The 122,364-nt window shown below is 36.4% G+C and overlaps 1 protein-coding gene and 2 long non-coding RNA genes across 9 annotated transcripts, besides 2 other annotated features; 1 reads left to right on the top strand and 2 right to left on the bottom strand.

Annotated features, from left to right (window-relative positions):
* Window positions 15,744–77,117, bottom strand: HOOK1 (hook microtubule tethering protein 1). Of its 7 annotated transcripts, none has more exons than NM_015888.6 (22): window positions 76,886–77,117; window positions 70,123–70,208; window positions 63,214–63,286; window positions 59,853–59,903; window positions 58,529–58,661; window positions 56,654–56,721; window positions 55,131–55,193; window positions 51,675–51,758; window positions 48,468–48,634; window positions 44,881–45,021; window positions 43,550–43,751; window positions 42,883–42,993; window positions 33,551–33,638; window positions 33,021–33,081; window positions 31,738–31,878; window positions 29,189–29,282; window positions 27,400–27,434; window positions 26,821–26,903; window positions 26,094–26,194; window positions 23,715–23,816; window positions 20,956–21,024; window positions 15,744–19,271 (listed from the first exon to the last, which is right to left on the bottom strand). In NM_015888.6, exons 1-22 carry the CDS (start codon window positions 76,946–76,948, stop codon window positions 19,101–19,103), a joined length of 2,187 nt encoding a protein of 728 aa, NP_056972.1. In that variant the 5' UTR covers window positions 76,949–77,117; the 3' UTR covers window positions 15,744–19,100. The 7 variants fall into 7 exon arrangements, with proteins under 7 accessions (NP_056972.1, XP_047278181.1, XP_024303288.1 ...); XM_047422225.1 differs by lacking the exon at window positions 76,886–77,117 and adding an exon at window positions 76,325–76,343; XM_024447520.2 differs by lacking the exon at window positions 76,886–77,117 and adding an exon at window positions 75,348–75,366.
* Window positions 76,250–76,813: an enhancer, noted in NCBI's record as "NANOG-H3K4me1 hESC enhancer chr1:60280925-60281488 (GRCh37/hg19 assembly coordinates)". NCBI's record gives its function as "activates a minimal SCP1, AML or CMV promoter by ChIP-STARR-seq in naive H9 embryonic stem cells {active_cell/tissue: H9 hESC(naive)}" and the evidence as "EXISTENCE:reporter gene assay evidence [ECO:0000049][PMID:30033119]".
* Window positions 77,050–77,649: a silencer, noted in NCBI's record as "silent region_943". NCBI's record gives its function as "represses an Ori minimal core promoter by ATAC-STARR-seq in GM12878 lymphoblastoid cells {active_cell/tissue: GM12878}" and the evidence as "EXISTENCE:reporter gene assay evidence [ECO:0000049][PMID:35858748]".
* On the top strand, window positions 77,200–121,246 carry LOC105378758 (uncharacterized). The gene is made up of 5 exons (XR_947426.3): window positions 77,200–77,304; window positions 81,636–81,839; window positions 84,438–84,568; window positions 102,884–102,989; window positions 121,170–121,246. It is a non-coding gene; the product is annotated as an uncharacterized LOC105378758 (long non-coding RNA).
* Window positions 103,234–119,271, bottom strand: LOC101926944 (uncharacterized). The gene is made up of 3 exons (NR_110627.1): window positions 119,029–119,271; window positions 117,942–118,015; window positions 103,234–103,447 (listed from the first exon to the last, which is right to left on the bottom strand). It is a non-coding gene; the product is annotated as an uncharacterized LOC101926944 (long non-coding RNA).
* Window positions 121,247–122,364: the final 1,118 nt, after the last annotated feature.

Raw genomic sequence — 122,364 nt, 5'->3', positions numbered from 1 at the left:
TGCCAGGCTCACTTTATATCAGCCCACTGTCACAACAATGAACCCACTGCCATAACAATGCCATCCATCCATTCACGAGGGCCATGCCCTCACAACCCAATCACCTTTCATTAGGCCCCATGTTCCAACACTGCAACATTGGGGACCAAGTTTCAAAATAAGTTTTGGAGAGGACAAACACCCAAACCATAGAAAGCAGTTAGACCTAAATAATTTAAATAGCTTAAAACAAAATGGGCCATGAAATCACGGGGCTCTTTCTTCCTGCTGTTTGGGATTCAGAGAAAAGCCAATTCAATTGACGCTGTGAGAAAGGGAAACAGAAAAGGATGGGAGGAATGTTTGACTGCTGCTAATCTAGCTGGGGAGCCAAGAAAAGAGTATGTCTGGAAGGCATGGTTGGGTTTTTAATGTGTGGGAGGAGGTTTTGTTTCTTCCCTAGTAAAAGAAAGAATAGAAGTGAGAGCCCCACCTATGCCCATTTTTTTTTTTTTTTTTGGTAACCCACCAGAAATTTGCATCTCTAGAAAACAGGCCATGTGGTATTCTGAGAATAAAACCAATCAAATCAGGCCCTGAACTTGAACTTCTCAAACATCCAGGACTTCCATTTTTCCCCAATCAGATCACCCAAGTAGGAGACTCAAATGGACACTGGCCAAAATACATCATGTGTCTCAGTTTCCTCATTTGTAAAATGAAGGACTTTGTTGAAGTCATCTCTGAGTTCCATTTCTACTCTGCTGTGCATTTTCTGTGATTCTAGATGGGCAGTACATACCTGTTACTTGGGGGAATAAGTGTAAAACCACTGGGAACTCATCCTGACCTGATAAATGCAATGGAACCCAGGGCCAAATAGGATGTGAGCACAATTAACCAGAAACCTTGGGGAATAGATGACTGTGAGTAACTGAATTTTCTGGCCATATAAAATATCTTTTTTCTCAAAGCCCATGGAGAGGCTCTAAAATATGAGCCCCCATTTTGTCCAAGCACTTCCTGTCCCACACAAAGATTTTGTTCTATATGCACATTTGTAATTCTCTTTTTCCCCCATCTATTTTGGAAGCTCCAGGGCCCCTGACCCCCTTCTCTTGTATCAGGGGGTCTGATGACATATGGTGTGCAAGCAACATAACATGATCTGTGGTATTGTGGAGGAAGCATGGATTTACCAAGAGGCACTCAGGCTGTGAATCTTCTCTCCACTACTCTCCTACAAAGAGATGCAGACACATGCATGCTGCAGTGTAAATTTAAAACCAGGTTGGAGGTTGAAGGGCTTAAAGCAGAGGAAGAGCAGGACACACAGGATTCCCTGAGTTGTTAGGGAAGTGTTCCTGGGTCAGGCATAGTGGGGCTGCATGCACCCAGGAGAGGTCCAGGAGGGAGACTGACCTCACAGTGCCTGATATGGTTTGGCTGTGTCCCCATCCAAATCTCATCTTGAATTTTAGCTCCCACAAATCCTATGTGTTGTGGGAGGGACCTGGTGGGAGGTAATTGAATCATGGGGGCAGGTCTTTCTCATGCTACTCTCATGATAGTGAATAAGTCTCAGGTGATCTGATGGGTTTATAAAGGGGAGTTTCCCTGCACAAGTTCTCTTCTCTTGCCTGCTGCCATATGAGATGTGCCTTTCACCTTCCACTACAATTGTGAGGCTTCCCCAGCCCCTTAGAACTGTGTGAGTCCATGAAACCTCTTCTTTTGTAAATTGCCCATTCTCAGGAATGTCTTTGTCAGCAGTATGAAAATGGATTAATACAGTAAATTGCTACCAGTAGAGTGGGGTGCTGCTGAAAAAATACCCAAAAATGTGGAAGTAAATTTCGAACTAGGTAACAGGCAGATGTGGAAACATTTTGGAGGGCTCAGAAGACAGGAAAATGTGGGACAGTTTGAAACCTTCTAGAGACTTGTTGAATGGCTTTGACCAAAGTGCTGATAATGATATGGACAATGAATTCCAGGCTGAGGTGGTCTCAGATGGAGATGAGGAACTTGTTTGGAACTGGAGAAAAGGTGACTCTTGTTATGTTTTAGCAACGAGACTGGCAGCATTTTGCCCCTGCCATAGAGATTCGTGGAACTTTGAACTTGAGAGAGATGATTTAGGATATCTGGCGGAAGAAATTTCTAAGCAGCAAAGCATTCAAGATGTAACTTGAGTGCTGTTACAGGCATTCAGTTTTATAAGGGAAGCAGAGCATAAAAGTTTGGAAAATTTCCAGTCTGACAATGTGACAGAAATGAAAATCCCATTTTCTGAGGAGAAATTCAATTGACTGCAGAAATTTGCATAAGTAACAAGGAGCTGACAATGGGGAAAATGTCTCTAGGGACTGTCAGAGGTCTTCACAGCAGTCCCTCCCATCACAGGCCTGGAGGCATAGGAAGAAAAGATGGTTTCCTGGGCTGGGCCCAGGGTACCTCTGCTATGTGCAGCCTAGGGACTTGGTGCCCTGAATTCCAGCTGCTCCAGCCATGACTGAAAGGGGTCAAGGTACAGCTCAGGCCATGGCTTCAGAGGGTGCAAGCCCCAAATCTTCACAGCTTCCACATGGAGTTGAGCCTGTGGGTGCACAGAAGTCAAGAACTGAGGTTTGGGAACCTCTGCCTAGATTTCACAGGATGTATGGAAATACCTGGATGCCCAGGCAGAAGTTTGCTGCAAAAGTGGAGTGCTCATGGAGAACCTCTGCCAGGGCAGTGTGGAAGAGCAATGTGGGGTTGAAGCCCCCACAGAGAATCTCCACTGGGGCACTGGCTAGTGGATCTGTGAGAAGAGGGCCACTGTCCTCCAGACCCCAGAATGGTAGATCCACTGACAGCTTGCACCGTGTGCCTGGAAAAGCTGCAGGCACTCAATGCCAACCTGTGAAAGCAGCCAAGAAGGAAGCTATTCCCTGCAAAGCCACAGGGGTGGAGCTGCCCAAGACCATGGGAACCCACCTCTTGCATTAGTATGACCTGGATGTAAGACATGGAGTCAAGGGAGATCATTTTGTAGCTTTAAGATTTGACTGCTCTGCTGGACTTTGGACTGGCGTGGGGCTTATAGCCACTTTGTTTTGGCCAATTTCTCCCATTTGGAACATCGGTATTTACTCCGTGCCTGTACCTGCATTGTACCTAGGAAGTAACTAACTTGCTTTTCATTTTACAGGCTCATAGGCAGAAGGGACTTGCCTTGTCTTAAATGAGACTTTGGACTGTGGACTTTTGAGTTAATGCTGAAATGAGTTAAGACTTTGAAGGACTGTTGGGAAGGCATGATTGGTTTTGAAATGTGAGGATGTGAGATTTTGGAGGGGCTGGGGCAGAATGATATGGTTTGGCTGTGTCCCCACCCAAATCTCATCTTGAATAGTAGCTCCCACAATTTCTACGTGTTGTGGGAGCGGCCGAGTGTGAGACAATTGAATTATGGGGGTGGGTCTTTCCTGTGCTATTCTTTTGATAGTGAGTTCTCACAAGATCTGATTATTTCATAAAGGGGAGTTTCCCTGCACAAGCTCTCTTCTCTTGTCTGCCGCCATGTGAGATGTGCCTTTCGCCTTCTGCCATGATTGTGAGACCTCCCCAGCCACTTGGAACTGTGAGTCCATTAAACTTCTTTCTTTTTGTAAATTGCACATTCCTAGGAATGTCTTTATCAGCAGCATGAAAATGGACTAATACAGTGCCCTACATATTTATAGACAGGAGGCAGGGCTGACTAGGTGACTAAGTAGCAAGGACAGCTTCCTGGGTGAAGAAGCGGCTTTGTTAGAATGGGGAAACTTTGGACACCCCTAGTGTCAAGCTGTACATCCCTTGAGCTCAATCAAGCCTGCTGAGCCAAGTTTTTTCTAAGCCATCAAAAGGAAAGAGATAGGGTATTAGGTATGAGTGTGCAGGGTTATCCTGATTTGTCACTCCACAGCCCCTTACTGTGACTTTGAGCAAGATATTTAAACCTTCAAGCCTCCAATTTCTTCCTCTAAAACAGTACCTCACTACGTGGTAATAAGGGTAAATATGAAAACATGAAATTTTGTCTGTGTAACAGAATGAAGAGGAATAAGGCTCATTAGAGTGCAAGACAAAAGTGGCTTTATTTCTACCCCACCCTGCCACCACAGTCTGTAAACTATGTCTGTTTTGCCTCTGAATCAAATTTCAGGCAAGTCTCATTACATTTCTGATATGACAAACGTCCATGTCCTCACACTCCTTCATGTGTCATTTTGGTCCTTACAATTTGCAGTCCAATAAATATACAATTTATATAACTATTGGGGGAAATTCAGCCAGATATTGGGCGAAATTCACCCCCGATATTTCACGTAGGTTCTTTTCTATTTTCCTTAAGTGTCTGCCAGTCTGAGAAATAAAGGGACAGAGTACAAAAGAGAGAAATTTTAAAGCTGGGTGTCCGGGGGAGACATCACATGTCGGCAGGTTCCGTGATGCCCCACAAGCCACAAAACCAGCAAGTTTTTATTAGTGATTTCAAAAGGGGAGGGAGTGTACGAATAGGGTGTGGGTCACAGAGATCACGTGCTTCACAAGGTAATAGAATATCACAAGGCAAATGGAGGCAGAGCGAGATCACAGGACCACAGGACTGGGGCGAAATTAAGATTGCTAAGGAAGTTTCGGGCACGCATTGTCATTGATAACATCTTATCAGGAGACAGGGTTTGAGAGCAGAGAACTGGTCTGACCAAAAATTTATTAGGCAGGAATTTCCTTGTCCTAATAAGCCTGGGAGTGCTACAGGAGACTGGGGCTTATTTCATCCCTACAGCCCAACCATAAAAGATGGCTGCCCCCTGAAGCGGCCATTTTAAAGGCCTACCCTCAGGGGTGTATTCTCTTTCTCAGGGATGTTCCTTGCTGAGAAAAAGAATTCAGTGATATTTCTCCCATTTGCTTTTGAAAGAAGAGAAATATGGCTCTGTTCCGCCCGGCTCACCGGTGATCAGAATTTAAGGTTATCTCTCTTGTTTCCTGAACATTGCTGTTATCCTGTTCTTTTTTCAAGGTGCCCAGATTTCATATTGTTCAAACACACATGCTTTACAAACAATTTGTGCAGTTAACGCAATCATCACAAGGTCCTGAGGTGACATACATCCTCCTCAGCTTATGAAGATGATGGGATTAAGAGATTAAAGTAAAGACAGGCATAGGAAATCACAAGGGTATTGATTGGGGAAGTAATAAAGTGTCCATGAAATCTTCACAATTTATGTTCTTCTGCCATGGCTTCAGCCGGTCCCTCCATTCGGGGTCCCTGACTTCCCGCAACACATAACTCCATATGTTCACTGATTTAGCTTCCTTCAACTCAGTTTTAGAACTGGAAGTTTTCCAGGCTGGGTGGGCAGGGGTTCCCCAGCCCTTCTCTCTGGTCCAGTGCTCCCTCCTTCATGGGCATTCCTACCTCACCCACCACCCACCCCATCCTACCAGGGCCCTTCATGTGCAGCGCCTTTGACGTGGACAGTGGTTTTTCCTTAGCTTAACGTTGCTCTCCCACTCTGGGGCATCTGCCAGTGCAGCTCCTCTTCAGGATACGTTATCCCTCCAGGACTCCTCTTGTTGCGATCCAAGACAACCCCACGCTGGCTGTGCCACAGGGCCCACATGGAGTCCCACACCCTTGTCTCCGTGTGAGAAGCACTGCAGTCTCCTCCAACAGAGCCCCCACTCCTTAGCTACCACTGGAGCCTCACCCAACCTCTTGCCTAGAGGAATTTTCAGGCGTCTGTGTGCCACTGATTCTTGCCTCCCCAGAGAAATATAGAGCACAGGTAACTCCCTTTTGGCTTGAAGCCTCTCAGCTGGTGAGGGGAAACCATGTACCTCTCCTGCTTTGTGGGAGACGGGTGGGAGGTCAAGAGGATCTGCCTGTCAATGAAAACCAGAGCTGAACTGCATTTAAAGCAGTAAAAACAAATTTTAGTCAGGAACTATTGCAATAGGGGAAAGGAGATTTCAGTATAGAACTGGGCTCAATTCCAAATACAGTATGGATGACAAGTGGGTATTTATAGCCAAGAAGCTGGGTTGGGGATGGAAAACCTAAGAGGAAATTTGTGGGGTAAGGACAGATTCTGGCTAAATCCACTGGACAGGATTCTTGCTGAAGGCAAACCCGAGTGATCAGGTACCAAGGGTGGGGGATGAATATTTGGATCAGATATCGAGGGGTCAGGGGTCGCCTCTAAACTGACATGCTGCAACTGGGCCATTAGGCCCAACATGGACCGATGCCAAGGTCAATGCCTAGAGGGTTTAGAGGAGCTGAGTCTTTGTCACTCCTCACCACAGAAGCCTCTCTGCCTCTTCCATTAGTCCTCAATGTAGGCAATGGGCTGTAAGGGTGACAAAAACAGTTATCTGAGGCCCCTGTGGCAAGTCTCACATAGGATTTCAAGTGCCCTACTTTACAGCTGTGGGTTTAATAGCACTTGGCATGTGCTATTTGCAGTAACTGGGACTCCATGTGAAACTGAGAGATGAAGAACCCCATTTGGATATCCTGTTACAAATATAATATCCAGCCCACAGTGAGACCCTAATGAGTGATATTTCTCTTTCTGTGTTGAATGAAGGAGTGGATACACGACTCACAGGACACCTCAGGATCTTGCTGTGGCTCAGGGTCAGTGCTGTGAACAGCAAGAAGAGGACAGGGCTATAAATGTGGCAAACACTGGATCCTGCTTTGCTGGGCTGTGACACTCACTATGAAGGATTCCTTGCCACGTTTTTATTTTTACTCTATCACACATATACATGGGTGTTTCTGCCATTAACTATCTGAAAGTACAGTTCCAAGTACATCTGCAGTGGAAGATGCTCCTTCCTTTTATTCTGATTAGCTTTGAATGTATGAGAGTATCCTATAATATAGCTAATAATGTTTTCTCACTTGGTAAAATTGCATTGCTTTCCTCAGTACCCCCATATGCTGGTGGTATCTCCCTAACTGTGGAAAAACCAAACCTTATGAATTTCTTCTTCTACTTGGAAAGAGAAAATGGAGCTGTGCTTTTGGTACCAAGCCTCGCATTAATAGTCTTTTTAAGTCAATTCAACAAACACTTACTGAGCACATACTACGAATCAGATAGTGGTTAACGAAGGGAGATACAGAACCATCCCTTCTCAGAGCTCATTCCAGTGCTGATGAAAGTGAGAAATGGGGGATTATAAACGTAAAAATCAACTGACATTAGTGGTCCCCACTGGGTTATGAAAACCAAAGGAAACATTTCTGAAATACACATGGCTTCACAACATCATTTTTCACCACTGCCATCACTGCATAACCATCTTTGGGGGAAGGATATATGTTGACGAAGTCCCCCAGGCTGACTCCTCTCCATCTCACTTATTCTTGAAAACCACCACCATATATTGTGCCTTGAATTCTCCCCAGGTTTTCTCCCTTCTCCTCTCTTTTTCTTCCATCACAGAATGTCTTAATTTGCCTTCATTTTTGAATAAAAATTTCACCATATATAGAACTATAAATTAACAGGGTTTTTTTCTTATAGAACTTTGAAGATGTCATTTCATTGTTTCCTGGCTTATGTTGCTTCTGATGAAAGGGCCACAATCACTCACATCCTTGTTCCACTATTTATTAGGAGTCTTTTGTCTTACAGCTGTTTTTAAGATTCTTTTCTTTATCATTACTTGTCAGCAATTTGGTAATAATGTATCTTGGTATCGTTTACTTGGTGTTTATCTTTATTAAGCTTCTTGTATTTATGAGTTTATTGTTTTTAGAAAATTTGGATAAATTGTGGCCATTATTTCCTTAAATACTTCTTTTTCTTAACCCACTCCCTGCTCCCATATTTCTGGGATTTCAGTCATACATATGCGGCCCCCTTGATGTTGAATTACTGGCCACTGAGGTTCTGTTAATATTTTTCAGCGTTTCTTCTCTCTATGCTTTAGTTTGGATAGTTTCTGTTCAAGTTTCTGTCTTTAAGAAGTTCAACTGAGTTCACTCTTAGTTTCCTCTGCAGTGTTGAGTTTGTCATTAAGCCCACCCATTAATTTTTTTTATTTCATATATTTTATTTTTCTAGAAGTATCAATGCATCTTTTTAAAAATAGTTTCTATTTCTCTGTTATTTTTCTTTAGATCTTTGAATATACTTATACTATTCATTTAAAAGTCCCTGTCTGTTGTTTTTGTCTGTGTCTCTTAACTGAGTTTTTCTCCTTGTTACAGGTCACATATTTCCACTTCTTTATGTCTAGTAATTATTATGTAAGTTTTTCATTGTTGAGTGTTTTCATTGTCTTCCTTTACAGAGTATTAAGTTTTATTTTAATAGGCAGTTAATTTACTTGTAGGACACCTTAATCCTTTTGAAGCTCATTTTAAAGCTTTGTTAGAGTAGATTTAAAGTAGCCTCCATTCCAGGGCTCCTAAAGAGTGATTTTTTCGCAGTCTCTACTGACTGCCTGAGATATTCAATGAGTTATATCCACTCTCAATGAATATAGCTAATTCCAGCCCTGTAAAAGCTATGGTAATCTTATAAATTTGTTTAAGTTCCTTGTAGATTCTGGATATTAGAGCTTTGTCAGATGGATAGATTGTAAAAATTTTCTCCCATTCTATAGGTTGCCTTTTCATTCTGATGATAGTTTCTTTTGCTGTGCAGAAGCTCTTTAGTTTAATTAGATCCTATTTGTCAATTTTGGCTTTTGTTGCAATTCCTTTTGGTGTTTTAGTCATGAAGTCTTTGCCCATGCCTATGTCCTGAATGGTATTGCCTAGGTTTTCTTCTAGGGTTTTTATGGTTTCAGGTTTTACATTTAAGTCTTTAACTCATCTTGAGTTAATTTTTGTACAACGTGTAAAATAAAAAAACAACCCCATCAAAAATGGGTGAAGAATATGAACAGACACTTCTCAAAAGAAGACATTTATGCGGCCAACAAACATATGAAAAAACGCTCATCATCTCTGATCATTAGAGGAATGCAAATCAAAACCACAATGAGATACTATCTCACACCAGTTAGAATGATGATCATTAAAAAGTCAGGAAACAACAGATGCTGGTGAGGATGTGGAGAAATAGGAACGCTTTTACACTGTTCATGGGAGTGTAAATTAGTACCATTGTGGAAGACAGTGTGGTGATTCCTCAAGGATCTAGAGCCAGAAATACCACTTGACCCAGCAATCCCATTCCTAGGTAAATACCCAAAGGATTATAAATCATTCTACTATAAAGACACATGCACATGTGTGTTTACTGCAGCACTATTTACAATAGCAAAGACTTGGAACCAACCCAAATGCCCATCAATGACAGACTGGATAAAGAAAATGTGGCACATGTACACCATGGAATACTATACAGCCATAAAATAGAATGAGTTCATGTCCTTTGCAGGGACACGGATGAAGCTGGAAACCATCATTTTCAGCAAACTAACACAGGAACAGAAAACCAAACACTGCATGTTCTCACTCATAAGTGGGAGTTGAACAATGAGAACACATGGACACAGAGAGAGGAACATCACACACTGAGGCCTGTCGGGGGTTGCAGGGCAAGGGGAGGGAGAGGATTAGGACAAATACCTAATGCATGCAGGGCTTAAAACCTAGATGACTGGTTGATAGGTGCAGCAAACCACCATGGCACATGTACACCTATGTAACAAACCTGCATGTTCTGCACATGTATCCCAGACCTTAAAGTAACATAATAAAAAATAATTTTTAAAAAGCTATGGCAATCATTAAGCTTATAGCTCTCTGGTAGGTGTTTTCTCTCTAGTAGATGTCCTTTGCCCAACCTCATGGAGTCTCGCTCTACACCCGCAGAGGTTGGTATTCAGCTGATCTCTTTCAAGATTTCTGGAGCTCTTTCTTGCTGTTGCTTCCACCTTTCTCTATTCTACAAATTCTAGCCATGTCAGTCACCCTAAGGTCCAATTTATTTTCTCATCTTACCAAGATTACTGTGTTCTGATTGTTTCCCTGATTCTTGAAATGGAGTCTAGTAAATCGCTCCAGGGAGAAAGCCAGATATTGTAGAGCTCACTTCATTTGGTCCTCTCTGTTGGGAAACAGTTCTGCATTTTCAGCTTTCCAATATCTGGAAAAGTTTATTTACCTTGTCCACTTCTCTGGTCTTTCTTGTGGTAGAAGGGCTAGTCCAGTCCAGTTAACTGTCACAGCATGAAACAGAAGTCTCTCCACTCTGTTGTGTTTTTCATGGAACTTAAGTCTGGCTGAGAGTTATATATATCTGTAAAAAGAGGCTACAATAACTCCCTTCATTGTGTCTACAACCCTTGAAATGTGACTTTACAACTTCTCTCCTCACGAGCTAGCATCTACTCACAGTCTCCTTTACTTGGGGCTGGCCTGGTGGTGAAATGACTTTCCTGGCTGACCCCAGGGCTGAAGAGACTGTGTGTGCTTCTGCGTGCTCTTCTGGGACCCTCCTGCCACCATTTAAACAAGTCCACCTTACTCTGCTGCAGGATAAGAAACATGTGGCTTCATCATTGCCATCACATTGCCCTAGCTGATAGCTGGCCAGCCTCCAGAGCTGTGCATAAGGACTTGAGATGAGTTGGATCCAAGCAAATTTGGAAGTTGAATGCACTTGCATGAGTGAGCCCAGACAAGAACTGCCTGAGCCAGCCTAAATTTCCAACCTGAGATTTGTGAGTTAAATAAATGGTTACTGTTTTAAGCCACTCAGGTTTGAGGTGCATTTTCACACAGCAATAGTTAACTAATACACTACACTCCCTGAGGGCAAGAGCAGTATCTGTCTTGTTCAATTCTGAGTCCACAGTATTAAGAACAGTGCCTGCAACATGGTAGTGTTTAATAGTGAATTAATGAACAAAATCAGTGGATTCATTGTGGGTTGGTGTTAGGTGGGACCTATCACCAGAAGTCAGATCTCCGCCACTACCCCTCTGTCCTTGTCATCTCACCCCATGACCTATTTCACAGCCCTCATGCTAACTTCTATTACAATCCTTCAGAAATGCAGTGGAGGAGCACAGGCTCCTGTCTTACCTCACTCTTTCAGTCCCAGCTGGCTTTCTGGAGTGGTGCCACCTAGCCCATTTCCCCACGCTTGTTTCTCAACAACAGGCTGATGCCCTGGATGAAGATTTTGTACTTTCTGGGTCACACAGTTTTTGTGTATTCACCATGAGCTATTTGTTCTGCTCTGGAAAGCTAAGAACCTTTTCTTCTTTTGAAACAGACAAGGAATTAAGCTAAGCAAGAAGAAAGGGTCAAATGCAAAGGGTCACTTTCAGAGACTGGCTCTGTCATTGATGGTGTTGGTTATAACAATTAGGGTCAGAACAGAGGCTTCTCTTTGCCAAAATAATCTGAAGTCCAAAGACATCACAGGGCTCTGATGCACACAAAACAACATTAAAAGACTCAGCGGGGTAGCACTGGGAGTCAGATGAACTAGAGGTCGGATCTTTGTAGCTAAGCTGGCCTGAATTCCATTCCTGGTTTTTACCATTTATTACCTTTTGCTTGTGAATTAAACAGGTTACTTTACTTTCCTGAAATCATTTCCTAATCTGAAAAATAGAATAACACCTGCTGAGGTGGAATATATAACTGGTCAAAAGTCCACTGTCCCCCTCTGAGGTGCCTCTCCTTGTGGTGCTCCTTCCTGTGGGATGATTATGTATAACCACCTTCATGAATTCAGGAATGGCCGTGTGATTGGCTTTGATCAATAAAATGAGAGCAAAAGTTCCACGAGCCACTTCTAAGTGCTTGAAAGCTGGCTAGTATTGCAACATGTTTCCTCTCTGCCATGAGACCACCAGTGTTCTAGATAAGAGTCTGTCCAGTGTGACAAAGACAGGAAGCAGAGTCACAGCTTATTCAAGATGAACGTATGATGTCAGAAATAAACCTATTTTGTTATAAACTAAACTAAAATTTCAAAATTACTACAGCATAACTTACCCTATGCTGTCAGATACACCTGCATTGTATTTCTTGTGAAAACATGAGATCAAAGTGACATGATAATCATCAATTACAGTAGTAATGCTGTATGGTTATTTCAGAGAAGCATCCAGTTATGCTATTATACAATTTGGAGAACTTATTTCTAGACCTTTTTTTTCCCCAGGCAATTTGATCTTTTCCTCACTGTGTCCACAAAACAAGATATTCTCCCTGCTGACTACAGGATAAATTACAGATTCTTCAGTATGGCTGCTATGTTGTAAAACCCCAGGCTGCCATTCACTTGTAGTCTAGGTGAATGGTGCCCTCTGGCGTTGGATCACGTAGAGTAAGTTTGTCCACAAGCGGCCCAGGATGGCTTTGAATGCGGCCCAACACAAATTAGACAACTTTCTTGAAACATGAGATTCTTTCTTTCTTTCTTTCTTTTTTTTTTTTTTTTTTTTTTTTTTTAGCTCATCAGCTATCGTTGTTAGTATTAGTGTATTTTATGTGTGGCCAAAGACAATTTTTCTTCTTCCAACATGGCCTGGGGAAGTCAAAAGATTGAAAAGATTGGACACCCCTGATGTAGGGCCTGCATAGCCATATGTAAGGGCATGCTCCTTAGGTGGACATATGGTAATTTTTATGATGTGAAATCTATTCACCTTTTGAATTACATCTCTTAGTACTTCTCCTGCCAAAGTACTGAACTATTACTTCCCTAAATAGGCCAGATCCTTCATCATGTCTTTACAGAAGCTAGTTTTTCTGCAAGAAATGTTTAATTATACCTGGCAGACTCCTATTCATCCTGTAAAGGCCAGCCTAAACGTTAGCTCTCCAGTGACATTTTTCTTGACTCTTGGTTAGTTGCTCCTTCCTCCATTCCCTGAGAATTTAATTTAAAAGGTTTTATTTCCTATTTCCATATAATCTCCCAATTAAAATGAGCTTTTCAGAGGTGACTGTGTCTTGTTCACACACATTCAGTACCTGTTTCATGCATAGCAGATGCTCAGGAAATGTTTGTTGGACACACAGTGGAGGTGAGGGGTAGGGGAGAGCAAGCAGCCAAGTGACATTAATGCTGCAGTGTGCCATAAATTTTCCGTAGCCATGCAGCAAGCCATGAACCTCTATATTTCTTAATTTCACATTCTGGAAAAGGTGGGCTTTAAATACTGGTTACTGAGGTCACTCCTACTTTCAAAAATCTGACTTGTGGCGAGAACTTCTGAAATGGTAACTTAAGGAGCTCCAAAAATCCATTCCATAAAAGCACTGAGAACGTGAGCAAAAATAATCAAAATCAACATTTTCAGAATGCTGAAAATTAAAGTCTCAAAACAACCTGAGCATTTGTTTAAAAAAAGAAGAGCTGCTCTCAGTAAAAACAGGGAGCTCTGTTTTAACTTGCCCTATGCCGGTTCTCCTCTCCCCAGCTCTCAAGTATCCTTAAAAGCAACAGTCTCACAATTATGGTAGCTGTGAATACCCGTGATCAAGCAGCCACTGGAGGGAGCAGAATGGGTTTGGAGCACCCCAAAGGCCCCATTCCCAGAAAGTTGTCATTATATGACCTCTCTGGCAGTTCCCTGAAAAGCCCCATTCTCAGAACTTGTCTTTGTTTTACCTTACTAAACGCTGATTCTGTGCAAACCACACTACAGGACATTTGTTAAAAAAAAAAAATCAGTGACAATTGTGCAACATTACAGTAACCCAAGGTAGCAATACAAGTTGGAATTAAAACAGAGGATTAAAAGGATAAACTGGAAATAGAGATGCCCACCGGGGCTTCTAACACTCTAACATATGCCTAGGAATCTAGAAGACCATGCACATGTGAGGGCTACATGCATACCCAGGCAAAGACCTGGAAAGACTCGAATCTCTCATCTCTGGCTGACTGTGAGGGTCTGTGTAAGCAAGAAACTAAGGTTACAATAGAACTGTAAACTACCTGCTGGAGTGTTGAAGGTATAATGCAAAACACACGCAGAGCCCTTTGGGAAAGGCTGAGAGACTTATTTCAAAACATTCAAGGAAATCGCTGTCCAAAATTAGCTGGATACTTTGCTTAAAAAGCACAGAATTCAGTGGCTGCACATGATGAAGAATGGAATTTTTACAGAATTAGTTCAAGTCTCTAAACAAAAGGCAATAACAGTAACAATAATACACTGTGGGGCGGGGTCTGATTTCCAGAGTTTCCACATATTACTTATAATGCCAAATTTCCAATAAAAAATTATGAATCATGTGAAGAAACAGAAAACAATGGCTCATAGACAGGATAAAAAGAAGTTACTGGAAACAGTCCCTGAAGAAGCCCAGGCATTGGATTTACTAGACAAAAGCTTTAAGTATGTTCTATGAGCCTAAGAATTAATTATTGGATAAAGAATTAAGTTAAATATGAAAATGATTTTCCACTGAACAGAAAATCACAATAAGGAGTCAGAAATAGAAAACAGCAACTAACTAGAAATTCTAGATTTGAAAAGTACAATAACTGAAACAAAAAATTCACTAGAGGAACTCAGCAGCACATTTGAGCTGGCAGAGGAAGAACCAATACACTTGAAGATAAATCAATGAGATGATCTATTCTGAGGAGCAGAATCAAGAGAGAATGAAGAAAAATGGGCAGAGCCTTGGAGACATGTGGGACACCAAGTAAAAACGGGTGCATAATGAGAGTACCAGAGAAAAGGATAGAAAGAGGAAGAAAGTATGTTTCAAGAAATAATAGTCAAAAATTTCCCAAGTTTAATGAAAAGCATTAGTCTGCAGATCCAAACTCAACAAACTGCAAATAGAATAAATTTGAAGAAGTCAACACCTAGATCCACAACTCATCATCTTTTTGATAGTCAAGCTGTCAAAAGCCAAAGACAATGAGAGAAGCTTGAAAGTTCCATATCCCCTGGAACTTCAGAAGAATGTGAATTGCGTACATTCAAGCTAGATATCTAGAACAAAGCTGTACCCCACCTAGTTATATTGGAATCTGGGAAGCACAGTTTTGGTTTTCTCTTTTTTTCCTGGATAATAATGTAACAAGCTAAAATATGGGATTCCATCACTAAAGTTAAGAGGGGTAGAATGGATATTCAGGGATAAATAGCAGTCTCTAAAATTATATTACCCAGGAATGTCTTGTTTTTTTTGAGACAGAGTCTTACTCTATCACCCAGGCTGGAGTGCAGTGGCACAATCTCAGCTCACTGCAACCTCTGCCTCCCGGTTCAGGCGACTCTTGTGCCTCCGCCTCCCAAGTAGCTGGGACTACAGGCGCCTGCCACTGCACCTGGCTAATTTTTGTATTTTTAGTAGAGACGGGGTTTTGCCGTGTTGGCAAGGCTGTTCTCAAACTCCTGACCTCAAGTGACCTGCCTGCCTCGGCCTCCCAAAGTGCTGGAATTACAGGCATAGCCACCACGCCCGGCCCCAGAAATGTTTTGATTCCGTGTTAATGCAAGATGTCTAGGTTCCAGAGGTGAAAATGGAGACATAAAAAGACATATTCCCAAATCATTTAATATATCTTTTCATTCCCCAAAAAATTAAAAGGAAAAACAAAATTAGAAGAATGCAATTACTTTTTCTTTACAAACCTACATATTTTCACTCCTCTATTTAATGCAGCAAATAAACATGCATTTATGCCCACTAAAAACCCATCAAAATCAACAGACACAGAAGCATAAAGTTTATTTACTTAAATCATTTCACAACTATTATATTGATAATGGACAATCATTTATTTAAAATAATATCCTAAATACTTACAAAAATAAATCAAATATTGGTTTTATTTTTCAAGTGTCAAAGTCTTTGCCATAGAAAATAGAAAGGACCTTTTATAAGCTAAACATTACATTTGTGCTACATCATTTAATAACTCCACACTCTTTTATGGTTTGTGCTTTACAAATTTCCAAACTACTTCTTCACAATGTACAGGTGCACAATAAAAATGTATGCATACGTTCACATACACACATTTTTACATAGGAATGTTTCTCATTAAATACACATTTAGTGAACTTAACACAGACACTACTGTGGCCTAAAGGCCATCCCCAAGCCCCAGGGTCAGAAGTGCCCTAGAAAGAAATAGGTATAGATGTGGAAACATTATCTAACATTCAAATTAGCACTCTAATTATCAGAAATGATGACATAATGAGGAATACTCACTTTAATATTTCTAAAAAAGATGTCATTAATCTATACTAAATCATTTGACAGCCTTATTCATCGAAAAAATAAACTTCAAATTTTCCTCAATACATAAGTTAATCTCAACATAGACATCACTGCCATACGTACACACCCTTAACCTTAAAAAGAAAAGGAATTTTAATCTTAGAGCAAGTGCTTAACATTGAAGATCATTTGCAAATTGGTCTGTGGTTTTACTTTATAATCACTAGGACATTTAATTCCTTATCAAATAGACAAATGCTGAATATCTCTTCATTGGTATATGTACTCAAGCCTCCCTTATAACACAGATGTGTATAAATCATGGTTCAAGATGAAATGTTTATAATGCTTTACCACCCACAGGGTGTCAACTCACTACATTAACCAGATGTGGAAAAGAATCTCACTTCTGATCAGTTCCTGAATTTCTGTATGATTAATCACAATAATACAGAACTTTAAATTACATTAGTCTTATATAAATACTTACATATCAAACGTTTTGAATCCTACTTATCAACTAGAAAAGTGATAAATCAGAAATTTCCTTTTTCTCTATTAAGAAAAATGAATCTAGCCTTATGTCCTTATTCAGAAATTGCATGATTTAGAAGTTCCAAGTATAATGATCTGATCTGTGAAAACACTAATTTATTAAAGTTAATGTTTTACAATAAATTCCTTTAAAACGGAGTTTGAAGGGCTTGTAAAATCTCAATCATAAGCAAGTAGAAACACCAAAGGGGCAGATGTCTTCGCTGACTAAAATATGTCAAAATGCCATAATATTTAGAAAATGTTAAATACCATGCTAAAATATTTTCAAAGGCTTATTTTATTTTACCAGAAGTCACAGGCAAGCAGACACTACAAGAATATATGAAAATGAAACTCAACAATATAACTGTATCAAAATCTAAGAGGTAGTCAACAGAAGTAACCCTGATAGAACAACATATCCTGACAGGTGCTCCCTAATCTCGGAGATGCAAATGCAGTACGAAATTCTTGTATTTTCAGTAAAAAGTTACCAGGCAAGAATCTAAAAACCAGGTATCTAAAAAATAATAATACTGTAAATGGAACAATACTCACACTGTATTTGCAAAGAAAGTCTATGAATAAAATTTAGACCACAGCTCTACAGCATGCAAGCCAAATCTGGCCTACCGCCTGTCTTTGTAAATAAAGTTTTACTGAAATACAACTATGCCCATTTTGTTTATATATTGTGTATGGCTGCTTTAACTCTATAATGGCAGAGTTGAGTACTTGCAACAAAGATCATGTAGGCCACAAAGCCTAAGACATTTACTAAAGTATTTACTCTTTGTCCATTCACAGAAAGTTTGCAGACCCCTGGTCTAAACACACTGCTGATAGGTATGTATGTTGAACAGCACTGAAATGATTAACTATGGTTGTCACAGCATAAGGTATTCAACTGTATGGAATGTAAGATGCTAATTATGTCACAATTCAGTTCCTTTTTATATCTGAAATAGTCCTAACATTTTTCTTCTTTTTGTGGTCTAACATCTAATATCAAATAGTATTTCCAAGTTACTATAAAAAGATTATGGTACTATCCAATAGAACTTTCTGCAATGATGGAAATATTCTATAGCTGCCCTGTCCAATATGGTACCCACTAGCCACATGTGGCTATTGAGCATCTGAAATGTGGCTGGTGCAACCAAGAGACTGAGTTTATAATTAATTAAATTTAAATTGTCATATATGGCTCATGGCTATGATATACGACAGCACATATTTAACACAACTAAAATTCAAAAGTGCTAACTTTTAAAAATGACCCCAAAAGTTCAAAAGTAACACCTCTGAAAATAAGAGCTTTGGGCAGAAACGAACTGAATACCACAAACTGAGCCCAAGATAAACTCCTTAATAAGTAAACAAAATCAAACTGATCCCACCTTGTTTCATCACTGCAACATCCCTTTTCAATGAAGCAAAATTATTATATGATACAATTTTTCAGCAGAAGCTAAATACAACTTTATGCTTAAAAGCAATAACTGAAATCTTCATTAATTACCTTAAAAAGTATATAGACATTTCACAAAAAGTATATATATATATATATATATATATATATATATATATATAGCTTGCTTTCCATCAGAAAGTCACCTATTACAAATGTCAGTTTATTTCTTATGCTTAACATTTTAAACATGATGTCCAGAAGCCCTTATTTGCCATAGGTACAAATTAGAACTATGAGATTAGATTTTCAGAATATGCAAAATTTCCAATTAGTCAATTTTATTATTCCAAAGTCATTCCAATTGTCAGATCTTCCAAATGTTGTATCTTCCATGACATGACAAGGTAGAGGTACACATTCAATGGAAGAATTAGGGGACAGAAGTAAAGCCTTGTATATATTAAGTCAAAGAAATCACCCTTGCATAGTTCTCCATGTCCCTGCCTCAAGACTGTTTTCATATAAATCAACAAAAAACAAAAAAAGATTAAACAAATCCAATTAATGTTCTAAGATTAAGTATTACTGAATAGCTATTGAAAATTAATTAAGTTACTAATACAACTGAAAACATTTAACTAAAATATACAAGGCCAATTTGAAATTATAATACTCTCAAAAGACAAATGTTTGTTTGAAATGTGTGTATAACTGCATCTCCAATTATTCAAATGTGCTCCCTCAGAGAGATGGCTAATTCTATAATTTGTTTTTAAAGTCAACTGGCAAAATTAATTTGATGCATGTTGATTTTAAAATACCTGATATCCCGCATCATAAACTCTTTTTCAATCTGGTAGTTAGTTGAAAGGTACAAAATATTTTAAGGACACTTCTATTTTATGTGGTTTTTTTGTTTTGTTTTGTTTTTTTTGCAGTTTAATCAGATGTTGTAGCAGGGACTTTAACAGAGAGATTTCTTCTGGTGTTGGTGATGTGCCGTTGCTGCGCTAAGAAAGACCGCGCAGGAGTGCACGCACCAGTGTCACTGCAGGCACCACCGCCGCTCACAAGTCTAGATTCCATCCCCAGTTTCTGGAATGCTAGACTCTGAAAAAAAAAAACATATATTTTTTATTTAACATGACTAAACAGAGTTTGCCGAGTGCTTCTCACATAAAGACACTTAATCCTTAAAACCAACCTATAAAGCTAAGGCTTTCCTCATTTTTATAGAAAATAAGGGTTCAGAAGCTGATTAATCTATGAAATGGTAATGCTAGTAAGAAGGCACAAAATCCATTTTCTCTATTTAATCACTAAATTTAAAATTATTTAAAACAGTAACTTAAAAGAATGGCCTGGAATTAGACTTAATTATAAAAATTTTTGTGTTTGGGCCATCACCGTACCACCTATGAGCAGACATGTCACAACAGAATGGCTTAGATCAAAGGTTCTTGAAGGGTGGTCCCCGGATTAACAAGATTAGCATCCCTGGGAATTTGTTAAAAATACAAATTTAGGGGCCTTACCCAGACCTACTGAATCAGAAGTTCTGCCAGTGCGTCTAGCAATTTGTGTTTTAACAAGTCTTCTGAGGCAAGTTAATGTTTAAGAACCACCAGTATAGATTAAATTTACTATAGTCTATCTCAATATTGATACCTGATAAATTACCATATTTTGGCTGTTGAGTTTCTTATAAGGGAAGTCATTACTCTCCCACTAGACCACATAACACAATTTTACTGAACTTAGCATCACTAGTAACTAGTACAGTACATGGATATTAGATGCTCAACAAATATAGGCTGAAAAAAATGAATCAATCATGGACTACCTGGCTACAATATCTTCACTGATTTATGTATCAAGAGGTCATGGAAGAACAAATAAATAATACACAGTCACTGATCTCAACTAGGATGACTGACTCATGAGAGAAAGTTCTGAGAATACCTCACACATAATTTCCTTCAGGGCCCTTTAAGCAATATTTTACCCAACAGAAGAAAGGAAAGAGCTCAGATGAAAAGCATGGTGTCATGAAAGCATGAGCCATGTTTCAGGAAGAATAACTAGTGCTTTCTGGTGGAGCACAGCATTCACACATGGGAAGTTTATAAAGTGATATGCCTTTGTATAAATAAGAGATAAAAGTAGATAATAGCCTATTCTGGCTGACTAGAATAATGCAAAAGAACCATATACATCATGAAATGCTACTCTTGAAAATATCCTACTGATACTACCAATGACAAAATAAAACACATTTCAAACTATGCTATTTTCTCCTTGGTAGTACAAAGAGACAAATAGGAAGAGTAACCCCTGGATAAAAAAAATAAAGTAATAAATACAGTAAAGGACACACTGAGGCTTTAGAGGATGTTAAAATAAATACTGAGTAACTAGAAGCATTTAATTTTGCATTACACAGATCTTCATATTTCTTCAGAAACCTTTTATGGGCAAAAATTGAGTGTTTCAGCTCAAATAAGGCAATTTTAAAAAGGTTTATGAATTATTACACCTGTGCTTCAATACGTATCAGCTAAAGGCTGATGAGTCACAATATCAAGTTAGTGGATTAGAATCAACATTAAAGGAGAATATGACAAAATATCTGAGTGCAATACACAGGGTAACTTTTGTTTCAGTCATATACATAAACATGCTATGTCTTGGTTTATGGTATAAGATAAAATATATTTTCTTATGTTGTACTTGGTCAAAAAAAAGTTTGCTTAAACACCGTTCTCATCCAATCATTTGCTGAACTTCAGCTCACCTTATTATACCACGCAGAAACAATGAGTTTTTCTTCATAATCACGGAATTTTGCTACTTTGCATTCACTCTGGAAAAAAGATATGAGAACAATTAAAATCCCAGAAATTACCCCAAATTACTAAAGATAGAATAATTTCTTCACTATGTTCATTATTGAGAGAATCTAAAGATTGCACTTGTGAGGCACACAATGTAGTCAAATGTAAACTGAATCAAGCACAAATGCATGCCCAACACCTTTAGGAAAGAATAAGGTTTGTGACTAATAAACCTTTATTTCAAGAAATTTACAGGTAGAAGAGAATGATTTAAACATACATATACACAACTAGTGATTTTAAGGCTACTGCCCACCATATCTAGAGAAAAAAGTAACGAGTGGCTTAGGTAAACGAAACAGAGCTGCACCCGTGGAGGGGTCAAAACTAAGGAGAAAGAGGACATAGTCAAAAATAACTGGAAAAATCTTTTTAAGTTGCCTATAAAGTTTAATACAAATTTTTCTCTCTTAATTGTTGGTGGTCTGTGTACTAGATTCCATAGCCGTATTTATGTGCCATCACAGAGACTGACATACTTTTCTTGAGTACCAGATATAGTTTGGTTTATATAAGTACTATTATCTTGATACATAGGATGTTCATGATACAAAAAGTATATAAGAACCAAGCCCAAAAGAGAGGTGATGCCCTTCTTCAGACTCACATTCACTCCAGGCACAGAATTCCCAGAGGGATGGCAGATAGAACAGCCCCTGCTATTTACATTACATTTCTCCTTTTTACTTTTTGCAGTGTGTGTCTAGATGAATACGCACAAATTAAATGCCCATGTGCTGTGACTTAACCTAAGCTTTTCCTCAGAGTCTTATAGTTACAGGGACTATTTTCTCATCATATCTGTTGGGGATGTACATTTCAAACATCAATGATGGTGTATATTTTCACTGACTTTCACTGGGACATAAACAGAGCAACTTAGATGTCAGCGATTATCCAATCCCAGTCTCACCATTTTATAGATGAGAAGATGGTGAGCCAGAGAGGAGAAGTAACTATTTTAAGACAAGAAGTTACTAATAATGCTGCAACCCTGGCCTCTGATTTATGTAATATTTAATGTTAGGGGTACAGAGATAAAAGATAGGCTTTGCCCTCAAGACACGTCCACATGTACCAAAAAGAAAACCAATGCTGTTGTGGAATAAATTCATGAGTTTGAAGTACATGGACTCAGTGTGGAGAGTGAGACAGTATTAAACCTCCCCTAAGGAATACAGGGAAAGTTTAATAAAGAGATATTTGACTTAGAATTTCAAGAATAGCATTTCTTCAGACAAATCTCCCTACCCAGTGCTTTTGAGAACACACAACATAGCCTGGACAAGCACTGATAGCAAGGGCGTATCGGGTTGGTGTCGTACTATGGATGTAGGAAGAATGGTGTTGTACTATGGATGTAGGGAGGAGGGGGTGTTAAAGTCTTTAAGTCTTTAAATAAAAATATTTCTACCACAGTTCATACCTACTTGCTCAAATACCAAGAAAAAGGCACATAAATAGAGTGCATTTCTTTGAAATATAACATTCCTAGATGATTTAAAAAGAAACTGAATACAGCTAGGTGCGGTGGCTCACGTCTGTAATCCCAGCACTTTGGAAGGCTGAGGAGAGCAGATCACTTGAGGTGAGGAGTTCCAGACCAGCCTGGCCAACGTGGCAAAACCCTATCTCTACAAAAAATACAAAAATTAGTTGGGCGTGGTGGCATGCACCTGTAATCCCAGCTACTAGGGAGGCTGAGGCAAGAGAATTGCTTGAACCTGGGAGGCGGAGGTTGCAGTGAGCTGAGATTACGCCACTGCAACCCAGCCTGGGCGACAGAGCAAGACTCCATATCAAAAGAAAAAAAAAAAAGAAACTGAGTACCATTTATGAGAATTTCAAGGCCAGTATGTAGAATTCAATATGGCTCTGCAATTATGCATATGTTATTAAAAGGAAGTATATATTTACTTCAAGAATAGCATCAAATCTCACTACAGTATTAAATACAGTAGCTTTGTAAAACACTTTGCAAAGGAAACCAGAACGTGCTCAATTATAAATCTAAGAATACAGAATTCCATAGTGACATACTTACCTAAGGCTCATAAAAATAATATAACCACTAACACAAAAATATCTTTAAAATTTAAAGACTCAGCTAATTGATGAGAGCATGCCATTACTAATATAATTTTGCATGATTAATAACTAAGAATTCCACTTTAGTTCAGGAGTTCACTGGAATTCTGTGAGTACTTCCTTCTCCCAGAAATTCCACTATTAATAAGTTTGTTTAGGTTCAGGTGAGAAACGGCTGAAGACAAGAAAAATGTGATTGACTGAATCAACACAGTATCTTTTTTAAACGGTAAAGGTCAGGTTTATATCCCCCAGATGAAATCATATTTGCATAATTTTAAAAGAAACATTATAGCAGGTCTCTATTAGAAAGTCAGGGATAGCCATATAATGCCTGTTATTGACAAGAAGAGCTACAACTACAACGCTGCATATAAACAGGGTATATGAGCTACACACAGAGCATCTATTGGGCGGCCAGTGAGATGCTTTGTAATAAACACACTGGGTGCTAAAACATGACATTTTTAACTTCTTGTAAAACTTGATCATTAATGACAAATATATGACAGCAGTTAATTACCAGGATTCTACAAAATAACTAAAAGATGAGTAAATATAAAAGTTTTACCTCCAGAATCTCAATTCTTCTCTCTTTCTCTGCCAACTGCTTTCTTAGTAGCATTATTTCAGCTGATGCTGGATTTAACTTGGGATCCAAAGTTTTTATTACCTGTTTAAAGAAAAAAATACTATGTTCACTTTATATTTTAAAGTATTAAAACATATAGAACATATCTTACAAAAACTGTGTAAGTAAGGTGGAAAATAATCCACAAAGTCATCCAAGAGCTAACTGTAGCTTGTTTTACAATCCTAATTGGGATAACAAAAATAACTCATTCTATATACAAGAAACAGTACAAAAATTCAGTACAAAAATATAAATGTCCCCATTCCAAAAACAAATTTCCCTTCTCCAAGGCTCAGTACATGGAAATAGTTATTTAGCCTTTTCAATACTCAAACTTTAGGCATTAAAGTCTTGAAATAATCCTTTCTGTATTTATTTGACTTGAGAATTTTTAAAAAAATCAAAATGAATTCAATAACTCTAAGGAAACATTGATTTTATAAAGTAAGAACAACACACAGAAGAAATTCTTAGCAATAATCTTTTTTACTATTATTATCCAGTCAAGTGTAATTCAATATATAAGATCAATATAATAAATGCTGGTGATTTTATTTGCAAAAGGTAGGGTGCTGAATCGCATTTATGTTATTACTAAAAATTGAGTAAAAAGATATGTTTGACCAGAATGTAGTAAAGAGATTCAGCTAAACTATGGAGATAGCAATCTGTTAGAAAACCAATTCAGAAATGTCAAGAATATATTTCAAGCAAAAACCATAAATTTCAAACAGGGACATCTGCATGATGTAATTATAAAACTATTAAAAATATTTAAAATTATTTAATGAGTTAGGAAAACTTCATCTACATTTATAGAGGAAAAAGAAGAAGACTGGATGGTAAAATACCAAAATACTATTGTGGCTCCTTCATTCATCCAAAAATCATTTATTGAGTGACAACTGTGTGGTAGATACTGGCAGATGAGGATTCAGCAATTTATTGGAGACATGGTGCCTACCCTCATGGAATGCACACCATAAAAGCAGAATACATTGAATAATTTATATCAATTTAATTACAAAGAGCAAATCATAGTTTATTATCTCTAAGTGATAAATGGTTGTGATTTGTATATTTTCTGAATTTTCTACAAGGACATGTTATTACTTTAGCCAGTATCTTAACCATTATTTAAACCTCTTGCCCCAAATAAGGTAATGGGAAAAAAAATCATATTTATGAAAGCAAGCAACTGTCTTTTAAATGATATTAATCAATGGTGGCAAAAATGTGGTATTCATTGTCATGGTTTTGTTCAATTAGTTATAGTCCTCTTAAAATGTCATTTAGAAATACATATCAGGCATCTTATGGTCTTATCCTATGACCCAATACTTCCATTTCTAGGAAATAAGGTTAAGATAATAAACCAAAATAAAGAGAAAGCTTTCTGTATAATTATGTTGACTATAGTCTTATTTATAGGAGCAAAAAAGGAAAAGGAAATGAATACAGATTATTTCCAATAGTAGGATAATGCTTAAGTAAACTCTGTTATATCCCACACAACTAAGTATTATGTAGGCATTATTTTACTTTTGCAAAGTCTGTTCCATAAATGTAGTGTGGTCACATGCCTGCGCTCCAAAGTGGGAGTGAAAGTGATTTATGCTGTTTTCAGGCCTCGCCCATTACATATCTCCTATGCAATCTAGGCTGTCTTTCTTCATTTGACCTAGTTGGACAAGGTCAAGTGAACCTGGGATCCCTATGCTGAAGAAGGCAGAGCCTCTGTCAGCTTAGGACTCTGAATGACTACATGGAGAAGTGCCCCTTCCCCATTTATGATTGGACTCAATGTGACTATGAAGTAAACCTCTACCTTTTTAAACCTTGAGTGTGATGAACATTTGAAAAGCGTTTAACTATCTAATCTCAAACTAAATGCTACAACAATTTCAAATACATTTAAAAAGCTAAACTTTTACAAAAGATAAAATATCCATTTTGCTGTTTCTAGAAAAATTGTATTCTTAGAAAATTTGCAAAGATTCTAGCAAATAAGAATTCTGGGCTTATTTTGCCAAGAACTAAAGATTCCATACATTATAGCCATCACTCTCTCTGACATCACGACAGTCTGTCTAAACAGTCCCTATTAGCTATGGCCTATTTTATCTGACACTGATGAGTGAGACTAAGAGTATGAGAACTGATTGGGAAATACTACGGAAACCTGACAGGTAAGGCAATACAGTTAAGAGAGAAGTGATTAGATACAGATACAAGAATGGCAGAAAAATCCAGTGAAATGAGCCTTGCTAAAACACAGGCCACAAAGTCTTGAGCTCCGAAAGATAAGTCACTCACATTTCTGGCTTTCTCCAAGTACATTTTATATCTTTCCTCCATTGCTTTCATATCTTCATCTTTCTTCTGAAGAGCAGCTTCAAGTTCATTGATCTTTTGTACTATTAGTAAAAATAAAATGAAGCATAATCAGTTATTAATATTTACTACCTATTAAAATACTTCATCCTCACATAAAATTATATTTATAATATTTATTTTCTAAAGACGATAACTTAAAAGAAAAGCCTGTTATTTATTCTTTGTAGTGAATTCTTATCTAAAAGTTTTGAAATACAACCAACACATTCTCAATCATTTATTATTTGACCCTTAAAAATATCTACAATCTGCTTTATTTAGTTCTTTTTCTCCTTTCTATCAAGTATAAATAGCAAATATACCTTACAGTAAGCACAACCACAAGAAAAATAAAGCATTTCTACACAATGTTTTAAAGTTTATATCAATCTGATTTGAAATCATTTTTACCCACATTTCCAGATTAATCTTATTTTTTAATGTTTGATACTCCCATATATCCATCAATTCATTTTATTAGATTTTTTGCTTTAATAATATATCTTTTATTAATGACTTCAGCACTAAAAATTATCATAGTCCTTATTTACAATATATGTATCTACACATTGTGCAAAAACTTACACATAGACCTTGGATCCTTCAATAAAAAAGGGTAAGTCCTTAGATATACTGTTGTCTGATCCAAGTTTTCACAGATACCTACCATTTTGATTTATATCTGGCTGAAGATCTTCAATGAGTTCTTGTTTCTTCTGTAATTCTTCATGGACCTCTGTGAGTTTTTCCCTAAGTGGTAGAAAAAGCATGGAGACTGGTCTCTGCCATATAACATTTGTGGACCTTGGGCAAGTTGCTTTCTGACCCTTGGTTCCTCATCTGTGAAATGGGAATACTATCTGCATGACTGCAGGGGTTGTCATGAGGATGTAAACAGTCAGGCACACGGCAGGTGCCAAAAAGGTTAAATTATTTCCCTTGCCACCCTTGCTTCCTAAGAAAGTAAAATATTTTATAGGTTTAACATCCCATATAATCTAGTTGTGATAGTTAATCTGTTTTTTTAAACTTTTCAAATGATATTAACAATGGAAAGATGTAGGAGTTTGGAACGGGGGTAGTAGGGAGGCTGAATCTTTAGCATGCTTTTCACTTTTGCAGCAGGTGTATCAATTAGCATCAGGATATTTGCTTTTCTAGACAAAATCCGAAAAGGAGATTAACTTTAGAGGCTTTTACAACCCCTCCCTTCTCATATTTGAAAAGAAATATCAGTTTTACTTACATATGAGCTTCCAACTTCTGCTTTAATTTGCTGGACTATAAAATTTAAAAAAAATTGCTGTAAGATGACTATCTTGACAAAGGTCAATTTTCCAGACATCGAAATCTCTTTACCTCCTTTTGAAGGTGTACCAGGCAAAATTATAAATATTTTTAAAATTTGTATTTCCAATAACACACTTTAAGAAGCATAAACTTTTTAGGTTCTTTTTTTACTTCAAAAAGGAAAGGAAAAATAGAAAATGAAATATAAAAAGGTACAAAAACAGAAAGAAAAATGCCTCATGTTTCTGAATGTAATAAAAATTAAATCTGAACTTGAAAAACACCAAATGCAAGCTGAATGTGATATACTGAGGAGTATCAAACATTAAAATATTTTAAAAATCATTTATTCAGAATAAAAATTTTAAGATTTTGGGCCTCTTATGAGGAACAAACTTAAAGATCTAAAATAATTATCTTTATAATAAAATTTTATTATAGTTGTAAATACTTTAATAACTAACACCAAAATGAAGCAACTGAATATTGTTAAAAAGCAAAATTTTAAACATACAATTTCCTCTTTTAAAAAACAGTACTTTAAATTGCAATAGTCGTTCCGCATCTATTGTATAGGTGAAGTATTTAAAATATATAATCTGAAATACAAGTTGGATACCAATATATTAAAATAATAAAGACATTTATCTTTAAAACACTGCCAGCCAAAATGTGCTCCCTGCAAAATACCTCATTTTAAAAGTATTCTCTAGTATGGCTTAAAATAATATTTGTATTAGAGAAGTTACAATACCGTATATATGCACATATGAGATGCCGCCATGCATGAGACGATTTCTATTTTCCAAGCCCCCAGGGAAAAAAAAAAGAAAATAATATAAAGCACATAAAAGACAGAAAGAAAATGCAACTCTTTCAATTTTCCTTTTCATCTCTTTACTCTGCAAAGTTTCCTCCCCCATCAACACAGGTATAATCACCTAGCATTTTATCTAATCTCAATCAATCAAGATATCCCTAACACATATCTAGTCCTTTTTTCTTGTTATTTTTAATTAAGTACAACAATCCCTCAATCATTACTTCTTTTTCTCTTCACATAAAAAGATCAAACTGTAGAAAAGTTGCTAGGTATAGTCAGATTTTGGCTAAGTTTGATCTCTTTTAAATCCTCTTATCTCTGCTCTCACAGTAGCTGCTGTCAAAATCCATCAGAAAACGGTAAGGCCATGAATCATTAAGGAAGGAGAAAGAAATGAGTGATGCCTCCAAGGCTGCATTAAAGTTTCTGTCCTTCAGAGACGGGTATAATCCATTTTTGGCATGCTCTTTAGGTAGAAATCATTTTCCCATTCTCTCTTTTCCTATTAGAAGGTTTCCTCAATTCTGACTGCTAATTACTCTCATTTGGATTTTTCTCAGGCCAGCCCTGTTGGAATTCCAGCAGAACTATGAAGGCCTCAATTGTAGTATGCTCTCAATCAAGAATCATCATGAACTTTGGTATAGCTGCTAAATGATGTTGAATGATGATTAAGAATTATCACGAACTTTGGTATAGCTGTTGAAGCAGGACAGACAGAAATCACCTTCCAATGTAGATGATCAACTGACAGGCTCCAAGTTGGCAAAATCACTGCATCTATTATGCAGATATATACGGTATTTAAGGGTATTCTCAATGATAAGGGCTGTACTTTCCAATACAAGATTAATTTGGACATCATGATCTATTAAAGAAAAGCCATACACAGCAGAATTATTATAATTTCTAAGTTACTTACACTTTCGCCTTCAGACTTGGAACCTTGTTCCTGTAAAGATTTCTGGAGGTCCTCAATCTGCTGCTGCAATTCTCTAATACGCTCTTTGCTCAGCCTATTGTAAGATGGGTCATAAGCATTTACTTGTATTGAAAGTCAAAGCAGTTAAGGATCTACAAAGGTACATTCAGTTAGCAATTTAAGTAAAAAATATTTTTATAGCAATGACAAATGCGGAATAATTATCTGTGCCTAGGTACAATATGAAGTAGGGCAGGCTACTTCTAAGAAAATACTTTTTAAAAGAAAACTTTTTTCCTGAAAGTATATATGCCTACATTTAAAATTTTAAGGAACTTAAATGTCGGTGGCAAAAAATTTCTACACCGCACTCACTGGTAGAAAAATCAGAAAACCAGCTCAATTTTTCTACAGTTGTATTTTTAATGAATGAAAACTAGATTTCCATCTTCTGTTTCAGATTTCACAGCGTATTGGAAGAGGAAGGTCACCATTTTCCAATCATTTCCACAAGTTTTTTTAAATTTAAATTAAAGGGAGTGCCACTAGCAACTAACTCAGATTCTAATGTGGCAAAATCTCATTCTTTAAAACTGTGCTTAAGAGTTACTTCCACTGGAAGTTACTAGCAAGAGTTAGTATCTCCCTCTCCCTCTATGTGTATCCACACATACACACTCACCTGCCTGCTATAATATTCCACTGTTGCAGTTATCACATAATATAGCAATTATCTATTTACATGTCTGCTTTCCTATGTTAATTCCTTAAAAGCTTAAATGATTTCCCCAGTGCTAACAACTTGTATTGAACTGAATAAGATAGTAATATGTAATGGTCTCTTCAGAAAAGTGTTAACAACTGGTATTGAACTGAGTAAGATGATAATATTTAATGGTCTCTTCAGAAAAGTGCTAACAACTGGTATTGAACTGAATAAAATAGTAATATTTAATGGTCTCTTTAGAAAACTAAATTGTTATTCTTCTTTTAACCACCGTTTATGTAACCTTATACACACAAGTTTGAGAAAGGTAAGATTCAAGTATGTCTAAAATTTCTGTTGGTGTCTAGGATTCAATAAAGGTTAAATAAATCCAAATACCCTTATAGTAAGTACACCATTTATAACAGGGAAGTTACCATAGTAGTTAGGAGTAAAGACTCAGTAATCAGATTGACAGAGAGTTCATTATGGAGGATCCAGAACTACTAGGTGTATAACTTTAGGTATGTTATTTAACTTCTCTGTATCCATATTCCTTATCCATAGAAAAAGAGCTATTGGTTACTACATGGTTACTATTTCATAGAGTTATTATGAGGATTTACTGAGTTAATAGCAAAAAAGTACTTAGAAAAGCATATAATAAGTTTTGAGCACTTCATTGATACCACATAAGCACATCATTTGCTTTAAGCTCATTATCTGCAGTCTTCCTAACAACTTGTATTTACACCTGAAGACACTGAGTGTAAGTTTAAGTAACTTGTCCAGAAACAGTTAATAAGTTAAATTAGAAGTGGGATTTAAATTTGATTCCACAATCTAGATCTTATCTATGCACTAGACTTCAGTAGAAAGCCAAACTGTCATTTATTCATTTGTCAAACTTTCTGAATTGTGAACATATCTAAATGAAATTCAAGAATAAGTAGCCTGGTGGGCCAGACACAGTGGCTCATGTTTGTAATCCCAGCAACTTTGGAAGGCTGAGGCAGGTGGATTACATGAGGTCAGGAGTTCGAGACCAGCCCAGCCAACATGGTGAAGCCCCATCTCTACTAATAATACAAAAATTGGCCAGGCATGGTGGCTCACGCCTGTAATCCCAGCACTTTGGGAGGCCAGGGTGGGTGGATCATGAGGTCAGGAGATTGAGACGAGCCTGGTCAACATGGTGAAACCCCATCTCTACTAAAAATACAAAAAAAAATTAGCCAGGCGTAGTGGCGTGTGCCTATAGTCCCATCTACTTGGGAGGGTGAGGCAGGAGAATCGCTTGAACCCGTGAGGCGGAAGTTGCAGTGAGCCGAGATCGCGCTACTGCACTCTAGCCTGGGTGACAGAGCAAGACTCCGTCTCAAAAAAAAAAAAAAGAAAGAGAAGAAAACAAATACAAAAACTATCCAAGCATGGTGGTGCATGTCTCTAATTGCAGCTATTCAGGAGGCCGAGGCATGAGAATCACTTGAACTGGGAAGGTGGAAGCTACAATGAGCAAAGATCACGCCACTGTACTCCAGCCTGGGCGACAGAGGGAGACCCTGTCTCAAAAAGAATAAAAAGAATAAGTAGCCTGGTTAACCAAGAATGCTGAAATTAATGGATTATCCATATATTTTATAAATATAACTGAAATGAATCACCTGACTTCTTTCACAGAGAGAAGCTTATAGTGATGAAAGACTACTAACAAAAATATTAAACTATTTCTAGGTAATTCTAATTACTTTAGCTACAATAATATTTTCCATTTCTGTGAATCAAGATTTTATGGCTCGGTAATAAAATCACCAAGATTTTCAGTTACTAAGGAGCATATCACCTCTGCTCAGTTTCCAGTTCATTCATTTTACGGTGTTTCTGTTCTAGCTGCTCCTGAAGTTCCTCAATACGTTCATTCTCAGAGCCTTCTTGCTGTAAGCGAAGCATCTTATTTTCATGTTGCAGTCGAATAAACACCTCCCTGATGTTACAAAGCAAAATCTTTTTTAATTTTTAAAAATATGAGTCATTATATTCTTTAGTTAAAAAAAGGAAATTCCTGTCCACTCAATAGCTACCATTTTAAGATGCAAGCAGGACCAGCTAGCATAGCTGGTAGGGTATGAAACTCTTAAACTCCAACAAAAGCTTCTGAAAGTGTTTAAGAAAAAATTATGTAAACTGCAAGACTGTGCCTTTAAAAAAAAGCAGTCAAATTTTATAGGTACCATATAAGATTATGCTATAAATCATTAAATTGTTATTATGCCATTCCTGAAGAGATAATAGAAATTATATTACTTTGGTAATTTAGAAACTATTCGCTAAAGGAAACAAATAGTATATGCTTAGAAAACACATAAAAGAAAAGCAATAGATTTAAGAAACTATAGTTTGAGCAAAATTTTAATATATACCTTATAATGGCAATAAGAAAGTTTCTAGATCTTTTGTTTCTGAAAAAAATTTTATTAAAGATTTACATGTACTTTTAAAAAATGCAACTTTTTATTAATATTATTGATGTTAATATTATTTGTATTAAATAGGGAGGTAATACTCTCCCTTAGTTGTTCCCCTGCCAAATCCCATTCTTCAAAAGCAACTAATTTCAAGTAATCTCAATTTTTGTTCTTCTGAATGCCAATAGTATAACTCTTAAAAAAAAAGCTCATATGGCTATTTTTTAAATTACTAATTTTAAGTTAATGATTGACTCCCCACTAAGCAAGATAAGTAACTTTTCTCCCTTTATACATTTACCACTTCTCCCATCAAAGGCTTGTGAAATCATATTGATTTTTGTTTTCTAATAATTTCCTAACTTTAAAGTATATACTTAAATCTCCCTAGTTAAAGCAATTATAACATAGCACATGGGGGTCATGTCATATTATAAAAACTAAAATATGTTATTCAACGGGTTTGTGAAATTTTACTTCTGATAAAATTTTAAATTGTTGTGGTAGCAATAATAATATGATTTAGAAAGTTTAAGTAGATCAAACAGTAATTTTCAGCTCTATGAGTCATAAAATAAGTTTTTAAAGGCCAAGACATTTACAAAAAACAAAAAAATTATAATATTAAATATAATTCTATCAAATTATGAAACAAATTTACCTATATTCCACTGGCATAATCTCAGCAGCAAGATTCTCATAACTTTTTGTAGCAGATGCATCTAAAAAATAACAAAAAATAAATTAGCATTTCAGTATTTCAACTATTTTAAAAAACCCTCCCTCCTTCCCCCCCTCCCTCTCTTTGTTTTTCTTTCTTTCGATAGGGTCTCTCTCTGTCCAAAAACCCAATTCCCCGCTCCCCTCCCCTCCCCTCCCTCCTCCTCTCCTTTCCTTTCCTTCCTTTCCCTCCCTCCCGTGCTCCTTCCTTCCTTCCTTCCTTCCCTCCTTCTTTCTTTCCTTTCTCTCTTTCTCTCTTTTTCTCTTTCACACCAAGCCTGGAGTGCAGTGGTACAATCATAGCTCACTGCAACTTCAAACTCCTAGGCTCAAGTGATCCTCCCGCCTCAGCCTCCCAGAGCTAGGACTATAGGCATGCGCCACCATGACAGGTTAAGTTTTTATTTTTTGTTGAATGGAGTCCCACTATGCTGCCCAGGCTGAAACTTTTCTAAATCTAACAAAATTAACCTGTTTGGTTTAGGTGGTCCTGTTGTACTTGTGAACATCGAAGCTCTTCATTTGTTTCTTTCAAAGTATCACGCTGCTCAATTAGTCTCTGAAAAGAATTGTTGATATCAGCAAAGTATTTAATTCTGCCTATAAACAATGTACTTTATGCTTACAATTTATCTTAACTAGTTTAATAATTGTTGCTTAATTTTAAGTGACAATGTTTTAGTTTTAAGAAGCTCATTTTCTATTCAGTTACATAAATAGTATGTGTCTTTATACATGGTTTTGACTTTCCCATCAGATAGCTTATCTTTGAACAAAATGAATGCAATTATGTAACAGAGGACAGATATGCAACGGGTAATAAAAAAGCATGGACTTTGGAGGCATAAAGACCATGGTTTGAATACCAATTTCACCACTTCCTAGCTATATTGTCTTAGGCAACTTATATAACTCTTTGGCTTTAGTATCCATAACTTCAAAATAGGAATACTGATACATAAACCCTTGCAAAGGTGTTCTGAATAACAAAGGTGGTATTAGTCAAGGATCTAGAATATAGGTTGGTGTGTAAGAGACGCTGGAGACTAGTTACTTTTTACCACTGTTGTGAAACTCAACTGGAAGAAGTGGTAAGTAGTATCCTGGAGATACACATTGGCGGAAAAACACCATTTCCCAAGGACAGCAAGCTGGTACTTCATATCACTGACTATTTTATTTTACAGCCTACACCAATGACAAACTTCTAGGTTACGAACAGAACGTTCATGTTTAAATCATTTTCCCAGAACTTGAAAAGTACTACTGAATATAAAATCATGTGTTAAATGCTGTTATGTTCCAAGTCAATAAACAAAGCCCTAATTAGTCCATTACGTGTTTCAAATCAATTTAGCAGTAAACTGGTAACTGATTCAAGGGGTCCGTAGGTGCCTTAAGGATCTCTGAACCCTAAAGTTGGAAATCTAGCAGGAGCAGGCACAAAGACCTCTGTAAATCTGTTCCTCCATTAACGTAATGCACACACTAGCACATTTGTCATTATCAACTATTTCAGAATTCTGGGAATAAACCAAAGGCCTACAACAGTCTGGTGAGCATTTATTAAAGTAAACCTGCTAAACCTTGGTTAGAACAGTAAGCTTTTTGCTCTTTTAACTTTTCTAACTATGATTCCCGTCTCCCCAGCTCTGCAGTAACCTTGAAAACAAGCAGCCTTTCAATTGCTGTAGCTGTGAAAACCAGCAGCTCTAGCAGCCACCAGAATGGGCACAGACTGGATGGATATGGGGCTCCCTTAAAAAGCCCCATCCACAGAGAATTGTCACTGTTTAACCTGTCTTGCAGCTTCCTAAATCCCATTTGTAGGGACTCTTCATGATTTGACCTGAGTCACTGCTTGCTCTGCAGGAAATATTTCCGAGACATTTGGCAAATAGAATCATCAGCAACTGTTTGCCACCACAGGTACTGAAGGCTGTGATAATGGCTATGGTACACAAGAGCCTGGCCAAAAATTTGCAAGAAAGATCTGAGAAATAAGATGCCCATAGGAATCTTTAAAAAGCTCTGACATGTTCCCGGAGATCTCGAAGGTCAGCCAAGTACAGGGCTGTGCACATGCCCAGAAAAGACATGAGAGGGCCCGCATTGTCTCAGCACTGGATAAACATGAGGCCCTGAGCAAACAGGAAGGCAAAGGCAGAATTTCAAACTGCCTAAGCACTGAAGGTGTTTTATAACACACATACTGTCACAGCCTTTACCAAAGACTCAAGGCACCTATGGTAATCTCTGACCAATCATGAACTAACCACTGTGGTAACTGAGCAGAGACTTCAGTGGCTACACAACATAAAGAATGTGGGCTTTACAGAATTAGTCCCAAAAAGTCACTTAAAAAAACAAACAGCAACAACAATAAACCCTAAGAATGGAAAAAGTCTGATTTCCAGATTTGAAATTTTATATTATTTTAAATGTCAGATTTTCAACAAAAATACAAAATACACAAACAGAATAGCCTATACACAGGGTGAAAAAAAAAAAAGAAGTCAACAGAAACAGCCAGTGAGAGTGCCAGTGGGTAGACAGACTAGACTAAGACAGAGAGAGCTATTCTAAGTATGTTCAAAGAACTAAAGCAAACCATTTGTAAAGAATTAAAAGAAATTATAGCAATGTCTCACCAAAGAGAGTATAAGAGAATTTATTAAAAAGAAATAACTAGAAATTTTGAGTTGAAAAGAACAATAAATGATATGAAAAATTCACTATAGGGGCTGGTTGTGGTAGCTCATGCCTGGAATCCCAGTACTTTAAGAGCTAAGGTGAAAGGATTGTTTGAGGCAAGGAGTTCAAGACCAACCTGGCCAACATAGTGAGTCCCCATGTCTAAAAAAAAAAAAAAAGCAAAGCAAAACAAACAAACAAACAATTCACTATGGGAGGCTGAGGTGGGCAGATTCCCAGGAGCTTGACCAGCCTGGGCAACATGGCAAACCCTGTCTCTACAAAAAAAAAAAAAAAAAAAAAAAAAATATATATATATATATATAATAATTTATATATATATATATATAAATTAGCTGGGTATGGTGGAGTGTGCTTATAGTCCCAACTACTAGGGAGACTGAGGCAAGAAGACTGCTTGATGCCCAAGGGGTTGAGGCTTCAATGAGCCATGACTGCGCCACTGCACTCCAGCCTGGATGACAGAGCAAGACCATGTCTCAAAAAAAATAAAATAAAATAACTAGATGGGCTCAGTGCAGACTTCAGCAGAGGAGTATCAGAGAGCTGTAGGACTCCCATCAAGTATGCCAATATAACAGGAAACCCAGAAGAAGAGAAAAATTGCTAAAAACTTGCCAAATTTTATGAAAAGTTATAAAATTTCCTTATTCTTTAAAAGTAGCACATGCATGCAAATGTTTACTGCAGAACTATTCATAAGAGCAAAATCATGGAATCAGTCTAAATGCCCATTAATGACAGATTGGATAAAGAAAATGTGGTACATATACACCATGGAATACTATGCAGCCATAAAAAAGAGCAAGATCATGTCTTTTGCAGGAACATGGATGGAGGTGGAGGCTATTATCCTTAGCAAACTAACACAGGAACAGAAAACCAAATACCACGTGTTCTCACAAGTGGAAGCTAAATGATGAGAACTCATGAACACAAAGAAGGGAGCAATAGACACTGGGGTTTACTTGAGAGCAGAGGGTTGGTGGAGAGAGAGGAGCAGAAAAGATAACTACTGGGTACTGGGCTTAATACCTGGTTGAGGAAACAATCTTTACGATGAATCCCCATGGCATGAGTTGACCTATATAACAAAACTTCATATGTATCCCTGAACCTAAAATAAAGTGTTGTTTTTTTGTTTTTGTTTAAAAGAAAAATAAAAGGTTTGCTTTAGTTCTTTGAACATACTTAGAATAGCTCTCTCTGTGTTAGTCTAGTATATCCACCCATTAGGACACCTCACTGGCTGTTTCTGTTGACTGCTTGTTGTCGTCCATTAGGACACCTCACTGGCTGTTTCTGTTGACTGCTTGTTGTCGTTGTTTTACCATGTATAGGCTACCCTGTTTCTTTGTATATCTTGCATTTTTGTTGAAAACCTGACATTTAAATAATATAATATTTCAAATCTGGAAATCAAATTTTTTCCAACCTTGGATCATCAATCTACAGTTCTAAGAAATTCAACAAATTCAAAGTACAATAAACTAAAAAGGATCCACACACCTGGATATATCAAAGTCAAACTGCTGAAAGCCAAGGGCAAAGCGAAAATCTTGAAAGCAGCAAGAGAAAAAGGATTCATCACTTAAAAGGAGCCTTAATAAGATTAACAGCAGATTTCTCATCAAATAATGGAGGCCATAACACAGTAGGATGACATAAAATGCTAAAAGAAAAAGACTGTCAAACAAGAATTTTATATCTAGCAATACATCTTTTGAATATGAAAGATGAACTGAAATTTTTCCAAGAGTAAAAAAAAAACAACAGAGAATGTATCATTAGCAGACTTTCTCTATAGAAAAATACTAAAAGGAGTCCTTCAGGTTGAAATAAAAGGACACTACTGAGAAATTTGAATTTAGCCAAAGAAACACCACCAACAGAGGTAACTATATACACAAATATATTTTAATGGCTGGGCGCGGTGGCTTATGCCTGTAATCCCAGCACTTTGGGAGGTCGAGGCAGGTGGGTCACAAGGTCAGGAGTTTGAGACCAGCCTGACCAACATGGTGAAACCCCGTCTCTATTAAAAGTACAAAAATTAGTCAGGCATGGTGGCATGCGCCTGTAATCCCAGCTACTCAGGAGGCTCACGCAGGAGAGTCGCTTGAACCCAGGAGGCAGAGGTTGTAGTAAGCCAAAATCGTGTCACTGCACTCCAGCCTGGGCAACAGAGGGAGACTCCGTCTCAAAAAAAAAAAAAAAAAAAAAAAAAAAAAAATATATATATATATATATATATATATATATATATATATTTAAGATTAATGTATTTTTAACTCTTTTAGTCTACAATTTGATTTAAAAGACAATAGTATAAAGCATTAATTATAAAACAGTATTAATGAGTTTATAATCTATAAAGATGTAACAGCATAAAGCAGAGGGGAGGAAAAGTTTTTATTTTGGAGTAGTTTTCAGTATACTATTGAAATTAGGTTTACCATTTACTCTAAATGGATTGTTTCAAGGTAAGATGCTAATTGTAATCCCCCATAACAACCATCAGAAAATAGCTTTTAAAAACTTGTAAAAGAAACTAAGGAACTAAACTGGTGTATTGAAAATGTCTAACACAAAAGGCAGTAGTAGAAAAATGGAGGAGAAAAAAAGACATACAGAAAACAAAATAAAATGGTAGACCTAAATGCTATTTTTATCGGTAATTACATTAAATGTAAATGGATTCCAAACTCCAATTGAAAAGCAAATACTGGCAGAATCGATTAAAAATGATCCAAGTAAATGCTAGGTGAAAGAAATAGATCTTAGTATAAAAGACACAAATATAGTTTGAAAATAAAAGGGTGAAAAAAATGATGCAAACAGTAACCAAAAGAAAGATACAGGGCTATACTAACATTAAACAAAACAGACTTTAAGATAAATATTGTAACCAGAAAAAAGACAGACATTAGAAAAATCAATCTATCAGGAAGATATAACAATTACAAACATAAATGAACCTCACAGATCTAAAATACATGAGGTAAAAACTGACGGAATTAAAGGGAAAAAGAGATGATATAACAACAATTGGAAATATCAGTATCCTACTTTCAATAATAGAACTATACACAACGATTCAAGGTAGAATACTTGAACAATATTATAAACCAACTAGACCTAACTGACATATATAGAATACTTTACCCAACAGTAGAATACACATTTTTTAAAAATCCACATGGAACACTCTGCAGAACAGACCATATGCTAGGCCATAATACAGGGCTCAATAAATTTAAAAGGACTGAATGCACACAAAGTATGTCCTCTGACCACAATGGAATTAAATAAATCAATGACACAAGGAGATTTAGGATATTCACAAATATATGAAAACTGAGCAAGATACTCATAAGTAACCAATGTGTCAAAGAAGAAATCATAAGGGAAAATAATTCAAAAGAATTAAACGAAAATGCAATATGCCAAAACACAGGATGTAGCAAAATAAATCCTGAGGTAAATTTACAGCTGTATCTATATTAAAAAAAATCAAGAAAAATTCCAAATCAATAACTTAACTTTCTATCTTAACTAGGAAAAAAAAACTTATATACAAAGGAATTTGTGTTCCTTTACCAATGAATTATTAAAGATTAGAGTAAAAATAAATAAAATAGAGAATAGAAAACAAATTTTAAAACCACAAGTTAGTTATTTGAAAAGATCAACAAAATTGACAAATCTTTAGCTAAACTAACCAAGAAAAAAAAAAAACAGAGAAATTCAAATTACAAAAATCACAAATAAAGGAGAGGATATCACTACTTAGCAAAATTCTCTTGTTTCTCACAGAAATAAAGAAGAAATAACAATAAACAACTGTATGCCCATAAATTAGATAAATTAAATTGACAAATCTCTAGAAAGAAACAAACTAGTAACACTAGCTCAAGAAGTCATAGAATAGCTGAATAGACCTAGAGCAACTAAAAAGATTGAATTAGTAATTTATTAACTTCCTACAAATAAAGCTCAGGCCCAGAAAACTGAACTCCACAAAACATTTAAAGAAGAATTAATACCAATTTTCATGAACTTTCCCAAAACGTAAAAAAGCAGGGAAAATTTCTCAACTCACTCTATGTGGCCAGTGATACCAAAACCAGGTATGACCTCACAAGAACATTACAAACCAATATCCCTTATAATACCGATGGAAAAATCTTCAATGAAATATTTGCAAACTGAATCTGGCAATATACTTTTTAAAGTATATATTATGAACAAGTAGAATTTATCTCAATAATGCAAGATCGGTTTAACATGAAAAAAATCAATGTAATACATCATATTAATATAATAAAGTACAAATACTATATATCATCTCACTGATCCAGAAAAAGCATCTGACAAAATCCGATACTCTTTTAGGATAACAGCATGCAACAAACTACGAATAGAAGGAAAATTCTTCAACCTTGTAGAGGGCATCCAAAAACAAAAACGAAAACAAAGAACTCACAGCTAGTATCATACATAATGGTGAAAAATTCAATGCTTTTCCCCTAAGATCAGAACCTAAAGAATGATATCTGTTCATGCCACTTTTATTTAACATTGTACTGACAATTCTAGCCAGTACAACTTAGCAAGAAAAATAAAAATTATCAGAATTGCAAATAAAGAAGTAAAATCAATTCTATTTGCAGAGGTCATAATCTTACATATAGATAATCCTGAGAAACTTACCAAAAAACTATAACTAGTAAACAAATTCAAAAAGGCTGGAAGATTCATGATCAATGCACAAAACTCCATCAAATTTCTACATATTAGCAGTTAACAAATCCAAAAATGATATTGATAATTTTATTTAAAATAACAACAAAAAGAATGAAACACTTAGGAATACATGTTTAAAAGGTGCTAGTCTTGCACACTGAAAACTACAAAACATTGTTGAAAGACACTTAAGATCTAAATAAATGAAATGATAGCCCACATTCATGGATCAGAAAATTAATACTGTTAAGTGGCAACATTTCTAAATTAATCTATAGATCAAGAAGTTCTTATAAAAATCTCAGCTGCCTTTTTTTTGCAAGAATTGACAAGCTGATTTCAAGATTCACATGAAAATGCTAGGGAATCAGAATAACAAAAACAGCCTTGAAGAAGAATAAAGTTTGAAAACTCACCCTTTCCAATTTCAAAACTTAACTACAAAACTACAGTAATCAATAATCAATATATGAGTGTGGTACTAGCATAAGATTAGACATACAACCCAGTAGTAAACCATTAAAAGACCACAAATAAACCCTTGCATTTATGGTCAAACGAATTTTTAAACCTTTTTAATTATTAATGGAGGTTATTTTCTGAGCAGTTTTAGGTTTTTAGAAAAATTGAGCAGAAAATACAGAGTTCTTTTACATTCCTCTTACCCTCTTCTCACTCTCAGTCTCCCCTATTATTACTATCTTGCATTTGTGTGGTAATTTGTTAGAATTGATGAGCCAATGCTGATACACTGTTATTAACTAAAGTCCATCATTTATATTGCAGTTTACTCTTTTTGTTATACACCCTATGGATTTTCACGAATGTATAATGACATGTATACACCATTAAAGTATCATGGCCAAGTGATTTTTAACAAGAATACCAAATAATTCGATGTAGTAAGAATAGTTTTATCAACTGGTGGTACTAGTACAACTGGATATCAACATACAAAAGAATAAAGCCAGATGCCTACCTCACACCATATACCAAATGGATCACAGACTAAATATATGAGCTAAAACCATAAAACTGTTTAAATGAAAAACACAGGGTAAATCTTTGTACCTTAGGTTACACAGTGGTTTTTTTAGAAACATCACCAAAAAAAGACAAGCAACAAAAGGAAAAACAAGTAACTCTGATCTCATCAAAATGTAATACTTGGTGCTGCAAACTATATCATCAAGAAAGTGAGATGATAACACACAGAATAGAAAAAAAAAACTGCAAATCATATACCTGACAAGGAACTTGTATCTAGAATATATAAAAAACTATTCCAACTCAATAATTAAAAAGCATATAACCTAAGTAAAACATTGGCAAAGGATTTGAAGAGACATTTTTCCAAGGAAGATATACAAATGGCTAATAAGTACATAAAAGATGCTCAACAACATTAGTCAGTAGAGAAATGCTAATCAAAAACACAATGACATGCCAATTTATATCCACTAGGATAGCTAAAATCAAAAAGATAATAGGTGATGATAAGGATGTGAAGTTAAACTTGGTTACCATATGACCCATCAATACCATTTCTGCATATATGCTCAAGAAAAATGAAAACATATCTAAATAAAAATTTGTACATAAACATTCATAGCATTATTCATAACAGCCAAAAAGTAGAAACAACCCAAATGTTCATAAACTGGTGAATGGATAAACAAAATGCCGTATGTCCATACAATGGGGCATTATTCGGCAATAAAAAGGATACAGCACTGATATATGCTACAACACGGATGAACCTTGCAAGAGTCAGTCACAAAAATCACCAAGTGTATGATTACATATTGCAGAAAGACTAGGAAAATCTGTAGATAGCAAGTAGATTAACAGTTATTAAGAGTAGGGCTGAGAGGATTAGAGTGCAGGGTAAACGGTGATGGGCATGAGGTTTCTTTTTAGAGTGATGGCAGTGTTCTAAAGTATGATTATGATGATGGTAGTATAACTCTGTGAATATATTAAAAACCAATGACTTGTGAAAACCACCTTAGGTGAAATTTACGGTAAGTAAATTAAATCTTAATAAAGCCATCGCAAAATTATTATCTATGGTCCTTGATCCCATGCAACTGACAGTCTAGAATTAGAAAATATTCATTGAGACTTATGACCTTGGCTCTACCATTTCATCTAACATTGTGAAGAAAACTAAAAAAATTGAAAGAAGATGTAAGTCATTTTTACAAGACACTTTTATGTCAAAAAATTCAATCTGGAGGAAGAGAGAACTGGTAGACATCACCACGATTATAGAAACAGCAAGGGCATTACAAAACTAAAAGAACAATGAAATATTCCTTATCAATTATATCTATGTTTACCTCTTTTTCCTTAAGTAAAGCTTCATGTTTTTCTTCAAGCCGCTTCATTTCAAACGCTAGTGTGTCTGCCCTCTTGGATTCGGAGGAAAGTTTAACATGAAGATCTTGAACCTAATGTCAGAAACAAAAGGAAAAAAGGTCCTTAAAAGTATATAAGTGTATAAATCTCAATAGTCTTTCAGAATTGAGTAAATGAAAAACTGATTATGAATAAATATCTACACTAAAATTGCAGTCTAATTTTAAATACTTGTGGAAAATAACATATAGATAAGAATTAACATAAAACTAAAAATATTCAAATAATAGTTTTGCCAAAGAAATTAAAAGTCAGCCTACTAATGCTATTTAGTAAACAGAAAAACAGAATTTAGGTTACGGCTCCATTCTCTAAGGCATTAACCCTGCTTACCAGAAATGCTAATAAACAATAAAATCTCAAAAGAAAAAATAATTTCAGGAGGCAGTAAAAAGGTAAAAGACCCAGATAACTCAAACTCAATTATCAATCCTTGAATTAAAATTAAAGAAAGAAATTCATCAGAATAAGTTCATAGCTTATTACATGCAACGCTTCTCAATTTCTTTACCATTCTTAAGACATCAAAAGGAATAACAAAGTTAAACTCTTACAATTTTATCAATTAAAAATTAAGATGTTTCTTACCTGCCTTTTGTATGTTTCTAATTGTGTACGTGCTGCATTTGCTTTTTTTAATTCTTCTTCTAAGCTGACTGTATTATGCATATACATCATGTTGGTTTCCTGTAAAGTTTTCACCTGCTTGCGAAGGTCATTCAGATCTTGTAGCTTCTGACGATATATCTCAACTGTTGACTCCAGTTTATTTGCTTTATCAGAGGTAGCCCTATAATCATAAAGACTAAGCATTACTGTACAAAAACTAGTATATACTCATAATTTTACTCTGGCTATAAAATGAATCTTCCAAACTATCACAAAAAAGAAAAAAGAAAAGTAAATGTGAGTGAGTGAGAAGAGGAAATTGTAAACTTTGTAAGAACTTTGGAAACAGACTCTAGCCTAAATCCATTTAAAGTTCAACCTATTTGGTATAAAGCCATCAAAATAAAAATGCTTCAAATCTGACACACTAATTTATCAAACTGTTTCATATATTAGCACAATGAATAAAAAATAATGATTTGTACATAAAATTAAACAAATCAGCTGCTCTGCAGCTTACAGGCCAACCTTCCTTTGTGTACAACATTCAGCATAGTTTCCTTCCAAGTATTTGACTCAACTGTATTTAGGACGTTGATTAAATTTATAAACTTGTCAGGCAAAGCACTTCCCTTTGGAGTTGTGCTTACCTGACTTAAATATATAAATAAACGAACAAACAAATAAACCAAATCACTTCACTATCGCAAGCAGGTCCAAATTAATGGTTACACAAATTTTGTTTCAAATGAGTATTAAGAACTACAAAAAATAATTAAGAAAAATTAACAAAAAAAATAAAGATCACGTGGACAGACTGTTCACTGAGTAACATTTCACATGAAAAAAGTAAATATAAACTTTATATTGCCAAATGACAATCCTCCCCCAAAAAAAGTTAGGATTCTTGCCTATATTTGATCTATAGTTTATCAAATGTCAAAATATGGATTGACATTTCCTTACACAAAAATTTCCTTACACAAAAATTTCACAAAATATGACAGGTACAGGGAGGTCAAGTTAAATGTATCTATAAGTACTCCATTTATAAAATTTTAATTAAAGGTCTCATTTTGGGTTTATGGGTTCTAATGTGAAAATGTCCTAATAAAAATTGAGTATTATCCATGAACTGCAAGCCCAAACAACAAACATAAAAGAAGTTAAAACTATCAGCCTGGATTAAAAACTGATCAATACTTGATATACAGGAATAATCCTATGAATCCCTGATTAAAATATGAAATACTCAAATTGACTAAATAGCTCAGAAATGGCATAATTATATTTTTTAAGACATGCCATACCTAAGAACATCTATTTCATCTTTCAGGGCTCTTGTTTCTTCTGCAAGACTAGTCAATTCATCATTCCTATGCTGGAATTCGATTAGCTGCTTTTCAAGTTCTTCACAGTGAACACGGTAATCATCTTTTGCAGCTTCAAGCCTTGAACAAATAAAAAAGTAAGTATTTATAACTTCCATGATTTGTTATAATTATATAATTGTAACTTGCATGACTATATATGCAAATGCATATATAACACTCAACACAATAAAATATATGATGAATAAAATATGTATCAATAAATGCCAAAAGACTGAAATATCATGGACCATGTTCTCTAATAATAAAGGTTAATTAAATTAGAAATCAGTCGCAATAAGAAGTCTAGAAAAGCTTTAAATCTTTGTAAATTAAACAACACATTCCTAAATAACCCACAAGTCAAGAAAAAAAATCACAACAGAATTTAGAAAAAGTTTCAAACTAAACAATAACAAAAAGACAAGCAATCAAATTTGGGGGACAACAGTAAACCAGTGCCTCTCAGTTTTAAAGGTCTATGTTAGAAAGAAAGAAAGAATGAGAGAGAGAGAGGGAGGGAGGGAGGGAGGAGGGAGGAAGGAAGGAAGGAAGGAAGGAAGGAAGGAAGGAAGGAAGGAAGGAAGGAAGGAAGGAAAAGGAAGGAAGGAAGAAAGGGAGGGAGGGGAAGGAAGGATTAAAATCAATGATCTAAGTTTCAACTTTAAGAGGCTAGAAAAAGGAGAGAAATTTAAATCCAAAGTTAAGTATAAAGAAAGAAATCTAAAACTAATAATATAGAAGGCCAATAAAGGATGTTTGAAAAGATTAAGAAAACTGATGAACCTCTAGCAAGAGTGATCAAGAAAAATGAAAGAAAACCCAAGCAATATCAGGAATGTAAAAGGGTATATCATCACATCTGCCAGAATCATTATAACGATAAAAAAAGAATATTATGAACAACTTCATGTCGATAAATTAAACAACTTAAATAACCATAGACACTGAGTTTTAAGGATAAGAAGAGAATATTATGAAGAACTTCATGTCAATAAGTTCAACAACTTAAATAAACATATACACTGAAAAATACAACTTACCAAACTGAACACAAGATGAAATAGGAAATCTGAAAAGCCCTATGACCATTAAAGAAATTAAATTTGTCAGGAAAAACACACTCACAAAGAAAACCATAGGTCCAAATTGTGTTACTGATAAACTGTATCAAAATTTAAGAAAGAAATAACATTTTTACATAAACTCTTTCAGAAAACAGAAGAACAGAGAATATGCCTCAGTTATTCTATGAGACTAGTAGAACTCTGATAAATCCTGAACAAGACATTACAAGAGACAAAATTTAGACCAATATCTATTATAAAGACAGTTATAAAAATTCTTTCAAATTATTAACTGAATCTAGTCACATATACAGGATAATAAAGTATGAACAAAGTGGTTTATCTCCAGAATGTAGGTTTTTAACATTCAAAAATCAATCAATATATTACAAGAATGAAAAAGAAAAGCTACACCATCTTTTCAAGATGCAGAAAAATCATCTGACAAAAATCAACAGCTAATCATGATTGAAAAAAAAAACAAAAACAAAAAACTTTTAGCAGGGTGGAAACAAGGGGAATTTCCTCAATCTGACAGAAAGCACATCGAACAACTCTACAGCTAGCATCATACTTGACGGATCCTAATTGCACATGATCCCTCTAAGACCAGGAAAAAAGCAATGACAGCTGCTCTTGCAACAAGGCAAGGAAAATAAATACAAGACAGAAATAATGAAAGGAAGATGTAAAGTTCTATTAATAGATGAAATGACTGTAGATTCCATAGTCTGTGTTCCTCTAAAATTCATGTTGAAACCTAATCCCCATTGTGGTGGTATTAAGAGGTGGGGCCGTTTGGGAAGTGATTAAGTTATGAGGGCTCTGTCCCCTTGAATGGGATTAGTGCTCTTATGAAAGAGGTTAAAGGGACCTAAGGATTCAGCAAGAGGAAGCCATCTTGGAGGCAGAGAGCTATCCCTCAAACAGACACTGAATCTGCTGGTACCTTGATTTTGGAGTTCCCAGTCTTCAGAATTGTGAGTGGTAGATTTGTTCATAAATTACCCTGTCTAAGGTATTTTGTTAAAGCAGCAGGAATGGACTAAGGATTTCTTTTTTAAATCTAAACAAACTACCAGCTCAATAAGTGAATTTAGAAACTTTGCAAGATATAAAAGTTTCAATATATTTAAGATACAAGTTTCAAGGTGTAAGATCAAAGTTTCAATATATAATTGTACATCTATCTACAGATTAGCAGCAAATTTTCACAATAATTCTGAATTTGCATTTACAATAGCATCAAAAACAAAATACTTGGGTAAAAAATTAACAAAAGACATACAAGACTTCTATGCTAGAAACAATACAGCACTGCCGAGTGAAATTAAATATTTAAATAAATGAGACTACATTCATAGATAGGAATTCTCTATATAGTTAAGATATCAATTATACAATCCAAATCATAATCCTGAAAAGGTTTTTAGTAGAAACTGATCAGCTGATTCTCAATTTTATGGGAAAATGCTAAAGACTTAGAATAGCCAAAACAAATTTTGAAAAAGAAAGAACAAAATTGGAATACTTACACTACCAGATCTCAAGAGTCATACTCTAAAACCATAGTAATTAATATAGTGTCATACAGGCACAAATTTACTAACAGAAATGAAATGAGAGTCCAGAAAAAGATCCCAATTTTAATGGTTATATCATTTTTCACAATAATGTGAAAATAACGTGGCTTATAAGAGAATGTCCTCATTCTTAGGAAATATGCACTGAAATATACAGGGGTAAAGAGACATGTGTCCAACTTTCTCTCAAATGGTTCAGATAAAAATATGAAAATTATATGACTATATACAGAGATTGCTAAAGCAAATGGAGAAAACTGTAAAATAATTGTTGAATCTGAGTAAAAGGTGTAAAGAAGTTCCTTGTAGTATTCTTGCAACTTTTTTAGGGAGTTTGAAGTTATATCAAAATTAAGTAACAAAAAAATATGTATAGTACAATTAGAGTGCCTGTCCTCAAGGTCTTATAGTTCATGGCTGAGTGGTATGCACACAAAAGATAATCAATGTTTATTAAAGGTAAGGATACATGACTTTGTTAAAGAAATATACAAGTTAAAATGAAAAGCACCTACTTGGCTTACGATTTACATTTTTTTCCATTTATTACAGGGTTACCTATCTTATTTGAGAAACTCCTTGTTCTCCCCAGGTTTCAGCAATCACTGCCTTGAACTCCTATTGGCTGTCCTATGGCCTTGATTTGGTCCTTAACACATATTTAAATGGTTTTGTTTTTATGTGTATCTCCCACTTCCTAACTGGATGTTAGCCCTGTGATAACAGGAACCACTTATACCATCTGGTATTTTCAGGAGCTTAATCAGTATCCTAAAGATGCTTAACAATGCTTAGTAATTAGCTGTTAATACTGTGACTTTTTGCTACTGGTATAATAGACAGAACTCCATAAAATGATTTCCATTAAAAATGCTACCTGAAGTTTTCTTCCTGTAATTGTTCTAGTTGTAATTGTGCATGAAAATACTTTTTTGCAACCACTGTGTTTGGATCATCAAAAGAGCCATCCAACTGGTCAAGTTTTTCATTCATCATCTCATTTTCAGAAACCAGTGAATTCTTTTCATCTTGAAGTGTAGTCACCTAAGAAACAAATACACATACATAAGCACCAGTAGAAAAAAAACAAAAAAATAAAAATTCTTATTAGAGTCTAGAGTTCTGGATTCTAGATCTGACTAAGCCATTAAATAGCTTGGTCTGTCATACTAGATGAGTTCTAAGGATCCTTCTGAATGCAGAATTCAGAGTCTAGGAGATGTAAGTCAAAGAAAAGAAATCAAATCAATACACATATGGAGAAAATAGAGTAACTATATCTTTAAAATGCTATGCCTGCCTTTGTTTGGGGAAGAAAATGTTTTCAAGTCTCTAAAATTTGATGCACAAATGAAACTTCAAAAAATTAATTTGTCTCCTCTTTTAGGTATAAACTAATTTTTAGAATGATGTCACCTGCTAAGCCAAAATATACACACATATGTTCAAAGTTATCATGATAGGTTGAGAGTATAAAATTATCAGTCACATATCACATATTCAAGAAATAAGCACATTTGGTTAATGATTCAATAACAAAAAGCTAAGCTGTTTCCATTTGTACATTTAAACTATTTGCTTATGATTTAAAACGAATAAAAACATGTTAGTGTAGAACCACATCATTATCAGTACCTGGAGCAATTTTTTTTATTCATATTTTTAAAACATGCATGATTTTCTCTCCTGGTTCTACTTCTTTTCCATTTAAAAACATCTTTAAAAATGTATAGCTAAGGCTGTGTCTTTTGATAAGGCCAGAACTTTTACATATGATTAAGAATTAGTTTGAAAAACCATTGATTAACCTATTCTGATTTCCAGTGTATTACTGAATAAGTTTGCTATCCATATCTTCAAAACATGTAATTCAATCCAGTTATGTAAATATGACTACACATTGACACAAAGAACTAATAGGAAATTAACATCAAGTGATTGCCCTGAACACAGTATATAGGCAAGTTACTGTCTTCTAAATGAGAACTACAAAGTCTGGGAAACTGTCCCTGGGCAGACAATATAATGAAATAACTTTCTATTCCCAAATTCAATGCATGCATCCATGCCTATTATGTAAGCTGTTTAGTGACTACTATTACCTGTCATGCATAATAATTCTAAGTGATTCAGATACAAAAAAGAATAAAGAGTTTCTGCCCCCAAGACCCTTACAGTAGAAATGTAAACAATTATGTAAAAGATGTTGAAGGTGCTTTGATAGAAGTACACTATAGGGTAAGGGTAGGGCACAAAGAAAAGAATATCTCATTCTAGCTTGAGTGTAGGGGCTGTCAAAAAATGACTGACAGAGGAAAAACAACACCCTCAGGCATCAAAACTGGGTAGGACTCCTCTAAAAACGAATAGGACCAAGGGCAAATTTTAGTTTTGAACACCTGGTGAATAACCAATCTTGCTCCTATCCATATGCTTCAATGTGGCTCCAGAGCCATCTCTGGCACAGACATGAGTAAGAAGGGTGCGAGACAGGCACATTCCTTGTTCCCACCCCAGAACCGTGACTTGGAACACTGGGTGGTGGTTCCAGGCATCTCCTTCAACAAGCTCTCATGGTGATAAGTTCAATCTGCACCTGTCTCTGTCTCCCTCTGTTTGGGATTTCTGCACTTTTCACCTAAAACCAGATCATATATCCTTTATTATTTGTTACAAACACATAAATCTTTAAATGCAGAATTTTGTGTTCTTTATTGAATAAGAATTTCTCAGAAGACTGTACCTAGATCCTACAAGAGAATGGTAATACCTGAATGGCTCAATCTTCTGTTTTTCCTACAAGGTATTTTACAGGGTGAATATGATCCCATTTAAAATGAACACATTTCAGGTACTTTGCATGTGTCTGAAGGTATATGTTACAATATGTAGTTAGGAAAGGTGCGAAGGAGAACAGATTAAATTTCCCTTACTTGAGACACTTACTTCATTCAAATACAGAGGACTGGTTTTTACAGATGAAGTTAGAAGACCTGAATTCTAGTGCTCCCACTGCCCTAAGTGACTAGTCACCCTAACCAAGTCTTTTCCTTTTCTTTATTTCCAAATGCTTAAGGGTTAGAAGCATTATCTAGCCCTGTCATTTTAGATATTTACTTCCTCTAGCAAGGATAATGCTACCACACCTTTGCTCCTTGCCCTTACACTTTTCAGAGAATCAACTACAAATTTAGCTCATTATTCAAACAAAAAAATGCCATTTACATACAGCATATTATGAAGGTACACTTAACCTTCTGTACACCTTTTTCTAGACTAATTGCATAATATGCACATTTGTATTTTAATGTAACAGTAACATCATATGCAAACAATAAACACAGCACTTCTGTGCCAGGCTCTAAGTGCTATATATATGAACTCATTTAACCCTCACGACCACTCTGGGAGATATATGCTATCATCACTCCATTTCTCAAAAGAGAAAACTGAAGTACAGGATAATTAAGTAATGTGCCTGGAGCATATAACCAGCTAGTAATATGCCAGGTTCTGAATGTAGGTAGCCTGGTTTGACAATCTAACCTCTTAACCATTAACTATTGTTGCTCATGCCAAGTTCATTTTAACATACATGTGCATATGAATACAAGATTATATACACACGTTTATATATACATACATGTTAGCAAAAATTTGCCATAAGAGACTACATACATAAATATGAACATGTACTTGAATTTACTGGGGGGGAAGTGTCAGGTACCACTTAATACTTCCATAAATTACCTCTACTTAATATTCACATACACAATATGAAGTAGAAACTTTAACTTTCCCATTTTACAAAAATGAAAACTGAGTTCTTATCTAAATAATTGAAATTTTAAAATTAGTAGAGTGATTTTCTCAAAGAAAGTTAAGCCAGCAAATTTCAACTATCAGAGAAAAATATTTATGAAATTAATACTTGAATATTCAAGCCTATAAGAAATCCTTTTAATGTTACCTCCATGAAGTCAAACCTAATCTACAAAACATAGTGCTAACTAATTAATTACAATAAAAATCTTCTGTAAACTTAAAGAGGAAGTTTTTCTCAGCTCAGGGTTTTTTCCCGTACCTGCATATCCAATTCTTCACATCTTTGCCTCAGCTCTTCTTTTTCTGCTAGTGCTTCCTGAAGTTCTTCCAAGGCTCTTTTAAGCTGAAATACAAAATGTCCTAAATCTTAGTAAATCGTGTTTTGACACAAATATAGAAAAATAGAAAAATATACTCTTCTCACAACACACATATACACTGATATGGGAAATTATTTTTTGAATTTACCTAATAAGAAATGACTCTTACAACAAAAAAAAGAGAATTTTAGGCCAATATCCCTGATGAACATCGATGTGAAAATCCTCAATAAAATACTGGCAAACCGAATCCAGCAGCACTCAAAAAGCTTATCCACCACGATCAAGTTGGTTTCATCCCTGGGATGCAAGGCTGGTTCAACATACACAAATCAATAAATGTAATCCATCACATAAACAGAACCAATGACAAAAACCACATGATTATCTCAATAGATGCAGCAAAGTCCTTCAACAAAATTCAACAGCCTTTCATGCTAAAAACTCTCAAAAAACTAGGTATCAATGGAACGTATCTAAACATAATAAGAGCTATTTATGACAAAACCACAGCCAATATCATACTGAATGGGCAAAAACTGGAAGCATTCCCTTTGAAAACTGGCACAAGACAAGGATGCCCTCTCTCACCGCTCCTATTCAACATAGTATTGGAAGTTCTGGCCAGGGCAATCAGGCAAGAGAAAGCAATAAAGCCTATTCAAATAGGAAGAGAGGAAGCCAAATTGTCTCTGTTTGCAGATGACATGATTGTATATTTAGAAAACCCCATTGTACCAGCCCAAAATCTCCTTAAGCTGATAAACAACTTCAGCAAAGTCTCAGGATACAAAATCAATGTGCAAAAATCACAAGCATTCCTATACACCAATAACAGACAGCCAAATCATGGGTGAACTCCCATTCACAATTGCTACTAAGAGAATAAAATACTAAGAATACAACTTACAAGGGATGTGAAGGACCTCTTCAAGGGGAACTACAAACCACTGCTCAATGAAATAAAAGAGGACACAAACAAATGGAGGAACATTCCATGCTCATGGGTAGGAAGAATCAATATTGTGAAAATGGCCATACTGCCCAAGGTAATTTATAGATTCAAAGCTATCCCCATCAAGCTACCACTGACTTTCTTCACAGAATTGGAAACAACTACTTTAATCTTCATATGGAACCAAAAAAGAGCCCGCATAGCCAAGGCAATTGTGTGCAAGAAGAACAAAGCTGGAGGCATCACATTACCTGACTTCAAACTTTACTACAAGGCTACAGTAACAAAAACAGCATGGTACTGGTACCAAAACAGATATATAGACCAATGGAACAGAACAGGGCCCTCAGAAATAACACCACACATCTACCACCATCTGATCTTTGATAAACCTGACACACACAAGTAATGGGGAAAAGATTCCCTATTTAATAAATGGTGTTGGGAAAACTGGCTAGCCATATGCAGAAAACTGAAACTGGACCCCTTCCTCACATCTTATACAAAAATCAACTCAAGATGGATCAAAGACTTAAATGTAAGACATAGGACCATAAAAATCCTAGAAGAAAACCTGGGCAATGCCATTCAGGACAGAAGCATGGGCAAAGACTTCATGTCTAAAACCCAAAAGCAATGGCAACAAAAGCCAAAATTGACAAATGGGATCTAATTAAACTAAAGAGCTTCTGCACAGCAAAAGAAACTATCATCAGAGTGAACAGGCAACCTACAGAATGGGAAAAAAATTTTGCAATCTATCCATCTGACAAAGGGCTAATATCCAGAATCTACAAAGAACTTAAACAAATTTACAAGAAAAAAGCAAAAAACCCCATCAAAAAATGGGCAAAGTGTCTCAAAAGAAGACACTTCTCAAAAGAAGACATTTATGCAGCGAACGGACATATGAAAAAATGCTCATCATCACAGGTCATTAGAGAAACGCAAATCAAAACCACAATGAGATACTATCTCACACCAGTTAGAATGGCGAACATTAAAAAGTCAGGAAACAACAGATACTGGAGAGGCTGTGGAAAAATAGGAACGCTTTTACACTGTTGTTGGGAGCATAAATTAGTTCAACCATTGTGGAAGACAGTGTGGCGATTCCTCAAGGATCTAGAACTAGAAATACCATTTGACCCAGCAATCCCATTACTGGGCATATACCCAAAGGATTATAAATCATTCTACTACAAAGACAAATGCACACGTATTTTTATTACAGCACTATTCACAATAGCAAAGACTTGGAACCAACCCAAATGTCCATCAAAGATGGACTGGATTAAGAAAATGTGGCACATATACACCATGGAATACTATGCAGCCATAAAAAAGGATGAGTTCATGTCCTTTGCAGGGACATGGATGAAGCTGGAAACAATCATTCTCAGCAAACTATCTCAAGATCAGAAAACCAACCACCACATGTTCTCACTCATAAGTGGGAGTTGAACAATAAGAATACATGGACACAAGGAGGGGAGCATCACACACCAGGGCCTGTGGGGGGTGGGGGGCTAGGAAAGGGATAACATTAGGAGAAATACCTAATGTAGGTAACAGGTTGACGGGTGCAGCAAACCATCATGCCATGTGTATACCTATGTAACAAAACTTCATGTTCTGCACATGTAACCCAGAACTTAAAGTATAATAATAATAAAAAAAATTGTTGTCTTTGTTTTACATGACCTCATTAACATTGAAGGCTACAGTCCCACAGAACTACATTTTATGTAAATCCCTGCAAAATATTTTTACAAGTATTAGAGAAGGCATTGTTTAGTTTTATTACAGAAAAATGTTTAGGAAAAAACACAGCATGTTTACATTTAAATAAATTATTTCTTTAAACATTTTCTTTTGAAATACTTCTTGAGATGACTGGCGACACTCATAAAAGAAGAAGTGTTTAAAAATATAACAGAAAAAGTACTTAATGCATTTGCCTCTCCTTTTACCCTTTACTCTATAACCCAGATTGGGTTATAAATGGGAGAAGAGTGTCTTTTCCCCCTGTAAAACAGTCCTGAAGGAAAGGAGCCTTGAGTACAGGGCCTTTGAGCTATTTCTTCAATATCAAGTGAGAGGATAGCAACAGTGAAAAAAATTACATTATTAAATAAATTAAAACTTAGCAGAGTTTGTTTTTAATTGTCCTCTATTTCACTGTGTTACCATACAGCATGGTCCAAATATACAAGTGTCAGAAGGAATGTTCAATGCCACTCAACTCTTTCAACATGATCACAAAAATCTCTGGAGACCAACACCACTGCCATTCAATTGGGATCATGCAGAAGAATAAACCAAATTTCACAGAAGAAAATATTATTGTATATGCTCTCTTTGTAAGCCTTATGAGAGTAATTGGCAAAGAAACCCTAACATTGCTTTCAACATTTTTCTTCCATACTAAAATACTCACCTGTTGCTCCAATTCTCCAACAGCATCATTTGGAGGAGAGCTCAATATTTCTTTACTCATCAACTAGGAAATTAAAATAATAAAATTAAGTATAACAATGTGATGTTTATGAAGTAAAATATATTTTCTTGAAAGGATAGTAAAATGATTTATATTTAGCTTTTCCTTGCCTTAATTTGAGGATCCTTAGAACGCTATTCAGATAAAAACTTTATTAGAGCCTTAACTTAATAACACAAATTCAAGCATATTAGTGAGGACACTATAAGTAAATTGTGCTTTAAATACATAGATATATTCAAAATACTTGTGTACTGACAAATTTCAATACAAGTCCTAAAAGACATATTACTGATAAAGAGTGAACACATTAAATAATTTTTAAAGGGATTCATATACATTATAAGTTAATACTTTTTTAATGCAGCCTTTTTGAGAAGTCATTTTAAAAGTAGGAGTTACGATTATATGAAAAAAAGATCCTGTAAAATAACTCTGAGATGAAAGGCAGATTTACTTATGTACAGGGATACTCTGAATCCAAACCAACAATGCAAACTCAGGGAGTACAGACTACAAAAGTCCTGTATGACGTCTCCCTCTAAGTCATGCCCCTTCCAAAGTCTGCTTTTCCTGAAGTCTCCTCTGCAATCCATCTCAGCCTTTTAGGCTGATATTAAGAATCAACTCTGCACCACATTAATTCTGAATCCTTCCTGGCTCAACTTAGATAACTAGACTAGCTTTAATCCAACTTACCTGGTAAAACTAAACCTAAGTACCACCATATTTGCTCACAGATCTAACATTTTGAAAATGCATATGGTATATATAAATGAAAAATTCAGGAAAGATTGTTATAACTGGAAGAAAAAAAAGAAAAAAGAAAAACTCCTGTCTGGTCAGAGACTGTTCTGGTCAGAGACTGTTTATCCTGCGTTTCCTGCTTAGTTGAAGTTATTTAAAGGAAGGGTCCCCAACCCCCAGGCCATGGACTGGCACCAGTCCATGGCCTGTTAAAACTGGGCTGCACAGAAGCAGGTGAGTGGCAGGCAAGAGAGCATTATCACCTGGACTCCACCTGCTGATAGATCAGCGGCAGCATTAGATTCTCATAGGAGCAAAAACCCCACTGTGAACGCTTCTTACGTGAATCTAATGCCTGATTATCTGAGGTGGAACAGTTTCATCCCAAAACCTTCCCCCTGCCCGCCACCCCGGGTCTGTGGAAAAATTGTCTTCCACAAAACTGGTCCCTGGTGCCAAAAAGGTTGAGGACCACTGATTTAAAGAGACTTGATAATATTAATTTATTAACCAGCTTTTAAAATGCAGAGGTACTAAAATTGGGCTTAAAGGCCTTTTAAAATATTTTTGGGGGTAAAAAAGGAAGACCCACTAGCTAAGGGGAAGTAAACTTACAACAAAGAGCAAGTTTTTAAAAAAGAAAAGCATAAAGTATGAAAAGTTTTGTATAATTTGGTTTAGGATTTTTATACTCATAGGAACATGATATAACTTACCTCTTGAATAGCAGTCATGACCACATGTTGAACAGACTCTTCCAGTGTCATTATATTTTGAATATGTTCTATGATTTAAAAAAATCAAATCTGAAAAAAATCTACTCTTTACACATAGTACCTTAGCCATCAAATTAATAGACTATAAAAATTCATCTACCCACAGATAATCCTTTATGTAAATACATTATTTGTCCACCAGTATGTCTTCCTTCCTCACCAAGATAAACTGAGTATTGTTAAGCAAATGAATTCATTCTTTCAAGATTGAGATTGTTGCAGTCAGTACCTTGAAATCATTTTAAAAATCAATTCATACAGCAAAATACAAAAGTGTGAAAGCTTTTAAAAAGTTATGTATCTAGGAATTGAATTCCTTTTAAAACTGGACAAAATTGCTCAATAGTGCTTAGAAGTAAATTATGAAAATATTACATATAATATTAAAATTTTTAGGATGCAACAAAATAATCACTTTAAGGCAAAATTACCACTTAAAATGTCAATTATAGCTTAGAAAAGGAACAGCTGATTAATTCACAAGAAAAACGTATGAGATAAAAGAGGACAACAAAACTAAATAGTAAAAACAAAATAGAATCAAAGCCAAAAGTTGGCTCTTTAAAAAAGACTAACGAAACTTACAAACCTGGTTAAGATTAATTAAGCAAAAATAAGTTACAAATAACCAGCAATGAAAATATTAACAAAGCATTAATCAATGAAAAAATAAAAATAATCACGATTACAACAAAAAATTACTAGATTTATAAATAAATTACTACTTGTCAATTTGTGATTAAATATTTAGAGAAGTTTTAACCTTCCATGAGCAAATGTCCCTGCTTTTATGAAAAACCCAATATACAGATCTTTAACTTTATTTATAAGTGAGAAATAAAAGCCTACAGAGAAGTACTGGCTTGTCCTAGAAAAAAACTTCTAGTAAATAGTAGAGATGGACTAATATAAAAATTCTCTGACACCTAGTCACTGTCCTTTTATAATTGATAAACTACAATTAATTTCATGTATTTTGTTTTATTTTTCTCCTTTCAGAGTTTGTAGGTAAATTTATCCCAGCTTATATCCTTTCTTCATTAGTCAGACAATGTTGAATGTTTTCCAAGGCCCTGGCTTGAAGTATTTGCATTTTGCAAACTTAAGCACTCAACATTATTCTTTCATAAAGGTGGTGTACTAAGAACAAGTTTGGATGAATCATGCAAAAAAACATCAGCGTCAAAAGTCTCACCACCGAAACGGATTAAAGCCCTCAAGGGAAGGAGGTCTGGGCCTGTTCAGTTCATCATTCATCATTACATGCAACCAAATATGATCCTTTTGTACTCAGCAAAATATGGATCACTGTGTTTGGATATACCAATATAATGCATCAATTCCATTTATATCATTAGACCACTTATCTGGAGGATATATTGGACAGATATGCTTCTGAATGGAGCAGAATATTATCTGAAGAAACTTGAATTATAAATTAGTAGCTGAATATTTATTTATGAAAACTGAATCCACATAAGGTTCTTACATGTAAAATAGACATAATGTATCAAATGAATAAGTACAATTTTTATTGACTATCCACTAAGTCTTATGTACTGGGTATATTAAACTAATTAAACTAAAATACATCTAATTTAGCCACTGAATATGAATATCAGAATCCAGGTACAAATAGGACACTCAAGGTATGCCACTTTTCAACGACAGAGTTGGGCTAGAATTCAGATCTTCTGGTTTACGTTTCAGGGTGCTTTCTGCCAAGCTTTAATAGTATGATTTAATGCTAGCTTATATAGCAATGTAGAAAGTTTCTAGAAAGTAGAAATCCTCAAATGATTGAAATTCACTTACCTTGCTTCTTTTCACAGTTGATCGCACAACCTAAAATAAGCTGGAGCAACCTCCCAAGCTCCACTGGATCTGAACATTCGGTTATTTGGTTTAAATCAGGGATAAGTGCTTCTGAAATCTGCTGCCCCAAAAACTACAATATTAAAATAAATTAGATCACTCATTTATGTCGGCTGCAAAGAATTTGCTACATTTAATATTACAATGAAAATAAATTATAAATTCACGAAACAACTCAGATAAAATAACAAATGACAAATAAATAATTATTAAAACCAGTTAGCAATGTTCAGGCAACATTCCAAAATTCTGAGTAACCAACCAAAAGCACTATATTTCCTTTTGGTTTCACATCAAATATCCTTTGATTTCACTGTCAGAGAGAAGAATTTAACTTAAGAAGCACTTGGCCTAGTCTACTATGATAAAACTTATGCCTGTCCATTAAATAATAAGCATATGTTAAGCCAAAGAATATTCATAATATTTTCATATATAATCAATTAACAGAGAAACACAATGTAAATCACTGTACTTTTACAAATGAGCAACAAATCTAATGGATTAATTTTTTTTCCTGGTCTTATCTTTCTTTTTCTTATTTTTTAGCTGATTAAAAGGGTTCTTGGCATTAAAACAGCTTCAGAATTAGTTTTAGGTATTTAATAAATTGAAAAATTTTAGAGAATATTAAACATTTTGGGAAGAAATTACAAGTTTAATTGTGTGACGACTTTAAAGAATAGAAACAAAAATTCTTTAATGGAAAAGTCATTCAAAAGCTGCCAATCATTCAGCAATAAACTCTCTTATATCAAAAACCCTACTAGAGAACTTGTTATGATGCTGAATAAGAAAAAACAAAACTATTTGACTAATGTACTATCTAAAGTGACTTTATAATACTACTTTTATTTTGCATTTTTTCCAATTTACTTGTATGAGCATAATCTCATTTATGTCTTTGCTACTGTTTACGCTGGGAAGAAATGTCAAAATATTGCTTTAAATAGAAAATTATTTCAATTAATTATAAAGTCTACTTTATAGTATTGCACAAAATCAAATATATTAAAGATGAAGGTAATTCTACTTGAAAATCAATTCGGAGAGTATCAATACCTAAGCAATGTTATCTTACAAATCAATATATCCAAGCTTATTTTCACAAATGAGCATTCTATAAAAATGACAATAAAACATGTTCTAATTATGACTTACATTCCAGTAAAATATTATAAACAAAAAACCAAGTGATTTTTCAGTCTTAAAGTAATTTTCGTATAGCATGATGCATTTAAACAAAGTCAGATGGTTTTCATACCTCATGATAATAACTCATAATTCCTTGAAGGACCTTCTTTACATTACTGGCCTAATGTGAAAAAAATAAGAGATTCTTATTTCAGATTAATAATGAAAGAAAAGTTATGTCAGCATGAAAGACAATAAAAACTTTCCCCTAATTAAAAAGAACAACAAAAACATTATAATAGAGTTCTATAAATACAAACACATGATGCTTTTTAACCATCAGAGATTTAATCAGTGTTTAGTTAAGTAGGGTGATTCTATTTAAAGTGGGTCACAATGAACTCAAGGGCCCACTGTAAAAATTTATACACAGGCATGTCCAGCTGCAGTCATGAGCAAGTTAACTGGGTTTTGATTTTCTCTCCTGTCACTAATAACTAGAAAATAAGACAAAATACATTAAACAATTGTTTGCAAGCTTTAGACAAGTAAGTAGTACAGAACTCTGCTTTCTGAAAGAATGAAAACAAACAGAAAATGGGCCCTACACTAGTACAAGCTTTCTGTCTTGAGGCAATTTTCAGACTACAGCATAGGGAGGTGGAAACCAAACACCAAGCCTGATGTTCTCACCGATTGAAGAGATAAGACATTAGAAGTTCAGGAAGGCCTGGGCAGTTTGAATTTGCAAGGCAGACGATGAAAAGATGGGAGCTATGGAATGAGCAAGCTCTGGAGATTTGTGTAAAATGGTTCCTTTGACTCTTTGGCTAAATACCAGTTTGCATGTGGATGGGTGAAACTGAATGTTCTTTCCAAAGAAATAACAATCCAGGGAACTATAAACTGAACCATTCCCAAAGATTATACAGGCCAAAAAATTTTTGAAATTCTCACTAGCCAGAATGAAGACACCATGCTACACGCACAAAACATTCACTAAAGACCCCCAAAAAGGTCACAGCTTAGTAATGAGTCTACTTTAGTCCTAAAGGAAAGAATAACTTTAGTTCTGCCCCCCACAATAGCCAAAAATAGGCCTTTAAAGGATCAAACTGATTCCAAGTACCTTAACTGCTTGCAAGAAGAAAATTCAACACTCCTCAAAAGAATATACTTAATTGGGAGGCTGAGGCAGTTGGATCACCTGAGGTCAGGAGTTCAAGACCAGCCTGGCCAACATGGCGAAACCCCGCCTCTACTCAAAATACAAAAATTAGCCAGGCATGGTGGTGGGCACCTGTAATCCCAGCTACTCGGGAGGCTGAGGCAGAAGAATCGCTTGAACCTCGGGGGCAGAGGTTGCAGTGAGCTGAGATTGCACCACTTCACTCCAGGCTGGGCGTAAGAGCGAAATTCTGTCTCAGGAAAAAAAAAAAAAAACTTAAAAAAAAAAATCAGCATTCAATAATAAAATTCATAATGTTTAGCATCCAATTAAAAAATTACTACAGATGTGAAGAAGCAGGAAAGTGGGAACCAAAATTAGGAGAAAACTCAGTCAATACACATGGGTTCAGAAATGAAAGATAAAAGAATTGAGACAATGTTAAAACTTCTAGTTTAAAGATGTTCAAGGATTTGAACAAAAACATGAATGTAAGAAATAGAAGGTTTTTTACAATAAAGAATCAAATACAGATTGTCAAACTGGATAAAAATGTAAGACCCAACTATTAGGTGTCTACATGAAACACTTTCAATAAAAAGACATAGGCAGATTAAAAGAATGGAAAAAGAAATACTAATGAAAAATATAATCATAAAAAATCTGTAGTGGCTACATTAATATTAGAGCTAATTTGATTTCAAATAAAAGAATATTACCAGGGATAAAGAAAAGCATTTCATAATAAGTGAATTCATTCAAGAACACACAAGAAATATAGTGTGTAATAAACTTAATAACAGAAATTCAAAATACATGAAGTAAAAAGCAAAAAAATGCAAAGGAGAAATCAACAAAATCGAAATCATCATTAGAGATTTAAGGGCTCTCTACAGAGTCTATACTACACTATACACATAGTATAATAAGAAAAAATATCAATAAAGATATGGAAAATACCACTATCAACAAATTTAACAAAATCTATATTTATATAACAACTGTAGAATGCATGCTGTTTTCATATGCACATGGAACATTCACCAAGACAGACCATAGGTTCGGTCATAAAATAAGACTCAATAAATGTAAAATAACTTCTCAATACAGAGTATTGTCTCAGATCTATTAGAAACCAATAAATAAAAGAAAGGCAACTGGAAAATCCTCAAATATTTTGAATTTGAATTACCTACTTCTAATTTACTCATAGGTCAAAGGAGAAAACTTTATAAGGGAAATTACCAAATATTTTGAACTGAATGAAAATAAAGTAACAGTCTGTCAAAATATGTGGGATGTGGCTAAGATGGTGGTTAATATTAGGGGAAAAAAGGGTTTAGAGTTGATTATTTAAGCTTCCACCTTAAGAAGCAAGAAAAAGAAGAACAGGTTAAGTGAGAGAAAGGAAATAATAAAAATCAGAAAAATCAATGGAATAGAAAACATACACTAATTCTTTAAAAAATAAATAAGTAAAATTGAAAAACATCTAGCCAGACTTATCAAGGAAAATAAATTCAAAAGACACAAATAACCAATAGCAGGAAAAGAAAAGGAAACATCATTAAAGATCAGTTATTAGCACATTATTAGCACAGTAATTCAGTTAAGGACTGTGTATCAACAAATCATACATCCTGTATGAAACAAATGTCCTACAAGACACAACAAAACTGACTTAAAAATAGAAAATCAGTTTGGCAGTTTCTTATAAGGTTAAGCACATACTTATACAACTTAGCAATTCCACCCAGAAATTCACCCAAGAGAAATTAAATATGCATCTATCCAAAGATTCATATATGAATGTTTGTAGCTGTTGTATTCACAATAGTCAAAAATGTTAAAAATTCAAACATCCATCAACAAGTGAATAGCTAAACAAACCACAAAATATCAGTCTAATGAAATACTGCTTAGCAAAAAAAGAAATAACTACTAATGCAGGCAACATGAATGAGACTGAAAAATTACACTGAGTGAATGAAGTTAGACAAAAAGAGTACATATTATATGATTCAATTTATACAGAGTTCCAGAAATGAACTCCATAGTAACATAAAACAGATCTATAGCTACCTAGGGCAAGGCTGGGGGTAGGGATTAATAGAGAATGGGCCTGAAGTGCATATTTTTGGTTAATAGGAATATTTTCTATTTAATTATGATGGTAGTTACATGAGAGAATACATGTGTTAAAACTCAAACTATACACAACAAAAAGTACTATAAGTTAATTTGAAAAACAGATTTGGTTAACTTAGTGCTAACTTTAGGACCACTGTTTGGATCAAGTGCTTCTCCCATTTGTTCTGCATACCTTTATTCTCCAGTTGTCCCCAACATCCTCTTTAATTCGGCTTAACCAAGATTCGTTAAACCAAGCTGCATCACTGAAACAACAACAAAAAAAATACTAAAGATGAAAATGTTTTTATTACACAAAAAATTAAATAGAGCCAACAGAGAAAGTTACTTTATGTCTTAAAGCCTATCCTTAATAACAATACTGAATATTACTTATATAGCAATAATTTATCATATTAAGTTATTTAAGTTATTTGCACCTTCAATTTAATAAACATTTACTAAATATTTAATACTAGGTGCCCTGCTACCAGGAAGATGCAAAAGTCACAACCGTGAAGAGGTAAAAAACCAACATTTTAATGAGTTTCTACTCTGTATCAAGCACTTGATATTGTTCCAAGTTATTTCATTTAAATATGATGGTAACTTGGCAAATACTCCATTATTATTTCCAGTCTTACTATTTAGGGAATTGAGGATGAGAGAGTCTAAGTAATTTGCCCTGAGTGATACTATTAATAGCACATGGCAAGGCCCAAAATTAATCTATTCAACTGAGTAGAATTAAGCAGAATGAGTTTAAATGAGAAGTCTACAAAGACAAGTTTAGTTTTAATGAAAAGCAAAGTCCCATATTGATACTGATGGCCAAGACAAAGAATTGCTATACTAAATTTTTGTGTATTTAATAAGGTTTTGAAGAACAACATTTGACTATATATAGTGAACTACATTAATAGACTTTATTCTAAACAAATATCTAGATGCTTTCTCTGAGTAAGGAATTGAGCAAGATTAATATGAAGATAATTTACCCTTTTGACTCTTAGAGAAGTAGTTATTAAAGGAGAAAAGTAAAAAGCACAAATAACTATACTCGAAGGAGAATGTGATAAATGTTCTAAGGGTAAAACAACTTCAAAATCACAGAATGTTTATGCTGGAAGAGGTCTTAAAGGTCTCATCTAAATTCTTACTTTACAGGTATGCCAACTAAAATAGGGGAAAAAGTAAAGAGCTTCTTTTCCAAGGTTGTAAATTGAATTTAAGAACGCAAAACTGAAACCTTTCTGCTCATATGTTCTAAAACCAGAAGATAACTCTTCTGGCTATGATAACCAAAAGAAAAAAAAAAATGGCTTCACTACTTTCAATTCATTTATTTGGAATTTGTAATCATTTTATTTTTTATTCATAATCAACATATAATAATTGTACATAACCATTTTCTTTTGAGCAGATTAATATTAGTTGTGCTCAACTATTCCCAGATGCCAAGTCTGCAATTACCGAAACAATTTATCTAAATGTGTAAATGCTACACTGCTAACCAGGTATTTACTTGAAATGACTGAATGAATCGAGTTAATGAGTCAAAACTGTCCAATTCACTTCCTTTTTATATCAGATTAAGTAATAAAAACTCCTAACCAGAGGAGTCACGCCAGTTGTGATGTTTAATGTTATGTGTCAACTTGGCTAGGCCACAGTAACCAGATATTTGGTAAAAACCCATCTGGATGTTGCTGGGAAGATATTTTCTAGATGATACTAACATTTAAATCAGTAGACTTTGAATAAAGCAAACTACCCTCCATAATGTGGGTGGGTCTCATCCAATCAGTTGAAGGCCTTAAGAAAAAGGCTGAACTCCCCCAAAGAAAGAGCAAATTGTGCCAGCAGATGGCTTTCCAACTCTAGCTGCCCTTTGAGTCTCTAGCCTGCTGGCTTACCCTGCAGAATTTAAACTTTTCATCCTCCACAATCACATGAGCCAATTCCTTAAAAAAAAAATCTTGGGCCAGGCGCATGGCTCATGCCTGTAATCCCAGCGCTTTGGGGGGCCGAGGCAGCCAGATCACCTGAGGTCAGGAGTTTGAGACCAGGCTGACCAACACGGAGAAGCCCGTTCTCTACTGAAAATACAAAAAAATTAGCCAGGCATGGTGGCACATGCCTGTAATCCCAGCTACTCGGGAGGCTGAGGCAGGAGCATCGCTTGAACTCAGGAGACAGAAGTTGCAGTGAGCCAAGATTGTGCCTTTGCACTCCAGCCTGGGCAACAAGAGCGAAACTCCGTCTCAAAAAAAGAAAAAGAATCTGCATGTGTGTGCACATGTGTGTATATTGAGACAAAGATTACACACACACTCACCCTCTACTGGTTCTGTTTCTCTGGACAACCCTGACTACCACCCCAGTCTTCTAACTGACCCTAAAAAAATCCAAGTATGTGATTCTATGCTATAATTACCTTTAGAAATTGGATCTAGATGTAATGTATTTTTCTCTAGTTTTTCCAAGATAATTCCTTTTGTCTTACATTCCTCCTCATCTTCCTTTCTATCTCAAATCAACTTTAGCCCAGAGAAATACTTTCTAACTTAGTAAAAATATATCTCCTGCTTTCTTATACACAAATTCACCCTTCTCAAACAACTATAATGGCAGTCAACCTTTTCCACTATTAAACTTGATCTCCAACCTCAGAAATCTCAGGGCATCTCTTTTTTTTTTTTTCCTTTTGCGCTGCAACCTCTACAACCTCTACATGCCTTAGAGTCTTGGCACCCAATAATTAGCTCCTTTTCTTATATTTCCCAGAACTTCAATAACACTCAAGGGATATCAAATAAGAAAGGGGACACAGGACTAATGAACCAAAATATGGTCCAATTATTTTCTAATAAAACTAAGTAAGAATTACTACATTTTAACTCCATCCGGTGTATTTATCTTCCACAGTTTTACCAACTGAATTCAGGTAGTAAGAAATACCTACTAGTTACTATAAACAATATAGTTGTGTCACTTCAATGTATACCCAGAGCCTATTCTTCTTGAAATATCCAGAAATCTTCTCTATTAACCCATTAAACTGTGGTCTATATTTTGGACAGTTGTATATAAAGTATAGATAGATGTTCATGTAAGTATGTCCATGGATAGATGTCCATAGATGGATGTCCATACTTACATGGACATCTATCTATACTGTACACATAACTATCTACACTTTATGTCCATGCTTATATGGACATCTATCTATACTTTATACACAACTGACTTTCATTTTATTAATACTGCAAAGTAAAAATCTATTGGGATGACTTCAGTACATTTCAATGATTACAGCTGGTTGGGAGCACTGAACTTGGAGTCAGACCAAACTGATGCAAATCCTAGCTTTGTTATTTACTCATCATTTAACTTCCAAAAGCAATTTCAACTACTTATACCTCTGTCCTCTTGTATAAATTGAAGGTAAAAATAACATCTACCTCACTAAACTAGTAAATTTTAAATGAAAGAAAGTCAAATAAGTTCTATAATGATGCTTTTATTTAGTATATATTCAGATGTTGGCTATCATGGTTTATCATGTTAAATGCTCAAATATCTGCTAAATGAATAAGCAAATAAATGCATGATTCTTAAGGTCTCTGAATATCCTACATTATCTGTCTCATTCTTCTCCCTCTTACAAAAAAAAAGTTTAGTCAAAGACAATAGGAACAGAGAGGTTAACTGGTGCTTAAAGTGAAGAAGCTAAGCCTTTCTTTTGAAGATATGGCACGCACTATTTACAGTTGTTCTGTACTATCAAAAAAGATATGTTTAAGTCCTATCCCCTGTGAGTGTGATTGAAATAAGGTCTTCATGTATGTAATAAAGGTAAGATCAGGTCATAATGAATTAGGATGGGCCCTAATCTGATATGTCTGGTGCCCTTATAAGAAAAGAGACACAGACAGAGGTAAGATGGCCATGTGAAGACAGAGTAGAGATACACTGCCACAAACCAAAGAATGCCTGGGACTACCAGAATTTGGAAGAGGCAAAGGAGAATCGTCTCCTAGAAGCTTTGGAGGGAGCATAGCCCAGAAAATAGCTTGATTTAGAACTTCTAGCCTCCAAAAGTGTGAGAGAATTGATTTTTGCTGTTTTAAGCCACCTGGTCTGTGGCACTTTGGTACAGTGGCCCTAGGAAACTAACACAGTTGTATAGTTTTTTCCCATGTGTTTTTAAAATAACTGAAGCTTCTACATGCATTTGAAAAAGAGAGTTATGTGCTACATATTCAAATTGAAGATAATAATTAAGAAACTGTAGAACCCTAGCAATAACTCCATGACTCTTTATGTCTAAGTTAAACAGTTTAGACACCACTTTATAAAGATATTACTATTTGGAAAAATATCTGCCTCAAGTAAATAGAAAAAAACTATTGGTTAAATTTTGCTGCTTCCTTAAAAAGCAGAATTTCTCTTCTAACCTTCAGTAACAATTTTGATGTGACACGATGTCAGCCACAATAGTCATCAATGCAATATGTTAAAAATTATAACATATTTGAGCTGGGCGCGGTGGCTCACGCCTGTAATCCCAGCACTTTGGGAGGCCAAGGTGGGCGGATCATGAGGTCAGGAGTTCAAGACCTGCCTGACCAACATGGTGAAACCCCATCTCTCCTAACAATACAAAAATTAGCCAGGCATGGTGGCATGCGCCTGTAATCCCAGCTACTGAGGAGGCTGAGGCAGGAGAATCACTTGAACCCGGTAGGCGGAGGTTGCAGTGGGCCGTGATTGTACCACTGCATTCCAGCCTAGGTGACAGAGCAAGACTCCATCTCAAAAAAAAAAAAAAATTGTAACATATTTAAAGTGCTTTGAAATGTTCAAAGACATATGGTAAAATTAACCTTTTAATCGGAATAGGACATACTGGTCCAACTAAGGAAAAATGTATGCTTTATGTCTCACTATCCAGGATCCAGACTTCTGAAAAGTTCCAAAACTGTAAAGGAGTTTAAAAAGAAAATAAATAAAAAGTAGCCCCTGGATGATAAGGAGGCTCAGACACCTAAGAACATATAAAATCAAGTGAATGAAGCAAAGAGAGAACGAGAGAGAAAGAGAGAGATATTTAGGGTTAATTTTAGGGCACTGGCCATTTGTTAATGGTGACAGAGAATTTCTGATTGACTATTTTATTGTTACTGCAGAAAAGCTCTTAGAAGACTGTTACAGACAAAAGAAAGAAGAAATAAAGAAAAAGCACAGAGAGGGAAGATCAGCATTAACAGCATAATCCAACAGACTGTGGAAAAATTAGCTAAAATTTACTGACTCTACTCCAAACATCAGGTCCAGTGCTAGAGCATAGGAGGTCAAAGAGCTATATGCATCACATCATGGTAAAAACAGGTTTCTTTTGATTGTATTCTGGCATAAAGCTACCAAAGCCCACCAAAACATATAGAAAGGACAGCTCTGAATGGGACTGTTGAAATGAGTGAATGCATACCAGCCTTACATTCATACCAACCACAATGTTGCTGCATCTACACCAATATTCACAACATAGCATGATGAGAAGAAGGCAAGGCATAAATTCTAGTGACAAAAAACAATGATGACTTTCTCAAATCATGAGAAAAGAACTATGTCCAGAATGTTTGGCTCTGATGAATTAAATCATTTCAAAATCAATTAAGATATAAATAAATAAAATTTTGTTTGTTTGTTTTTTGTTTTTTGAGACGGAGTCTTGCTCTGTCACCCAGGCTGGAGTGCAGTGGCAGGATCTCGGCTCACTGTGAGCTCCGCCTCCCAGGTTCACGCCATTCTCCTGCCTCAGCCTCCCGAGTAGCTGGGACTACAGGCGCCCGCCACCATGCCTGGCTAATTTTTTGTATTTTTAGTAGAGATGGGGTTTCACCATGTTAGCCAGGATGGTCTCGATCTGCTGACCTTGTGATTCGCCCTCCTCGGCCTCCCGAAGTGCTGGGATTACAGGCTTGAGCCACCGCACCCGGCCAATCAAACATTTAAGAAATATTTTTAAGACAGAATGGGAGTAAGGTATGTTTTACAATAACTGTCAACCTCCTCAAAAGTTAACATGTTAGTTAAGTTTGTCTTTTAAAGTATTAATCATAAATTAACCATTAAATCAGTCTATTCGCAAGAGATCATTTTGAAGATTCTAAACAAGTAGGATTTTTATATCATTTTAATTGTTTTTCTAAGACAGGCATAGGATTTTTGTTAACCCATCTAAAGGGTTTTCAATGTAAATCATGGCAAATCTTTACAAGATGATGGTGACAAATAATCTGACTATAAAACAGTGAAGACGAGATAGGATTCTGGTCTCAAAGTAAGCTAATATAAAGTTGTTATAATTATTAATTAATAAATTGTGAGTGCAGAATTGGCCTTGTTTGTCCTACTTAGGGTGCAGCTCATATTACAGACCGTAACCCTAACCCTTAAACAATGTTGGCAAATATTAGGGGAAAAATGGATTTAGAAACTTTTGATATTATATGATTACATAAAATGGGTCCAGCCTAAACACAACCACTTTATTAAAGTTTCCCAGTACCTGTGACTTCAAATTTCATTCATTCCTCATTTCATTATTGGTGAACTCATAAACTACTATTAATTCAGAAATACATTTTAAAATTTAATTCTTTAAAAATTTTTTCAAAATCCAATATTTTATGCTTCAATAATTTTTAAGATAATAATCTCCATGCACGGATACCTTAAAATGACAACAGTACAACCAAAGAAAACACCATAAGCAATTGTATCATTAACTTGTTTCTTTTATAGTTTTAAAATAGTGTGAACATGCTCATAACAAGTTTAAAATAAGTTAACTTGAATAAATAAGAATCCTGATCACATATCCAGTTAAGATGTATCTCTATGAACAAGCCAGGAATAATGAGGTGGTAAACTTTTTGTTCCCTACCTGCAAGAATGCCTTGGTGCCATATTCCTGAATATGTCACTGGGTAAGATAAAGTTGCAACAACCTTTGGAATTCAAGTCCAAGTTTTCTTCCTTGGTATGTATTGGGTTTACAATGCTTTTCAGGGAGAGTCTGACCACTACTCACATTTGATGAAGAACTTGTGCCATGGCAACTCCACTAGTCAGCTGTTTGACATCTTGACAAGGTGAGGCAGTATTGAATGTCTGCAGCTAAAATGACATAAATCAAATGATCTTACTGCTTCTTTATACCTACAAGGTAGCATTACAAAATGCAAACATAAATTGAAAACAGCTAAAAAAAACAAAAAAAAAAAACATGGTCCTGTTTTGTTTAAATGTAGACCCAGACAAACAAATGGAACTATGCTAATATGTCTCTATGGCTGTGTAACTTTATAAAAATAAACTAAACATTTCACAAAATCATGCCTAGGACATTAGAACATATTGATGCCATGCATAAGTAATACATAATTTGGAATAATACAAAACCAGGTATATAACTCTAGTCTTGTGTTTTGTCTATATTTAGCAGAACATCAGAAAAAGAACTTAAAGATAACCCAACATTTGCAACTTAAAATTTCACTCATATCATTTGATAGAAAAACAAAGGCTAGAAATGTCAAGTCTAAACCTACTTACAGTTTATCCATGAGCTCTGAAATAAGACAGGACTTCTGTTTCCTATCTAAAAATTGGCCTTACGTCTTGAAGAATCAAGCCCTATCTATCACGTCAAGTTGTTTCTATCTATTTTGGCTTTAGGTATACTAACTTTTCACATATATCTGTTAAATATTCATGTATATATTGAAGAGAAGCGGAATAATAACCTCTTTTTACAATAAGCAAATATGAGATAGAAAAAAATTTAGAAAGCAAATTACATCAGAGCTAAAATGGATCATAAACTTTCTAGAAAGGTAATCTCAACCTATAAACACCTTAAGTTAAATATACTATGATTCTCTTTTCCCACACATACTCACCCATTTCACTGTTCACTAATAATTTCTTAGTTTACCATTTAACTATCTTAATCCAATAAAATTCTCTCCCGCCATAATTCACTTTTAATGGTTCTGTGCATTTTCAGAGTTGGCAACTGGAGATTCAGACCTCCATTATCTAACACAACACAGATGAATGATACCAGCAAACTAAACCTAGCCAGTTATTTTCAAAACACACAGAGACACTTTACTAAGCTCCTACGCTATGTGAGACACTGTGGCACATGATGGGGCTACAAAGGAAAACCACCAGGTTTCTACCCTTAAAGCTTCAGTCAAAAGTTAAGGAGAGGAGGAAGAGACATAAATCATTTCTAGACAATATGGTAAGTCCCATGATTACAGTATGCACAAAATGTTCTGCAAAAAATGGGTGTCAACTAATCTAATTAGGGTTTGTATTTAGGAAAGGCTTCTCGGAGATGATTTCTGAATGGAAGGTCTAGAGGGAAGAGTAGCATATTTTCTAAGTAAAGAAATAGTCAAGGAAAAAAAGCTTCAGGAAATAGGAATATGATAAAAGTACAGATACATGAGAAGAGATATTATTTTTAGGGAACATGCAGTTCAGTATCACTGGATTTGCAGTGCAAAGAAGGCTGGGGAAGGGGTGACAACCAACAGGGTTAAAGAGACAGGACTCCAAAGGGCCATGACAAGAAGCTTGGACTTATTTTACACTTAATGGCATTATCTACATAATAAGAAACAGTAGAGTAGTTTCTACCTCACAAGATGGTTGGGGAATTAAGTGAAATAGCAAATATACCTATATCAGGGCCTGGCATGTGGCATAAGCTCAACAGCTGTTAGCACATTAGCTATGAGTCAGGGTTTCTCCAAGTATAGGGCCTAGAAACAATATGTATCAGAATCTCTAGACATATTAAATAAGAAAATCTCCAACTGATTCTTAAATATGTCAATTTTGGAGAACCACTGCTCTGGGTGATGAAAAATCACTGAAAAGTAATAAGGAAGAGTAACATTCTTTGGCATATTTTGGAGAGCAGATAGTGACACAGAGTAGCTTTATGCCTGAGTCAGGCAGACCAGTTAGAAGGTTCCTGCAATGGCTCTGATGACAAAAATAGAGTAGAGGGAATCAGCATAATATTGACTGAGAGGAGATGATGAATTAATGGAATATTTAAAATACAAAATAAGAAGGATTTTGCAACTGGGTGGATGTACAGGGAAGAGAAACTCCAAGAATTAGGGCATCTTTAAAAGGAAAATAAACTGTGACTTCCACTTTTCAGCCCTTCCAACTTAAACATTAACTTTTAATGTGTAACTTAGAAGTTACATCATTAACTTTTTACAAAATTGACACAATTCATGATTTTAAAAGGACAATTTCAGAGGCACAGAATACTAGGCAAAATAAGAGGTACACATGCTAAGGGACTACCTCCATGACCACTATGTTCAGATTAAAATCAATTTCCCCTCCTTCCTGCCATGGACATTGGAGTGTCTCTGAGAAGTTCTTAAAATAGCTGCAAAATAAATTAGAAAACAGAATGTAATTTGATTTCACTCAATTGAAAGGCTTACAACCAAGAAGAGTGAATTAATTAAAAAGCTTAGTGGGGAGGCTGGGTGCAGTGGCTCATGCCTGTAATTCCAGCACTTTGGGAGGCCGAGGCAGGTGGATCACTTGAGGTGAGGAGTTCGAGACCAGCCTGGCCAACATGGTGAAACCCTGTCTCTACTAAAAATACAAAAATTAGCCGGGTGTGGTGGCACATGCCTGTAATCCCAGCTACTAGGGAGGGTGAGACAGGAGAATCCCTTGAACCCGGGAGGTGGAGGTTGCAGTGAGCCGAGATCATGCCACTGCACTATAGCCTAGGCAACAGAGTGAGACTTCGCCTCAAAAAAAAAAAAAAAAAAAAAAAAAAAAATGCTTATTGGGGCGAGTGAGGTCAAAGCAGACAAAAGAAAATGTATTCTTTCTAACTAAAGTCTTTTTAGTGAGTGACCCAAAAAAGACAGACAGGGTTTCCACAGGTGTCTACCGCTAAACACAGTGTTCTGGCAAATAATTACCTTACTCTCTTCTATATTTCTAAATAAAACAAATAATCAGAAATGTGGAAATGCTGTTCCTAAACTACTTTAATATAAATGTCACAGAAATCAAGGAAAATGGGGTTTTCACAACCAACAGCCAACAAAAACTCAATCTTGGATCAACTTTATTTTCATATTCTCCTCCTCCAGCTGCTCATTACAAAAAAAACAACCATTGCTTTAAGTTTTAAGATCTTCATAAAAATAATTGAGGTTTTAATAATTTTCTAAATTTAGGCATATATTAATTATTACTCTTTCCTTCATCTGCCTGTCAAAGAATGCAAGAACCAAGAAAAACATTTAAATATATTTGGTCCAACCTTCTAATTTTATTGGTGAAAGTAAGGTCCAAAGATATTAAACAAATTTCCAATGTCACAGAACCAAGTAGCAGAATTAAATTTATCTTTATACAAACATTTCTTCAAACTCTCATACATGTCCTCCAACATGTAAATGATACCCACATTTACCCTTTTGCCCTGAATTTTCTGCTAAGTAGCAGTACAACATTTCTAAGAGCCAATTATTTTAAGACGGTGAGTTCCAAATCATAAAATGCAATTTTTAAAAAATTGCCACAAGAGGCATTCCTTCACATAACTAACTTTTCTTGATGACTTCTCTAATTCTGTTGATGTTGGCTCCATTCTCCTCCTAGCGCTGAAAGAAGAGTTATTCCCAACTGTCTTATCTCCATGATTTGGCCCCATCATAACTTTTTTTAATCTTCTATCTTTGAGCCAGGGTTATCATGACAAATGTGTGTGTTCCACTATCTCCCTTTAATCTATAGCCAAAGGAGACCATTTGTTTTACTACTAGTGTCTCTTCCCTGTGTCTGGAGAACTAATTTCCACTGATTTCTACTTGCTGAAATCCAACAATCCTCTATGACCCAGTTAAAAATTCACTCCCAAGTATTTATAAAAAACTAAGCTATATCACACTTAATGGTGAAACACTAGTCTCTGAGGTGAGAACCAAGGCAATGATATTTACTATCACCACTTTGATTTGGTGTCTTATTGGCAATAGTTGTCAGTGTTCTCCTAGGGACAGAGCAGAAAATAGGTCATGTAAGAGCTCTGATCCCAAAAGCCAACTGGATTACTTTAGAAAGTACTGTGTTATAGATAAGACAGAAAGAGGTTAACAGGTTACAGTGGGATAAGGGTGGGAGACAAACTTTAGAAATGGTTGTAACAAAGAGTCCCTGAAAAGCAACATCTGACCCAAGACCTGAATGACGGAAGCAGCCAACCACTGGAAGAACTAGAAAGAGAATATTCTAGGTAGAGGGAAAAAAATCCCTGATGCATTAAAACAGCTTAGCTTCTTCAACAAATAGAAAGTCAATGCAGCATGATAGGCTTGAAGAACTGTTGCTTGAGGTGAGTTTGGAGAAAGTTGGGTAGGTGAGGTAAGATCAACAGTGCGGTTGCTGGCAAAGGCAAAAATAATTAGTTAATTAAAAAAAAAAGACAGTAAACTTCACTGGAAATCATCTAAAGAGGTAAAGAAAAGGCAACAGACAAGATAACCAGAAACCAAGACAAGATAATTTCACAAAGGAACCATCAAGTAAGAAAATGGTAATATAACACTTAGTGGATTTAGCAAACTGGTAATGAAGTGAAAGTCTTAGAGGAAAGAAACTCAAGGGTAGTGGGTTGAAGACTGAATGAGAGTGAAGCATAAAGGGTGAGAATAAAACAACTCAAATTTTACTGTGAAGGAAAGGGGAAATACAGTATGACTTTAACACGGAATAGTGGCTCTTTGTTCTCTGTTAAAAAAGGGGAATACTTCAGCAAGTTTATACATACAGAGAAAGGAGCCAATGGAGAGAAAGTAGTTGTAAATACAGAAAGGGAACAAATGATACAATAACGTTTTAAAAGAGGTGGAAGGGATGGAGTCTAAAGCCAGAGCCAAGGATAAGGAGGTGGTCATTTGCCCCAGAGGAATAAGAGTTGGGGGCTCAGGTAGAATACTGATAAAGGTTTGCTAAGAGGAATGTGAGAGAAACTGTCTGGTTATTCTTAAGTATGGGCAATGTTAGGAGAAAAGGTGCGTTTGACAGTAACAGCATTAGTAGAGGCAACAGTTTGCACGGTCATTCAATTTTCTCCACAGTGCTCAGCAGCCCAAGAGAGGACTGAAGAAAACGACCAATTTTACTCTGTTATCTGTGATTCCTTATCATTTGGTTTACAACATATTTGCAGCTTTTACGGAATTTTACCTTCCACTGTAATTACACACAGCTCTGGCTACCACTCCAGTCCTCCCCAGTGCCTAGCTCAACATTGGAAGTCAATAAATTCTGGTTAAAAGAGTGGATACAGTCACATAATATTTTAAAATATTACAACACAAAAGAAAATCCTGTGCTTCTCCACCACCTCACATGTAAATCAATGACATCATAAAGACTAAGCTTAACACTTCAGTCAATTGAGGTTTACAATAATGTAGCAGATTCGGATACACCCTTTAATTAGTCTGTTTTAACAAAACAAATCATTAAAAGTAATGTTGCCTTGTTTCTACGACAGTCTTAAATACAGCACTTCCACCCCAATACCTATTTCAAATGAAAATTCAGCTGAACAGTTAGCTAATTGCTTTTAACTCACAAACCCTAAATATTTGCATTCCACTAAAAGCAAAAGTTATTTACTTACAAAGTGTAAATGCTTTAAATTATGGCTATTTCCAATAGGCTTCACACATTTCCATAAACCTAGATTTCTCATTCTTTGGAATTAGATGCATTAGATCACTAGGGAATCTCAACCGATTACAGCCTCCTGATCCCGTCTGTTTACATTCCATCTGCACACACTCCCCTAGACGCAACTAAACAACTGGTTTGGGATGAGCATCATCAACAGCACCTTGTGGCTCATCAAACACCATCTTTACTCAATATGGGTTAAGAACCACACCTGAATGCCAGCACTGATATCTAAGTAACTCTAAGAGGTGGGATGTCATTTTGCTGACTGGAATATTGAACAATCTGGGGACAGATATGCCTGTCCAGACCCAACACAAATTAACAAAAATCCTAAACACAGATAAATCCTAAAGAAAAATGTCAACTCATTTTCTTTAAAGAAAATGCTGTCCATTTAGAGGAGGAGAGGGCCAGCGAGAAAAAGGGAAAACGACCCCCGACTCCCAACACATCTTTTTCTCCATACGGGAAATACAAACATCTCTTTGAAGCGGCTTCTACAAAATCGGATGTTCTAGAGTCCTGAAGGAGCATTGGTCCGGGAACTAAAACAGCCAGCCACCTCCTGGCCACCTGTGTCCAGGTAGAGCAAGGTAGTTTGAGGATGCAGGGTTAGGTTTCGGAAAGGGTCTTCACGCCCAAGCGGACCAAGGCAAGAGAGTCGGCGATCCAGAAAGTGGAGGGCTCGGGCGCTGTTCAGGGGGAGAAAATGGGGCAGCGGGGAGAAAAGAGGATGGGTGCTTGGTTCATATCCCAGCTGTTAGGGCACCAGGCAGGTCGAATCCTCTGGTTGAGACCAGAGCCTCCACTGTTACGCTCCCAGAGCTTCCTTTACCCCCACCCCCGGACACCAACCCGCGCCCACACACCTGCCCGTCGACCCGCAGGTGGCATTCTCTCGGTCAAGGGCACGAGGTGAGAAGGGCAGGGTGCGCCGGGACCCTGTGCAGGTAGCCCCAGCTCACCTGGGAGAACCGGGCGCCCCAGGCTCCTCGCCTCGGCCCCCTGGCCCCCTCGCCCTCTCGCCTCCTCGCACTCACCCAGATCATGAGGCTGTCGCACAGGGGCAGCTTAGGCTGCGGCGGCGGCTGCGTCTCCTCCATGGCCGGCGCCGCCGTCGACGACGCCGCGGACACCTTCACACTCCCTCCTACCGGCTCTCCTCCAGGAGCCGGCGTCCACGACCTGCTAGCCCCCAGGAAAGCTCGGTACCAGGCCCGACCCGCGCAGCTCACGCGCGAACCCTCGCGCTGTCGACGCGTCCGGCGTCACCCCCTCCTCACCCGCCCCCGCCTCGCTCCAGCGTTCGCCCCCTCCCCTTCCTGGGCCCCGGCCGCGCTGCCAGGCACCTGAGCCCCGCCTTCTCCCACCCCTCCCCTCCTCCCACCCGTCCTGCCCACTCCCGCACACCTCGCCCCGCCGCCCTGAGTGACCTGGCCGCGCACCAGTCACAGAGACGGTAGGTACCCGGGGGGGCGGGCGGGGCGGGGCGGGGGCGGGAAGAACCGGGATAGGTTGCGCAGGGGGGATTGCTGATTGGACGTGCCCTCGTGGGCTCTGGCCAATCAACGTGAGACAAGCCTGAGCCTTGGGTAGAGAGTGAGAGTGGGTGGGAAGAGGTTTATGACCTGGCAGGTGCAGTGAGGGCGGGGGTGGGAGGTTGCGCGCGGGAAGCGAGCGCGCGTGCGCGGCGGGGATTGGTAAGGCTGAAGCTCAGCCCCAGTGGCCGAAGAGGCAGAGGGGCAGCAGGGCACCGGCTGGGCTCAGGCGTCTTCCCTCCTTCTTCGCGGTAGCACGCCGCCTCGCTACACCTGTGGAGGGCCCACACTCTGCTTCCACATTGTCTTCAGAAATAGATCCTACCGGCTGGGCGAGGTGGCTCACGCCTGTAATCCTAGCACTTTGGGAGGCTGAGGCGGGTGGATCACCTGAGGTCAGGAGTTCGAGACCCGCCAGGCCAAGATGGCGAAACCCATTCTCTACTAAAAATACAAAGATTAGCCGGGGGTGGTGGCACATGACTGTAATCCCAGCTACTCAGGAGGCTGAGGCAGAAGAATCGCTTGAACCCGGGAGGCACAGGTTGCAGTGAGCCGAGATCATGCCACTGCACCCCAGCCTGGACAAAAAACCGAGACTCTGTCTCTAAAAAATATATAAAACAAAATAAAGAAAGAAAGAAATAGATCATACCCATGAATTAAAACTCTTCGAGGAAGGAAGAGCTGATTTCCTCCTAGGCACTCATTGGAAAGGGATGTTTTCATTTGCACACGTGGCAAATATGCCACATTAATAAGGAAAATAGAATCCGTCAGTGCTCCTTAAATAAGCTCTCACGGGACCATAGATCATGAGCAATTTTATTTTACATGGGGCAAAAGGGAAGACCGTTTTCAAGTAGCAAAATAAACGAAATGTTTTGAAAAACATGGAAGATATTAATGTATCCATTTTCCTTTGTCAGTTGAAAATTTGCTTTTTCCGAGAATGTTGTGGGGTGGAGGGGGGTCGGGGGAGGTGACCTGAAATTGGAAGCTCTCCAAGGTATTGATAGATGGCTTAGGTGATTGAAAAGGGCTAGACTATTCTTAGTCTTGCTGTCACTTCACTCATTCATAAACTCATCAATTCATGCTCTGAGTAAGAAAACAGCTGGCTTTTTTTTATATTGCTGCGTTTTTATATTTAGACACTGAAAATTTAAAACTGATGGACGACTGCAATTAAAAGCCCCCAAGTGTAAATCAGTCTCATTCTAAAAATACAGTATGTACGTTTGCTATTGACTCCCTTAACATTATTCCAGAACTTTCTTAACGCCTCTGGAGTCACTTTATATGCTGGAACTAGGTACATTGGTAATGTGATTTAATTAAAACTACAAGATTTAGGAATTGAAGACCTGGTCTGAATCTTGACTTTATTCCCCACTGGCTGCTCTCCTATAGCCCCCAACCTCCACATTCCTAAGATCATTGTAATTAAAATGTAAACATACATGGTAAATGTAAATTATAAACTTTGTAAATATGAGTTACTATTATCATCTATACATATGGGAAACTTCTCAACATATTTATCACTGAGAGCCACAAGTGACCAAATTTCTCAAATAAAATAATTCGTGAGAGTAACTTGGTGGGGGGGGCAATTAAGTTATGCTTCTGGACTTTATAGAGAGTAAATTATCAGGGAAGGAAAAATTTAACAATTTTTATCAAGAAACTTTAAAATATCCATATCATTTAAACCCATGATTCCAATTTATTCTGCGTCAGTCATAAATTCTGTTGAAATCATCAGAAGTGCATTTGGAGGCTTTGAACAATGATATGTATGGCAATGCTATGTATTGATCAATTGTATAATCGATTGATACAATGCCCAATAAGCAAGGAAGGCTAAATATTTTACAGCAGATTCAGTGCTCTGGAGAATATTTGATAACTCAGGAAAGTTGTCACAATGTATACTATTAAATAAAATTTAGATGAAAGTATCAGCCATATGACCTCAATATTATAAATATTAGGTATGTATTTTAATATATACACAGGAAGAAGACAAAGGAATAATCATAAAACTGTTGTTATATTTATATACAAATGAAAAATGACTATTTTTCTAATCTTCCATATTTTCTAGGCTTTCTACAATTAGCTTATATTACTTTATAATCAGAAAAAAAGACTTTAGAAGAAATGCCAAATACAACATAAGTTATCATTTCCAACTATTAAATTGGCATCAGTTCTTTAGAAGTTGGCATCCATGTTTGGGGAGTTGAGTGAAACTAACTCTTAAACCCTAGCTGTGGGATTATAAATGGGTACAAAGTTTTTTGACAATATATATCAAGAGCCTTTAAAATGTTCAAAGTCTTTAAGCCAGTAAGTTCACTTTCAGAATCTATTCTAAGAAAATAATCATATGCCAACAAAGTTGTTGATTGCAGTACTATTTATCAAGCAAAAAGGAAAAGAAACAGCTATTAAATGTCTGAAAGAGAAGTGATTAAACACAGTAAGTTATATTTAAACAATGAAATGTATCATAGGCATTAAAATATTTTAAAATAAGTTTATTCAGGAAAATGCTTATCACATAATGTTAAGAAAAAAAGCCATTATGCAATCTGTGCATACAGCATAGATCCCAACATATACATAAATATATGGGCCAGGTGCAATGGCTCAAGCCTGTAATGCCGGCACTTTGGGAGGCTGAGGTGGTGGGAGGATCACTTGAGTCCAGGAGTTTGAGATCAGCCTGGGCAACATAGAGAGAACCCGTCATTACCTTGAATAAATAAATAAATAAATGTATGTATGTAAATATATATTTATGTGTGGATCCCTATTTGGGTGTGCCTGGGTGTGTGTATATATACTGTATACATACACCCCCAGAGAGAGAAAAAAAGAAAGAGACTACAGAAAATATACCAAGATGTTGATAGTGATGATGATAATGTCTAGGTATTGGAATAATGGGTGAGTTTTACCTTCTTTGTAATTTCCAGTGAATTTGAAATTTTCTACCGTGATTTTATTGTCATGAAAAAGGAGTAAAGCCTGAAAATGTTTAAAATTATGAATATGGTAGAATCTCAACTGTGAAGAATATATATAGGAATACATGCACACATACACATGTGTGCCCACGCATGCGTGCATGCTTATGCATCCATACAGAGGGACATTGAGAAGAGAGTTGGCTAAAATTAAGCCCAAAGTTTAGTGTTATAGAGACCTGATATCACTTCGTATTGCCTGGGTGATCTTGAGCAAATGACAATTTCATTAAAGCTCAGTTTCAGTCTCTCTAAGCTGGGATAATACTAGTATATTTCTGTGTATTTCTGTATTGATTAGGAATTTTTTTGGTGGTAAGTGGGAGAAACCAAACCTGGTAGCTTATTTTTTTTTTTAAATGTTTTTGGAAAAATACAAGAGGGTTCACAGGTTCAGAGGAAGAGCTGAAGAACCCAGCATGGGAAAGTGCAGGTCCCAAAATAGCTCATTGGATCTAGGTAGCAAAAACTATGGGAGTCTTTTCAGGATACCACCACCTGGATGAGTAGGATAAAATGGCTGCTCAGTCTTTCTGAGTCATTCTGTTCAAGATTCCAATTCCAGGGGGAGCATCTGACTGGCCTGTTTTGGGATTTTGTCTAACCCTTTCCCAGAAGAGGGTAGAGCACCTAGACTGGCTGCCCCACATAGATTGCAGGCCTAAGGCGAGATCACAGAGCTGTCGCCCATTGAAAGGAGGAATGATGCCTGCAGACAAAAACAAAACCAATTCTTTCCACATGACTTCTTATGGTTGTTGTGAGGGTCAAATGTATGTAAAATGCTTAATATAAATCCTAGCTTATAGTTGTTGCTCAATACATTTTAGCTATTCTTTACACCACACACGTGTGTGTGCATGTGTGCACTGAAAAGAAACATGAAAAAAAATTAAAATATTAGTAAATGTTATTCATGGTAATTAATTATTATCTTTTTGTATTTTCCAATTTCATCAAAATGGATGAATATTTGTTTTTTACTTAAAACAAACTTTTTTGTGTGTGTTGGGGAGAAAGGATGAGAAAGAGATTTTATGTTCTGAGTTGGTCTGTAAGTAAATAGATAAATGATAAGAGGAGAAAATCCCTAGCTAGGCACTTTAAATAGAACTGCAGTAGGCCCTACTTGTAAAGAAGATATCTGTGTCTTACACATACAAATGATGAAATGAAGAAACTGAGAATTCTAAGGCTTTCCTGCTGATTTCTAGGTAACCCTGAATGTCTCAGAATGGATATCAGCTAGAAGACTCTGACCTGGACAGATGCAGATCTAGACATACAGTTCCTGCAGTCATGCTAGTAGAGAGATCATGTCAGCAGCAAAGAGTGCAATTGGACGTCAGCAGCAAAGCATTCATTCCTGAAGGAAATTATTGAACCCACACACAGAGAATTCTGACAGCATTGTTTAGGTAAAGCTTCCCCTTCCACAGACCCCCAAACACATGTCCTGCAAATGTTGAAGGTAGGAAGGAAGGATGAAGGCATAAAAGAAGGGAGGGAAGAAAGAGGGAGAAAGGAAAGAACTGCAACATAGGCTCAATCTCAGCAACCGAGACAGAGGTAGCCAGAATGATATGAGATCCACCATAGGGATTAGTTTGCTTTTCTGGATGATGCCCACAAGAGTGGTCTGCAATCAAATAGGCAAAGAATTATAGCAAATTGCAAACTCAGGCTACCTCAAGTCAATATCAAAGTTCAGAAGAAGCTGAATGCAGCAGCTGTGACAATTTTCAGAATCTGGGAGGTACTTTGGAATAATAGTTTCCAGGCCCCGAGGGAGGAGATTTATATGCCCGAGGCAGAGTCACAGAAAGAGAGACAGGAATGAAAACTGACGTTTTACAACACCTCCTTGTTCTTAGACCTGTAAACACAGTGGGCACAAATACCTAAGGTGTATTTGAGCTCCATCAAATACCATACTAGGGTTTAGGGAAGCAAGACCAATCCCAGACATTATGGGTAAGATTTAGCTTTCTGTTAATGGAACAACCTTGACCATAATTGACTTGGATCTGAATGTTTAGGTAATGGGACTGGGAAGATAGGGACAAATATCCTATGGATATTTTCAGCCAGCATAACTATTAAGGTAGAGACTGGAGAAAGGTGATCAAGGATGTGGATTCCTTCCCACTGTGTGTAAAAATGAATATTCATTTATTTTTCACACTGGCTTGAAACTCACTCTTGCTATGAAATTAATATTAATTTAGGAACTGTATGAGATACTGGAAATTTTACTTCTAGGGCTGTTGAAGACTTGAGTTACATGGATTTTATATCACTTAATGAAACTGCCTTTTAATGCATTTTACTTCCAAGAGATGTTATTGCCAACCTGTTGGGCTGCCCAAAGAGAGATTACTCTAAGGATTCAATGGAGAAATTGAAGCCAAGTGCAAGTTCAAATTAAGGGAGACGACATCTCTGTCACTAGAGAATGCGCATCCATAGAGCAAGAGATTTTAAAATTGTACCATAAACAGAAAAAAAAAATCTTAACTTCGAGGACTTTTGTTATTGCAGCCTGTTGTAAATTGGATTTTCCAGGAAGTAGACCCTGAGATGGAGATTAGCATGTTGGAGGGTTATTAAGAAATGCTGTTGGGAATAACAGCTGTGAGAGAGGAGGGAAGGAAGAAGTAGTGGGCAGAGGGAGAAAGCAGGTTGTGGTGCAGGCTCAATGAAAGTCTTGACTTATCCCTGGGGAGTGCTGAAGCTGGAATGGTCCTTCCAAGTTGTTCCAAGTTTGAATGAGGGGAGTTGGTCTGTACGCTTCCATGTTGACAAATCATTCATTGCATGTGGGCTGCCCTAGAGAGGTGACGTGGCAGCCTAGGCAATTCACAAAGAAGGCTGATGGCTGATGGCTGTCTGCTGAAAGCACTCCAAGATGCTGGAAATATCCAGGCAGCACACCACAGTATACTCTGTAAGGCAGTAGCACCCACAGTAGCTTTGGGTGGGGATGAGGGTGCCATCACTCAGAATGGGAAAGCATGGTGTTTAAGTGTGGACAAGTAGGACTGAAAGTGTGGCAATAGGTATCATAACCACAAAGTTAAAATAGTCACAGAGGAAGAATGTTGGCATCTTTGGTTCTTGGATTAGAAGCCTCCAAAATGAGGAAGGATTTTAGCCATAGTTATAATTTCACTTAGGGGCTTAGTGTCAAATAACTAAATGAATGACACCTTGGAGGATTTAAGACAGGTTCCTGGGGAAACAAAAGTTACAAAAAAGATAAATCACAATACAGAGTAATCTTATCAATTATGTTTTAAACTTACAGGGAAGAGTGTTTAGCTTGCCATTTATTAAGTAAAAATAAATGTAACCATTTGATTTATTAAGCATATATAAACTCACCCCAAAGCTCTAAATCAAACATAATCGCACATAATTTATCTTGTCCTTAATAACTCCGATGAGAAAAAATTTAAATAGCAAGGTAAATGTAGCATTTATTTTCAAATACCTAAAAACAAGTAAAAATAGGCATTTAGTAAAAATGTACCGATAATGTAACCAATCTAAAGTATCATTTAAACGTATAAATCATGGAGTTTATATCTCAGTTTATCTGAGTGAATCACAAGACCTGTCATCATTTTACACTCTGTTGGAAGAGATGATCCATGGTTCTCATTCAGTTGGTGACCTATTTTTTATGTACAAAAATCCTTCTAATCCATGTAAGCAGGTTTTTAAAACAAAGACCAAACAGTGACACATAGTGAGTGTCTAATCATTTAATCCACAGATGTTTGTCTCTAAAAAGCAAGAATTACAATATAACAAAGGGTACCTCCTATTGGTGTTTGTTTGTTTGTTTTTGAGACGAGGTCTCACTGTGTCACCCTTGAGTGGAGTGGCATGATCCTGGCTCACTGCAGCTTCAAACTCCTGGGCTGAAGTGATCCCCCCCACCTCTCTCTCCTGAGTAGCTGGGACAACGGGCACGTGCCACCATGTTCAGCTAATTTTTTCATTTCTTGTAGCGATGCGGTCTTCTTATGTTGTCCAGGCTGATCTGAAACTCCTGGGCTCAAGCAATCCTCCTGCTTCAGCCTCCCAAGTGGTGGGATTACAGGTATGAGCCACCATGCCTGGCTGCTCCTATTGTTTTCAGGTGTGTTGAAAATTAATATTTTAAAAATTAAAATTATTTAATTACATTATATGTATGGAAAATAGATACAATCACATTCACAAGACTGGTTTCACAGGTTTAATAAGAACATAATGTTTAAGGATGATAGAGATCACTATGTTAGAAATAGTGATTATTTTTTATTACCGCTTGAGAAAAATACATTTGAAACTGTCGTTACAAAATGTGGCATTCTGAAGCCTCTACATGTATATCAGTTGAAAATACATTGAAGTGATATTTGCCTAAGGAGCTAGAATATCTTGCTTTCCCTTCATGTGTTAGATAAGTATAGCCTATATATAATATAATACATCTTAAAACGTCAAAATGTTAGAGGGAAGAAGTTTATCCGATCATTTATGGACACTAGAAAAGGGGGCTTCTTAATCATAAGCATTAACAAATTGGGCTATAAGAACAAAGAACAAAAATGTTCCGGAATGCCAGGAAAGATGTGCAAAGGGTTTACTAAACGCTCTTGCAGAAAATTCCTTGAAGCTCATGGCTAGTAAAATGTTTGAAACGATTTAACCCAGTAAATGAGTACTTCCTAATGTGATTTGGGAATATTCCCCAAAGATCTTTAAAACAAAACGACCAAGAAATAATGAAAAACAAAACTATTGGGTAGGACCTAGCCTTATACAGAAAAGAGGGAGCTGCACATTTCATTAAAGGATTTGCCACTATAAAAAGATTTCCTTCCCAGCGCTTTGGGAGGCAGAGGCGGGTGGATCACCTGAGGTCAGGAGTTCAAGACCAGCCCGACCAACATGGAGAAACCCCATCTCTACTAAAAATACAAAATTAGCCAGGCATGGTGGCACATGCCTGTAATCCCAGCTACTCGGGAGGCCAAGGCAGGAGAATCGCTTGAACCTGGGAGACAGAACTTGTGGTGAGCCGAGATCATGCCATTGCACTCCAGCCTGGGCAACAAGAGCAAAACTCCGTCTGAAAGAAGAAAAAAAAAAAGTTTCCTGGCCAAGCGCGGTGGCTCACGCCTGTAATCCCAGCACTTTGGAAGGCCAAGGCAGGAGGATCATGAGGTCAAGAGATCGAGACCATCCTGGCCTGGTGAAACCCCGTCTCTACATCTCTACTAAAAATACAAAAATTAGCCAGGCGTGGTGCCGCTGGCCTGTAGTCCCAGCTACTCGGGAGGCTGAGGCATGAGAATCGCTTGAACCCGGGAGGCGGAGGTTGCAGTGAGCCAAGATCATGCCACTGCACTCCAGCCTGGCAACAGAGCGAGACTCCATCTCAAAAAAAAAAAAAAAAAGTTTTCTATGAACACAATTGGTGACTGAGAACATATCCAATCATAAAGCTATAAAAAAAAAAACAATAATAGCTAAAACATGCAGCACTTATTAGGTGCTGTGCACTATTCAATGTACTTCACTTACACTAATTCATTTATCCTTAACAACCTGATAAAGTAAGTAATATTTTTCAACTTTATCTTACTGATGAGGGAACTGATGCATCAAGAGGCACCCAAGCTCATACAACTAATAAATTGCATACCTCATAAAACCTCTTTCCAGATGTGAAGAAGAGATTCATCCTTGGGGAGATCAGAGCTGATTTTTAAAGACAATCATTGCAAATAAAACATAACATATACAATCCTTCTTCAATCATTGCAGTTTCTGTATTTTCCCTTGTTACTGAAATAGTTCTTCAGGGAGTCAGCATTGTTTTTGTTCAACACAGTGAAACAAGAAAATCCATTGTGTCTAGATGAGTGAAATTAATGATTACCTATTGAAGAATCTACTGACTGAAGGTTCATGACTACAGTAAATGAGCTTGAATATGCTAAGCTTTTGGCATTTTGTATCTGAAGATGAGCTTGAATTATTTTTACCCATTTTTTAATATAAATCTCAAATTTTTCTGAAGAATAATTAAGTTGGCCATTCGGATTAAATAACTGGACTACCTGTGAGGCCGTATTTTTTAAATGTACAAAGTCCATTTTTAGGTTATAATCACCACATTGGTAGAGAGATAAAGAGAGAGAGGGATGCATATAAATAATTCAAGAGTAACAGAAATAATTACCGTTAGCCCTTAAATACTTCAGTATATATCTCTGAAGAATAAGAACATTCTCTTATCTAATTACATAGAATTATATAGTTGGGAAAATTAACAGTGACATAATAGTATTGTATAATGTGCACTCCTTTAAATTTACCTAATTGTCCACAATTATTTTTTTCTCTTTTTTTCTGGGACTCAAAGTCAAGGAATCAGGATTATGCATTGTATTTGACATGTTGCTTCAGTCTCCTCTGATCTAGGTCAGTTCTCCACTCCGTGTGTGTGTGTGTGTGTGTGTGTGTGTGTGTGTGTGTGCGCGTGTGTGTGTGTGAGAGAGAGAGAGATCTTTCATGACAGCAACATTTTTGAAGAGTCTAGTAGATTTGTTGGATTGTTTCTTGGTGATCAGATTTGGTTCAACTATTTTTGGAAGAGATTATATTGTGAGCTTAGTGTATCACATTAGCAATAACATGGTACTAGATTGTCTAATTACTAAGGACATTAAATTTTACCATTTGATTAGAATGATGTCCACTAGATCTCTCCATTGTAAAGATATTTTTCCATTGTTATTACTAAATAATCTGAGAATGTGTGTGTATATTTTTACCCCCAATTTTTCACTCAATGCCTTTGGCATCCATTAATAATTATTATCAGAATCAATTATTACTATGGTGTGTAAAAGGGTGCTGGTTTTCTATTTCCACTATTCCTTCTATATCTATTAGTTGGCATTATTCTACAAAAATAGCTTTTCCTCTTTCTTCATATCCACCTTTAATTTTTTTTAAGTGCAAATATGGACTATAAATATATGTTTATTCAGCATGTTATAATCCATTCCTGACATGAGTCATTTTAATCATCAGTCCCTCAGAAGTTCAGCCTGTGGGAATGCCTTCACATTGGCTTCTGCATCTTTTTTGCATAATCCATTGTTTTTTTGTGTACTTCTAGGCACAGGATGTTACAGGATCATTTTGTACTTTCATTGACCCTATCTTGGACTCAGCCATTTCTCCAAGGATCCCTGGTTCCATGTTGTAGGGAAGGATGTTTAGTAAGCCTGGATGTCTATGAGCAAAGCAGGCTCCATTTCATAATTTCATTCCTTGAAAATGAGATTTTGGTCACCTGTTAAAATAGGGTTACTCTTGTAAAAACTATAATATTGAACCTCATAGTCATTTAGGCTTTAGGGTGAACATATTTATCAGCCTATTTATTTCATAAGGGGTAATGGTGGCAATGCTGAAGTTAGAGGGCCCATGGAGGAAGAAAGAAAGCTAACATCAATTTCTTCTATTCCAGGCACCATCACATACATGATTGACATTAATCCTCATAAAAATCTTAGTTTTGCAAGTGAGGGAGTAACTTGTTCAAAGTTACTGTTTGTGTTATAGATATCCCAAAATTAAAACCCTTATTTGTTTGATCCTAAAAACTTCATCTGTGACTTCTACTACCAAAGGCCATTCTCCAAGCCAAGCAAGTAGGTCTGAGGGCTGAGAAGACACAGTTCACCCACTTCAAGTTTCAAGAAGGGCAAACTTTGGTCATGCTGTCTTCTGTGTTTCACTTGAAGTTGTTCAGCATGATCTGCATGCACAGCCACCCTCTCATTGTCCTTCGGCTGAGAATAGGGTTCAAATGTTTTTCCCTATTGCTCAGGAAGTCTGTGGGAAACAATTTCCTATTTCATTTGCTTTCAGTGTTTATTCAAAAAGAACAGATAGAATCTCAAACTGAATGCTGTTTCAGTTGGATTATTCATTACAAGTACTATCTGTTGCCAGAAGTTAGTGCTGGTGGTGGGAAAGCTTGTTGTAGGCTTGTAAGAGATAACTGAAACAAGCTGCCTGAGAAACAATGTTGGGTACAAAGCACAGAAGAACATGTTTTTGTCCCCTCTTCATTATGATCTTGGTCAAGTTCCTGAACTCTGTTGGCTCTCAGTTTTCTCACTGTAAATGGAGACAATAATAGTTTGCCTGCCTGAAGAAATGAGGTAAGCTGTCTAGTACAAAATCAACAACCACATATTGAATATCTTCTACAAAAGAGAGTTTCCTTTGACATTAGAAATGTGGAGAAATATAAGGCAGAGTTTCTACTCCTATTATGCTTAACATCCAGTTGAAGTTGCAGGACTTGCATCTTAAAAGGACAAATAAATAACATGGAGACATATTTGTAACACAGTATGTGAGTGTCAAAGACAAGGGAAAGGATTAATCACCAATAACATTATAAGCTTCTCAACTTAAAATAATAATAAAGAACGCTTTTCTCTTTTTTTAAAAAATATAAGTTTAGGAATAGATGTGCAGGATATGCAGGTTTTTTACATAGGTAAACGGGTACCATGGTGGTTTACTGCACAGATCATCCCATCACGCAAGTATTAAACCCAGAATCCATTAGCTATTTTTCCTGATGCTCTTCCCACCCCACAGGTGCCCAGTGTGTGTTGTTCCCCTCCATATGTCTATGAGTTCTCATCATTCAGCTCCCACATATAAGTGAGAACATGCAGTGTTTGGTTTTCTGTTCCTGTGTTACTTTGCTGAGGATAATGGCTTCTAACTCCATCCATGTCCCTGCAAAGGACATGATCCCATTCCTTTTTATGGCTGCATAGTATTCCATGGCATATATGTATCACATTTTCTTTATGCAATCTATCATTGATGGACATTTAGGTTGATTCCATGACTTTGCTACTGCAAATAGTGCTGCAATGAACATATGCATGCATGTATCTTTATAACTGAATGATTTATATGCCTTTGGGTACATACCCAGTAATGGGATTGCTGGGTCAAATGGTATTTCTGCATTTAGGTTTTTGAATAATCGCCACACTGTCTTCCACAGTGATTGAACTAATTTACACTCCTACCAACAGTGTAAAAACATTCCTTTTTCTTCATAACCACTGCAGCATCTGTTGTTTTTTGACTTTTTAATAGTAGCCATTCTAACTGGTGTGAGATGGTATCTCATTGTGGTTTTGATTTGCATTTCTCTAATGATCAGTGATGTTGAGCTTTTTTTCATATGTTTGTTGGCCGTATGTATGTCTTCCTTTGAGAAGGATCTGTTCATGTTCACTTTTTAATGTCCGCTTTTTAATGGGGTTGTTTATTTTTTTCTTGTAAATTTGTTTAAGTTACTTGTGGATTCTGGATATTAGATCTTTGTTAGGTAGATAGATAGATAGATAGATAGATAGATAGCAAAATTTTTCTCCCATTCTGTAGGCTGTCTGTTCACTCTGATAATAGTTTCTTTTGTTGTGCAGAAGCTCTTTAGTTTAATTAGATCCCATTTGTCAATTTTTGCTTTTATTGAATTGCTTTTGATATTTTTGTTGTGAAATTTTTGCTTGCGTCCTGAATGGTATTGTCTAGAGTGTCGTCTAGGATTTTTATAGTTTTGGGTTTTACATTTAAGTCTTTAATCCATTTTGAGTTAATTTTTGTATATGGTGTAAGGAGGGGGTCCAGTTTCAATTTTCTGCATACTGCTAGCCACTTCTCCTAGCACCATTTATTAAATAGGGGATCCTTTCCCCATTGTTTGTTTTTGTTAGATTTGTCAAAGATCAGATGGTTGCAGGTGTGTGGTCTCATTTCTGATTTCTCTATTCTGATTCATTAGTCTATGTGTCTGTTCTTGTACTAGTACCATGCTGTTTTGGTTACTGTAGCCTTGTAGTACAGTTTGAAGTCAGGTAGCATGATTCTCATTAAATTACCATTGACCTTCTTTACAGAATTAGAAAAAACTATCTTAAAATTCATATAGAACAAAAAAAAAGGGCCCAAATAGCCAAGTCAGTCCTAAGCAAAAATCACTTTTCTCTTTTCTCCTACCTATGTTTTAAACAAGAAAATAAGGAATAAGGAAGGAAAGAATAAAGGTACAACAAAACAAATGAAAAATGAAAAAGAAAAGGAAAAAATACAAAAAAAGCAGTAAAAGTAGATATGAAGATAAATATAAAAGTCAGTATTAATGTCTTTTCAGTTTATAAACCTCACTTTTTCTTATGTGATTTAAATCCAATTGCATAATACAAAAATTATAAATCTATGTTTATAAATACAAAGCATATAAAGATATCATTTGTGACAATAACAACATAAAGAGAGGGATGGAGCTGTGTAAATGCAAACATTTTGTATACAATTGAAACTAACTTGAATTGAAACTAGATTGCTATAAATGAAAACGTTAATTGTAATCCTCAGGGCAACCACTAAGAATACAACTTTAAAATGTGTAGAAAAAGAAAAGAGAAAGTAATCAAAAAGGTATACTAGAAAATACGTATTTAATACAAAAGAAGGCAGTAACAAAGGAATTAAAGAGCAAAAAAAAAACATATAGAAAGCAAATAGCAAAATGGCAAAAATCCTACCTTATCAGTAATTACATTAAAAATAAATGGATGAAAGCTCTAATGAAAAGGCAAATGTTGGCAGTAAAGATTGAAAAACATGATCTAATTGTATGCTGTCTATAAGAGACTTGCTTTAGATTCAAAGTCAAAATAAGTTGAAAGCTAAGAAATGGAAGAAGCTCCTTCATGCAAACACTAACTAAAAGACAGCTGGAGTAAATATATGACTATCAGACAAAATAGAGTTTAAGAAAGAAATTATGCCTGGTGCAGTAGCTCATGCCTGTAATCCCAACACTTTGGTAAGCCAAGGAGGGAAAATCACTTGAGCCTAGGAGTTCAAGACCAGCCTGGGCAACATAGGGAACCCCCATCTCAAAAGAGAGAGAGAGAGAGAGAGAGAGACAGAGAGAGAGGGAGAGAGAGAGAGAGACAGAGAGAGAGGGAGAGAGAGAGAGGGAGAGAGAGAGAGAGAAAGAAAGAAGGAAAGAGAGAGAAAGAAAGAAAGAAAGAAAGAAAGAAAGAAAGAAAGAAAGAAAGAAAGAAAGAAAGAAAATAAAGACATTAGCTGGGCTTAGTTGTATTTACCTGTGGTCCCAGCTATTTGAGAGACTGAGGTGGCAGGCGGGCTTGGGCCCAGGAGGTTGAGACTATAGTAAGATGTGATTGTACCACTGTACTACTCCAACCTGAGCAATAGAACAAGACCCTATCTCAAAAAAGAAAAAAGAAAAAATTGTTACAATAGACAAATCAGGATATTACATAATAATAAAGGGTCAATCCATCAAGAACATATATCAATTATAAACCTATAAACAGAGCCCCAAATATATGAAGCAAAGATGGGCAATTAAAGACAGAAGTAGGCAGTTCAACAATAAGAGTAGGACAGTTGCATATTCCACTTTCAATAATGAATAAGTCAACTAGGCAGATCATCAACAAGGACATAGAGGACTTGAATAACACTACAAGCCAACTATACCTAAGAGACATGTACAGGACACTCCATTCAACAACTGCAGAATACACATTCTTCTCAAGCGCATACGGATAATTCTCCAAGATGAACCATATGTTAAACTTCTAAACAAATCTCAATAAATTTTAAAATATTGAAATCATAACAAGTGTCTTTGGAATGAAATTAGAAATCTATAACAGAAGGGAAACTGGAAAATTCACAAATATGCGGAAATTAAACAACATACTCTTAAATAACCAATGGGCCAAAGAAGAAATCACAAGGGGATTTAGAAAATAGAGATGTATGAACATGAAAACACAACATACCAAAATCTATGAGATACAATGAAAGCAGTGCTCAGAGGGAAATTTATACTTTTAAATGCCTACGTTAAAAAAAAATCTTATATAAATAACCTAACCTTCCTAAGTGACTAGCAAAAAAAAAAAAAAAAAAAAAAAAAGGCAGACTAAGCCCACAGCAAACAGAAGGGCTGAAATAATAAAGATTTGAGCAGAGGTAAATGAAACAAAACATAGAAAAACAATAAAGAGAATTAATGAAACTAAACTTTGTTCTTTGAAAAGATCAACAAAATTGCCAAACTTTTACCTCAACTGATGAAGACAAAAAGAAGATTCAAATAAAAAATGAAAGTGGTAATATTACTATTAGCCTTATGACAATAAAAAGAATTATATAGAGTGCTATAAACATTTCTATGTGAAAAAAAATCATATAACCTAAACAAAATGAACAACTTCCTAGAAACACACAAACTACACACACAAACTATCAAAATTGACTCAAGATGAAATCTGAATAGACTTAAAACAAGTAAGGATATTGAATCAGTAATCAAAAATTCTAACAGAAAAAAGCTCATGACTGGGTGGCTTCACTGGCAAAGTCTACCAAATATTTTATGAAGCAGAGTAATTCTTTTCAAACTTCCAAAAAGTAGAAGGGGAGGAAATACTTCCCAACTCATTCTATGAGGCCAGCATTACCCTGATACCAAAGCCAGACAAAGATATGACAAGGAGAGAAAACTGCATGCCAATATCCCTTATGAATATAGATGCAAAAATTTTCAACACAATACTAGCAAACAAAATTCAACACTAGATTAAAAGGATTATACCTTATGACTAATTTTTTCCAGGGATGCAAGGGTGGTTCAACATATGAAAAGAAGTCAAATCAACATATTACAACATTTATGAAAGAAAGAGTAAAACCCCACACATTCATCTTAACTGATGACAAAAAGCATTTGACAAAATTCAACAGTCTTTCATGATGGGAACACTCAGTAAAGTAGAAATAGAAGGCAGCATTCTCAACATGATAAAGGCCATCTGGAAAATTCCATAGCTAACATCAAACTCTATGTAAAAGACCAAAAGCTTTCCCTGTAATATCAGGCACAAGACAAGAATTTTCATTCTTGCCACTTCCATTCAACATTATACTGAACGTTCTAGCCAGGTCAACAAGGTAAGAAAAAGAAATAAAAGGCATCTATATTAGAAAGGCAGAGGTAAAACTATTTCTAGTCACAGATGACATGATTTTATATCAAACAAAAAACTACTAAAGCTATGCATTACTCTGTTTTGCATTGCTATAAAGGAATTCCTGAGACTGGGTAATTTATAAAGAGTTTTCTTTGGCTCGCAGTTCTGCAGATTGTACAATCATGACACCAGGATCTGCTTGGCTTCTGGTGAAGCCTCAGGAAGCTTATACTCACGGCAGAAGGAAGGGGGAGCAGGCATGTGACACTGTGAGAGAGGGAACAAGAGAGAAGCCACCAAGAGGCCCCAGGCTCTTCTAAACAACCAGCTTTTATATGAACTAACAGAGTGAGAACTCATTACTGTGAGGAGAGCACCAAGCCATTCTTGAGGGATCTGTTCCCATGACCCAAACACCTCTCTCTAGGCCAACCTTCAACAATAGAGTTCATACTTCAACATGAGATTTGGAGGGGCCACACATCCAGACTATAGCAAGCTAATAGAGGAATTTAGCCAAGTTGCAGAATATAATATCAAAACTCCATGTATTTCTACAATGGATATCTGTATTGTATATAAAACCCCATTGTATTTATATATACGAGTAATGAACAATCTGAAAAAGAAACCATAAAACAATTTCATTTAAAATAACATCAGGCCCAGTGTGGTGGCTCACACCTGTAATCTCAGCACTTTGGGAGGCTGAGGCAGGCGGGTCACTTGAGGTCAGGAGTTCAAAACCAGCCTGGTCAACATGGCAAAACCCTGTCTCTACTAAAAATACAAAATTGGCTGAGTGTGATGGTGCATGCCTGTAGTCCCAGCTACTCAGGAGGCCGAGGCAGGAGAATCACTTGAACCTGGGAGGCAGAGGTTGCAGTGAGCTGTGATCATGCCACTGCACTCCAGCCTGGGTGACAGAGTGAGACTCTGTCTCAAAAACAAACAAATGAAACAAAAACAAACAGAAAAATAAAAATAAAGTAACATCAAAACGGTAAAATATTTAAGAATATATTTAACCAGGGAATTGTAACACTTGTGCACTGAACACTATAAAATTTTGCTGAAAGAGATTAAGGAGAACCTTAATAAGTAGAAAGAGATTTCATGTTCATGGATTGGAAGATATAATATTAAGATGACAATACTCCCCAAATTGATCTACAGATTCAGTGCAAGCTCTATCAAAATTTCAACTTCTTTTTTGAACAAATAGAGAAGCTGATTCTAAAATTCATATGGAATTGCAAGAGATGCAGGACATCCAAAATCCTGAAAAAGAAAGCAAAAAGAACTTAAACCCATACTTCAAAACTTACTACAAAGTTACAAAAATCAAAACAGTGTACTATTGGAATAAAGGTAGATATATAGGTCACTGGAGTATAATTGAGAGTCCAGAAAGAAATCAATATATCTATGGATAATTTATTTCTAATAAAGATGTCAAGACCATTCAATGGGGGAAAGAATTGTCTTTTCAAAAAATGATGCTTGGACAAACGAATGTCTACACGGCAAAGAATGGATTTGGATCTTTACCTCATAACACATACATAAATTAATTCAAAACAGATTTAAAAATTCAAATGTAAAAGCTAAAACTATACAACTCTTGAAAGGAAACATAGGTGTAACTCTTCTTGACCTTAGATTAAGCAATAGTTTCTTAGCTAAGGTATCAAGAGCACAAGCAACAAAAGAAAAAATAGATAACATAAACTTCATTAAAATTAAAAACAAAAAAATTAATTGAAATCGTCATAATTATACATACTTAGTGGGTACAGAGTGACATTTCAATACATGCATACAATGTGTATTGATCAATCAGGGTAATTAGCATATCCATCATCTCAAACATCCATCATTTCTTTGTGTTGGGAACATTCAGCATCCTCCTTTTAGCTATCTGAAATGTTATAATATATTACTGTTGACTGTAGTCATCCCACAGGTGTATAAAACACTAGAACTTATTCCTCCTATCTAGCTGTAAGTTTGTATCCTTTAACTAACTTCTCTAACTCCCTCCTTTACCTACCCTTTTCTGGTAACCACAATTCTACTCTCTGCTTCTATGAGCTCAGCATTTCTAGTTTCCGCATTATGAGTGAGAACATGTGGTATTTATCATTCTGTGTCTGACTTATTTCACTTAACATAATATCTCCTAGGATGATCCATGTTGCTGCAAATGACAGAATTTTATTCTTTTTTATGGTTGAATAATATTTCATTGTGATATATATATATATCACATATATATATATGACATTTTTTTTATCCATTCATCTACTGATGGGCATGTAGGTTGATTCAATATCTTGCCTATTGTGAATAGTGCCACAATAAACACAGGGATGCAGATCACAATTCAGCATATGGTTTTCCTTTCCTTTGGATACATAACCAATAGTGGAATTGCTAGATCATATGGTAGTTCTATTTTCATTTTTTTTGAAGAAATTCCATACTGTTTTACATAATGGCTATACTAATTTACATTCCCACTAACAGAATATAAGAGTTCCCTTTTCTCTGCATCTTTGCCGGCATTTTTTTGTGTGTGCTTTTAATAAGAGCTAGTCTAACTAGATGAGATGATATCTCATTGTGGTTTTGATTTAAATTTTCTTAATGGTTTGTGATGTTGAGCACTTTTGCATATACATTGCCATTTGTATGTCTTTTTAAAAAATAAATGTCTATTTTGATCATTTGCCCATTTTTAAATCAGATTTTTTTTTTTTTGCTGTTGAATTGTTTGAGTTCCTTCTGTATTCTGGTTATTAATCCCTTGCCTCTTTATTCTCTTGATTGTTTCCTTTGTTACAGTGAAGCTTTTGAGTTTGATATAATCCCATTTGTCATTTTTGCTTTTGTTGCCTGTGCTCTTGAAGTCTCATCATTAAATCTTTGCTCAGAAGTGTTTCTCCTATGTTTTTTTCTGGTGGTTTTATAGTTTTGTGTCTTACATTTAAGTCTTTAATCCATTTCAAGTTGATTTTTGTATATGGTGAGAAGTAGAGGGTCTAATTTTATTCTTCTGGATATATATAGATATCCAGTTTTACCAGCACCATTTTTTGAAGAGTCTATCTTTTCCCCAGTGGATATTCTTGTCACCTTTGTCAATCAGTGGGCCATAAGTACATTAATTCATTTTTCTGTTTTCTGTTCTTTGCCATGGTCTATCTGTCTGTTTTTATGCTAGTACCATGCTATTTTGGTTAGTATAGCTTTGTATTATAATTTGAAAGCAGGAACTATAATGGCTTCAGCTTTGTTCCTTTTATTCAGAATTAGTTTGGCTATTTGGGGTCTTTTGTGATTTCATACAAATTTTAGGGTTTTTTTTTTCATTTCTATGAAGAATGCCATTGGCATTTTGATATGGATTAAATTGAATCTGTACATTGCTTTGGGTTATGTGGGCATTTTGACAATATTAATTATTCCAATCCATAAACATGGAATTTTTTTTCATTTGTTTTTTTTCTCTTCAATTATTTTCATCAGTGTTTTGTGGTTTTCATTGTAAAAATTTTTAACCTCTTTGGCTAAATTTATTCCTAGGTGTCTTTTTTGTAACTATTGTAAATAGGATTGTTTTCTTGATTTCCTCTTCAGCTAGTTTGTTATTGGTGTGTGGAAACATTACTGATTTTCCTATGGTGATTTTTTTAATCGTGCAATGTTAAGAGTTTTTAAAATAGTTCTAAGACTTTTTGGTGGAGTTTTCAGTTTTTTCTCTATATGAGATCATGTCATCTGCAAACAAGGACATTTTGACATTCTCTTTTCCAATTTGGATGCATTTTCTTTCTTTCTCTTGCCTTATTGCTCAGGCTAAGACTTCCCATGCTAGTTGAACAAGAGTGTTGAAAATGGGGATCCTTGTCTTGTTTGATTTCTTTGAGGAAAAGTTTTTCATTTTTTCCCATTTAGTATGATATTAGCTGTGAGTTTGTCACATAGGCTTTATTGTGTTGAGGTATGTTCCTTGTATAGCTAATTTGTTTAGAGTTTTTATCATGAAGGCATACTGAATTTTGTCAAATACTTTTTCTGTGTCTATTGAGATGATTCTGTGTCTATTTAGACGTTTTATGTCTTTCATTCTGTTGATGTGATATATCGCATTTATTGCTTTGCATATGTTGGACCATCCTTGCATCCCTGAAATAAATCCCCCTTGATCATAGTGTATAATCATTTTGCTGTGCTGTTAGATTTAGTTTGCTAGTATTTTATTGAGGATTTTTGCATCTATGTTCATTACAGACATTGGCCTGTAGTCTTCATTTTTGTTTTGTTCTTTTCTGGTTTGTGTATCAGCATAAGACTGGCATTATATAATAAATTTGGAAGAGTTCCCTCCTCTTTAACTTTTTTGAAATAGTTTGAGAAGAATTGTTGCTAGTTCTCTTTTAAAATATTGATATAATTGAGCAGTGAAGTCGTCTGGTCCTGAGCTTTTCTTTGTTGGGAGATGCTTATTACTTGCCATTTGTCTGTTCGATTTTCTGCTTCTTCTTGGTTCAGTCTCGGTAGATTTTATGTGTACTAGAATTTACACACTTCCTCTAGGTTTTCCTGTTTGTTGGCAAATTGGAATGATTATTTGTATTTCCATGGCATTTGTTTTAAGGTCTCCGTTTTAATTTCTGATTTTATTTATTTGGATCTTCTTTTTCTCTTAGTCTCTTTTCAAAAAATCAACTGTTTGTTTTGTTTGTCAATCTTTTGTATTTTTGTCTCTATTTCATTAAGTCTGCTTTAATCTTTATTATTTGTTTTCTTCTGTTAATATGAGGCTTGGTTTGTTCTTGTTTATCTAATTTTTTGAGGTGCTACGTTAGTGAAGTTTTTTTTTTTTTTTTAAACTTCCTGCTTTTTTGATGTAGTCATTTATTGCTTTGAACTTCCCTGGTAGAACTGTTTTGCTATCTCCCATAGGTTTTGGTATATTGTGTTTCTATTTTCATTTGTTTCAAAAGGTTTTTTAAATTCTCTTCCTAATTTCTTCATTGCACCATTGATCATTCAGAAGCATGTTATTTAACTTCTAGGTACTTACACAGTTTCAAAAGTTCATCTTGTTATTGACTTCTAGCTTTATTCGATTGTGATCTAAAGAAAATCTTAATATGATCTCAATTTTCTTAAGTTTATTGAGGCTTGTTTTGTGGACTAAGTTTATTGAGGCTTGTTTTGTGGTCTATCCTGGAGAGTGTTGCATATACTGATGAGAAGAATGTGTATTCTGCAGCTGTTGGTTAAAACGTTTGGCAGATGTCTGTTGGGTCTATTTGGTCTATAATGCAGTTTAAGTCCTATGTTTTTTGTTGATTTTCAGTATAGATTATCTGTCCAATGCTAGGAGTGGAGTGTTGAAGTCTCCACCTATTGATATATTGCAGTGTATCTCACCCTTTAACTATAATATTTACTTTATATATCTGAGTGCTGTTGTGTTGGATGCATATATATTTAGAATTTATATCCTCTTATGGAATTAATCCCTTTATCCTTATGTAATGACCCTCTTTGTCTCTTTTTTATGTATTTAGACTTAAATTTAATCTATTTTGTTTGATATAAGTAATTATAGCTACTTCTGCTCAGTTTTGTTTTTTGTTTATGTGGAATCTTTTCCCATTCTTTTACTTCAGTCTATGTGTATCTTTACAGGTGAAGTGAGCTTCTTGTAGACAAAATATAGTTTGATCTTGTTTTGTTTTTATCCTTTCAGCTAATCCATGTCTTTTAATTGGAGAATCCAAAATAATTACATTCACAGTTTTTATTGATAGGTATGGATTTACTTCTGTCATTTTCTTAATTAATTACTGGTTGTTTTTTACATTTTTTTGTCCCTGTCTTTCTCTCTTATTGTTTCTCATGGTTTGGTTGTTTTGTAATAATGTTTGATTCCTTTCTCTTTCTTCTTTGTGTGTCTGCTCTACTAGTGAGCTTTATACTTTCATGAGTTTTCATGTTGGTTGGTATCGTCTTTTCACTTCCAGATTTAGGACTCCCTCAAGCATTTTTTGTATGGCCTGTCTAGTGGTGATAAATTTCCTCTTTTTTTGCTTATCTGTGAAAAACTTTATTTCTCTTTCATGTCTGAAGGGTATAATTGCTGGGTGTAGTATTATTGGCTGGAAATTTTTTTTTTCGGTACTTTGAATATATCATCCCATTCTCCCTGGCCTATAAGGTTTCTGCTGAAAATTTTTCTGTTGGTCTGACAAGGCTTTCCTTATATGTGAGTTGACACTTTTCTCTTGCTCTTTTTAGAATTCTCTTTGTTTTGATTTTTGACAGTTTGACTACAATTTACCTTGAAGAGGGGCCTTTTGTGTTGGATCTATTTGGGAATCTCTGAGCTTCCTGGGTCATATTGTCCCTATCTCTCTCAAGATATGAGAAGTTTTCAGCTGTTATTTATTTAAATATATTTTCAATGTCTTCTCCTATTTATTCACCTTCTAGAACTTACATAATCTGAATATTTGTTCATTTAATGTCTCAGAAGTCTTGTATGCCTCTTCATTCTCTTTAATTCTTTTTTTCTTTTGTTGTCTTACTGGGTTATTCAAAAGACCTGTCTTCAAGTTCAGAAATTCTTTCTTCTTGATCCAGTCAGTAGTTGAAGCTGTTGCTTGTAATCTTTATTTTATTCATTGAAATCTTCGGTTCCAGTATTTCTGTTTGGTTCCATTTTATAGTACCTATCTCTGTTGAATTTCTTATTCTGATGATAATTGTTTTCCCGAATTCATTGAATGGTCTATTTGTATTCTCTTATATCTCACTGAGTTTTTTTAAGATAATTATTTTGAGTTCATTTTTAGGCATTTCATAGATTTTCTTTTTTGGAGTCTGCTACTGGAAAATTATTATGTTCCTTTGGAGGTGTCAGGTTTCCTTGCTTTTGCATACATCTTGTGTCCTTATGTTGATATCTGCACATCTGGTGTAGCAGTTGTCTTGTCTCATTTTATTGAGCAACTTTCATAAAGAAATAATTTTTCCTGTAGATTTGTCCTTTAGTGTTGGTTGGGTAGTGTTTTGGCTTTGGGTCCAGGTGGGTGCAATAGTGTAGTCTCTGTGTGATTCTGTTTGGTGTATTCAATGTTAGCAGTGTCTGCAAGTGCCTCAGCGGCCTAGGCTGCAAGAGTTTGTGGAGGCTATGGTGCAGCTTTGCAAAGTGTAGTGGGCCCCCAGTGGGCCAGATCTGTGGCCCCTGAGAGGGCTATAGGCCTTTGGTAGCTCTGTTTCTGAGTGGGTGAGGTTTCCAGAGGTGTCAGACTCTGAGTCGGCCAGTCCTTAGGTCTTGGGTGTTGCACAGATGTTCAGTGGCTTGGCCACTGGAGTGGGTGAGGTTGCCACCAGTGGCAGGCCTTGGGTGGGCCAGTCCTCTGGCCTCTGGGTGAGGTGTGTAGTGACTCAGCTGCTGGAATGAACAGGGTCACTGGCAGTGGACCCTGGAATGGGCTGGTGCTTGGGCCCCTGATGAGGCGTGTGTGAGCACATGGTGGCTATGTCACTGGAGTGGGTGATTTATCAAAAAAATAGACAACTTACAGAATGGGAGAAAATATTTGCCTATTATAGATCTGATGAGACTTATATCCAGAATTTATACAGAACTCTTACAATTCGATAACAAAAGACAACCTAATTCAAAAATGGGCAAGGGATCTGAATAGTCATTTCTCTAAGGAAAATATACAGATGGCCAGTAAGCACATAAAAAGATAGTCAGCATCATCAGTCATTAGGGAAATACAAAGGAAAACCACAATGAGATACTTCACACTCGCTAGGATGGGAAAAAGTAAACAAAACAAAACAATACAAAACAAAACAAAACAGAATGTGATGAATATTGGTGAGGTGTGGAGAAATTGGAACGTTCATATATGGCTGGTGGGAATGTAAAATGGTGCAGCCAACGTGAAAAAAAATAGTTTGGTGGTTCCTCGAAAAGTTAAACCTAGTGTTATCATAAGACCCAACAATGCTACTCCTAGGTGTATTCATTTGTTCTCATGCTGCTATGAAGAAATACCCAAGACTGGGTAATTTATAAATAAAAAGAGGTTTAATGGACTCACAGTTCCCATGGCTGGGAAGACCTCACAATCATGGCGGAAGGTGAAGGAGGAGCAAAGGCACGTCTTACATGGTGGCAGGAAAGACAGCATTTGCAGAACTGCCCATTATAAAACCATCAGACCTCATGAGACTTATTCACTGTCACAAGAACAGAACAGGAAAAACCAGACACCGGGATTCAATTACCTGCCACCAGGTCCCTCCCACAACACATGGGGATTATAGGAGCTACAATTCAAGATGAGGTTTGGGTGGGGACACAGGCAAACCATATCATTAGGTATATAGTTAAGATAATTGAAAAGAAGAGTTCAGACAAATCTTGTACACAAATATGGAGGCAGCCCTATTCTCAATAGCTAAAATGTAGAAACAACCCACTGTCCTCCAATTGATAAACAGATTAACAAGATGTGGCATATACATACAATGGGATGTTATTCATCTATGAAAAGGAATAAAGTACTGATTCATGCTATAACAAGGAAGAACCTCAAAAATATTATGCTAACTGAAAGAAGCCAGACACAAATGCCTACATATTGTATGGTTGTATTTATATAAAGTGTCCAGAAGAGGCATAGAGACAGAAAGCAAATTAGTGGTTGTCGCGTGCTGGAGGAGTTGGGGTAAATGGAAAGGCCAGTGACTACTCAATGGGCACAGGGTTTCTTTTTGGATGATAAAGATATTCTAGAATTAGGTAGTGGTAATGGTTGCAAAACATTGTGAGTGTACTAAACACCACTGAATTGTACACTTTAAAATGTACTAAAAAATTGTACACTTTAAAATGACTAAAAGGGTGGATTTTATGTTATCTGAATTTTACCTTAATTTTAAAAATACACGAAGAGAGCAGAAACATTTTAATTCTTATTTTATGTGCAGCATTATGCTAGTCATTTTCCTTTTCTTATTGATTCAAGTGGATATTTGTCCATAAACACGTCATGACTTAATTGAAAGAAAATTTCCAAACTGGACTTTAAACTTTTGAATTTGCTTGGATTCTACCTTTTCTGTGAAGGCTTTTTTGAGCTCTCCTAAGACAGAACAAATGGCTCCATTTTATGTAATACTTCTTTACCTTTTTCAGGCTTCCATTATTGTACATATTATGCTTTGGCTTTATTATTTACATTTGTAATTTGTTTTTGCCTTGTAACATGTTTGTTGTTCTCTTTTACTAGTTCATGAGCTCTTCAAGATTGGGCCTTGCCCTTTGTATTTTCATTTCTGGAGCCTGGAATATCACTCAGCACAAAGTATATACTCAATAAAGGTTTTCCTGGCCAGGTGGGTTTACATATTTGGTTTCTATAAGCACTACATTAATGACTCCTAAAATAGCTATGTCTGTTTGACTTGTCTGTACAACACTCAGCATTCATTTCCCAGAAGGAAACTAGGTCACATCTGGGACACATGAAAAGTTTTAAGAAGAGTTGTGTTTGAAATACAAAACCCTGAAGTGTACACCAAAGATAACCTGATCATGCCAAAAAATTATAACTGATAAAAACTTTATTTCATTATTACATTTTTGGTCTTTGCTCTTTTACTTCTTTATTAAGTTTATAGTAACAGAATGATTTACACATGTTGAAAAACAAAGCAGGATGAAAAAGGCAAAAAGTAAAGCAAAACATTTTACTTTATGAGTCTCTTACTTTGTGAATTCTCTCCTATGCTGGTTATTTTGTTTGGTTCTGAGGACAATTTGTGCACAAAAAATCCGAGACATCTCCATTCTCCTGTAAAAAACAAAACAAATAAACAAACAAACAAAAAGCTTGTGCTCAAAAGAGAAATTTAAAAATTTTTTAAATATCTGATGCTTTTATGAGGGTTTTCTGTTTTCTCGATAAAGAGGATCTGAGTGAAAGGGTCTCTCCTGACAACGATAACAAGTAGAATACTTTTTGTAAACAAGAAAGGCATTTTGAATATCTGACTTTGTTGGTTTCCAGGACCAACAACAGAATTTGCTGGATACCCATGAACCTTTCACTGTGCCTATGCTAGACACTGTGAATAATATACTTTGGGGGCACTGGTTACTTTATTGTTAAAGTCATTCTTCAACTTGATCTTTTCTTGTGAAAACAAGGTAAAATTTCTTTTCTGAGGGAATAGCATTTGAAAATTGTAAATCATGCAAAAAAATGGTTAGGCATGTAAGAAAAATGGCCATTCCATTAATTATGTTCATGTCTGCTCACTTCCACTCTATACCCAAGTTCACAAAATGACAAGTGAAAAATCATGTACTTGCCTTTTACTGTACTATTTTCCTTTAAATCTTACTTAAACCTAGAATAGTATTTTATGTCTTCCATACATACTAGCATTGTTGTTTTCCAGGCTTGCTGAGTTGAACAGACAATCCTCATTGTCTCTCTTTCTTCTGTTCACATTCCAAATTTGGGAAATGGGATCATCTGACACAAAGGATCTGAATCTTGTGTCTCAGATTTTTGTGAAATCTGCTTTACCTTGTCTTATTCCCTTTTCTTCAAATTTATCAGCATTTATTGAATATCCACTATAAAGATGCCTGCCTCTGTGCAGGGCCTGTAGTAGGGGTTTAATAATGAGACTCTATTTTCTCCAACTTCTTCCATTTTATAAATATTCATTTTATCAATCAGGGCTCTAGTCAGAAAGAGAGTGCACACCCATAGCTGACAGCATGGAAGGTGATATGGTATGGCTCTGTGTCCCCACCTAAGTCTCATCTTGAATTATACTCCCATAATTCTCACATGTTGTGGGAGGGAACCGGTGGGCATTTTCCCCATACTGTTCTCATGGGAGTGAATAAGTCTCATGAGATCTGATGGTTTTATCAGGGTTTTCCACTTTTGTGTCTTCCTCATTCTCTCTTAGCCTGCTGCCATCCATGTAAGATGAGAATTGCTCCTCCTTGCCTTTTACCATCATTGTGAGGCTTCCCCACACACGTGGAACTGTAAATCCAATTAAACCTCTTTCTTTTGTATATTGTCCAGTCTCAGATATATCTTTATCAGCAACATGGAAACAGATTAATACAGTAAATTGGTACCAGTAGAGTGGGGCATTGCTGAAAAGATACCCAAAAATGTGGAAGCAACTTTGAAACTGGGTAACAAGCAGAGGTTGGAACAGTTTGGAAGACTCAGAAAAAGAGAGGAAGATGTGGGAAAATTTGGAACTTCCTAGAGACTTGTTGAATGGCTTTGACAAAAATGCTGATAGTGATATGAACAATAAGGTCCAGGCTGAGGTGGTCTCAGATGAAAATGAGGAACTTGTTGGGAACTGGAGCAACAGTGACTCGTTTTGTTTCAGCAAAGAGACTGGCAGCATTATGCCCCTCCTCCAGAGATCTATGGAACTTTGAACTTGAGAGAGATGACTTATGGTGTTTGGTGGAAGAAATTTCTAAGTAGCAAAGCATTCAAGAAGTGATTTGTGTGCTGTTTAAGGCATTCAGTTTTAAAAGGGAAACAGCGTAAAAGTTTGAAAAATTTGCAGCCTGACAATGTGATAGAAAAGAAAATCCCATTTTCTGAGGAGAAATTCAAGATGGCTGCAGAAATTTGCATAAGTAATGAGGATACAAATGTTAATCCCCAAGACAATGGGGAAAATGTCTCTAGGGCATGTCAGAGGTCCTTATGGCATCTCCTCCCATCACAGGCCCAGAGGCCTAGGAGGAAAAAGTGGTGTTGTGGGCTGGGCCCAGTGTCCCTGAACTATGTACATTACCTAGGGACTTGGTGCCCTAAGTTCCAGCCACTCCAGCCATGGCTGAAAGGGGCCATTGTAGAGCTTGGGCCATGGCTTCAGATGGTGCAAGCCCAAGCTTTGGCAGCTTCCACATGGTGTTATGCCTGTGGGTGCATAGAAGTCAAGAATTGAGGTTTGGGAACCTCTGCCTAGATGTCAGAAGATGTATACTAGGGCAGTGTGGAAGGGACCTCTGCTAGAGCAGTGTGGAAGGGAAATGGGACTAGAGTCCCTTCTGGGGCACCACCTAGTAGAGCTGTGAGAAGAGGGCCACCGACCTTCAGACCCCAGAATGGTAGATCCACCAACAGCTTGCACCATGCACCTGAAAAGCCACAGACACTCAATGCCAACCCATGAAAGCAGCCAGGAGCAGGGCTACACCCTGTAAGGCCACAGGGGTGGAGCTGCCCAAGGCCATGGGAACCCACCTCTTGCATCAGCATGACCTGGATGTGAGACATGGAGTCAAAGGAGATCATTTTGGAGCTTTAAGATTTGACTGCCCTGCTGGATTGCAGACTTGCATGGGGCCTGTAGCCCCTTTGTTTTGATCAATTTCTCCCATTTGGAATGGTTGTATTTACCCAATGTCTGTACCCCCACTGTATCTAGGAAATAACTAGCTTGCTTTTGATTTTACAGGCTCATAGGTGGAAAGGACTTGCCTTGTCCCAGATGAGACTTTGGACCATGGACTTATGAGTTGATGCTGAAATTAGTTAAGACTTTGGGGGACTATTGGGAAGGTGTGATTGGTTTTGAAATGTGAGGACATGAGATTTGGCAGCAGCCAGGTGTGGAATGATATGGTTTGGCTCTGTGTCCCCACCCAAATCTCATCTTGAATTGTATTCCCATAATTCCCACGTGTTGGGGGAGGGACGCAGTGGGAGATAATTAAATCATTGGGGCAGTCTACCCCATACTGTTTTCATGGCAATGAATAAATCTCACGAGATCTGATGGTTTTATCAAGGGTTTCCGCTTTTGGAACTTCCTCATTCTCTCTTTGCCTGCTGCTATTCTTGTAAGGTGGGACTTGACTTGCTCCTCTTTGCCTTCCGCCATGATTATGAGGCTCCCCAGGCCACATGGAACTGTAAGTTCAATTAAAGCTCTTTCTTTTGTAAATTTCTCAGTCTCTGGTATGTCTTTATCAGCAGCATGAAAATGGACTAATACATAAGGCAACTGCCCATCAGGAGTTGTAGTCATAAAAAGAGCAGCTACAGTTAGACAGTTGGTATTGAGGCAGTGGGGAGGGAGTACCTCTTGTTGGCTGAACCAAATAGAAAGCCAGAGGGCAATGGGAGCCTGGGTGGCACGGTTTTTAGGGTCAACCTCCCAGGACAGGAAGTAGGACAGAAAAGCAAGGCAAATGGATCTAGGTGACCAAACAAAAAATAAAGAGCATATTTACTTCTTTGTTTATTTCAAAACAATTCATGAAGCAGCATTATTATCCACATTTTGCAAATGAAGATATCGAAGTAGTCAAGTTTAAATAACTTGCTGAAAGTCACCTAGCTCCTAAATGGCAGACCTAAGATTTAAATTCATGTCTTCTAGGTCCACTTACATTCTTTTATACCAGAATGTCTGTCTTACATTTTACGTATAGGACCTGCCTTATATTTAAGACAGCCCGAATCTTGTAAATGATCATGCCTTCCACTTTCAATTAGACTATCAGGAAACTTAGAGTCAAATTCTAAGTCCCCTTTCCTAAGTGTGCCGGATCTTATAGCTTGTATTTCTTAGTGGCCTTGTCTTAATTTTTGATTTTACTTTCCCATTGCCCTGATTTCTTTATCACTGTATATTACCTATATTTTCTTCCGTATCATTTTTGACGAAGTGAATGATAAACAAATGAATAAATAGTTCTGTAACCTTGAGCCTATGCTTAATCAGCCTTTTCTGTAATAGAGAACCATTACTGTCACTATATAGGGGTTGTGAACGCCCCAGTTCCACCCCTAAACACATATATCCATGATCTCTGCTTTAGAGTTTGTTTACAATCACAGCCTTTTTGTAACCCAGCAGCCACTACCAATCAATTAGTATTGGCAGAATAATTAAAACCAAGTTGATATGCTTGGTGTAATATGACCAGTAAATTAACTGATAATATTGTAGGATCTTTAATATGGTAATGCCCTATGGAGAGCAGCTACTGTGTTTAATAGAGGACGCTCAGAAAGCTTTTAACCCAAGCTCCTTGTATGTGATGAGCATCATTATAGTCTGAATGCTTCCCAAACTTCAAGTACTTAAGTAAATGGCAAATTGAGCAATATGTGAATGCACTCTGTCCTCTAATAATTATTTTTTCTCCCCCAGACTTAAATTTGTGGCATTATTCCAAGGATATCTCAATGGTTGTTTTTTTTTAAGTGCTATACTATTTGGTTCTTTCATCCTAGATAAAGACCTATTTGGCCTTATTAATATGATTAGCTCCAATAAAGCTGTAGGGTCACAATTCCATTATCTAATATCCTGAAGCAGCACTACAACACCATTCAGGAGAGAGTGGAATTAATTTAAGCAATTCAAGACTTGGATTCTATTCAAGACCATTTAGTGAAGGTTTCCAAAGAACAATTTAAAGAAGCTTTGCCCATAAGATTATAATGACATGAGTCACTATAATTATCAAAATGTTACTGATGTATAAGTTTCTTATAGTTTTATAAATATTTATAGAGTATGTGTTTTCACATATATTTTCTCATAACTCAAGATAAAGCTTTAACAAGTTTCCTTTTAACATACATATCTCCCTATGTGTGTATAAATATATAATCAAGAGTTTGATTCTCTGGGGGAAGTATCAAAACTGGCTGATGTGCATCACTAAGATATTCTTTAAGCAAACCGGTCACCTTCTATTCTGTTGTGTGAAATTCAGGTGCATTGGTCTGTGAGCCTTGCTTAAGCTGACAGCCTGGCGCTTTCTGTTTCTCCCCAAGTTGAGTATATGAGACTCTGACATTGACACAGATATGGCTATTTCAGCTTCAGAAACATTCTATTCTTTGACATATTTTAGAATTAAAATTAAGAAAATGTTCAAGATTCTGACCCCTTTCAATCTAGTATCTTCCTTGATTTTGTTCTTTTCCATGTTCTTTCCACTGTTCCAATTGTTTCAAAGATGAACAACAAACATTTGATGATGTTTTTACATTTTAAAGTTTGCTCCTTTATCACCTCATTATATTTCCATTATCATTCTGTGTAGTGCTATCAAGACTCACATTTTCCCAATGAAAATATTAATGTTCTGACATTCAGAACCAGACATGCTCCAGGAGGACTGGCAGACCCAATGGTGCCATGCTCATTGGTGTTCACCATTTATTATAGATTCAAAAATATCTGTGGACAACCCATTCCTGATATTGTGAGAAATACAAAGATATACAGAACACTTCAGTAAATGTCCTCTATGCTCCAGGAGTAATTTGAAGGCACCATACTTCTTACTTCCAAGGCCCTCCCAGGTGCTATTTTCTCTGCTTAGAAGACTTGTGGGGCACAGTGGCTCATGCCTGTAACCTCACTGCTTTGGGAGGCTGAGGCAGGATTATTGCTTGAGCCCAGGAGTTCAAGACCAGCCTGGGCAACATAGTGAGACCCTGTCTGTACAAAAAAATTTAAAGATTAGCCAGGTGTGGTGGCCTGTGCCTGTGGTCCCAGCTACTTGGGAGGCGGAAGCAGGAGGATTGCATGAACCTGAGAGATCAAGGCTGCAGTGAGCTGTAACTGCACTATTGCACTCCAGCCTGGGTGACAGAGTGCGACACTGTCTCTAAAAATAAAAATAAAAAAAGACTCACTCTAACTTTTCTGAACTCTTCTTCACTTCTCTAAACTCCATGAAGTGAGTATCAGCTCTGCATTAACTACTGTATTCCCTGTCACTAGCAAAGTACATTGGTAAATGCTCATTTAGTATTTTTTGAATGATTGAACTCAGCCTATTATCTTGTTGCCTCTTGCTGCCCCTGTAGTAATTATATTTCATTGCTGCCTTTGTAATTATAGCACACATTTCTCTTGCACTTAGAGTCCATACTGTTGTTTCTGCTTGACTGTGAAACAAACTCTTCAAAAACAGAAGACACAGAAGATCTCAAGAGTGTTTCCCCATGACAATTTATATTAAAACTCTGTCTGGGCTCACTGTCAGTTCGAAATAAGAAGAATCAATAAGAGACAACACTGGGAACTAAACATAAAACCTGTTGGAATTCACTGGTTAAATAAAATTAGGTTGGGCATGGTGGCCCATGCTTATAATCCCAGTACTTTGGGAGGCCAAGGCAGGGGGATTGCTTGAGGCCAGCAGTTTGAAGCTGCTGTGAGCCATGATCATGCCATTGCACTCCAGCCAGGGCAACAGAGTGAGACCCTGTCTCAAAGAAAAAAAATTAACCAGTTTCTGGCTTTTCTAACTAGAAATAATAGAATTATATATTGTATCCTGTTTACAAGATTTTCAACTACATTGTTTAATTAGTTACATTCAGTATATAATATCTATGACAAAGTTAGAATAAAGTTATTACTTCTAAAATGAGCAAAATATAATCAAAAGCCTTAATGGGAAGAAATATCGTAACTGTATTATATATTCACGTTGTTATGTTGGTGTAAGATATGTACATTTTAAACCTAAGAAACAGTGACATAATCATCTTCATAATCTTCTATTCAAACATTTGCACATTTCTGGCATGAGCACAGTGCCGGGCATAGAGTGGGTGTTTGACAAATGTTTTTGAAATAAGTGAATACATATACTATTACCGATATTTGACAAGAACTTTATGGTGTGCAAAGCCATTGTTTCATTTGAACCTCATAACAACCCAGTGAGTTGGGTAGAGAAGTGATTACCACCAACTCTACCTTAAAATTGAAAAAAAGAGCGACCCAAAGGGATTAATTAATTTGTCCAAGTTCACACACAGCTAGTATGTGGTATGGCTGCATTTCAGATCCAAGTCTTGGGTATCTAAGTCTCAAGTCTATTCTGACTTCACTTCCAAACTTAAATTTATGTATGGTGAAAAAACTAAGAATTCCTTAACATTTTAAATGGCATTCAGTGTATTTCTAAAATATCAAAATAAAATTGCTCTAATTTTATTAAAATTAGAGAATCATATATCTACATAGAATAGACACTATTAAAACAAATTTAGCACCTGAAAGTAATTGAATAATTTGTCTTAGGACTAAAATGAGAGGAAAGCACAGAATATGTGAAGCAAAAGCAATCATCTTGTTAGTGAACTGTCAGCATCTCTTAGTACCAATGAGTGAATAATTATCACAAAAGGAAAGAAAAAATAAATCATTATCAAGCCTGCCTGTAATAGTGTTCCCCTGGGGATAATTATTTGTCTTTATTGCATTCTATTAGTACTACTTTACATATTATATAAAACCCTTCTATTTTTATTTTTATATTTGATCCATGCTTTTAAAAATCCATGCTTTTAATAAACAAATTGTTTCCTTAATGTGTTTTGAACTTAGTAGAACAACAGACCATTGTTTATTCATTTGGTTCTACAATCAATAAACATTTAATAACTTTACAGTAATTAGAGCTGTTCAGAAAAAACCAGAGCAACCTCAGGGGTTCCTTGTTACCAGAATCCTCATGCTGAGGCTGTTACTGGTGTTAAAGAGAAAAGTCCTTTATCAAGTGGCAGAAAATACTTCTTCTTTTTTTTTTTTTTTTTTTGCTAATTTTTAAAAATGGTAAAACTGTTCTAATTTCAAAAAATCTTCAATTAGCTTACAATAAAAGTACTGGCATAGTAAAATAATTCTAGCATACTATAAAGGCAACTAATCAATGAAGGGGAAGGCAAGAACTATTTTATCATGATTTCATAGCTGAGGAAAATACAATTGTGTGTATATTAAATGTAGTCATGAGCTCCTTGGCAGCTGAGGAATAGAGGGAAACACTGTTCTTAATATTTAGTAGATTCTGGAGTTCTGGGAGGCATCAGATATAGTTCCTAGAAAAGACTGAGTGAATGAACAAATAATGTAAATGACAGCAAATTTTATAATAAAAGTATACAAGTATTTTTCATATAAGTCATTTTATAGTTGTGGCCTGGTGAAATCTAAAGACCAGAAAGATAAGACTCTGGTGTGGACCAGAGTGAGGTGGCCAACTGTAAAGCTTCCTGCAGATGGGTGCCTGCAGGGAAAAGCTTATGGGTAGTGGGGTGGGGATTGAGGAGCTGAGGAAATTGAGGAGGTTTCTACTTTACATGATTCTACAACTCTATGTGAAGTAGAATGCAACTCCCTCCTCTTTTAAAAACCCTTCAGTGGCATTCCATTACACTATGACAACATCTGAACTCCTTATCATGGCCTTCAAGGTCTTATGTGATCCAGCCTTGGCCCCCTTGTGGTCACGTATCCCCTGGATCATTCCACTCTCACCACGATGGACTTCATCCAACTCTTCAAACATTTTGAGCACCTGCTATTTAGTGTTCTTTTAAATGATGGTTTTTCTACCTGTACTGCTGTCTCTCTGCCCTTTCACTTGGCTAATTCCTAGTCATTCAATAGATTTCACCTTAAGTATTTAACTGCAGAGAAGACCATCTTGACTTCTACCTAACCCCATTTGTATTAAATCATATCTATAACCCTTTTATAAAGAATCTGGTATTTTCCTTCATAGCATTTATAACAACCCATTTGTGCTTTCATTTATTCAAAGTCTTTTTATGTATATATACATGGGTTAGTATATATACATACATGTATTTTCTATCTTTTTCCACTGAGAGAAACTAGAAGCACTTCCGGCACCCAGATCTTGGTTTCTGATACCATTCTCCAATAAAAGGAACCAGTGTTCTTTGGAGAAATCACTGATTCTAGGGCAGGGGTGGGAAAATCCAAGATAAGCCTGGAGCATTTTGTAGTGACAGAATGCAAGGAAGGGCTCAACAAAATGGGGACATGTGAAAAGGGCACAGTAGTCAACCTGAAAAAGCTCCCATTGGCCAAAGCTAGGCAGTGGGAGCTCTAACTTGTTGCCCCAGTTAGGGAAACAAAATAAATGACAGTATTGGAATATAACCTAAAAAATAAAATGAATATTCATGAATGTTTACTGAGTGATAAATGATTGAATAAATAAATAAATGGAGGAGAAAGGATAAATATTTCCTGCCAAATTCCAAATGATAAACGTAGTTGCTGCCTCCTCCACGATGTAGAGCTTAACTCTGCTTCCCTTGTGAGGGCTGGATTTAGTACTCACTTCTAACTAACAGAATATGAAAAGGGAAAAATAGAAACTTAACAGCAGAGAAATCTGCCATGTATCACCTTAACTAAATTAATAAGGTTAACATCATCAATGATAGCTCATGTTTATAGCTTGTATCCTTGATGTGATGTGGTGAGAAGGGCACTTTGCCAATATGTCATTTGTCCAAAATATTCAGAACTCTAGTCTACTTATATGAACACATCAGACAAACCCAAATGCGGGGACTTTCTCCAAAATGCCTAACCAATCCTTTTTTTTTTTTTTTTTAGATGGTATTTCGCTCTTGTCACCCAGGCTGGAGTGCAATGGTGTGATCTCGGCTCACTGCAACCTCCGCCTCCTGGGTTCAAGTAATTCTCCTCCTCAGCCTCCCTAGTAGCTGGGATTACAGGTGCCCGCCACCATGCCCAGCTAATTTTTGTATTTTTAGTAGAGACAGGGTTTCAACATGTTGGCCAGGCTGGTCTCAAACTCCTGACCTCAGGTGATCCACCCACCTCAGCCTCCCAAAGTGCTGATATTACAGGCGTAAGCCACCAGGCCTGGCCCTAATCAATAATTTACAAAGGTGTCAAGGTCACAAAAAACAAAGAAAGTCTGAGAAACTAAAGAGATATGATGATTCAATGAAACATGGTGCCCTGGATTGGATCCTGGAAAAGGAAAACATTAATCAAAAAATTGGCGAAATTTGGTTAGAGTTTGTAATTTAGTTAGTAGCATCGTACCAATGAAAGTTTCTTAGTATTGATAAATACTGTATGGTTGTGTGAGTTGTTAACATTAGGGGAAGCAATGTGAAGGGTATATGGAACTCTCTATTGTTTGCAAGTCTTCTGTAAAACTAAAATTATTACAAAATGAAAATTTAAAAATGTCTTCTTCTACTAAACTTTATCTGTTGCTCACTACTGTATATTCATTTTTGGAACAGTGATGTATGGTGGGTAAAACTGTGGTTTCTCGAGGCTGGATGCATGTTTGATTTCTGGCCCTGCTATTTATGAACTATGGGAGTGGCAAGTTTCTTAAGGACTTCTTGTCTCAGTTTCCTCATCTATAGAAGGGGCATAAGGTGGTTGCGAGAATTGGAGGGCTTAATATATATAAAACACATACAACAATGCAAGGTTAGTTATTACGGGTATAATTTCCATTTAATATGTCATTGTTGAATGAGTGAATAAATGATTCAGGGCTTTTTGCTAAGTGTGAATCAGGATTGAATTCAAGTCAGAGAGAATATTTGAAGAAGAGGCAGGACATAGAGTAGTTTGTTTACAGTGGAATGGAGGCTCTGTAAGGCATAGCTGGTGGGTTGGCACAAGGATGGCAGAAGGATAAGGAAAAACTGTGGGGCATGTAAGCCAGGAGTGATACTGTTATGGAAGTGTGTATGAGGGCTTTGTGTTTGGAGCAGTGGTGAAGGTTGACAAACAAGGGCAATTGGTCTCTCCTGGGCATATTGCCTTCAAATTGGTTCTTCACTTTCTCCTGCTCTGCTCTGTATTTCAGGGGACTGACCCTTGAATTCTGCATATTTGGCCAGTGGGAGGCACTGGTGGAACACTAGAGGGAGGGAAGAGGGGAGAAGTTGGAATGTTTCTCCCCTCCCTCTCTGTCTTGGGCAGCAACTCCCCAGCAGCGCCATCTCCAGAACAGTCCTGCCAGGATGCCAGCTTCGCCCAGGGGCCCGTAACACTGCCTCTTCCTCTGTCCCTCTGGCCTAGGGTCTTAGTGGTTCCCTTCAGTTATGATTCTCTGGGTTGCCTCACTACCCCATGCTTGGCTCTCAGTTCCTCCACTTCTGTGTAATTAATTCCCAGTTTTTAAATCCCTGTTATGAATACTCAGCTGGCAGCTATTTCCTGCTTTGACTCTGACAGAAACAAAAGGCACGATGGAATTCCCTGTCTTCCAGCCTGACTTAAACTCAGGGGAAAAGATTTTTCAGTGCTACCATAGATAGAAACGCTGGCTACTTTCCTAATTGCTGGTTATAGGGTCCGTGTGCTGTGACCTGGCCTGGGCTTCAGATCATTGCAAAGCTTAGAAGGAGGAGGTGCTGATGAGAGCCCATTTAGGCGTATATCATGCACCACTGCCTTATGGAGAGTCCTGGACAGAACTGGACCTGATGGAAGGGAAAGATCTGATGGGAGGAGAAGGTCCTGGAATCTCAGTGATGCAACAGCCAGACCCAGTGTCACATCCATTGGGGGTTATGTGGGTTGAAGAGCTCCTTCTGCCTAAGTGTGCCAAGTATTGGAGTCAGGGGTATCCACATTACTCCAGCCCCTTTAAGTACACCTGGCATACTCGCTGGACTTCATACAAAAAGACACTACTATCATCAGCATTTTGTCTGGAAGATGATAGTGAGGCAGCCATATGAACTACCTCTCACTTGAGTTCTTGCTTTCTGTCTTCCTCACCTGGGCTCCATACCTTACATCCATTGCTCACCTGGCCCATTGGAAGAACAATCTGGCTTGGCCAGCTGTCTTGCCTTTGACCTCAGTATCCCTTGCAGGTATAATTCCAGCATTTATTTTTCAGCTTCTTATGCTTCCACCATAGTGAGGTAGGACTCTACTTCCACACACCCACTTAGCACATACCCAGGGACCTCCTCTTATTTTATTTTATCCTTAAAATATAGGAGACCAAATGAAAGATGGGATTGGCGAGTCTAAGATGAGACTGGAAGCAATAGTCAGGCAGAGGGATGGAGGCAAAAAGGCTAGCCAAGAAGCTGTTAGATGTGGTAAGAACCTAGACTCCAAGAGTGGAAGAGGTGAAGGTGTATGGGAAGATGCCACCCTAGATTTAGATGCAGGGTGGAAGGATTTGGCTGAATATATTTGCAGAATATATGATTTGATGACTAGTATCTTGCAGAGTTATCTAATGGGTATGTATAAATTAAATATGTTCATATTTAAGGACTACTCATGGATATATACACACATATTTATTAATCCACTGTAATCAAAATTTTTTGATACCAAGAGATGTCTTTTAAAGGTAAAGAAGGGTAATATTTAATTACAATCACAAATTATAGCTGCAGAGGAGCCAATTCATTCCTTTCAACCCCAATCAGATGGTTACATAAACATCTTTGCCTGTCTGAGGGACAGTAGCAGTGACAAGAAGAAGATTAAGGGTGGAGGCTTTAGTTCCTCCACAATTTCTGCTGACTTTACCTCTCAATTCTCTGATCTAAACAGTTCACATTTCCTATGCAAAGGGCTTCGTAAAAGCAGTTTTATTACAAGTTGGCTAGCTTCTCCTTTCCACCATATTAAGTCCCCTAAGCAATTCCTTTATAGAAATTCTAGATTCTCTACTGAAAGTAGTATTTTGTAGTCATAAAATATTGATCCCTTCCCTTACAATTTGTAGTTTATTTTAAAATACTAACATTAGGTAATGGTTCTAACAACCAGTAGTCATTTGCAGTACTCTCAAGTAAGTCTCAATCACCTCTGCCTTCTACACGGCTCCTGTAAAAGCAGCCTTGGCAGTATTCACGTCACCAGAGGTGGCTGTTTGATGAAGAGTAATGAAAAATGCATCATCACAGGCTGATACTGAACAGTTATCTGATCAACCTACACAGCAGCCTGTTCTTAGCTAAGACTCGGGAAGAAGATGTACCTGGCATGCAGCATGGTGAAGAGCATGGATTTTGCATTTGTGCAGACCTAGTACGAGTCTTGGCTTCACTATTTACTGGCTCTGAGACCACTGGTAATTTATTTATTTAACATCTTGGTTAAATAAATAACAAAGTATTCATCTACAAAAATGAGGATAACAGTATATTCCTTACAGTGTTTCTTTAGGAGATTAAATAAGTAGTAGGATCTGATCTGGTATGTCTGGCATTCCATGACTTGCTATGGTTGGTGATGGTGTTTTTAGGTGCATTTCCTGAAGGATGTTCCCGCTCATTCCTGTTCCACAGGGCCTCCTCCCACAGGTAGCATAAGGTTAAAGCCATCATCAGATTTAGTGTTTTTTTTAACATCACCTGCATGTTAGAATCACTTGGGGAGTTTTTTCAAACATACCAATGCCAGGTCACATCCCGGAACAATTCAGTCAGAATCTCTAGAGGTAAAGCACAGGCTCACCAGGTGATTCCAATATGCAGCTAGGGGTGAGAATCCTTAGGTTAGAGGCACTATGGATCTAAACTCGGATGGCAACTATGATGATTCCTTGTGTTCTTCAAATTTGAGAAAACTGCCTTTTATTCTTCCTTTCTGGTGAGGAACATGGATTCCTCTAAAGAAAATTATAGTTTGATATCACTGTAAATCTAGATGCAGGTGGAAGGATTTGGCTGAACATATTTGCAGAATATCTAATTTGATGAGCCGTATGTTGCAGAATTATCTAGTGGGTAAGTATAAATTATATTGATATTTAGGGACCACCCATGAATGTTTATACATATGTAAACACACACATATATTTGTCCATTGTAGTCATAGTTTTTTGATACAAAATTGTCTGCCTTTGGTCAGTGGAAGATCCTTCAACTTGGCCCTAATGTTATTTTAGTGTGATGCAATGGTCTTTGATGGCTTCTTTGCTCTCACTTACAACGAGATATCCCAGGCTTATCTTGTACATTTCTCATCCTCAATATGGTGCTGGCAGTTTCTACAAGGGAACTCGATTTTTTTGATATTTAGACACTAACATCTTTACCCTTTGATTGCTAATTGATATTGGCCTGTCAATGCTTCTATGTATTCTTGGTGAAAAGAGCTAGCAATTTTACAAAAAAAAAAACAACAAAAAATTGATACTGGTATTTCCTTTTCAAGTTAAAGATTATAGTGTTTTAACTTTTTATATTTGTATGCCTTTTATTTCAGGCTAAAAATCTTGATTTCTAAAGACATAAACATTTGCTTTATGAAAAATATATCCTAGTATATTTTTTAAATATGAATACTAATATTATTACTAAGAATAAGATTATTAAATGTATTTAACTGCATCCTTGGTATATATCCTATGAGGTATGGGAAGATAAAAGTACAGTTTTGAAAACTGAAGGAATTATTTTCTTTGTAGTTATGCCACAACTTAGTATAAATTTAAGTATACTGTACCTTAATAATGAAAAGTAGCCAGATAGGATCTGTTACCTATGGAGAAGGGAATTTTGACATCACAGAGTTGAGGGCTGTGAAAGTAGAAAAATGAAACCATTTAATGAATATACCACATCAAGTTCAGACTGATTGATACACATGTTAAACTCATTTTAAAAAGGAAAAAAGCAAAAAACCGAGGGCAGAAAATTGATGGGGAATTGAAAGAGAGCTTGGGACAGTTAAATCCATATGTGTCTTCTGTCTGGAGATAAAAATACAATGTTCACTTGGTCATTCATTATAAGTGCCAAACTCCATTATTACTGAGGCTTCTTCTGCTTCAAATCATACATTTATTTGGGAGTTGTAAAACATTATAATTCCCAAAGTCACGCTCCTTTCCATCTGGTTCATATCTAGTGCCCCGAAAGCTACTAAAAGGAACTTCCCCACTGTCTTGCTGTTTGCACTACACTTATGAGAATGCCAATGACCGCACTTAGGGGACTGGTCCTCAATACTCCCAAAGCCACCACCCCAGAGGCCAGAGCAGAGGCTGGCACACTACAGCCTGCAGGCCACATTGCAGGACCACCTGTTTTTGTAAATAAGGCTTTATTAGAACACAGCTCTGCCCATTCATTCACATATTGTCTGTGACTGCCTTCTTGTTACAATGGCAGAGTTAAGCAGTAGCGAATGAGATCAAATAATATGAAAGGCCAAAAGATATTTACTATCTAGCCCTTTCCTAAAAAACATCTGCTGACTGTATAGCAGTGCAGCTTGTGTCTGGAGTATAAAGAGTTAAAAACATAGCCCCTCTAGCAGTAAATCTTCACTCTTTCTGAGCATTTTTTAAGTGTCGAAAGGGGACTATATACTAATAGCATCGCCAAGCATTCTTTTTATTTTGATTTTTATTTCATGAGACTTCAGCTTTTCCCGCCTCTCCTCTCCTAGTCGTAGGACACCACTGCCATGTAGTTTAAATGGGGCATCACATCGTCTATCTCCTACCACTGATATTTTTAAAATCTCAGCTCCACCTCAGCCCCAATTATCTTCTGACACTTATAGGAGGTGGTTTAATGCCACTTACCAGTGTGTGACCTTGAGCAAGTAATTTCATGTCTTGGGACCTCAGTTTCTTCTTCAATAGAACAGGATATTATTTACTCTTGGGGCTATGCAGATGTAATGAAATAATGAAAGTTCTTGGAACATAATTTGCATCCTAGAAAGGTGGTTATTATTATTGTTGCTGTTGATTAGTGTAAGGTAATGGTTAAGAACTTCAGCCGGACATCTTGGGTGATCTTGGGCGATCTTGGGCAAGTTATTTAATTGCTCTGTGCTTCGTTTTCCTTATCTGCAAAATATAAATAACAGTGCTGATCATTTCCGTTTGTTATGAAGATTAAGTGGGATCAGGCATAGACCAGAGCCTGCCCATGGTGAGCACTTATCCACTGTTAGCTACTATTATTATTAGTTATTCTTATTGGTATATTAACTGTTTATTCTTAAAACTAGAGTTGTGATTATAGTATGAGAAACAATATTTTTTAAACACTGAGTTAAGTTTTTGTACAAATGTAAAAGGGTTTTGGGGAGAGTAAAATAATCAGAAAAAAACGAAAAGAGTAACACATTGTTATCTCATTCTACACTTACAGTTGTAAAGGTTTATTTTTTAACCACTTCCTTACCAGCTCAATCACCTTGTAACAAAATCGACATTGTATTTATTTCCTGTAGATTCCATAACCTCCCAGAGTCTCTTTGTAAGTCTCTCTACAAAAAGAGCAGGTGAAATCAAGGCCAAATACGTGTTCCTGATATAAATAGCAGGAAGTCGATGAAATGTTTATTGTAAAAAGAGTAGGATTGAAACATATGCTTGAATACATATAAGCACAATATGTTCTCCAGCTCTATGTAGCACCTGTGTAGAACAGCTAAGCCATATGTTTCAGAAATTATACTTTAAAAATTACTATGTAGATGTAAAAAAGGAAAATGCACAATTTATACAAAAAATAAACATGTTTACTGTTAAAATAACTTCATGGTTCCTTCAAATCCTTTTTAATTGTAACAAGTTTTTATCTTGTAGTGTATGCAGAAACTTCTTACAAAACCATTAAAGTAAATAAACAGCTTAGAAGTATATTGTCAAAATGATATTAAAATATCTATACAAGGTTGAAATTTAAATCAGCACAACTTTAATAGAACTCATGACATTTAGTATTAAGAACTCATGTCGCAAAATAGCTAATGTTAGCTACACTATCCTTTAGTATTTGCTTGATCTTAAGGAAATAACTTTTTACTCTTTTTAGCAAAAGACCTAATAATATATTAATGTTGTCTGTGTTGTATGTATGGTTTAGGGTGAGGGTGTGCACAAGGAGGGGAAGTAAGTTGGAGAGGCGTGATATTCTTGGCCTGATATACATTACTAGGGAGTTTCCTACATGGAATACAGGATAGAGAAGGAAGACTTCAAAGTTAGAATGGATGGAAATACTAAATTTAAAAATATAACAAAGAAATGCATGATTGTATTATTAGTTAATAATTAATTATTAGTTAATAATTAGTTAATGTGACACTTGCTATCCCGTTAGTTTGACCCATGGTCTGGAGCTACAATTTAATTTAACTGAAGGGACAACTTTCAGTTGAAATTTCTTATATTTCCAAGTAGAGGTCTTTTTGAGCCTATTTCTAATGACTAGTTTAAACATTGATAATTAGCAACATTCATTCGTAAGGCAATAATTTCTATAGCAGTGAATATCATTTTAATTCTGTAATTAGATAACCAAAATTTTAATAATAGGAGCTATCAATTTGCTGAATAAACCTTCCAACAGATAATATGAAAGAAAAACATCTATACAACTCAGGTGAAAACATGATGATTTGGTTAATTAACCTTCGAAATACTGTGGTTGTTCCATTATGTGCAATAAAATGCTTTGTAAAAAACTTGTCTAAAGGAGTAAGTCTGGGAAATGCTTCACAGGTAATTTTTCTCTAGGAAGCTCACAATGCACATGAGTATATTACAAGATTAGTATAAGATATTCTGTAGTAACAAGACATATTTAACTCAGTGTTTCCCAAACTTAGTTGGCCATGGCTCTTTTTTAAAAATGAAATCTAGTGTTATTTTGGTAAATAGTGTTGGCTGATTATACAAAAGCCATTCCCTCCCTCCCTTTTTAACAGAACCATGATTTCATTGGAACAGCAATATGCCCAGTCCCGGAGAAGGCATCATGAGTTCTCTATGCCAGTTTTAGCAATCCATAGTGGCTGGAGTGTGATGCAGAATCTGGCCAATGAAACCTAAGGAGAAGTCTGCTGGGAGGTTCTTCCTTGATCAGGAAAAACAACAACAAGAACAACAACAACAACAACAAAAAACAAAGAACAAAAAAAGGATAGCATAGAGAGAAGATTCTCGTGTTATGGATGCTGTGAAAATAAGATGCCTTTAGAGATGTCAGCATCTTGTAATCGGAAGTAACAAACCTGAGGTCAATTGCTAGCTGATGAAGACTGGAGGAATAGGAAGATAAAAAGGGCTTGGCTCTTTGATGGAACTGTTGAATCCTCAAGTTGACTTGATGGCTGCCTGTCCCTGTAAATAACAACTATCTTATCATATCAATTTAGCTGTCAGATGGGTTATTATTACTTGCACCTAAACACCATTCCCACTAATAAACCTTCTCTTGGGAAACCCTAGCATAGAATAAGAGAGTGCTCTCCTGACTTGTGAGATTGGGAGCACAACACATGCTAGTCAGGAAAGGGAGCGTAATGGAGTTGTTCAGAGTTGGGACTAGAGGGATCCACTTAACTGCAAATTTTGCCCCAAGCAAGACTGAGACAGCTGTTCTGACCCTAGCAAATTTAGCCTCCATATAGGTCAGTGTGGCCCTCATGGCATGAGGTACATCAGTTAGGATAGGATAGATTATGCTGAGGCAAGAAACAAACTTAAAACCTCAGTGTTTTCAACAAACAAAAGTGTATGTCTCACCAAGACACATGTTCACTGTGCACTGGTTAGGGGCTCTGCTCACAGCCATCCTCTCTCTGGAACCCACGCTGAGGGAGAATCCCCACGTGGAACATTTGCTGGTTGTCGTGTAGGAGAAAAGAAAGCTCTGAGGATTCTCACACTGACAATCAAAGACTTTGTCCGGAAATAACACACATAATTTCTCACAGCTCATTAAACAGATTGGTCACAAGATCCTTCAACCACAAGGAGACCAAAGAATGAAATACTATTTCATGCCATGGATCAGGAAGCCTTCAGAGAACATCTTCAATAGCTGTCACTCACATCAAGAGTGGTTGGCACAGGAGTTTCTAAACACAAAATATGGTTTAAGACTCTTGGATTTTTCTC

This window comes from Homo sapiens, chromosome 1 (assembly GCF_000001405.40).
Source record: "Homo sapiens chromosome 1, GRCh38.p14 Primary Assembly".
In the NCBI taxonomy this organism is placed as follows: Eukaryota; Metazoa; Chordata; class Mammalia; order Primates; family Hominidae; genus Homo; species Homo sapiens.
The sequence above is the reverse complement of the archived record's forward strand: the minus strand, read 5'-3'. Positions and strand labels throughout refer to the sequence as shown.

Excerpts from the sequence above, each read along its gene's own strand:
- HOOK1 (NM_015888.6), bottom strand. The coding sequence starts at position 76,948 with ATGGAGGAGACGCAGCCGCCGCCGCAGCCTAAGCTGCCCCTGTGCGAC. Across the intron at positions 55,194-56,653 it reads TCATGACTGCTATTCAAGAG|TTGATGAGTAAAGAAATATT; the intron begins GTAAGTTATATC and ends TTAATTTCCTAG. Across the intron at positions 48,635-51,674 it reads GTGAAGAATTGGATATGCAG|GTGACTACACTTCAAGATGA; the intron begins GTACGGGAAAAA and ends TTTGTTTCTTAG.